Raw genomic sequence first — 121,232 nt, 5'->3', positions numbered from 1 at the left:
GGGAGAGGAGAAGGGAGAGAAGAGAGAGAGCTGAGACAGAGAGAGAGAGGAGAGAGAGGAGAGAAGGGAGAGAGAGAGGGGGGGGAGCTGAGACGGAGAGAGAGAGGAGAGAGAGAGAGAGAGAGAGAGAGGGAGAGAGAGAGGAGAGAGAGAGAGAGAGAGAGAGAGAGAGAGAGAGAGAGAGAGAGAGAGAGAGAGAGAGAGAGAGAGAGAGAGAGAGAGAGAAAGAGAGATGTATGGGGTACTGGAGATGTGTGTAGTGGGTTGTACTGTAACACAACTGGTGATTTGGTTTTATGACATTAAAAACTCATGTATACTGATTTCAAGCTCCCAACAATCAGATGTTGTTTTCTTTATATATCTATAGATCTATAAATATACCATATATACAGTATTCTATTATATAAGTCAGTCATTGTTGGTCATTTTAAATCTGTGTAGAGAACCAAAAGAGCAGAGATGTACAACTACAATACCAGGGGTGTATTCACTACAAACTAAAGAAACCAAAAAACTGTGAAGGACCTACCTGAATCTGTCCAATAGAGACTCTCGTTTTCGTTGCAAAACGTTTTTTTCATTTGCTAACGACTGATTGAGATCGCTGGCTTGTCGTCCTAACAACGGAAATGAGTCATCTCTGGTTCGTTCGGGAAAATTAACGAGGGAAAGAATATGTCGTAAAACTGCAAAAATAATGTTTCAAAAAATAATGTCTGAGGTTTAACACAGGCTTAGGAGATCTTATACATTTTGTTCTGTAATATAATATCAGTCAGTTAGCATGACCTTTATGAATTATCAGGCTTCTATGTGCATTCTGTAATTGCTTCAAAATTCACACAAAGTGACATTAGCTGATAAAGATTATCAAAACATATCAGGTCTTCTATAAGCGGTGTTTACCACAGACCTTATTTTTATGCGCTTGTTCTAAAATCCCATTCATTAGCCCCAATAGGCTTTGGCCAACAAGCCATGGAGGAGTTGGTGGCTCTCTATGAATACACCCCAGTAACACGATGAGGTCATCAGAGGGCGACCAGGAAGTTGCAGTGATACTCTGGTACCACCAGGTGGTGCCAGAGTATTAATCTCAATTGGCAATCTCAACCTCCAGTCCCTGTGATGTGGTTGTCTCTTGGACTGATCTGGTCTTGTCTGGTTTGGTCTGCTCTGGTTAGGTCTGGTTTGAACTGCTCTGGTTTGGTCTGGTCTGGTTTAGACTGCTCTGGTTTGGTCTGGTTTGGTCTGGTTTGGATGGCTCCGGTTTGGTCAAGTTTGTTTTGCTCTGGTTTTGTCTGGTTTGGACTGCTCTGGTCTGGTTTGGACTTCTCTGGTTTGGTCTGGTCTGGTCTGTACTTGTCTGGTTTGGTCTGGTTTGGTTTGGTCTGCTTTGGTCTGGTCTGGTTTGGTCTGGTTTGTACTGCTCTGGTCTGGTCTGGTCTGCTCTGGTCTGGTTTGGACTGCTCTGGTTTGGTCTGTTCTGGTTTGGACTGGTCTGGTTTGCTGTGGTCTGGTTTGGTCTGCTTTGGTCTGATGTGGTTTGTTCTGGTTTGATCTGGTCTTGTCTGGTTTGGTTTGGTCAGGGATGGTCTGGTTTGGTTTGGTTTGGTCAGGTTTGGTCTGGTCTGGTTTGGTTTGGTCAGGTTTTGTCTGGTCTTTTGGTTTGGTCAGGTTTGGTCTGGTCTGGTTTGGTTTGTTCTGGTTTGGTCTGGTCTGGTTTGGTTTGTTTGGTCAGGTTTGGTCTGGTCTGGTTTGGTTTGTTCTGGTTTGATCTGGATTGGTTTGGTCTGGTTTGGTCTGGTCTGGTTTGGTCTGGTTTGGTCAGGTTTGGTCTGGTCTGGTTTGGTCTGGTCTGGTTTGGTTTGTTCTGGTTTGGTCTGGTTTGGTTTGGTCAGATTTGGTCTGTTCTGGTCCACTCTTCATAAACCCTCCATTTATATGTATGAGACATCAGGCCAGTGCCTTTACTACAGACATACTGTATGCACATCACGTTGGGCTCCTGAGTGAGTACTGCATCTCAGTGCTAGAAGCGTCACTGCAGACCCTGGTTCAATTCCAGGCTTTAGCACAACCGGCCCTGATTGGGAGTCCCATAGGGTGGCGCACAATTGTCCCAGTGTCGTCCGGGTTAGGGTTTAGGGGTAGGCCGTCATTGTAAATGAGAAGTTGTTCTTAACTGGCTTGCCTAGTTACATAACATAAATAAATTAATGACAAACAAACACAGTAACGTGTGTGTGGCTACAGGCATGTCAATGTAGGTGTGTGTGGCTCCAGGCATGTCAACGTAGGTGTGTGTGGCTACAGGCATGTCAACGTAGGTGTGTGTGGCTACAGGCATGTCAACGTAGGTGTGTGTGGCTACAGGCATGTCAACGTAGGTGTATGTGGCTACAGGCATGTCAACATAGGTGTGTGTGGCTCCAGGCATGTCAACGTAGGTGTGTGTGGCTACAGGCATGTCAACGTAGGTGTGTGTGGCTACAGGCATGTCAACGTAGGTGTGTGTGGCTACAGGCATGTCAACGTAGGTGTGTGTGGCTACAGGCATGTCAACGTAGGTGTGTGTGGCTACAGGCATGTCAACGTAGGTGTGTGTGGCAACAGGCATGTCAACATAGGTGTGTGTTTCATTATCATGTCCATTCTTCCCCTCCTGAGAGTCTTATAGAAAACAAGAAGAGTTGTGTTATCAAGTGACCACAAATAGAATGATACTACACCCGTTTTTTTCTAAAGAACTAACCCCAAGGTTAGGCTCAATTCCATTTCTACCAGGGTTAGGCTCAATTCCATTTCAGTCAGGGTTAGGCTCAATTCCATTTCTACCAGGGTTAGGCTCAATTCCATTTCGACCAGGGTTAGGCTCAATTCCATTTCTACCAGGGTTAGGCTCAATTCCATTTCTACTAGGGTTAGGCTCAATTCCATTTCGACCAGGGTTAGGCTCAATTCCATTTCGACCAGGGTTAGGCTCAATTCCATTTCAATCAGGGTTGGGGTCAATTCCATTTCTACCAGGGTTAGGCTCAATTCCATTTCTACCAGGGTTAGGCTCAATTCCATTTCTACCAGGGTTAGGCTCAATTCCATTTCTACCAGGGTTAGGCTCAATTCCATTTCTACCAGGGTTAGGCTCAATTCCATTTCTATCCAGGTTAGGCTCAATTCCATTTCAATCAGGGTTGGGGTCAATTCCATTTCAATCAGGGTTGGGTCAATTCCATTTCAATCAGGGTTGGGGTCAATTCCATTTCAATCAGGGTTGGGGTCAATTCCATTTCAATCAGGGTTGGGGTCAATTCCATTTCAATCAGGGTTGGGGTCAATTCCATTTCAATCAGGGTTGGGGTCAATTCCATTTCAATCAGGGTTAGGGTCAATTCCAATTCCATTCCAGTCAATTCAGAAAGTAAACCAGATTCCTCATTGAAAAGCATTGAAGATAATTGGAATTTGAATTTCAGTGTACCTGAATTGACTGGAATTGAAATGGAATTGAGCCCTACCTTGGTCAAAATACATTCAAACAATATATTTATCATGATGCCTGTCTTGTTTCTTTGATGGTGGATAATTTTGTTAGTTTGGTTGTAATTATTATTTTGTCACGTGAAAAGAGTTGATGTGTGGTCTGTGTGGCTCAGTGGGTAGAGAATGGTGCTTGCAACAGCAGGGTCTGTGGGTTCAATTTCCAAAAGTATAAATATGTGTGCACTCTACTGTAAGTCTCTGTGGATAAGAGTGTCTGCTAAATTACTTCCGTGTACATACATACCCCTGTATCTCTTTCACTCATCGTGCTGTTCTGTAGAGCTTACTTTGTCTTCAAACTACAAATCTAAAAAAAAAAAAAAACGACAATTACCAGATACTGTACAGGTGCAGGAAGTGAAACATTGTCATTTTAAAAGTCAGATCACTAAGGGGTGGGTTTTAGACGTAGTTGGGCCACACAGTTTGTTGTTTTACACCACAATGCTGTCATTATCACTAATGCAAAAGGCGATAAGAACGCGTTTTAATGCATCGTCTTTATATAAAAAATAATTGTAATGGGTTAAATATTCACGTCTAAAGTGCAAGGTGCAGGATGGGTTTTCTGAGACCGTGTCACCTATTGGTTATTTGCAGGACAACAGACAGGCCTCCACAATACACAACTATTGCATAACTATCTAAGGGATTTTGCCTGTGCTTAACTCTATTCTGTTTGTTTTTTTTATCCTAAAAAACTCCCTTGTCCTTTCCGATGACAAGCATACCCATAACATGCAGCCAACACCATGGTTGAAATATGAAGAGGGGTGTGTTGTCGTATTTGCCCCAAACATAACACTTTGTATTTAGGCCTGTGTTGTAATCACCAGACTGGATTTTGCTTAGGAAAAAGGAACAGTATTTCAAAAAATAAAAATGAACATATTAGACATTCAAGATCATATTTCTCAAAAGTGTATGTTTTTTTTTGTTGTGTGTGTGTAATCGCATCGTAAAGGTCAGAGGAGGGGGATTTGTTTTGTTTGAATATTTATTATAAATCACTATATTTATTAAAAATCACCATATTTATTAAAAATCACCATATTTATTATAAATCACCATATTTGTAACAAAATCTTAAGTTGTTTCTCATTTGAATCAGCATTGATGTAACGGTATGTATGGCAACTTTGAAATAAACTTTTATTTCACATTGTGATATGATTTTACAAATATTTTTTAAAAGACAGGTGTGAATGATCTCTACTGATGTCCAAGGATATCAAATAGACATTAATAATATATTTAACAAAAACTTTAATATAGATTAAATATAGACGTTATTCATTCATTGTGCTACTGATAAAAATTAAATTGAATTGACATTTTCCTACCATGTCCATCTCGCTGTAGCAGGGCCCGTAGCTCTCTGGTCAACAGTAGGGCACTATACTGTAGAGGACTTTGGTCAACAGTAGGGCACTATACTGTAGAGGACTTTGGTCAACAGTAGGGCACTATACTGTAGAGGACTCTGGTCAACAGTAGGGCACTATACTGTAAAGGACTCTGGTCAACAGTAGGGCACTATACTGTAGAGGACTCTGGTCAACAGTAGGGCACTATACTGTAGAGGACTCTGGTCAACAGTGGGGCACTATACTGTAGAGTACTCTGGTCAACAGTAGGGCACTATACTGTAGAGGACTCTGGTCAACAGTAGGGCACTATACTGTAGAGGACTCTGGTCAACAGTAGGGCACTATACTGTATAGGACTCTGGTCAACAGTAGGGCACTATACTGTAGAGGACTCTGGTCAACAGTAGGGCACTATACTGTAGAGGACTCTGGTCAACAGTAGGGCACTATACTGTAAAGGACTCTGGTCAACAGTAGGGCACTATACTGTAGAGGACTCTGGTCAACAGTAGGGCACTATACTGTAAAGGACTCTGGTCAACAGTAGGGCACTATACTGTAGAGGACTCTGGTCAACAGTAGGGCACTATACTGTAAAGGACTCTGGTCAACAGTAGGGCACTATACTGTAAAGGACTCTGGTCAACAGTAGGGCACTATACTGTAGAGGACTCTGGTCAACAGTGGGGCACTATACTGTATAGGACTCTGGTCAACAGTAGGGCACTATACTGTAGAGGACTCTGGTCAACAGTAGGGCACTATACTGTAGAGGACTCTGGTCAACAGTAGGGCACTATACTGTAGAGGACTCTGGTCAACAGTAGGGCACTATACTGTAGAGGACTCTGGTCAACAGTAGGGCACTATACTGTAGAGTACTCTGGTCAACAGTAGGGCACTATACTGTAGAGGACTCTGGTCAACAGTGGGGCACTATACTGTAGAGTACTCTGGTCAACAGTAGGGCACTATACTGTAGAGGACTCTGGTCAACAGTAGGGTACTATACTGTAGAGGACTCTGGTCAACAGTAGGGCACTATACTGTAGAGGACTCTGGTCAACAGTAGGGCACTATACTGTAGAGGACTCTGGTCAACAGTAGGGCACTATACTGTAGAGGACTCTGGTCAACAGTAGGGCACTATACTGTAGAGGACTCTGGTCAACAGTAGGGCACTATACTGTAGAGGACTCTGGTCAACAGTAGGGCACTATACTGTATAGGACTCTGGTCAACAGTAGGGCACTATACTGTAGAGGACTCTGGTCAACAGTGGGGCACTATACTGTAGAGTACTCTGGTCAACAGTAGGGCACTATACTGTAGAGGACTCTGGTCAACAGTAGGGCACTATACTGTAGAGGACTCTGGTCAACAGTAGGGCACTATACTGTAAAGGACTCTGGTCAACAGTAGGGCACTATACTGTATAGGACTCTGGTCAACAGTAGGGCACTATACTGTAAAGGACTCTGGTCAACAGTAGGGCACTATACTGTAAAGGACTCTGGTCAACAGTAGGGCACTATACTGTAGAGGACTCTGGTCAACAGTAGGGCACTATACTGTATAGGACTCTGGTCAACAGTAGGGCACTATACTGTAGAGGACTCTGGTCAACAGTAGGGCACTATACTGTAGAGGACTCTGGTCAACAGTAGGGCACTATACTGTAAAGGACTCTGGTCAACAGTAGGGCACTATACTGTAGAGGACTCTGGTCAACAGTAGGGCACTATACTGTAGAGGACTCTGGTCAACAGTAGGGCACTATACTGTAAAGGACTCTGGTCAACAGTAGGGCACTATACTGTAGAGGACTCTGGTCAACAGTAGGGCACTATACTGTAAAGGACTCTGGTCAACAGTAGGGCACTATACTGTAAAGGACTCTGGTCAACAGTAGGGCACTATACTGTAAAGGACTCTGGTCAACAGTAGGGCACTATACTGTATAGGACTCTGGTCAACAGTAGGGCACTATACTGTAAAGGACTCTGGTCAACAGTAGGGCACTATACTGTATAGGACTCTGGTCAACAGTAGGGCACTCTACTGTAAAAGACTCTGGTCAACAGTAGGGCACTATACTGTAAAGGACTCTGGTCAACAGTAGGGCACTATACTGTAAAGGACTCTGGTCAACAGTAGGGCACTATACTGTAGAGGACTCTGGTCAACAGTAGGGCACTATACTGTAAAGGACTGGTCAACAGTAGGGCACTATACTGTAAAGGACTCTGGTCAACAGTAGGGCACTATACTGTAAAGGACTGGTCAACAGTAGGGCACTATACTGTAAAGGACTCTGGTCAACAGTAGGGCACTATACTGTAGAGGACTGGTCAACAGTAGGGCACTATACTGTAGAGGACTCTGGTCAACAGTAGGGCACTATACTAAGGAGGACTCTGGTCAACAGTAGGGCACTATACTGTAGAGGACTCTGGTCAACAGTAGGGCACTATACTGTATAGGACTCTGGTCAACAGTAGGGCACTATACTGTAGAGGACTCTGGTCAACAGTAGGGCACTATACTGTAGAGGACTCTGGTCAACAGTAGGGCACTATACTGTAAAGGACTCTGGTCAACAGTAGGGCACTATACTGTAGAGGACTCTGGTCAACAGTAGGGCACTATACTGTAAAGGACTCTGGTCAACAGTAGGGCACTATACTGTAGAGGACTCTGGTCAACAGTAGGGCACTATACTGTAGAGGACTCTGGTCAACAGTAGGGCACTATACTGTATAGGGCTCTGGTCAACAGTAGGGCACTATACTGTAAAGGACTCTGGTCAACAGTAGGGCACTATACTGTAAAGGACTCTGGTCAACAGTAGGGCACTATACTGTAGAGGACTCTGGTCAACAGTAGGGCACTATACTGTAGAGGACTCTGGTCAACAGTAGGGCACTATACTGTAGAGGACTCTGGTCAACAGTGGGGCACTATACTGTAGAGGACTCTGGTCAACAGTAGGGCACTATACTGTAGAGTACTCTGGTCAACAGTAGGGCACTATACTGTAAAGGACTCTGGTCAACAGTAGGGCACTATACTGTAAAGGACTCTGGTCAACAGTAGAGCACTATACTATAGAGGACTCTGGTCAACAGTAGGGCACTATACTGTAGAGGACTCTGGTCAACAGTAGGGCACTATACTGTAAAGGACTCTGGTCAACAGTAGGGCACTATACTGTAAAGGACTCTGGTCAACAGTAGGGCACTATACTGTAGAGGACTCTGGTCAACAGTAGGGCACTATACTGTAAAGGACTCTGGTCAACAGTAGGGCACTATACTGTAGAGGACTCTGGTCAACAGTAGGGCACTATACTGTAAAGGACTCTGGTCAACAGTAGGGCACTATACTGTAAAGGACTCTGGTCAACAGTAGGGCACTATACTGTAAAGGACTCTGGTCAACAGTAGGGCACTATACTGTAGAGGACTCTGGTCAACAGTAGGGCACTATACTGTAAAGGACTCTGGTCAACAGTAGGGCACTATACTGTAGAGGACTCTGGTCAACAGTAGGGCACTATACTGTAAAGGACTCTGGTCAACAGTAGGGCACTATACTGTAAAGGACTCTGGTCAACAGTAGGGTACTATACTGTAGAGGACTCTGGTCAACAGTAGGGCACTATACTGTAGAGGACTCTGGTCAACAGTAGGGCACTATACTGTATAGGACTCTGGTCAACAGTAGGGCACTATACTGTAGAGGACTCTGGTCAACAGTAGGGCACTATACTGTAGAGGACTCTGGTCAACAGTAGGGCACTATACTGTAAAGGACTCTGGTCAACAGTAGGGCACTCTACTGTAGAGGACTCTGGTCAACAGTAGGGCACTATACTGTAGAGGACTCTGGTCAACAGTAGGGCACTATACTGTAAAGGACTCTGGTCAACAGTAGGGCACTATACTGTAGAGGACTCTGGTCAACAGTAGGGCACTATACTGTAGAGGACTGGTCAACAGTAGGGCACTATACTGTAGAGTACTCTGGTCAACAGTAGGGCACTATACTGTAGAGGACTCTGGTCAACAGTAGGGCACTATACTGTAAAGGACTGGTCAACAGTAGGGCACTATACTGTAGAGGACTCTGGTCAACAGTAGGGCACTATACTGTAGAGGACTGGTCAACAGTAGGGCACTATACTGTATAGGACTCTGGTCAACAGTAGGGCACTATACTGTAGAGGACTCTGGTCAACAGTAGGGCACTATACTGTAGAGGACTGGTCAACAGTAGGGCACTATACTGTAGAGGACTCTGGTCAACAGTAGGGCACTATACTGTAGAGGACTGGTCAACAGTAGGGCACTATACTGTATAGGACTCTGGTCAACAGTAGGGCACTATACTGTAAAGGACTCTGGTCAACAGTAGGGCACTATACTGTAAAGGACTCTGGTCAACAGTGGGGCACTATACTGTAAAGGACTCTGGTCAACAGTAGGGCACTATACTGTAGAGGACTCTGGTCAACAGTAGGGCACTATACTCTGTAGTAGGGCACTATACTGTAAAGGACTGGTCAACAGTAGGGCACTATACTGTAAAGGACTCTGGTCAACAGTAGGGCACTATACTGTAGAGGACTCTGGTCAACAGTAGGGCACTATACTGTAGAGGACTGGTCAACAGTAGGGCACTATACTGTAAAGGACTCTGGTCAACAGTAGGGCACTATACTGTAGAGGACTGGTCAACAGTAGGGCACTATACTGTAGAGGACTCTGGTCAACAGTAGGGCACTATACTAAGGAGGACTCTGGTCAACAGTAGGGCACTATACTGTAGAGGACTCTGGTCAACAGTAGGGCACTATACTGTATAGGACTCTGGTCAACAGTAGGGCACTATACTGTAGAGGACTCTGGTCAACAGTAGGGCACTATACTGTAGAGGACTCTGGTCAACAGTAGGGCACTATACTGTAAAGGACTCTGGTCAACAGTAGGGCACTATACTGTAGAGGACTCTGGTCAACAGTAGGGCACTATACTGTAAAGGACTCTGGTCAACAGTAGGGCACTATACTGTAGAGGACTCTGGTCAACAGTAGGGCACTATACTGTAGAGGACTCTGGTCAACAGTAGGGCACTATACTGTATAGGGCTCTGGTCAACAGTAGGGCACTATACTGTAAAGGACTCTGGTCAACAGTAGGGCACTATACTGTAAAGGACTCTGGTCAACAGTAGGGCACTATACTGTAGAGGACTCTGGTCAACAGTAGGGCACTATACTGTAGAGGACTCTGGTCAACAGTAGGGCACTATACTGTAGAGGACTCTGGTCAACAGTGGGGCACTATACTGTATAGGACTCTGGTCAACAGTAGGGCACTATACTGTAAAGGACTCTGGTCAACAGTAGGGCACTATACTGTAGAGGACTCTGGTCAACAGTAGGGCACTATACTGTAGAGGACTCTGGTCAACAGTAGGGCACTATACTGTAGAGGACTCTGGTCAACAGTAGGGCACTATACTGTAGAGTACTCTGGTCAACAGTAGGGCACTATACTGTAAAGGACTCTGGTCAACAGTAGGGCACTATACTGTAAAGGACTCTGGTCAACAGTAGGGCACTATACTATAGAGGACTCTGGTCAACAGTAGGGCACTATACTGTAGAGGACTCTGGTCAACAGTAGGGCACTATACTGTAGAGGACTCTGGTCAACAGTAGGGCACTATACTGTAGAGGACTCTGGTCAACAGTAGGGCACTATACTGTAGAGGACTCTGGTCAACAGTAGGGCACTATACTGTAGAGGACTCTGGTCAACAGTAGGGCACTATACTGTAGAGGACTCTGGTCAACAGTAGGGCACTATACTGTAAAGGACTCATAATGTCACAACAACATTACTGTAAAGTTAACCTGACTGGTGAGAGAGGCTTGGTTAATGCCTGTAAAGTTAACCTGACTGGTGAGATAGAGACTTGGTTAATGACTGTAAAGTTAACCTGACTGGTGAGATAGAGACTTGGTTAATGACTGTAAAGTTAACCTGACTGGTGAGATAGAGGCTTGGTTAATGCCTGTAAAGTTAACCTGACTGGTTAGATAGAGACTTGGTTATTGACTGTAAAGTTAACCTGACTGGTTAGATAGAGACTTGGTTAATGACTGTAAAGTTAACCTGACTGGTTAGATAGAGACTTGGTTAATGACTGTAAAGTTAACCTGACTGGTGAGATGTCAATGTGTTTGTCCACGGTTATCGTGTGCCTACCAATCAACCCATGGTACCGGAACATCTTTCAGGATTTGATTGAATTACAGTTAAGATGACCACAACAACACACACATTACTATCCCTCGTAATGTCACAAAAACACCCACATTACTATCCCTCGTAATGTCACAACAACACACACATTACTATCCCTCGTAATGTCACAACAACACACACATTACTATCCCTCGTAATGTCACAAAAACACCCACATTACTATCCCTCGTAATGTCACAACAACACACACATTACTATCCCTCGTAATGTCACAACAACAGAACAAACACATTGCTATCCCTCGTAATGTCACAACACACACACACACATTGCTATCCCTCGTAATGTCACAACACAACACCTTGCTATCTCCTCATAATGTCACAACAACACAACACCTTGCTATCCATGGTAATGTCACAACAACACAACACAACACATTGCTATCCCTCATAATGTCACAACAACACAACACCTTGCTATCCCTCATAATGTCACAACACAATACCTTGCTATCCCTCATAATGTCACAACAACACAACACACACATTGCTATCCCTCATAATGTCACAACAACACAACACACACATTGCTATCCCTTGTAATGTCACAACAACACAACACACACATTGCTATCCCTCGTAATGTCACAACAACACAACACAACACATTGCTATCCCTCATAATGTCACGACAACACAACACCTTGCTATCCCTGGTAATGTCACAACAACACAACACATTGCTATCCCTCATAATGTCACAACAACACAACACCTTGCTATCCCTCATAATGTCACAACAACACAACACCTTGCTATCCCTCATAATGTCACAACAACACAACACACACATTGCTATCCCTTGTAATGTCACAACAACACAACACACACACATTGCTATCCCTCGTAATGTCACAACAACACAACACACACATTGCTATCCCTCGTAATGTCACAACAACACAACACCTTGCTATCCCTCATAATGTCACAACACAATACCTTGCTATCCCTCATAATGTCACAACAACACAACACACACATTGCTATCCCTTGTAATGTCACAACAACACAACACACACATTGCTATCCCTTGTAATGTCACAACAACACAACACATTGCTATCCCTCATAATGTCACAACAACACAACACCTTGCTATCCCTCATAATGTCACAACACAATACCTTGCTATCCCTCATAATGTCACAACAACACAACACACACATTGCTATCCCTCATAATGTCACAACAACACAACACACACATTGCTATCCCTTGTAATGTCACAACAACACAACACACACATTGCTATCCCTCGTAATGTCACAACAACACAACACACACATTGCTATCCCTCGTAATGTCACAACAACACAACACACACATTGCTATCCCTCGTAATGTCACAACAACACAACACAACACATTGCTATCCCTCATAATGTCACGACAACACAACACCTTCCTATCCCTCATAATGTCACTGTTACTATTTCAAATAGTTGGATTGTTCATTTATTGATCATTGGTTGTTGTTGTATTGGTTAATTCCTCACTATGAAATGTCTATTTTTATTTTTTCAGGTAATTATGCATGAAATGAACCTTAACAGATTTTTATTATTTTCATGCCACGTTTTATTTTATTTTACATTGTTTTGATTTCGGTCAACAACATAATAAAGGAGACAGTTAGAAACATCCTTGTTTGGATCTATGGTGCAAATATTTGTATACTAAGTAGATTTATTGTAAATGATGTTAGCCTACACTGCAGCACCATACCAACGAGTTAGACGGCAGTATTTAAAATAAATAATCTACAAATGATTTGTATGCATTTGAAAATGGTCCGTTAAGGCGGGAGGGGGGGGGCAATAAGCATGCATGGCAGAGAGGGTCATCGATCTACATATTGCATTCTTAATAACTAGCCTACTCATTATGACGCGTAGATCAGCGACCGAGCAGAGTTGATGCTCCCCCCGGTCCCCGTCCCCGTCCCCGTCCCGGTCCCTACAGCATGGCACACCAGCACAACATAAGTGCTGCCTGGTGTCTTCTCTCATTGAGCCGCAGCCAGCAGGCTGGGTGGGTGCAGAGCTGGCCACTGCTGTGTGGCTGAAACCGCGACCCCCATCGTTCTGTTGAAGACGTTGCTGTCCATGGTGCTGAATGTTTTAAAGTTGCTGTTTATATTGTAGCGGGTTTGCTTGTTTGCCTTGTTGTAAACACCCTGTTAATATTGCCCACTGTCCGGTAAGGCGTTTTAACAACATACTTCTATTACGGTTGTCACACACATCCTCAGTCCAACACACAACCTGAGGCTATAGGATCAAGGTAAACACGTGATTGATGCAGACGTGCGCCAATCATATCGTAGGAGACAGGAGGCATGATTCGTCTGTTGGCACGTTTGGCTGGCTGGGAATAAAGAAGAGAGAGAGGGTGGTTGACAGCGCATGCACTCAGCAAGGGGAATTATTAACGACGGAAAGTGGAAGTGGGAAAGGAGGAACAGAATTGGTCATTTCCTAAATGGGAATTGTGATTCTTGATTTAGTCCTGCAGGTAGCCAGGTACCACTACAGAGATTAACGAATGATGCAAAAAAACAAAGTGAGGCTGTTTTCAGCAGCAGCGACGCTTCGCCGGGATTAGCCCACTAGGCTGCTTAGTTCTCACGGTGGCCGGGGTGGCTTTGTACCCAAGGTGCTGCGACCATCCTCGTGTCCCGGTGCGTGCAGGTGTTGGCTACAAGCTCCGGAGACTGCACCCTGTAATCCAGGACCAGGTTGCCCCTATGGATCGCTTCAATGGATGACTCCAAACCCGATTTTGACAACAACCTGAGTCCCAGCAGCAGGTACGCGTCTTCTCCTCCAGATGGGTTGGAAACTGAAGCGTTTTGCTGGCCGGAGAATGACACTGTCGCCGGGACTGTCGGCGTTGATGCTCCGGCTAGCGGCCCAGGAGGACCGGACCTCTCAGGCTACTGGACCGCTGTATTCGACTATGATGCTGGGGCGGAAGACGAGCTCAGCCTGCGAAAGGGTGACCTGGTGGAGGTGCTGTCGAAGGACTCGTTAGTGTCCGGGGACGAGGGCTGGTGGACGGGGCTGATCGAGGATCGGGTTGGCATTTTCCCCAGTAATTATGTCAGTATTGGGAATGGAATCTCTGAGAAAATACGGGACAGAGACACGTCAGTGAAGGAGTACTCTGATTACGCCGTGCCTTCACTACACCGTGAGTATCATAGCCCCACCGTCTGCATACCAGAGGTTGTCGTTTATTACTCATGTTCAATGTTACAATGTTTCATTGTCCTGCACATTTATCCCGGTTATCGGGCCACTCCGATAAAAAAATAGCCCCCACTCTGGTTTACTGCTATGTCATCTCGGTGCAATAGGCTACCACTGATAGCAATAGAGGTTACAATCTATCTACCGGGCAGTCTAGAATCTGTAGCTGGGAGACCGTGATAATGACTGGCATATTATACTCTCTCTGTCAACCAAGGCCTTGGGCCTGCACCAGAGGCTGTAGGTAACTATCAGTACAACACACCCCGCCGAGCACATCATATCAGGGCCGCTCGGCTCTTCCCTCGCTGTACGTACAGCTTTGAAGCATCCCTGGTACGTACCGCTATGCTGAGCTAGCCTAATATTTGGTCTAGAGGAGTCTTAACGTTACTCCTTAGTCCAAGGACCTTAAAACATGTTCTTTTTCAAAAGCAAATTGGCTCTGGAGGCCAAAAACAGTCAAAATACTTCATCTAAACGTGAATCGATTCTCAACTGCGGTACGGTTCGAGAAACATAAATCACTCTACTTTTATATCACATCATCAAAAAAACAAAAAAAAACGCAGATGCAAAATATACACTTACTGTACAGGGTTGTAACTGGTCTTAACCGTGTACTGCAGCAGACAGTATCTTTCAGACAGTATCTTTCAGTGACCACATGTTTGTAGTGTGTCTTCCGTTTACAACACAGGTGTTCAGAGATGTGTTACAACTCCGTAAAAAAGAGTTGAAACATGGAGAAATGGCCTTTGGGAACCTTTAACCCTATTAAGCAGTGTGTCAAAATGTAACCGGTAGGGCAGCCTAGTGGTTAGAGGGGGCGGCCGAGTGGTTAGAGGGGGCGGCCGAGTGGTTAGAGGGGGCGGCCGAGTGGTTAGAGGGGGCGGCCGAGTGGTTAGAGGGGGGCGGCCGAGTGGTTAGAGGGGGCGGCCGAGTGGTTAGAGGGGGCGGCCGAGTGGTTAGAGGGGGCGGCCGAGTGGTTAGAGGGGGCAGCCGAGTGGTTAGAGGGGGCGGCCGAGTGGTTAGAGGGGGCGGCCGAGTGGTTAGAGGGGGCGGCCGAGTGGTTAGAGGGGGCGGCCGAGTGGTTAGAGGGGGCAGCCGAGTGGTTAGAGTAGAGGGGGCAGCCGAGTGGTTAGAGTAGAGGGGGCGGCCGAGTGGTTAGAGTAGAGGGGGCGGCCGAGTGGTTAGAGGGGAGGGGGCAGCGGGTTAGAGTGGTTAGAGGGGGGCCGAGTGGTTAGAGTAGAGGGGGCAGCCGAGTGGTTAGAGTAGAGGGGGCAGCCGAGTGGTTAGAGGGGGCGGCCGAGTGGTTAGAGTAGAGGGGGCAGCCGAGTGGTTAGAGTAGAGGGGGCAGCCGAGTGGTTAGAGTAGAGGGGGCAGCCGAGTGGTTAGAGTAGAGGGGGCAGCCGAGTGGTTAGAGTAGAGGGGGCAGCCGAGTGGTTAGAGTAGAGGGGGCAGCCCTAGAGTGGTTAGAGTAGAGGGGGCAGCCGAGTGGTTAGAGGGGGGAGGCAGGCAGCCTAGTGGTTAGAGTAGAGGGGGCAGCCTCGTGGTTAGAGGGGGCAGCCTCGTGGTTAGAGGGGGCAGCCTCGTGGTTAGAGGGGGGAGGCAGGCGGCCTCGTGGTTAGAGGGGGGAGGCAGGCGGCCGAGTGGTTAGAGGGGGAGGCAGGCGGCCGAGTGGTTAGAGGGGGAGGCAGGCGGCCGAGTGGTTAGAGGGGGGAGGCAGGCGGCCGAGTGGTTAGAGGGGGGAGGCAGGCGGCCTAGTGGTTAGAGGCGGAGGCAGGCGGCCTAGTGGTTAGAGGGGGAGGCAGGCGGCCTAGTGGTTAGAGGGGGAGGCAGGCGGCCGAGTGGTTAGAGGGGGAGGCAGGCGGCCGAGTGGTTAGAGGGGGAGGCAGGCAGCCTAGTGGTTAGAGTAGAGGGGGCAGCCTCGTGGTTAGAGGGGGCAGCCTCGTGGTTAGAGGGGGCAGCCTCGTGGTTAGAGGGGGGAGGCAGGCGGCCTAGTGGTTAGAGGGGGAGGCAGGCGGCCCGAGTGGTTAGAGGGGGAGGCAGGCGGCCGAGTGGTTAGAGGGGGAGGCAGGCGGCCGAGTGGTTAGAGGGGGAGGCAGGCGGCCGAGTGGTTAGAGGGGGGAGGCAGGCGGCCTAGTGGTTAGAGGCGGAGGCAGGCGGCCTAGTGGTTAGAGGGGGGAGGCAGGCGGCCTAGTGGTTAGAGGGGGGAGGCAGGCGGCCGAGTGGTTAGAGGGGGGAGGCAGGCAGCCTAGTGGTTAGAGGGGGGTGGCAGGTAGCCTAGTGTTTAGAGGGGGAGGCAGGTAGCCTAGTGATTAGAGGTGGGAGGCAGGCAGCCGAGTGGTTAGAGGGGGTGGCAGGCAGTCTAGTGGTTAGAGGGGGAGGCAGGCAGCCTAGTGGTTAGAGGGGAGGCAGGCAGCCTAGTGGTTAGAGGGGGAGGCAGGTAGCCTAGTGGTTAGAGGGGGAGGCAGGTAGCCTAGTGGTTAGAGGGGGAGGCATGCAGCCTAGTGGTTAGAGGGGGAGGCAGGCAGCCTAGTGGTTAGAGGGGGGAGGCAGGCAGCCCTAGTGGTTAGAGGGGGAGGCAGGCAGCCTAGTGGTTAGAGGGGGAGGCAGGCAGCCTAGTGGTTAGAGGGGGAGGCAGGCAGCCTAGTGGTTAGAGGGGGAGGGAGGTAGCCTAGTGGTTAGAGGGGGAGGCAGGTAGCCTAGTGGTTAGAGGGGGAGGCAGGTAGCCTAGTGGTTAGAGGGGAGAGGCAGGTAGCCTAGTGGTTAGAGGGGAGGCAGGCAGCCTAGTGGTTAGAGGGGGGCAGCAGGCAGCCTAGTGGTTAGAGGGGGAGGCAGGCAGCCTAGTGGTTAGAGGGGGAGGCAGGCAGCCTAGTGGTTAGAGGGGGAGGCAGGCAGCCTAGTGGTTAGAGGGGGAGGCAGGTTAGAGGGGGAGGCAGGCAGCCTAGTGGTTAGAGGGGGAGGCAGGTAGCCTGGTTAGTGGTTAGAGGGGGAGGCGGGCAGCCTAGTGGTTAGAGGGGGAGGCAGGCAGCCTAGTGGTTAGAGTAGAGGGGGCAACCTAGTGGTTAGAGGGGGAGGCAGGCAGCCGAGTGGTTAGAGTAGAGGGGGCAGCCGAGTGGTTAGAGTAGAGGGGGCAGCCTAGTGGTTAGAGGGGGGAGGCAGGCAGCCTAGTGGTTAGAGTAGAGGGGGCAGCCTAGTGGTTAGAGGGGGGAGGCAGGCAGCCTAGTGGTTAGAGGGGGGAGGCAGGCAGCCTAGTGGTTAGAGTAGAGGGGGCAGCCGAGTGGTTAGAGTAGAGGGGGCAGCCGAGTGGTTAGAGGGGGCAGCCGAGTGGTTAGAGGGGGCAGCCTAGTGGTTAGAGGGGGGAGGCAGGCAGCCTAGTGGTTAGAGTAGAGGGGGCAGCCTAGTGGTTAGAGGGGGAGGCAGGCAGCCTAGTGGTTAGAGAATAGGGGGCAGACGAGTGGTTAGAGGGGGCAGCCGAGTGGTTAGAGGGGGCAGCCGAGTGGTTAGAGGGGGCAGCCGAGTGGTTAGAGGGGGCATCCGAGTGGTTAGAGGGGGGAGGCAGGCAGCCTAGTGGTTAGAGTAGAGGGGGCAGCCGAGTGGTTAGAGGGGGAGGCAGCCTAGTGGTTAGAGGGGGAGGCAGGCAGCCTAGTGGTTAGAGTAGAGGGGGCAGCCGAGTGGTTAGAGGGGGCAGCCGAGTGGTTAGAGGGGGCAGCCTAGTGTTTAGAGGGGGGCAGCCTAGTGTTTAGAGGGGGCAGCCGAGTGGTTAGAGGGGGAGGCAGGCAGCCTAGTGCTTAGAGGGGGGTGGCAGGTAGCCTAGTGGTTAGAGGCGGGAGGCAGGCAGCCTAGTGGTTAGAGGCGGGAGGCAGGCAGCCTAGTGGTTAGAGGGGGAGGCAGGTAGCCTAGTGGTTAGAGGGGGAGGCAGGTAGCCTAGTGGTTAGAGGGGGAGGCAGGTAGCCTGTGGTTAGAGGGGGAGGCAGGTAGCCTAGTGGTTAGAGGGGGAGGCAGGCAGCCTCGTGGTTAGAGGGGGAGGCAGGCAGCCTCGTGGTTAGAGGGGGAGGCAGGCAGCCTCGTGGTTAGAGGGGGAGGCAGGCAGCCTCGTGGTTAGAGGGGGAGGCAGGCTGCCTAGTGGTTAGAGGGGGAGGCAGGTAGCCTAGTGGTTAGAGGGGGAGGCAGGCAGCCTCGTGGTTAGAGGGGGGAGGCAGGTAGCCTAGTGGTTAGAGGGGGGAGGCAGGCAGCCTCGTGGTTAGAGGGGGGAGGCAGGCAGCCTCGTGGTTAGAGGGGGAGGCAGGCAGCCTCGTGGTTAGAGGGGGAGGCAGGTAGCCTAGTGGTTAGAGGGGAGGCAGGTAGCCTAGTGGTTAGAGGGGGCAGCCTAGTGGTTACAGGGGGAGGCAGGTAGCCTAGTGGTTAGAGGGGGAGGCAGGTAGCCTAGTGGTTAGAGGGGGGAGGCAGGTAGCCTAGTGGTTAGAGGGGGGTGGCAGGTAGCCTAGTGGTTAGAGGCGGGAGGCAGGCAGCCTAGTGGTTAGAGGCGGGAGGCAGGCAGCCTAGTGGTTAGAGGGGGGAGGCAGGTAGCCTAGTGGTTAGAGGGGGGAGGCAGGTAGCCTAGTGGTTAGAGGGGGGAGGCAGGCAGCCTCGTGGTTAGAGGGGGGAGGCAGGCAGCCTCGTGGTTAGAGGGGGGAGGCAGGCAGCCTCGTGGTTAGAGGGGGGAGGCAGGCAGCCTCGTGGTTAGAGGGGGAGGCAGGCAGCCTCGTGGTTAGAGGGGGAGGCAGGCAGCCTCGTGGTTAGAGGGGGAGGCAGGCAGCCTCGTGGTTAGAGGGGGAGGCAGGTAGCCTAGTGGTTAGAGGGGGCAGCCTAGTGGTTACAGGGGGAGGCAGGTAGCCTAGTGGTTAGAGGGGGAGGCAGGTAGCCTAGTGGTTAGAGGGGGTGGCAGGTAGCCTAGTGGTTAGAGGGGGAGGCAGGCTGCCTAGTGGTTAGAGGGGGTGGCAGGTAGCCTAGTGGTTAGAGGGGGAGGCAGGCGCCCTAGTGGTTAGAGGGGGAGGCAGGCTGCCTAGTGGTTAGAGGGGGAGGCAGGTAGCCTAGTGGTTAGAGGGGGAGGCAGGTAGCCTAGTGGTTAGAGGGGGAGGCAGGCTGCCTAGTGGTTAGAGGGGAGGCAGGTAGCCTAGTGGTTAGAGGGGGAGGCAGGCTGCCTAGTGGTTAGAGGGGGAGGCAGGTAGCCTAGTGGTTAGAGGGGGAGGCAGGTAGCCTAGTGGTTAGAGGGGGAGGCAGGCGCCCTAGTGGTTAGAGGGGGAGGCAGGCTGCCTAGTGGTTAGAGGGGGAGGCAGGCGCCCTAGTGGTTAGAGGGGGAGGCAGGCGCCCTAGTGGTTAGAGGGGAGTGGTTAGAGGCAGGCGCCCTAGTGGTTAGAGGGGGAGGCAGGCGCCCTAGTGGTTAGAGGGGAGAGGCAGGCGCCCTAGTGGTTAGAGGGGGGAGGCAGGCGCCTAGTGGTTAGAGGGGAGAGGCAGGCTGCCTAGTGGTTAGAGGGGAGAGGCAGGCTGCCTAGTGGTTAGAGGGGAGAGGCAGGCTGCCTAGTGGTTAGAGGGGGGAGGCAGGCTGCCTAGTGGTTAGAGGGGGGAGGCAGGTAGCCTATTGGTTAGAGGGGGAGGCAGGTAGCCTATTGGTTAGAGGGGGGAGGCAGGTAGCCTAGTGGTTAGAGGGGGGAGGCAGGTAGCCTAGTGGTTAGAGGAGGAGGCAGGTGGCCTAGTGGTTAGAGGGGGAGGCAGGTAGCCTAGTGGTTAGAGGGGGGAGACAGGAAGCCTAGTGGTTAGAGGAGGAGGCAGGAAGCCTAGTGGTTAGAGGGGGGAGGCAGGTAGCCTAGTGGTTAGAGGGTGAGGCAGGTAGCCTAGTGGTTAGAGGGGGAGGCAGGTAGCCTAGTGGTTAGAGGGGGAGGCAGGTAGCCTAGTGGTTAGAGGGGGAGGCAGGTAGCCTAATGGTGAGAGGGGAGGCAGGTAGCCTAGTGGTTAGAGGGGGGAGGCAGGTAGCCTAGTGGTGAGGGGGAGGCAGGTAGCCTAGTGGTTAGAGGGGGGAGGCAGGTAGCCTAGTGGTTAGAGGGGGGAGGCAGGTAGCCTAGTGGTTAGAGGGGGGAGGCAGTAACTGAAAGGTTGCTAGTTTGAATCCCTGAGCTGACAAGTTAAAAATCTGTCGTTCTGCCCCTGAACAAGGCAGTTAACCCACTGTTCCCCGGTAGGCTGTCATTATAAATAAGAATTTGTTCTTAACTGACCTGCCTCGTTAAATAAATAAATAAAAAACATTTGTTTTTAGAAAATTATTTAGAGGGGAGGCTCGACAATATAAAACGATAAGGTCCTTATGCTTCCAAAACCGTACCTAGTGGTTAGAGCGGAAGTGTGTTAATGTTCAAGACCAGGTAGCGTTACTGCTCTTAACAACCCCCCTACAGAGGACATCTTCATCCAATGATTAATGTGTCATGTAATGGAACTGAGAGTTATGATCAAGGACTAATGCTGAGCATGTACCAACAATGGAAGGCCCACTGTGTATGTTACACATTGTATATTTCAAACAGCCTCACAGGCAAAATAAAACAGCTGTATCTATCTATTGTTACTCTGGTCTGTATCTATTGTTACTCTGTGGTCTGTATCTATCTATTGTTACTCTGATCTGTATCTATTGTTACTCTGTGTCTGTATCTATTGTTACTCTGTGGTCTGTATCTATTGTTACTCTGTGGTGTGTATCTATCTAATGTTACTCTGTGGTCTGTATCTATTGTTACTCTGTGATCTGTGTCTATTCTTACTCTGTGGTCTGTATCTATCTATTGTTACTCTGTGATCTGTGTCTATTCTTACTCTGTGGTCTGTATCTATCTATTGTTACTCTGTGGTCTGTATCTATTGTTACTCTGTGGTCTGTATCTATTGTTACTCTGTGGTCTGTATCTATCTAATGTTACTCTGTGGTCTGTATCTATTGTTACTCTGTGGTCTGTATCTAATGTTACTCTGTGGTCTGTATCTATTGTTACTCTGTGATCTGTATCTATTGTTACTCTGTGGTCTGTATCTATTGTTACTCTGTGGTCTGTATCTATTGTTACTCTGTGATCTGTATCTATTGTTACTCTGTGGTCTGTATGGTGTATCTATCTATTGTTACTCTGTGGTCTGTATCTATTGTTACTCTGTGGTCTGTATCTATTGTTACTCTGTGGTCTGTATCTAATGTTACTCTGTGGTCTGTATCTATCTATTGTTACTCTGTAGTCTGTATCTATTGTTACTCTGTAGTCTGTATCTAATGTTACTCTGTGGTCTGTATCTATCTAATGTTACTCTGTGGTCTGTATCTATTGTTACTCTGTGGTCTGTATCTATCTATTGTTACTCTGTGGTCTGTATCTAATGTTACTCTGTGGTCTGTATCTATCTAATGTTGTACTCTATTGTTACTCTGGTCTGTATCTATTGTTACTCTGTGGTCTGTATCTATCTATTGTTACTCTGTGGTCTGTATCTATCTATTGTTACTCTGGTCTGTATCTAATGTTACTCTGTGGTCTGTATCTATCTATTGTTACTCTGGTCTGTATCTAATGTTACTCTGTGGTCTGTATCTATCTATTGTTACTCTGTGGTCTGTATCTGTCTATTGTTACTCTGTGGTCTGTATCTATCTAATGTTACTCTGTGGTCTGTATCTATTGTTATTCTGTGGTCTGTATCTAATGTTACTCTGTGGTCTGTATCTAATGTTACTCTGTGGTCTGTATCTATTGTTACTCTGTGGTCTGTATCTATTGTTACTCTGTGGTCTGTATCTATCTAATGTTACTCTGTGGTCTGTATCTATCTAATGTTACTCTGTGGTCTGTATCTATTGTTACTCTGTGGTCTGTATCTAATGTTATTCTGTGGTCTGTATCTATCTAATGTTACTCTGTGGTCTGTATCTAATGTTACTCTGTGGTCTGTATCTATTGTTACTCTGTGGTCTGTATCTATCTATTGTTACTCTGTGGTCTGTATCTATCTATTGTTACTCTGTGGTCTGTATCTATTGTTACTCTGTGGTCTGTATCTATCTATTGTTACTCTGTGGTCTGTATCTATTGTTACTCTGTGGTCTGTATCTAATGTTACTCTGTGGTCTGTATCTATCTATTGTTACTCTGTGGTCTGTATCTATCTATTGTTACTCTGTGGTCTGTATCTAATGTTACTCTGTGGTCTGTATCTATTGTTACTCTGTGGTCTGTATCTATTGTTACTCTGTGGTCTGTATCTATTGTTACTCTGTGGTCTGTATCTAATGTTACTCTGTGGTCTGTATCTATCTAATGTTACTCTGTGGTCTGTATCTATTGTTACTCTGGTCTGTATCTAATGTTACTCTGTGGTCTGTATCTATCTATTGTTACTCTGTGGTCTGTATCTATCTAATGTTACTCTGTGGTCTGTATCTAATGTTACTCTGTGGTCTGTATCTATCTATTGTTACTCTGTGGTCTGTATCTATCTATTGTTACTCTGTGGTCTGTATCTGTCTATTGTTACTCTGTGGTCTGTATCTATTGTTACTATGTGGTCTGTATCTATCTATTCTTACTCTGTGGTCTGTATCTATCTAATGTTACTCTGTGGTCTGTATCTAATGTTACTCTGTGGTCTGTATCTATTGTTACTCTGTGGTCTGTATCTATTGTTACTCTGTGGTCTGTATCTATCTAATGTTACTCTGTGGTCTGTATCTAATGTTACTCTGTGGTCTGTATCTATTGTTACTCTGTGGTCTGTATCTATTGTTACTATGTGGTCTGTATCTATCTATTCTTACTCTGTGGTCTGTATCTATCTAATGTTACTCTGGTCTGTATTTATCTAATGTTACTCTGTGGTCTGTATCTATTGTTACTCTGTGGTCTGTATCTATTGTTACTCTGTGGTCTGTATCTATCTATTGTTACTCTGTGGTCTGTATCTATCTAATGTTACTCTGTGGTCTGTATCTATCTATTGTTACTCTGTGGTCTGTATCTATCCAATGTTACTCTGTGGTCTGTATCTATCTAATGTTACTCTGTGGTCTGTATCTATCTATTGTTACTCTGTGGTCTGTATCTATCTAATGTTACTCTGTGGTCTGTATCTATTGTTACTCTGTGGTCTGTATCTATCTATTGTTACTCTGTGGTCTGTATCTATCTATTGTTACTCTGTGGTCTGTATCTAATGTTATTCTGTGGTCTGTATCTATCTATTGTTACTCTGTGGTCTGTATCTATCTAATGTTACTCTGTGGTCTGTATCTAATGTTACTCTGTGGTCTGTATCTATTGTTACTCTGTGGTCTGTATCTATCTATTGTTACTCTGGTCTGTATCTATCTAATGTTACTCTGTGGTCTGTATCTAATGTTACTCTGTGGTCTGTATCTATTGTTACTCTGTGGTCTGTATCTATCTATTGTTACTCTGTGGTCTGTATCTATCTAATGTTACTCTGTGGTCTGTATCTATTGTTATTCTGTGGTCTGTATCTAATGTTACTCTGTGGTCTGTATCTAATGTTACTCTGTGGTCTGTATCTATTGTTACTCTGTGGTCTGTATCTATTGTTACTCTGTGGTCTGTATCTATCTAATGTTACTCTGTGGTCTGTATCTATCTAATGTTACTCTGTGGTCTGTATCTATTGTTACTCTGTGGTCTGTATCTAATGTTATTCTGTGGTCTGTATCTATCTAATGTTACTCTGTGGTCTGTATCTATCTAATGTTACTCTGTGGTCTATCTATTGTTATTCTGTGGTCTGTATCTATCTATTGTTACTCTGTGGTCTGTATCTATTGTTACTCTGTGGTCTGTATCTATCTAATGTTACTCTGTGGTCTGTATCTATCTATTGTTACTCTGTGGTCTGTATCTATCTATTGTTACTCTGTGGTCTGTATCTATCTATTGTTACTCTGTGGTCTGTATCTATCTATTGTTACTCTGTGGTCTGTATCTATCTAATGTTACTCTGTGGTCTGTATCTATTGTTACTCTGTGGTCTGTATCTATCTAATGTTACTCTGCTGTCTGTATCTATTGTTACTCTGTGGTCTGTATCTATCTATTGTTACTCTGTGGTCTGTATCTATCTAATGTTACTCTGTGGTCTGTATCTATTGTTACTCTGTGGTCTGTATCTATTGTTACTCTGTGGTCTGTATCTATCTATTGTTACTCCGTGGTCTGTATCTGTCTACTGTTACTCTGTGGTCTATCTATTGTTACTCTGTGGTCTGTATCTATCTATTGTTACTCTGTGGTCTGTATCTGTCTATTGTTACTCTGTGGTCTGTATCTATTGTTACTCTGTGGTCTGTATCTATTGTTACTCTGTGGTCTGTATCTATCTATTGTTACTCTGTGGTCTGTATCTATTGTTACTCTGTGGTCTGTATCTATTGTTACTCTGTGGTCTGTATCTAATGTTACTCTGTGGTCTGTATCTATTGTTACTCTGTGGTCTGTATCTATTGTTACTCTGTGGTCTGTATCTATTGTTACTCTGTGGTCTGTATCTATCTATTGTTACTCTGTGGTCTGTATCTATTGTTACTCTGTGGTCTGTATCTATCTATTGTTACTCTGTGGTCTGTATCTATTGTTACTCTGTATCTGTATCTATTGTTACTCTGTGGTCTGTATCTATTGTTACTCTGTGGTCTGTATCTATCTATTGTTACTCTGTGGTCTGTATCTAATGTTACTCTGTGGTCTGTATCTATCTATTGTTACTCTGTGGTCTGTATCTACTGTTACTCTGTGGTCTGTATCTATCTATTGTTACTCTGTGGTCTGTATCTATCTATTGTTACTATGTGGTCTGTATCTATCTGTTACTCTGTGGTCTGTATCTATTGTTACTCTGTTGTCTGTATCTATTGTTACTCTCTGTGGTCTGTATCTATTGTTACTCTGTGGTCTGTATCTATCTATTGTTACTCTGTGGTCTGTATCTATTGTTACTCTGTGGTCTGTATCTATTGTTACTCTGTGGTCTGTATCTATTGTTACTCTGTGGTCTGTATCTATTATTGTTACTCTGTGGTCTGTATCTAATGTTACTCTGTGGTCTGTATCTATTGTTACTCTGTGGTCTGTATCTATTGTTCTATCTATTGTTACTGTTACTCTGTGGTCTGTATCTATTGTTACTCTGTGGTCTGTATCTATCTATTGTTACTATGTGGTCTGTATCTATTGTTACTCTGTGGTCTGTATCTATCTATTGTTACTCTGTGGTCTGTATCTATTGTTACTCTGTGGTCTGTATCTATTGTTACTCTGTGGTCTGTATCTATTGTTACTCTGTGGTCTGTATCTATCTATTGTTACTCTGTGGTCTGTATCTATCTATTGTTACTCTGTGGTCTGTATCTATCTATTGTTACTCTGTGGTCTGTATCTATTGTTACTCTGTGGTCTGTATCTATCTATTGTTACTCTGTGGTCTGTATCTATCTATTGTTACTCTGTGGTCTGTATCTATTGTTACTCTGTGGTCTGTATCTATCTATTTACTCTGTTCTGTACTCTATTGTTACTCTGTCTGTATCTATTGTTACTCTGTGGTCTGTATCTATTGTTACTCTGTGGTCTGTATCTATCTATTGTTACTCTGTGGTCTGTATCTATTGTTACTCTGTGGTCTGTATCTATTGTTACTCTGTGGTCTGTATCTATTGTTACTCTGTGGTCTGTATCTATTGTTACTCTGTGGTCTGTATCTATCTATTGTTACTCTGTGGTCTGTATCTATCTATTGTTACTCTGTTGTCTGTATCTATTGTTACTCTGTGGTCTGTATCTATTGTTATTCTGTGGTCTGTATCTATCTATTGTTACTCTGTGGTCTGTATCTATCTATTGTTACTCTGTTGTCTGTATCTATTGTTACTCTGTGGTCTGTATCTATCTATTGTTACTCTGTTGTCTGTATCTATTGTTACTCTGTGGTCTGTATCTGTCTACTGTTACTCTGTGGTCTGTATCTATTGTTACTCTGTGGTCTGTATCTATCTATTGTTACTCTGTGGTCTGTATCTATTGTTTCTCTGGTCTGTATCTATTGTTACTCTGGTCTGTATCTGTCTATTGTTATTCTGTGGTCTGTATCTATTATTACTATATGGTCTGTATCTATTGTTACTCTGTGGTCTGTATCTATTGTTACTCTGTGGTCTGTATCTAATGTTACTCTGTGGTCTGTATCTATCTATTGTTACTCTGTGGTCTGTATCTAATGTTACTCTGTGGTCTGTACCTATCTAATGTTACTCTGTGATCTGTATCTATTGTTACTCTGTGGTCTGTATCTATCTATTGTTACTCTGTGGTCTGTATCTAATGTTACTCTGTGGTCTGTATCTAATGTTACTCTGTGGTCTGTATCTATCTATTGTTACTCTGTGGTCTGTATCTAATGTTACTCTGTGGTCTGTACCTATCTAATGTTACTCTGTGATCTGTATCTATTGTTACTCTGTGGTCTGTATCTAATGTTACTCTGTGGTCTGTATCTATCTATTGTTACTCTGTGGTCTGTATCTAATGTTACTCTGTGGTCTGTATCTATCTATTGTTACTCTGTGGTCTGTATCTATTGTTACTCTGTGGTCTGTATCTAATGTTACTCTGTGGTCTGTATCTATCTATTGTTACTCTGTGGTCTGTATCGTATCTAATTGTTACTCTGTGGTCTGTATCTGTCTATCTAATGTTACTCTGTGATCTGTATCTATTGTTACTCTGTGGTCTGTATCTAATTGTTACTCTGTGGTCTGTATCTATCTATTGTTACTCTGTGGTCTGTATCTAATTGTTACTCTGTGGTCTGTATCTATCTATTGTTACTCTGTGATCTGTATCTATTGTTACTCTGTGGTCTGTATCTATTGTTACTCTGTGGTCTGTATCTATCTATTGTTACTCTGTGGTCTGTATCTATCTATTGTTACTCTGTGGTCTGTATCTAATCTATTGTTACTCTGTGGTCAGTATCTAATGTTACTCTGTGGTCTGTATCTATCTATTGTTACTCTGTGGTCTGTATCTATCTATTGTCACTCTGTGGTCTGTATCTATCTATTGTTACTCTGTAGTCTCTGTCTTTGATCTGAAGCTGGATAATTCCCAGATGTTGGGGAATGTTCTGAGATGGTTGATAGATGATGGGGAATGTTCTGAGATGGTTGACATAGATGTTGGGGAATGTTCTGAGATGGTTGACATAGATGTTGGGGAATGTTCTGAGATGGTTGACACAGATGTTGGGGAATGTTCTGAGATGGTTGACATAGATGTTGGGGAATGTTCTGAGATGGTTGATACAGATGTTGTGGAATGTTCTGAGATGTTGACACAGATGTTGGGGAATGTTCTGAGATGGTTGACACAGATGTTGGGGAATGTTCTGAGACGGTTGACATAGATGTTGGGGAATGTTCTGAGATGGTTGACACAGATGTTGGGGAATGTTCTGAGATGGTTGACACAGATGTTGGGGAATGTTCTGAGATGGTTGACACAGATGTTGGGGAATGTTCTGAGATGGTTGACACAGATGTTGGGGAATGTTCTGAGATGGTTGACACAGACGTTGGGGAATGTTCTGAGATGGTTGACACAGACGTTGGGGAATGTTCTGAGATGGTTGACACAGATGTTGGGGAATGTTCTGAGATGGTTGATACATGTTGTGCACAATATTTTAGTAAATGTTAAGAGAACATTCCAAGGATATTTCATTATTTTTTAAATTAAAAAATAAAACATTTTGTTTTCAAAAACGTTAATTTGATTTTTTTGGGGACGTTATCATCCTAATGTTAAATAAAACCCTAACTAGAACTTAATGGGAATCTAATGTTCTGGGAATGTTTCCTGTTTGCTGGGTAGTCCATATAGTGCACTACTTTTAACTAGAGCCCTATGGGACCTGGTCAAAAGTAATGCACTACATAGGTGATAGGGTACGGTTTGGGACACATCCTCCATGTTTCAGAGGCAGCATGGCTCCTGGCCTACTTTCACATCACGTACTGTACAACATCTCGAGTGAAATATTTATCAAGGTCAGTAAGGCTGCTTAGCAGACTGTTAGTGATTCACAATGGCAACGTTTTCCACCAACATACAGTACCTACATCACCCATAGACACTGTTGTATATGGAGAAGTAAGCGTCAACTAACGAAAACAGTTTAAAGGCTCTATTCAATCCACATCGCAGGAAGTTCAGCTTTTTGATTTTGTTTTATTTTACCTTTTATTTAACCAGGCAAGTCAGTTAATAACAAATTCTTATTTTCAATGGCGGCCTAGGAACAGTAGTGGGTTAACTGCCTTGTACAGGGGCAGAACAACAGATTTGTACCTTGTCAGCTCGGGGATTCGAACTTGCAACTTTCGGTTACTAGTCCAACGCTCTAAACACTAGGCTACGATTTAAATTTAAATGCAGTTTTTCCCTCTTTAGCGGAGGCCCTAAGTCTTCAGAGTCCCAAGTCTTCAGCTTTACAGACTCAATAGAGCCCCAAGTCTTCAGCTTTACAGACTCAATAGAGCCCTAAGTCTTCAGATTTGACTGAATAGAGCCCCAAGTCTTCAGCTTTACCGACTGAATAGAGCCCTAAGGCTTCAGCTTTACAGACTAAATAGAGCCCTAAGGCTTCAGCTTTACAGACTGAATAGAGCCCCAAGTCTTCAGCTTTACAGACTAAATAGAGCCCCAAGTCTTCAGCTTTACAGACTAAATAGAGCCCCAAGTCTTCAGCTTTACAGACTAAATAGAGCCCCAAGTCTTCAGCTTTACAGACTGAATAGAGCCCCAAGTCTTCAGCTTTACAGACTAAATAGAGCCCCAAGTCTTCAGCTTTACAGACTAAATAGAGCCCCAAGTCTTCAGCTTTACAGACTCAATAGAGCCCCAAGTCTTCAGCTTTACAGACTAAATAGAGCCCCAAGTCTTCAGCTTTACAGACTAAATAGAGCCCCAAGTCTTCAGCTTTACAGACTGAATAGAGCCCCAAGTCTTCAGCTTTACAGACTCAATAGAGCCCTAACCCGGGTACCAGTCTGTTTGGGCCATCATGCCACTTGCCACTCCTCGTCTTGCCGGAAAGGGGTTGATATGAACAGACCTGGAACCAGGCTAGGTGCATTGGTGAGAAAGGTAGATAAATATAAGAGTTTGATTGAAGCTAAATTATGGTTATGAATCATTGAATTATGTTTTTGTATAGAGGACGTCTATTCAAGCCAGTCTGTATAGCCCTTTACATTGCCTTTAGTCTCTCATTGCTCTCTCTCTGTCCAATATCGTCTCTTGGTATCCCTGTTTCTCTCTCTGTCCAATATCGTCTCTTGGTATCCCTGTTTCTCTCTCTCTGTCCAATATCGTCTCTTGGTATCCCTGTTTCTCTCTCTCTGTCCAATATTGTCTCTTGGTATCCCTGTTTCTCTCTCTCTGTCCAATATCGTCTCTTGGTTCCCTGTTTCTCTCTCTCTGTCTAATATCGTCTCTTGGTATCCCTGTTTCTCACTCTGTCCAATATTGTCTCTTGGTATCCCTGTTTCTCTCTCTCTCTGTCCAATATCGTCTCTTGGTATCCCTGTTTCTCTCTCTCTGTCCAATATCGTCTCTTGGTATCCCTGTTTCTCTCTCTCTCTCTGTCCAATATCGTCTCTTGGTATCCCTGTTTCTCTCTCTCTCTCTGTCCAATATTGTCTCTTGGTATCCCTGTTTCTCTCTCTGTCTAATATCGTCTCTTGGTATCCCTGTTTCTCACTCTGTCCAATATCGTATCTTGGTATCCCTGTTTCTCTCTCTCTGTCCAATATTGTCTCTTGGTATCCCTGTTTCTCTCTCTCTGTCCAATATTGTCTCTTGGTATCCCTGTTTCTCTCTCTCTCTGTCCAATATTGTCTCTTGGTATCCCTGTTTCTCTCTCTCTCTCTGTGTCCAATATCGTCTCTTGGTATCCCTGTTTCTCTCTCTGTCCAATATCGTCTCTTGGTATCCCTGTTTCTCTCTCTCTGTCCAATATTGTCTCTTGGTATCCCTGTTTCTCTCTCTCTGTCCAATATCGTCTCTTGGTATCCCTGTTTCTCTCTCTCTCTCTGTCCAATATTGTCTCTTGGTATCCCTGTTTCTCTCTCTCTCTCTGTCCAATATTGTCTCTTGGTATCCCTGTTTCTCTCTCTCTCTCTGTCCAATATTGTCTCTTGGTATCCCTGTTTCTCTCTCTCTGTCCAATATCGTCTCTTGGTATCCCTGTTTCTCTCTCTCTCTCTGTCCAATATTGTCTCTTGGTATCCCTGTTTCTCTCTCTCTCTCTGTCCAATATCGTCTCTTGGTATCCCTGTTTCTCTCTCTCTGTCCAATATCGTCTCTTGGTATCCCTGTTTCTCTCTCTCTCTCTGTCCAATATTGTCTCTTGGTATCCCTGTTTCTCTCTCTCTGTCCAATATCGTCTCTTGGTATCCCTGTTTCTCTCTCTGTCCAATATTGTCTCTTGGTATCCCTGTTTCTCTCTCTCTGTCCAATATCGTCTCTTGGTGTCCCTGTTTCTCTCTCTCTCTGTCCAATATTGTCTCTTGGTATCCCTGTTTCTCTCTCTGTCCAATATCGTCTCTTGGTTCCCTGTTTCTCTCTCTCTCTCTGTCCAATATTGTCTCTTGGTATCCCTGTTTCTCTCTCTCTGTCCAATATCGTCTCTTGGTTCCCTGTTTCTGTCTCTCTGTCCAATATCGTCTCTTGGTTCCCTGTTTCTGTCTCTCTGTCCAATATCGTCTCTTGGTTCCCTGTTTCTGTCTCTCTGTCCAATATTGTCTCTTGGTTCCCTGTTTCTGTCTCTCTGTCCAATATCGTCTCTTGGTTCCCTGTTTCTGTCTCTCTGTCCAATATCGTCTCTTGGTTCCCTGTTTCTGTCTCTCTGTCCAATATCGTCTCTTGGTTCCCTGTTTCTGTCTCTCTGTCCAATATCGTCTCTTGGTTCCCTGTTTCTGTCTCTCTGTCCTACTGTATACTGTACAGCATTGGTATCTGTTCCTCCTTCTCTCCTTTCAGTTCTAAAGGTCTACACTCTCTGTCCTATCTATGTTGTATGTAAGTTCTCTGTCCCACCCTGTTCCTGTCATCTTTATATCCTTTACCCCTCTTCGTCCTCATGACCTCCTCTCATTGGTGGACAGGAGTGTCTGTTCCATGGAATTAGTAGTTTGAATTCTAGAATGGACATGAACCTTCTTCCGATGGGATAAAGGTCAGCCATTTTGGTCAGGGAGGTGGTGAACCATGGTCAGCCAGTGCTGTGATGAGATATTGTGTAAAGATAATGAGTCTGAAGACTTTATCTGCACCGTGTGTGTTAGCGAGCCTGCCGGTTACACAGGAATGATTCTATACATGTTTAACTGACAATATGCCAACATTCCATTGAAACAATGCAGTCCATCCACATCAATACACTGGTTGACATCAGTTGATGACAGGACAGACCCAGCTGTAAATACAACCTGTACTGATCATGTATTCTATAATTAGGACTCTCAAGCTTTCCAAGACAACAAAAACAAGTCTGTTTACATATATTTTAGAGGCTATTATGGTATAACTGGTATAAAAACCTGTTTAAACTGTATTCATAATGTATGATAATATTGTAGGTTGACAATAGGTTTTATGACACGATATTTGATGTATCCTTACTTCTGTTCTCCTGCTTAGGTAAAATCAGGTTTCTGATTCATTAACTCCAATTAGGCTGCTTTGGATTTCTCCCTGACCAATATGGCAGCCATTACTTTTTTTAATTTAATAGGGTCTCTGTGGCAAGGTTAATATCACTATACAGTGCCTTGTGAAAGTATTCGGCCCCCTTGAACTTTGCGACCTTTTGCCACATTTCAGGCTTCAAACATAAAGATATAAAACTGTATTTTTTGTGAAGAATCAACAACAAGTGGGACACAATCATGAAGTGGAACGACATTTATTGGATATTTCAAACTTTTTTAACAAATCAAAAACTGAAAAATTGGGCATGCAAAATTATTCAGCCCCTTTACTTTCAGTGCAGCAAACTCTCTCCAGAAGTCCAGTGAGGATCTCTGAATGATCCAAAGTTGACCTAAATGACTAATGATGATAAATACAATCCACCTGTGTGTAATCAAGTCTCTGTATAAATGCACCTGCACTGTGATAGTCTCAGAGGTCCGTTAAAAGCGCAGAGAGCATCATGAAGAACAAGGAACACACCAGGCAGGTCCGAGATACTGTTGGATACAAAAATATTTCCCAAGCTTTAAACATCCCAAGGAGCACTGTGCAAGTGATAATATTGAAATTGAAGGAGTATCAGACCACTGCAAATCTACCAAGACCTGGCCGTCCCTCTAAACTTTCAGCTCATACAAGGAGAAGACTGATCAGAGATGCAGCCAAGAGGCCCATGATCACTCTGGATGAACTGCAGAGATCTACAGCTGAGGTGGGAGACTCTGTCCATAGGACAACAATCAGTCGTATATTGCACAAATCTGGCCTTTATGGAAGAGTGGCAAGAAGAAAGCCATTTCTTAAAGATATCCATAAAAAGTGTTGTTTAAAGTTTGCCACAAGCCACCTGGGAGACACACCAAACATGTGGAAGAAGGTGCTCTGGTCAGATGAAACCAAAATTGAACTTTTTGGCAACAATGTAAAACGTTATGTTTGGCGTAAAAGCAACACAGCTCATCACTCTGAACACACCATCCCCACTGTCAAACATGGTGGTGGCAGCATCATGGTTTGGGCCTGCTTTTCTTCAGCAGGGACAGGGAAGATGGTTAAAATTGATGGGAAGTTGGATGGAGCCAAATACAGGACCATTCTGGAAGAAAACCTGATGGAGTCTGCAATAGACCTGAGACTGGGATGGAGATTTGTCTTCCAACAAGACAATGATCCAAAACATAAAGCAAAATCTACAATGGAATGGTTCAAAAATAAACATATCCAGGTGTTAGAATGGCCAAGTCAAAGTCCAGACCTGAATCCAATTGAGAATCTGTGGATAGAACTGAAAACTGCTGTTCACAAATGCTCTCCATCCAACCTCACTGAGCTCGAGCTGTTTTGCAAGGAGGAATGGGAAAAAATGTCAGTCTCTCGATGTGCAAAACTGATAGAGACATACCCCAAGCGACTTACAGCTGTAATCGCAGCAAAAGGTGGCGCTACAATGTATTAACTTAAGGGGGCTGAATAATTTTGCACGCCCAATTTTTCAGTTTTTGATTTGTTAAAAAAGTTTGAAATATCCAATAAATGTCGTTCCACTTCATGATTGTGTCCCACTTGTTGTTGATTCTTCACAAAAAAATACAGTTTTATATCTTTATGTTTGAAGCCTGAAATGTGGCAAAAGGTCGCAAAGTTCAAGGGGGGCGAATACTTTCGCAAGGCACTGTATATTCCAAAATCACTTTTAGCCTGTTATATCTACATTATATTTTGTCGGTCATTGCTCACTCTCTGTCCTCTTTCTCTGTAACCCTGTTCCCTCTCATACCCTGTTCCCTCTCATACCCTGTTCCCTCTCATACCCTGTTCCCTCTCATACCCTGTTCCCTCTCATACCCTGTTCCCTCTCATACCCTGTTCCCTCTCTCCCTCAGTTCTGGAGGTTGACTTCTCGGAGCTGACCCTGGAGGAGATCATCGGTGTGGGTGGTTTTGGGAAGGTGTACCGTGCCATGTGGCGAGGGGCGGAGGTGGCAGTGAAGGCTGCGAGGCGGGACCCCGATGAGGAGGAGGGACAGATCCTAGAGAGCGTTCGTCAGGAGGCCAAGCTGTTTGCAATGCTGCACCACCCCAATATCATGGCCCTACTGGGGGTAAGAATCCTGCTGCACCACCCCAACATCATGGCCCTACTGGGGGTAAGAATCCTGCTATATCACCCCAACATCATGGCCCTACTGGGGGTAAGAATCCTGCTCCACCACCCCGATATCATGGCCCTACTGGGGGTAAGAATCCTGCTATATCACCCCAACATCATGGCCCTACTGGGGGTAAGAATCCTGCTATATCTCCCCAACATCATGGCCCTACTGAGGGTAAGAATCCTGCTATATCACCCCAATATCATGGCCCTACTGGGGCCAGAATCCTGCTATATCACCCCAACATCATGGCCCTACTGGGGGTAAGAGTCCTGCTATATCACCCCAATATCATGGCCCTACTGGGGGTAAGAATCCTGCTATATCACCCCAATATCATGGCCCTACTGGGGGTAAGAATCCTGCTATATCACCCCAATATCATGGCCCTACTGGGGGTAAGAATCCTGCAGCACCACCCTGATATCATGGCCCTACTGGGGCCAGAATCCTGCAGCACCACCCTGATATCATGGCCCTACTGGGGCCAGAATCCTGCAGCACCACCCTGATATCATGGCCCTACTGGGGCCAGAATCCTGCAGCACCACCCTGATATCATGGCCCTACTGGGGCCAGTATCCTGCAGCACCACCCTGATATCATGGCCCTACTGGGGCCAGAATCCTGCAGCACCACCCTGATATCATGGCCCTACTGGGGCCAAAATCCTGCAGCACCACCCTGATATCATGGCCCTACTGGGGCCAGTATCCTGCAGCACCACCCTGATATCATGGCCCTACTGGGGGTAAGAATCCTGCTATATCACCCCAACATCATGGCCCTACTGGGGGTAAGAATCCTGCTATATCTCCCCAATATCATGGCCCTACTGGGGGTAAGAATCCTACTATATCACCCCAACATCATGGCCCTACTGGGGTAAGAATCCTGCTATATCACCCCAACATCATGGCCCTACTGAGGGTAAGAATCCTGCTATATCACCCCAACATCATGGCCCTACTGGGGCCAGAATCCTGCTATATCACCCCAATATCATGGCCCTACTGGGGCCAGAATCCTGCTATATCACCCCAATATCATGGCCCTACTGGGGGTAAGAATCCTGCTATATCACCCCAACATCATGGCCCTACTGGGGCCAGAATCCTGCTATATCACCCCAACATCATGGCCCTACTGGGGGTAAGAATCCTGCTATATCACCCCAATATCATGGCCCTACTGAGGGTAAGAATCTTGCTATATCAACCCCAACATCATAGCCCTACTGGGGCCAGAATCCTGCAGCACCACCCTGATATCATGGCCCTACTGGGGCCAGAATCCTGCAGCACCACCCTGATATCATGGCCCTACTGGGGCCAGAATCCTGCAGCACCACCCTGATATCATGGCCCTACTGGGGCCAGTATCCTGCAGCACCACCCTGATATCATGGCCCTACTGGGGCCAGAATCCTGCAGCACCACCCTGATATCATGGCCCTACTGGGGCCAAAATCCTGCAGCACCACCCTGATATCATGGCCCTACTGGGGCCAGTATCCTGCAGCACCACCCTGATATCATGGCCCTACTGAGGCCAGAATCCTGCAGCACCACCCTGATATCATGGCCCTACTGGGGCCAGAATCCTGCAGCACCACCCTGATATCATGGCCCTACTGGGGCCAGAATCCTGCAGCACCACCCTGATATCATGGCCCTACTGGGGCCAGAATCCTGCAGCACCACCCTGATATCATGGCCCTACTGGGGCCAAAATCCTGCAGCACCACCCTGATATCATGGCCCTACTGGGGCCAGTATCCTGCAGCACCACCCTGATATCATGGCCCTACTGAGGCCAGAATCCTGCAGCACCACCCTGATATCATGGCCCTACTGGGGCCAGAATCCTGCAGCACCACCCTGATATCATGGCCCTACTGGGGCCAGAATCCTGCAGCACCACCCTGATATCATGGCCCTACTGGGGCCAGAATCCTGCAGCACCACCCTGATATCATGGCCCTACTGGGGCCAGAATCCTGCAGCACCACCCTGATATCATGGCCCTACTGGGGCCAGAATCCTGCAGCACCACCCTGATATCATGGCCCTACTGGGGCCAGAATCCTGCAGCACCACCCTGATATCATGGCCCTACTGGGGCCAGTATCCTGCAGCACCACCCTGATATCATGGCCCTACTGGGGCCAGAATCCTGCAGCACCACCCTGATATCATGGCCCTACTGGGGCCAGAATCCTGCAGTACCACCCTGATATCATGGCCCTACTGGGGCCAGAATCCTGCAGTACCACCCTGATATCATGGCCCTACTGGGGCCAGAATCCTGCAGCACCACCCTGATATCATGGCCCTACTGGGGCCAGAATCCTGCAGCACCACCCTGATATCATGGCCCTACTGGGGGACGGAGGACTGAGATATGAGATCCCAGCTGATAAGAATCCTGGCCATGGGACAGGGGATGAATGAGTCTCCCTATGGGCCCTGGTCAAAAGTAGTCCAATATATAGGGAATAGGGCCCTGGTCAAAAGTAGTCCAATATATAGTGAATAGGACTCTGGTCAAAGGTAGTGCTCTATGAAGGGATGCAAACCTATGTCTTCTAACCCAGCTGTAATCCAGGTAAATGTATTCTAATCCAGGTGTAATCCAGGTGAATGTCTTCTAATCCAGGTGTAATCCAGGTAAATGTCTTCTAATCTAGGTGTAATCCAGGTAAATGTCTTCTAATCCAGGTGTAATCCAAGTAAATGTCTTCTCACCCAGGTGTAATCCAAGTAAATGTCTTCTCACCCAGGTGTAATCCAGGTGAATGTCTTCTCACCCAGGTGTAATCCAGGTGAATGTCTTCTAACCCAGGTGTAATCCAGGTGAATGTCTTCTAATCCAGGTGAATGTCTTCTCACCCAGGTGTATGTCTTCTAATCCAGGAGTACGTCTTTTAATCCAGGTGAATGTCTTCTCACCCAGGTGTAATCCAGGTGAATGTCTTCTAACTCAGGTGTAATCCAGGTGAATGTCTTCTAATCCAGGTGTAATCCAGGTGAATGTCTTCTAATCCAGGTGTAATCCAGGTGAATGTCTTCTAATCCAGGTGTAATCCAGGTGAATGTCTTCTAACTCAGGTGTAATCCAGGTGAATGTCTTCTAATCCAGGTGTAATCCAGGTGAATGTCTTCTAATCCAGGTGTAATCCAGGTGAATGTCTTCTAATCCAGGTGAATGTCTTCTAATCGAGGTGAATGTCTTCTCACCCAGGTGTAATCCAGGTGAATGTCTTCTCACCCAGGTGTAATCCAGGTGAATGTCTTCTAATCCAGGTGTAATCCAGGTGAATGTCTTCTAATCCAGGTGTAATCCAGGTGAATGTCTTCTAATCCAGGTGAATGTCTTCTAATCCAGGTGTAATCCAGGTGTATGTCTTCTAATCCAGGAGTACGTCTTCTAATCCAGGTGAATGTCTTTTAACCCAGGTGTATGTTTAGGTGCACCTGGAGATGCATATATCTGTGTTGGTGAAGATATACAGTGGCTTGTGAAAATATTCCCCCCCTTAGCATTTTTCCTATTTTGTTGCCTTACAACCTGGAATTAAAATAGATTTTTGGGGGGGTTTGTATCATTTGATTTACACAACATGCCTACCACTTTGAAGATGCAAAATATTTTTTATTGTGAAACAAGCAAGAAATATAACCAAAAAAATAAAACTTGAGAGTGAATAATTATTCCCTCCCCCCCCAAAGTCAATACTTTGTAGAGCCACCTTGAAGAGCAATTACAGCTTCAAGTCTCTTGGGATATGTCTTGGCACATCTGGCCCATTCTTCAAGGCAAAACTGCTTCAGCTCCTTCAAGTTGGATGGGTTCCGCTGGTGTACAGCCATCTTTAAGTCATACCACAGATTCTCAATTGGATTGAGGTCTGGGCTTTCAAATCAAATCAAATGTATTTATATAGCCCTTCGTACATCAGCTGATATCTCAAAGTGCTGTGGAGATTATAACAGAACATGGCCAAGATGTTCAAATGTTCATAAATGACCAGCATGGTCGAATAATAATAAGGCAGAACAGTTGAAACTGGAGCAGCAGCACGGTCAGGTGGACTGGGGACAGCAAGGAGTTTTGACTAGGCCATTCCAAGACATTTAAATGTTTCCCCTTAAACCACTCGAGTGTTGCTTTAGCAGTATGCTTAGGGTCATTGTCCTGCTGGAAGGTGAACCTCCGTCCCAGTCTCAAATTTCTGGAAGACTGAAACAGGTTTCCCTCAAGAATGTCCATTTATTTAACGCCATCAATCATTCCTCCAGTTCTGACCAGTTTCCCTGCCGATGAAAAACATCCCCACAGCATGATGCTGCCACCACCATGGGGATGGTTTTCTCAGAGTGATGAGAGGTGTTGGGTTTGTGCCAAATATAGTGTTTCCCTTGATGGCCAAAAAGCTACATTTCTGTCTCATCTGACCAGAGTACCTTCTTCCATATGTTTGGGAGTCTCCCACATCCTTTTTGGACACCAAATGTTTTTGCTTATTGTTTTATTTAAGCAATGGCTTTTTTTTCTGGCCGCTCTTCCATAAAGCCAAGTTCTGTGGAGTGTACGACTTAAAGTGGTCCTATGTACAGATACTCCAATCTCCGCTGTGGAGCTTTGCAGCTCCTTCAGGGTTATCTTTGGTCTCTTTGTTGCCTCTCTGATTAATGCCCTCCTTGCCTGGTCCATGAGTTTTGGTGGGTGGCCCTCTCTTGGCAGGTTTGTTGTGGTGCCATATTCTTTCACTTTTGAAATAATGTTTTTAATGGTGCTCCGTGGGATGTTCAAAGTCTCTGATATTTTTTTATAACCCAACCCTGATCTGTACTTCTCCACAACTTTGTCCCTGACCTGTTTGGAGAGCTCCTTGGTCTTCATGGTGCTGCTTGCTTGGTGGTGTTGCAGACTCTGGGGCCTTTCAGAACAGGTGTATATATACTGAGGTCATGTGGCACTTAGATTGCACACAGGTGGACTTTATTTTACTAATTCTGTGACTTCTGAAGGTAATTGGTTGCACCAGATCTTATTTAGGGGCTTCATAGCACAGGGGGTGAATACATACGCACACACCACTTTTCACTTTGTTTTTCATTTCACTTCACCAATTTGGACAATTTTGTGTATGTCCATTACATGAAATCCAAATAAAAAATCAATTTAAATTACTGGTTCTAACGCAACAAAATAGGAAAAACACCAAGGGGGTGAATACTTTTGCAAGGCACTGTACACCTGGGAAGACACACCTGGGTTGATGAAGACACACACCTGGGTTGATGAAGACACACACCTGGGTTGATAAAGACACACACCTGGGAAGACACACCTGGGTTGATGAAGACACATCTGGGTTGATAAAGACACACACCTGGGTTGATAAAGACACACACCTGGGTTGATAAAGACACACACCTGGGTTGATAAAGACACACACCTGGGTTGATAAAGACACACACCTGGGTTGATAAAGACACACACCTGGGTTGATGAAGACACACACCTGGGTTGATGAAGACACACACCTGGGTTGATGAAGACACACACCTGGGTTGATGAAGACACACACCTGGGTTGATGAAGACACACACCTGGGTTGATGAAGACACACACCTGGGTTGACGAAGACACACACCTGGGTTGACGAAGACACACACCTGGGTTGATGAAGACCTATACCTGAGTTGATGAAGACCTATCCCTGGGTTGATGAAGACCTATCCCTGGGTTGATGAAGACCTATCCCTGGGTTGATGAAGACCTATCCCTGGGTTGATGAAGATCTATCCCTGGGTTGATGAAGACCTATCCCTGGGTTGATGAAGACCTATCCCTGGGTTGATGAAGACCTATCCCTGGGTTGATGAAGACCTATACCTGAGTTGATGAAGACCTATCCCTGGGTTGATGAAGACCTATCCCTGGGTTGATGAAGACCTACACCTGGGTTGATGAAGACCTATCCCTGGGTTGATGAAGACCTATCCCTGGGTTGATGAAGACCTGTCTCTGTGTTGATGAAGACATACACATATCACAATCATCTGAATAATAAACATGTATTGCATTTTTCTGAACCCAAATAATCAGCTAATCAATAATCGGTATGTTTTCGATGTGTAAAATCGATCATTTCAGCTTCTAATGATACAATGTCCTGTACTGATTTCTGACTTGGTTCATTTCCATTCTTTTTGTTTAACAGGTGTGTCTCCAGGAGCCGACACTGTGCCTGGTGATGGAGTTTGCCCGGGGAGGACCGTTGAACCGAGCCCTGTCAGGGAAACGTATCCCACCATGCACCCTGGTAGACTGGGCCGTGCAGATCGCCCGTGCCATGCACTACCTCCACTGTGAGGCCATCGTCCCCGTCATACACAGAGACCTCAAGTCTAGCAACAGTAAGAGAACATTTATATACGTGATATTGTAGTAACAGGGTGGTAACGTAGTAGTAACATGGTAATAACATGGTAGTAACAGGGTGGTAATGTAGTAGTAACGTAGTAATAATGTAGTAGTAACATGGTAATAACATGTAGTAATAATGTAGTAGTAACATTACATTTTACATTTACATTTAAGTCATTTAGCAGACGCTCTTATCCAGAGCGACTTAATGGTAGTAACAGGGGGTAATGTAGTAGTAATGTAGTTGTAACATGGTAATAACATGGTAGTAACAGGGTGGTAACGTAGTAATAATGTAGTTGTAACATGGTAATAACATGGTAGTAACAGGGTGGTAATGTAGTAATAATGTAGTAGTAACATGGTAATAACATGGTAGTAATATAGTAGTGACATGGTAATAACATTTAGTAATATAGTAGTGACATGGTAATAACATGTAGTAATATAGTAGTAACATGGTAGTAACAGGGTGGTAATGTAGTAATAATGTAGTAGTAACATGGTAATAACATGTAGTAACAAGGTGGTAATGTAGTAGTAATGTAGTAGTAACATGGTAGTAACAGGGTGGTAACGTAGTAGTAATAATGTAGTAGTAACATGGTAGTAACATGTAGTGACATGGTAATAACATGGTAGTAACAGGGTGGTAATGTAGTAGTAATGTAGTAGTAACATGGTAATAACATGTAGTAATATAGTAGTGACATGGTAATAACATGTAGTAATATAGTAATACTGTAGTAATAACACAGTAGTAACATGGTAATAGCATGTAGTAACAGGGTGGTAATGTAGTAGTAACATGGTGGTAATGTAGTAGGAACGTAGTAATAATGTAGTAGTAACATGGTAATAACATGTAGTAATATAGTAGTGACATGGTAATAACATGTAGTAATATAGTAGTAACATGGTAGTAACAGGGTGGTAATGTAGTAGTAACATGGTAATAACATGGTAGTAACAGGGTGGTAATGTAGTAATAATGTAGTAGTAACATGGTAATAACATGGTAGTAACAGGGTGGTAATGTAGTAATAATGTAGTAGTAACATGGTAATAACATGGTAGTAACATGGTGGTAACGTAGTAATAATGTAGTAGTAACATGGTAGTAACATGGTAGTAACATGGTGGTAACGTAGTAATAATGTAGTAGTAACATGGTAGTAACATGGTAATAACATGGTAGTAACATGGTGGTAACGTAGTAATAATGTAGTAGTAACATGGTAGTAACATGGTAGTAACATGGTAGTAACATGGTGGTAACGTAGTAATAATGTAGTAGTACCATGGTAGTAACAGGGTGGTAACGTAGTAATAATGTAGTAGTAACATGGTAGTAACATGGTGGTAATGTAGTAGTAATGTAGTAGTAACATGGTAGTAACATGGTAGTAACATGGTGGTAACGTAGTAATAATGTAGTAGTAACATGGTAGTAACATGGTGGTAACGTAGTAATAATGTAGTAGTAACATGGTAGTAACATGGTGGTAACGTAGTAATAATGTAGTAGTAACACAGTAGTAACATGCGCATAACATTCAATGAATCACTTGTGTTGCACATAGCCATGGGAAGATGTTTTGAGTTGGGGGTTCTGACTACGGGGGGAGTAGCCTGAGTATAGGTTAAGATTGGATAACAGTAGTCACTGCCTCCTAAGTTAATTTAACTCATGTTTTCAAAACAGCGCACATTTGTGCCGCATAATTACAACGTGTGTGTGTGTGTGTGTGTGTGTGTGTGTGTGTGTGTGTGTGTGTGTGTGTGTGTGTGTGTGTGTGTGTGTGTGTGAGGGAGAGGACAAGAGGAGTGGTGTAACTAAATTAGGAAACACAAGGTTGTGCCTATTAAAACTGAGCACAAATGGACAGCTATGTGATCCATCGCAAGAGAAAAGCGCTCCCTTCGATCCAGCACCATCAGGTGGAAAGCGCCACTCACTCGGGCCGCGCCCCAACACTGTGTTCGACTACTGGGCTGGTACTCTACCTCTTTGACATGGGCAGGAGTAGGCCTTCGAGGCCAGGCAGAGAGAATGCCATGTTCCATTCCCTTTTCTCCGAAGTTTTAGAATTATAAACTAATAGAAAATAGAATCAGTCAATCAAATGTGTTTATAAAGCCCATTATACATCAGCTGATCTCGCAAAGTGCTGTACAGAAACCCAGACTAAAACCCCAAACAGCAAGCAATGCAGATGTAGAAGCACGTTGGCTAGGAACAACTCCCTAGAAAGGCAGGAACCTAGGAAGAAACCTAGAGAGGAACCAGGCTATGAGGGGTGGCCAGTACTCTTCTGGCTGTGCCGGGTGGAGAGGAACCAGGCTCTGAGGGGTGGCCAGTACTCTTCTGGCTGTGCCGGGTGGAGATTATAACAGAACATGGCCAAGATGTTCAAACGTTCATAAATGACCAGCAGGGTCAAATAATAATAATCACAGTGGTTGTCGAGGGTGCAACAGGTCATCACCTCAAGAGTAAATGTCAGTTGGCTTTTCATAGCCGATCATTCAGAGTTAGAGACAGCAGGTGCGGTAGAGAGAGAGAGGGTCGAAAACAGCAGGTCCGGGACAAGGTAGTACATCCGGTGAATAGGTCAGGGTTCCATATCTGCAGTCAGAACAGTTGAAACTGGAGCAGCAGCACAACCAGGGTGGACTCAGGCCAGGTAGTTCTGAGGCATGGTCCAAGGGCTCAGGTCCTCAGAGAGAAGAGAAAGAGAGAGAGAGAGAATTAGAGGGCACTACTTAATTTTTAGGGATAGGCGTTCCGCTAGCGACCCACCTCGACAACATCCGGTGAAATTGCAGAGCACCAAATTCATGTATCTGACTCCAAACTCCCACAACTGAATAGATGAGAGCATATCATGAGCGCACCGCTTACAGACCAGAGCAGAGATCTCTCCATACAGAATGGGGCCCAACACAGAGCTGAGATCGCTTTCTGCAGTTTTACCATCTCACAACCAGGGGGGCTTCAGCACCTCCAGCACCCCTTCTTCCCACTGCTATGAGGTTGCACATGACACCTCACACTCGTCAGCCAAGTATTTTCTAAGTGGTAGGAAAAACGTTAGGAGATCCCCAATAATACCCAGTTAGATGAGCATTGATATCAATACAACAATGAGAGTTGTAGAAAGTGTGTGTGTGTGTGTGTGTGTGTGTGTGTGTGTGTGTGTGTGTGTGTGTGTGTGTGTGTGTGTGTGTGTGTGTGTTAGCCCTGCAGGACCCCTTAACGCCAAGCCTATTAGACAGGATTTATCCCATGCTCAGTCCATGCCTTCCAATTGGCTACTTCCAGTCAACACAGGCAGTTTCTCCTCTCCCGTTGGCCTGTGGTTAGCCCCGTTCCCTTGGCTGTGATTGACTGTTTTGAGGTGACAAGGCCAATAGCATCATCGTATCAGTAAAGTGACAGGTCCATCCCAGATACACCTTGTTAATGTAAACCCAGGTCCAGGGGCATCCCCACACTATTAGGTTAGGTTGTTGTTTACCTGGTGAGCACTGGCAGAGCCCCCCCCCCCCGCATGGCGAATGTGCCCATGAGCTTTTGGGGGCCTCAACCCCTGGAGGTCGGGCCCCCTAAATAGCATATGAACACGTCATAAGCCATTCATTATTTTGTAGGAATTACAGGAAATTCACTTTAAAACCGCAATATTTTCTCTCAGCCTCATGACAAAATGTGTATAATAGCAGGAACATTGTTTTTATCAAGGATTCTTCAAAGTCGGGACAATCCTAGTCGGGCAAGGAAACAAAGATTTTTTTTTTCATGTAATAAAAAAAAATGTTGCATTATTTGAGCTTAAAATGTGCATTTAGTGGAATTTTACAAGGAAAATACACTGCTCAAAAAAATAAAGGGAACACTTAAACAACACAATGTAACTCCAAGTCAACCACACTTCTGTGAAATCAAACTGTTCACTTAGGAAGCAACACTGATTGACAATAAATTTCACATGCTGTTGTGCAAATGGAATAGACAACAGGTGGAAATTATAGGCAATTAGCAAGACACCCCCAATAAAGGAGTGGAACTGCAGGTGGTGACCACAGACCACTTCTCAGTTCCTATGCTTCCTGGCTGATGTTTTGGTCACTTTTGAATGCTGGTGGTGCTTTCACTCTAGTGGTAGCATGAGACGGAGTCTACAACACACACAAGTGGCTCAGGTAGTGCAGCTCATCCAGGATGGCACATCAATGCGAGCTGTGGCAAGAAGGTTTGCTGTGTCTATCAGCGTAATGTCCAGAGCATGGAGGCGCTACCAGGAGACAGGCCAGTACATCAGGAGACGTGGAGGAGGCCGTAGAAGGGCAACAACCCAGCAGCAGGACCGCTACCTCTGCAAAATGACCTCCAGCAAGCCACAAATGTGCATGTGTCTGCTCAAACGGTCAGAAACAGACTCCCTGAGGGTGGTATGAGGGCCCGACGTCCACAGGTGGGGGTTGTGCTTACAGCCCAACACCGTGCAGGACGTTTGGCATTTGCCAGAGAACACCAAGATTGGCAAATTCGCCACTGGCGCCCTGTGCTCTTCTCAGATGAAAGCAGGTTCACACTGAGCACATGTGACAGAGTCTGGAGACGCCGTGGAGAACGTTCTGCTGCTTGCAATATCCTCCAGCATGACCGGTTTGGCTGTGGGTCAGTCATGGTGTGGGGAGGCATTTCTTTGGGGGCCGCACAGCCCTCCATGTGCTCGCCAGAGGAAGCCTGACTGCCATTAGGTACCGAGATGAGATCCTCAGACCCCTTGTGAGACCATATGCTGGTGCGGTTGGCCCTGGGTTCCTCCTAATGCAAGACAATGCTAGACCTCATGTGGCTGGAGTGTGTCAGCAGTTCCTGCAAGAGGAAGGCATTGATGCTATGGACTGGCCCGCCCGTTCCCCAGACCTGAATCCAATTGTGCACATCTGGGACATCATGTCTCGCTCCATCCACCAATGCCACATTGCACCACAGACTGTCCAGGAGTTGGCGGATGCTTTAGTCCAGGTCTGGGAGGAGATCCCTCAGGAGACCATCCGCCACCTCATCAGGAGCATGCCCAGGCGTTGTAGGGAGGTCATACAGGCACTTGGAGGCCACACACACTACTGAGCCTCATTTTGACTTGTTTTAAGGACATTACATCAAAGTTGGATCAGCCTGTAGTGTGGTTTTCCATTTTAATTTTGAGTGTGACTCCAAATCCAGACCTCCATGGGGTTGATAAATTTGATTTCCATTGATAATTTTTGTGTGATTTTGTTGTCAACACATTCAACTATGTAAAGAAAAAAGTATTTAATAAGAATATTTCCTTCATTCAGATCTAGGATGTGTTATTTTAGTGTTCCCTTTATATTTTTGAGCAGTGTAGATATAATAAACACTGAACAAAAATATAAACGCAACATGCAACATTTTCATAGATTTTACTGAGTTACACTTCATAGGAAATCAGTCAATTGAAATAAATAAATAAATTAGGCCCTAATGGATTGTATTTTTTTTTGTATTTTATTTTGGGGATTTTCTAAATACGTTCAGTATTTCTTTATTATTATTTCTTTATTTATTATTTTTTATATTTTATATTTTTCGACTCTATGCCCTGGTCTGGAGCAAAGGATCCCCATTTCAAACTCTCCCAAAAAGTTTTTAAAATTATTATTTTTTGCATTAATGGACATTAACTGAAAGAAATGTATGTGCAGTTTCTTGTGGGACTTTAAATTATATTTCTCTCAAAAAACTGTGACTCCTAAAATATATTTCTGGACATTTGGTGAACAGTCAGATTGGTCTAAAATCCTAAATGAATCAGGAATGTGCAGGGTCACCTATACCATAAGGACCCCTTATTCATGTCCTCATTACATCTAGAGCAATAAGACCCCTCATGGTCCGGAATGTTCTCTATTGTTGATAGATTTAAACAAACAATATTGGAATTGGAAAGTCCGTCAGGGAAACTTTTGTTTGTTGTTGTTGCGTTATTTGAGCTTTAAAAATGTATTTGTGGGAATTTTATAAAGGGAAAAAATGTTGGGCTCTTTGCCCAGAAATGCCCTTGTTCGGAAACAAACTCCAAACAAAAAAAGTGTATAAAATGAAAGGTACTGACAATAATGGATATTAACTGGAAAATAATTTTATGTAAAAGGATCTTCTAAAAGCCCTTTAAAGAATATGTCTCTCAAAACTTTGATTCCTAAAAGATATTTCTGGACATTTTGGTGAACTGTCAGATTGGTTTAAAGTCTACAGTAGCAAGGCTATATACAGTAGCGAGGCTACATACAGTAGAGAGGCTATATACAGTAGCGAGGCTACATACAGTAGAGAGGCTACATACAGGAGAGAGGCTATATACAGTAGCGAGGCTACATACAGTAGAGAGGCTACATTCAGTAGAGGCTACATACAGTAGAGAGGCTACATACAGTAGTGAGGCTATATACAGTAGTGAGGCTATATACAGTATTGAGGCTACATACAGTAGTGAGGCTATATACAGTAGAGGCTATATACAGTAGCGAGGCTACATACAGTAGAGGCTATATACAGTAGAGAGGCTACATACAGTAGAGAGGCTACATACAGTAGAGAGGCTACATTCAGTAGAGGCTACATTCAGTAGAGGCTACATACAGTAGAGAGGCTATATACAGTAGCAAGGCTACATACAGTGGAGGATATATACAGTAGTGAGGCTACATACAGTAGTGAGGCTACATACAGTAGTGAGGCTACATACAGTAGCGAGGCTATATACAGTAGCGAGTCTATATACAGTACTGAGGCTACATAGAGTAGTGAGGCTATATACAGTAGAGAGGCTATATACAGTAGCGAGGCTACATACAGTAGAGGCTATATACAGTAGCGAGGCTATATACAGTAGAGAGGCTAAATACAGTAGAGAGGCTATATACAGTAGCGAGGCTACATACAGTAGAGAGGCTACATTCAGTAGAGGCTACATACAGTCAAGAGGCTATATACAGTAGCGAGGCTACATACAGTAGAGGCTACATACAGTAGAGGCTATATACAGTAGAGAGGCTACATACAGTAGTGAGGCTACATACAGTAGCGAGGCTATATACAGTAGCGAGGCTATATACAGTAGTGAGGCTACATACAGTAGTGAGGCTATATACAGTAGAGAGGCTATATACAGTAGCGAGGCTATATACAGTAGAGAGGCTATATACAGTAGAGGCTATATACAGTAGAGAGGCTATATACAGTAGAGAGGCTATATACAGTAGAGAGGCTACATACAGTAGAGAGGCTACATACAGTAGAGAGGCTACATTCAGTAGAGGCTACATTCAGTAGAGGCTACATACAGTAGAGAGGCTATATACAGTAGCGAGGCTACATACAGTAGAGGATATATACAGTAGTGAGGCTACATACAGTAGTGAGGCTACATACAGTAGTGAGGCTACATACAGTAGTGAGGCTATATACAGTAGTGAGGCTACATAGAGTAGTGAGGCTATATACAGTAGAGAGGCTATATACAGTAGCGAGGCTACATACAGTAGAGGCTATATACAGTAGCGAGGCTATATACAGTAGAGAGGCTACATACAGTAGAGAGGCTACATTCAGTAGAGAGGCTATATACAGTAGCGAGGCTACATACAGTAGAGGCTACATTCAGTAGAGAGCTATATACAGTAGCGAGGCTATATACAGTAGCGAGGCTACATACAGTAGAGAGGCTCATTCAGTAGAGAGGCTATATAAAGTAGCGAGGCTACATACAGTAGAGGATATATACAGTAGTGAGGCTACATACAGTAGTGAGGCTACATACAGTAGAGAGGCTACATACAGTAGAGAGGCTATATACAGTAGCGAGGCTATATACAGTAGAGAGGCTACATACAGTAGAGAGGCTATATACAGTAGCGAGGCTACATACAGTAGAGAGGCTACATTCAGTAGAGGCTACATACAGTAGAGAGGCTATATACAGTAGCGAGGCTACATACAGTAGAGACTATATACAGTAGAGAGGCTATATACAGTAGTGAGGCTACATACAGTAGCGAGGCTACATACAGTAGCGAGGCTATATACAGTAGCGAGGCTATATACAGTAGTGAGGCTACATACAGTAGTGAGGCTATATACAGTAGAGGCTATATACAGTAGCGAGGCTATATACAGTAGAGAGGCTATATACAGTAGAGAGGCTATATACAGTAGTGAGGCTACATACAGTAGCGAGGCTATATACAGTAGAGAGGCTATATACAGTAGCGAGGCTACATACAGTAGAGGCTATATACAGTAGCGAGGCTACATACAGTAGAGAGGCTACATACAGTAGAGAGGCTATATACAGTAGAGAGACTACATACAGTAGAGAGGCTACATTCAGTAGAGGCTACATTCAGTAGAGGCTACATACAGTAGAGAGGCTATATACAGTAGCGAGGCTACATACAGTAGAGAGGCTACATTCAGTAGAGGCTACATTCAGTAGAGGCTACATACAGTAGAGAGGCTACATACAGTAGCGAGGCTATATACAGTAGCGAGGCTATATACAGTAGTGAGGCTACATACAGTAGTGAGGCTATATACAGTAGAGGCTATATACAGTAGCGAGGCTATATACAGTAGAGAGGCTATATACAGTAGAGAGGCTATATACAGTAGTGAGGCTACATACAGTAGCGAGGCTATATACAGTAGAGAGGCTACATACAGTAGAGGCTATATACAGTAGCGAGGCTACATACAGTAGCGAGGCTACATACAGTAGAGGCTACATACAGTAGCGAGGCTACATACAGTAGAGAGGCTATATACAGTAGAGAGGCTATATACAGTAGAGAGGCTACATACAGTAGAGAGGCTATATACAGACACTGGTTAGTCAGGCTGATTGAGGTAGTATGTACTCATAGATATGGTTAAAGAGACTATGCATACAGTGGGGCAAAAACGTATTTAGTCAGCCACCAATTGTGCAAGTTCTCCCACTGTTCATGAAGACTGTGTGGTGTATGTGGATACTGGGTGGTGAATATGGGGACTGGGTGGTGTAAATGGAGACTGGTGGTGTAAATGGAGACTGGAGGCGCGTATGGAGAATGGGTGGCATTTTGGGGGACTGGGTGGTGTATATGAGGACTGGGTGGTGTATATGAGGACTGGGTGGTGTATATGGGGACTGGGTGGTGTATATGAAGACTGGGTGGTGTATATGAGGACTGGGTGGTGTATATGAGGACTGGGTGGTTGTATATGAGGACTGGGTGGTTGTATATGAGGACTGGATGGTGTACATGAGGACTGGATGGTGTATATGAGGACTGGGTGGTGTACATGAGGACTGGGTGGTGTACATGAGAACTGGGTGGTATATATGAGAACTGGGTGGTATATATGAGGACTGGGTGGTTGTATATGAGGACTGGGCGGTGTACATGAGGACTGGGTGGTGTACATGAGGACTTGGTGGTGTATATGAGGACTGGGTGGTGTATATGAGGACTGGGTGGTGTACATGAGGACTGGGGGGTGTACATGAGGACTGGGTGGTGTACATGAGGACTGGGGGGTGTACATGAGGACTGGGTGGTGTATATGAGGACTGGGGGGTGTACATGAGGACTGGGTGGTGTACATGAGGACTGGGGGGTGTACATGAGGACTGGGTGGTGTATATGAGGACTGGGTGGTGTACATGAGAACTGGGTGGTACATATGAGGACTGGGTGGTTGTATATGAGGACTGGGTGGTGTATATCAGGACTGGGTGGTGTATATGAGGACTTGGTGGTGTATATGAGGACTGGGTGGTGTACATGAGGACTGGGGGGTGTACATGAGGACTGGGGGGTGTACATGAGGACTGGGTGGTGTACATGAGGACTGGGTGGTGTACATGAGGACTGGGGGGTGTACATGAGGACTGGGTGGTGTACATGAGAACTGGGTGGTACATATGAGGACTGGGTGGTTGTATATGAGGACTGGGTGGTGTATATCAGGACTGGGTGGTGTATATGAGGACTTGGTGGTGTATATGAGGACTGGGTGGTGTACATGAGGACTGGGGGGTGTACATGAGGACTGGGTGGTGTACATGAGGACTGGGGGGTGTACATGAGGACTGGGTGGTGTATATGAGGACTGGGTGGTGTACATGAGGACTGGGTGGTGTACATGAGGACTGGGTGGTGTACATGAGGACTGGGTGGTGTACATGAGGACTGGGTGGTGTACATGAGGACTGGGTGGTGTACATGAGGACTGGGTGGTGTACATGAGGACTGGGGGTGTACATGAGGACTGGGTGGTGTACATGAGGACTGGGGGGTGTACATGAGGACTGGGTGGTGTACATGAGGACTGGGTGGTGTACATGAGGACTGGGTGGTGTACATGAGGACTGGGTGGTGTACATGAGGACTTGTGGGAACTTTCTGACTCCATTCCAAAATATCCATTCCAGTCCTTACAATTATCCCTCCTATTGCTCCTCCCACCAGTCTCCTCTTTTGTTTGTGTATGTTCATGTGTATGTTCATTTGTGTTTGTGTGTGTATATATATATGCTTGTGTGTATGTATTGTGTGTGTTTTGTGTGTGTATATATATGTGTGTGAGTGTGAGTGTGAGTGTGAGTGTGTGTGTGTGTGTGTGTGTGTGTGTGTGTGTGTGTGTGTGTGTGTGTGTGTGTGTGAGGCACAGACTCACAAGGACCAAGTGAAATCGTAACATTAATCCAGGCCTGTGCTTTTTCCCTGCTTTCTTTCATTTTATACTTTAACCATCTCATTCACTTTTCTCTTTTGTTCTTTCTCTTCCTGCTTGCTTCTCTCTCTCCTTTCATCGTGGCCTCTCCTTGTTTTCTCTTTTGTTCTCATCTTTATTTTGGAAAACAACTTTTAATAATTTATATTTGAATGACTACCTGCCATCCCGCCACCAAAACCCCAAAATGGCCTGTATCCCTTTACATTCAAACCCCTCCTACCTTCCAACACACCCCTGTTACCGTTATCCCCCCACCCGCTCCAACCAAAACCCTCCTCGTCACTCCCTCCCTCACCAACACCCGCCCTCTCCTGGATCTCACATGCGACCTTTGGACCAGTCCTGATCCTGGAGAAGGTCGAGATGGAGGATCTGACCAACAAGACCCTGAAGATCACCGACTTCGGCCTGGCGAGGGAGTGGCACCGTACCACCAAGATGTCAGCCGCTGGCACCTACGCCTGGATGGCGCCCGAGGTCATCCGCTCCTCCACCTTCTCTAAAGGCAGCGATGTCTGGAGGTGGGCGGGGCGGGGTGGGGGGGGGGGGTTGATGAGGCAGGAAACTGTCTGTTCTATCTCACTTAGATCTAGAGTGCTGGGGGAGTCATTTATTCAGTTCTGGATCTAGTAAAGCATTGAGTCATTTATTCAGTTCTGGATCTAGTAAAGTATTGATTAATTTATTCAGTTCTGGATCTAGTAAAGCATTGGTTCATTTATTCAGTTCTGGATCTAGTAAAGCATTGATTCATTTATTCAGTTCTGGATCTAGTAAAGCATTGATTCATTTATTCAGTTCTGGATCTAGTAAAGCATTGATTCATTTATTCAGTTCTGGATCTGGTAAAGTATTGAGTCATTTATTCAGTTCTGGATCTAGTAAAGCATTGATTCATTTATTCAGTTCTGGATCTGGTAAAGCATTGCAGTAGTAGTATGATGACTACACCCAAATAAGGAACCAACACTGTAATTGTTTTCAACGAGAGATGATCTCGTCTTACCCTCGTCTGAAACCATAGAAACCATAGAATAACCTAATAGAATAAATAGAATAACATCAGCTCATAGAATAATAGAATCATAGAATCGTAGAATCATAGAATAACATCAGCTCATAGAATCATAGAATCATAGAATAACATCAGCTCTGATAAGGACAGGATTTAATTCCATTGAGCTTCGTCAGCTATGCGGCATTGGAAAGGTAATTTCCGATATGCAGCAGAAGCAGGGCTTTCTATGTTGCAGCAGACTCTCATGACTTATCATTGACCATGCCAGGTGGCTTGAGTCCAGCCCTTGTTTTAGTATGAAATACCTGCCTGGCTGGAGGTGTGGAGGTAGTTGGAGGCTGTGGACAGGGAGGGCCCTGTCCCTGTCTCTCTGTGGTGCCATAATGCCCCCGCCTCCCACCCCCAATATTGTTAATATTTACAATATTAACTAAATTATAATAAGAATAGTAAAGATTGTCAACAGGGTAATCAGTAACAATAATAATGAATAGTAAATGTGCACGTTAGTTGGTCTGTCAGACACTGTCTGTCATCCTATGGCAGGCAGCAATGTAGTGCGCTGCCAACCCACAGCTCTCTGCGTCCTCCCCCAACCGGACCAGTAGCCTATCCTCATCAGAGAGGTCTTTGAAACCTCAAATTTTGGGAAATGATACTAATTGTTTGATACTTGTTAATAATGCAGCTCTGTCTCAGTGGTTGCACAGCCTTTCCTCTACAGGAAGTCATGTTTTCATGTGTCTACCCTTCTCAATGGCAAGGCTGTGCTCGCTGAGTTTGTACTTTTGATCAGTAACCATGGTCAAATAGTTTAGCCACGGTGTACTTTCGATTTAGGGCCATATAGCATTGCATTTGGCTTTGTACTTGTGTTTCCCAATAAGTTATGTCGTTTTGTTTTTGACTGTGTTGTAATTTAGTGTATTCTGATTGATTGGATGTTCTGGTTCTGAGGCTTCAGTGTGTTAGTAGAACAGGTTAGTGAACTCAGGACCAGCTGGATGAGGGGACTGAGGCTTCAGTGTGTTAGTAGAACAGGTTAGTGAACTCAGCCCCAGGACCAGCTGGATGAGGGGACTCTTTTCTTTGCTCAGCTCTTGGCATTGCAGGGCTTGGTAATGATATGAGAGGGGGTCACTGTATTTTAGATGTTTCTAAAACTTACGTTTGTATTATTAGTGGATATTGGCCTAATTCTGCTCTGCGTGCATTGTTTGTGGTTTCCTCTGGACATGTAGGAGAATCTTGTGGAGTAACTACAATGTTGTTGATCCATCCTCAGTTGTCTCCTATCACAGCCATTAAACTCTGTAACTGTTTTAAAGTCACCCTTGTCCTCATGTTGAAATCCCTGAGCGGTTTCTTTCCTCTCCGGCAACTGAGTTAGGAAGGACGCCTGTATCCTTGTAGTGACTGGGTGTATTGATACACCATCCAAAGTGTAATTAATAACTTCACCATGCTCAAAGGGATATTCTGCTTTTATTTTTTTATTACCCATCTACCAACAGGTGCCCTTCTTTACGAGACATTGGAAAACCTCCCTGGTCTTTGGTTGAATCTCTGTTTGAAATTCACTGCTCGACTGAGGGACCTTACAGATAATTGTATGTGTGGATACAAGAGATGAGGTAGTCACTCAGAAATCATGTTGAACACTATTATTGCACACAGAGTGAATCTATGCAACTTGTGACAAGTTAAGCAGATGTTCCTGAACTTATTTAGGCTTGTCATAACAAAGGGGTTGAATACTTATTCACATTTCAGCTTTTCATTTGTAATTCATTTGTAAAAAAAAAAATAGAAATAATGATAATAATAATTGTGTGCAGTGACAACAACCAAAAATCTAAATTTAATCAATTTGAGAACTTTGGTCTACTTCCCTGAAATCTGGATAATTTAATTAAGCTCTGAATTGTGGACACTAACACTTCGGGCTGAGGATTGTTCTAGAATTGTGGCCAATTCATTGATGTAAATATTGAAGAGTGCAGGGCTCAGATTGCAACCCTGGCGAAGGCCCCGCCCCTGGTTAAAGAATTCTGTTATTTATGTGCCAATTTTAATGCTGCACGTATTGCCAGTAGACATTGATTTAATTATGTGTTTTACCCCCTGCACCACTTTCAATAACTTTGTAGAACAGTCCATTTTGGTATTATTTTGGTGGACAGGTTTATCTATCAGGGTCTCTAGGGTGTAAATATGATCGGTTGTACAATGTTTTGGTATAAATCCAATCAGGCTTTTGCTCAAGATATTGTGATTATTAAGGAATTTGTGAATTCTCTCTCTCTGTCCATCAGCTTTCTGCTCTCTGCTGTCTATTATCTCTGCTGTCTATTCTCTCTGCTGTCTATTGTCTCTGCTGTCTATTGTCTCTGCTGTCTATTGTCTCTGCTGTCTATTATCTCTATCTATTCTCTCTGCTGTCTATTCTCTCTGCTGTCTATTATCTCTGCTGTCTATTCTCTCTGCTGTCTATTCTCTCTGCTGTCTATTATCTCTGCTGTCTATTCTCTCTGCTGTCTATTATCTCTGTCTATTATCTCTGCTGTCTATTCTCTCTGCTGTCTATTATCTCTGCTGTCTATTCTCTCTGCTGTCTATTCTCTCTGCTGTCTATTATCTCTATCTATTCTCTCTGCTGTCTATTATCTCTGCTGTCTATTATCTCTGTCTATTATCTCTGCTGTCTATTATCTCTGTCTATTATCTCTGCTGTCTATTCTCTCTGCTGTCTATTATCTCTGTCTATTATCTCTGCTGTCTATTATCTCTGCTGTCTATTATCTCTGTCTATTATCTCTGCTGTCTATTATCTCTGCTGTCTATTATCTCTGTCTATTGTCTCTGCTGTCTATTCTCTCTGCTGTCTATTATCTCTATCTATTCTCTCTGCTGTCTATTATCTCTGCTGTCTATTATCTCTGCTGTCTATTATCTCTGCTGTCTATTATCTCTGCTGTCTATTATCTCTGTCTATTATCTCTGCTGTCTATTATCTCTATCTATTCTCTCTGCTGTCTATTATCTCTATCTATTCTCTCTGCTGTCTATTCTCTCTGCTGTCTATTATCTCTATCTATTCTCTCTGCTGTCTATTATCTCTGCTGTCTATTATCTCTGCTGTCTATTATCTCTGCTGTCTATTATCTCTGTCTATTATCTCTGCTGTCTATTATCTCTGCTGTCTATTATCTCTGTCTATTATCTCTGCTGTCTATTGTCTCTGCTGTCTATTCTCTCTGCTGTCTATTATCTCTATCTATTATCTCTGCTGTCTATTATCTCTGCTGTCTATTATCTCTGTCTATTATCTCTGCTGTCTATTGTCTCTGCTGTCTATTCTCTCTGCTGTCTATTCTCTCTGCTGTCTATTATCTATATCTATTCTCTCTGCTGTCTATTGTCTCTGCTGTCTATTATCTCTATCTATTATCTCTGCTGTCTATTATCTCTATCTATTCTCTCTGCTGTCTATTATCTCTGCTGTCTATTATCTCTGCTGTCTATTGTCTCTGCTGTCTATTGTCTCTGCTGTCTATTCTCTCTGCTGTCTATTCTCTCTGCTGTCTATTCTCTCTGCTGTCTATTATCTCTATCTATTCTCTCTGCTGTCTATTGTCTCTGCTGTCTATTATCTCTATCTATTCTCTCTGCTGTCTATTATCTCTATCTATTGTCTCTGCTGTCTATTATCTCTGCTGTCTATTATCTCTGCTGTCTATTGTCTCTGCTGTCTATTCTCTCTGCTGTCTATTGTCTCTGCTGTCTATTGTCTCTGCTGTCTATTATCTCTATCTATTCTCTCTGCTGTCTATTATCTCTGCTGTCTATTATCTCTGTCTATTCTCTCTGCTGTCTATTATCTCTATCTATTCTCTCTGCTGTCTATTGTCTCTGCTGTCTATTGTCTCTGCTGTCTATTCTCTCTGCTGTCTATTGTCTCTGCTGTCTATTGTCTCTGCTGTCTATTGTCTCTGCTGTCTATTCTCTCTGCTGTCTATTGTCTCTGCTGTCTATTGTCTCTGCTGTCTATTATCTCTATCTATTCTCTCTGCTGTCTATTATCTCTGCTGTCTATTATCTCTGTCTATTCTCTCTGCTGTCTATTATCTCTATCTATTCTCTCTGCTGTCTATTGTCTCTGCTGTCTATTCTCTCTGCTGTCTATTGTCTCTGCTGTCTATTGTCTCTGCTGTCTATTGTCTCTGCTGTCTATTGTCTCTGCTGTCTATTGTCTCTGCTGTCTATTGTCTCCGCTGTCTATTGTCTCTGCTGTCTATTCTCTCTGCTGTCTATTGTCTCTGCTGTCTATTGTCTCCGCTGTCTATTGTCTCTGCTGTCTATTCTCTCTGCTGTCTATTGTCTCTGCTGTCTATTATCTCTATCTATTCTCTCTGCTGTCTATTATCTCTATCTATTATCTCTGCTGTCTATTATCTCTGCTGTCTATTATCTCTGTCTATTATCTCTGCTGTCTATTGTCTCTGCTGTCTATTCTCTCTGCTGTCTATTCTCTCTGCTGTCTATTATCTCTATCTATTCTCTCTGCTGTCTATTGTCTCTGCTGTCTATTATCTCTATCTATTATCTCTGCTGTCTATTATCTCTATCTATTCTCTCTGCTGTCTATTATCTCTGCTGTCTATTATCTCTGTCTATTATCTCTGCTGTCTATTGTCTCTGCTGTCTATTCTCTCTGCTGTCTATTCTCTCTGCTGTCTATTCTCTCTGCTGTCTATTATCTCTATCTATTCTCTCTGCTGTCTATTGTCTCTGCTGTCTATTATCTCTATCTATTCTCTCTGCTGTCTATTATCTCTATCTATTGTCTCTGCTGTCTATTATCTCTGCTGTCTATTATCTCTGCTGTCTATTGTCTCTGCTGTCTATTCTCTCTGCTGTCTATTGTCTCTGCTGTCTATTGTCTCTGCTGTCTATTATCTCTATCTATTCTCTCTGCTGTCTATTATCTCTGCTGTCTATTATCTCTGTCTATTCTCTCTGCTGTCTATTATCTCTATCTATTCTCTCTGCTGTCTATTGTCTCTGCTGTCTATTCTCTCTGCTGTCTATTGTCTCTGCTGTCTATTGTCTCTGCTGTCTATTGTCTCTGCTGTCTATTCTCTCTGCTGTCTATTGTCTCTGCTGTCTATTGTCTCTGCTGTCTATTATCTCTATCTATTCTCTCTGCTGTCTATTATCTCTGCTGTCTATTATCTCTGTCTATTCTCTCTGCTGTCTATTATCTCTATCTATTCTCTCTGCTGTCTATTGTCTCTGCTGTCTATTCTCTCTGCTGTCTATTGTCTCTGCTGTCTATTGTCTCTGCTGTCTATTGTCTCTGCTGTCTATTGTCTCTGCTGTCTATTGTCTCTGCTGTCTATTGTCTCCGCTGTCTATTGTCTCTGCTGTCTATTCTCTCTGCTGTCTATTGTCTCTGCTGTCTATTGTCTCCGCTGTCTATTGTCTCTGCTGTCTATTCTCTCTGCTGTCTATTGTCTCTGCTGTCTATTATCTCTATCTATTCTCTCTGCTGTCTATTATCTCTATCTATTATCTCTGCTGTCTATTATCTCTGCTGTCTATTATCTCTGTCTATTATCTCTGCTGTCTATTGTCTCTGCTGTCTATTCTCTCTGCTGTCTATTCTCTCTGCTGTCTATTATCTCTATCTATTCTCTCTGCTGTCTATTGTCTCTGCTGTCTATTATCTCTATCTATTATCTCTGCTGTCTATTATCTCTATCTATTCTCTCTGCTGTCTATTATCTCTGCTGTCTATTATCTCTGTCTATTATCTCTGCTGTCTATTGTCTCTGCTGTCTATTCTCTCTGCTGTCTATTCTCTCTGCTGTCTATTCTCTCTGCTGTCTATTATCTCTATCTATTCTCTCTGCTGTCTATTGTCTCTGCTGTCTATTATCTCTATCTATTCTCTCTGCTGTCTATTATCTCTGCTGTCTATTGTCTCTGCTGTCTATTCTCTCTGCTGTCTATTGTCTCTGCTGTCTATTGTCTCTGCTGTCTATTATCTCTATCTATTCTCTCTGCTGTCTATTATCTCTGCTGTCTATTATCTCTATCTATTCTCTCTGCTGTCTATTATCTCTATCTATTCTCTCTGCTGTCTATTGTCTCTGCTGTCTATTCTCTCTGCTGTCTATTGTCTCTGCTGTCTATTGTCTCTGCTGTCTATTGTCTCTGCTGTCTATTCTCTCTGCTGTCTATTGTCTCTGCTGTCTATTGTCTCTGCTGTCTATTATCTCTATCTATTCTCTCTGCTGTCTATTATCTCTGCTGTCTATTATCTCTGTCTATTCTCTCTGCTGTCTATATTATCTCTATCTATTCTCTCTGCTGTCTATTGTCTCTGCTGTCTATTCTCTCTGCTGTCTATTGTCTCTGCTGTCTATTGTCTCTGCTGTCTATTGTCTCTGCTGTCTATTGTCTCTGCTGTCTATTGTCTCTGCTGTCTATTGTCTCCGCTGTCTATTGTCTCTGCTGTCTATTCTCTCTGCTGTCTATTGTCTCTGCTGTCTATTGTCTCTGCTGTCTATTATCTCTATCTATTCTCTCTGCTGTCTATTATCTCTGCTGTCTATTATCTCTGTCTATTCTCTCTGCTGTCTATTATCTCTATCTATTCTCTCTGCTGTCTATTGTCTCTGCTGTCTATTCTCTCTGCTGTCTATTGTCTCTGCTGTCTATTGTCTCTGCTGTCTATTGTCTCTGCTGTCTATTGTCTCTGCTGTCTATTGTCTCTGCTGTCTATTGTCTCCGCTGTCTATTGTCTCTGCTGTCTATTCTCTCTGCTGTCTATTGTCTCTGCTGTCTATTGTCTCCGCTGTCTATTGTCTCTGCTGTCTATTCTCTCTGCTGTCTATTGTCTCTGCTGTCTATTATCTCTATCTATTCTCTCTGCTGTCTATTATCTCTATCTATTATCTCTGCTGTCTATTATCTCTGCTGTCTATTATCTCTGTCTATTATCTCTGCTGTCTATTGTCTCTGCTGTCTATTCTCTCTGCTGTCTATTCTCTCTGCTGTCTATTATCTCTATCTATTCTCTCTGCTGTCTATTGTCTCTGCTGTCTATTATCTCTATCTATTATCTCTGCTGTCTATTATCTCTATCTATTCTCTCTGCTGTCTATTATCTCTGCTGTCTATTATCTCTGTCTATTATCTCTGCTGTCTATTGTCTCTGCTGTCTATTCTCTCTGCTGTCTATTCTCTCTGCTGTCTATTCTCTCTGCTGTCTATTATCTCTATCTATTCTCTCTGCTGTCTATTGTCTCTGCTGTCTATTATCTCTATCTATTCTCTCTGCTGTCTATTATCTCTATCTATTGTCTCTGCTGTCTATTATCTCTGCTGTCTATTATCTCTGCTGTCTATTGTCTCTGCTGTCTATTGTCTCTGCTGTCTATTATCTCTATCTATTCTCTCTGCTGTCTATTATCTCTGCTGTCTATTATCTCTGTCTATTCTCTCTGCTGTCTATTATCTCTATCTATTCTCTCTGCTGTCTATTGTCTCTGCTGTCTATTCTCTCTGCTGTCTATTGTCTCTGCTGTCTATTGTCTCTGCTGTCTATTGTCTCTGCTGTCTATTCTCTCTGCTGTCTATTGTCTCTGCTGTCTATTGTCTCTGCTGTCTATTATCTCTATCTATTCTCTCTGCTGTCTATTATCTCTGCTGTCTATTATCTCTGTCTATTCTCTCTGCTGTCTATTATCTCTATCTATTCTCTCTGCTGTCTATTGTCTCTGCTGTCTATTCTCTCTGCTGTCTATTGTCTCTGCTGTCTATTGTCTCTGCTGTCTATTGTCTCTGCTGTCTATTGTCTCTGCTGTCTATTGTCTCTGCTGTCTATTGTCTCCGCTGTCTATTGTCTCTGCTGTCTATTCTCTCTGCTGTCTATTGTCTCTGCTGTCTATTGTCTCCGCTGTCTATTGTCTCTGCTGTCTATTCTCTCTGCTGTCTATTGTCTCTGCTGTCTATTATCTCTATCTATTCTCTCTGCTGTCTATTATCTCTATCTATTATCTCTGCTGTCTATTATCTCTGCTGTCTATTATCTCTGTCTATTATCTCTGCTGTCTATTGTCTCTGCTGTCTATTCTCTCTGCTGTCTATTCTCTCTGCTGTCTATTATCTCTATCTATTCTCTCTGCTGTCTATTGTCTCTGCTGTCTATTATCTCTATCTATTATCTCTGCTGTCTATTATCTCTATCTATTCTCTCTGCTGTCTATTATCTCTGCTGTCTATTATCTCTGTCTATTATCTCTGCTGTCTATTGTCTCTGCTGTCTATTCTCTCTGCTGTCTATTCTCTCTGCTGTCTATTCTCTCTGCTGTCTATTATCTCTATCTATTCTCTCTGCTGTCTATTGTCTCTGCTGTCTATTATCTCTATCTATTCTCTCTGCTGTCTATTATCTCTGCTGTCTATTGTCTCTGCTGTCTATTCTCTCTGCTGTCTATTGTCTCTGCTGTCTATTGTCTCTGCTGTCTATTATCTCTATCTATTCTCTCTGCTGTCTATTATCTCTGCTGTCTATTATCTCTATCTATTCTCTCTGCTGTCTATTATCTCTATCTATTCTCTCTGCTGTCTATTGTCTCTGCTGTCTATTCTCTCTGCTGTCTATTGTCTCTGCTGTCTATTGTCTCTGCTGTCTATTGTCTCTGCTGTCTATTCTCTCTGCTGTCTATTGTCTCTGCTGTCTATTGTCTCTGCTGTCTATTATCTCTATCTATTCTCTCTGCTGTCTATTATCTCTGCTGTCTATTATCTCTGTCTATTCTCTCTGCTGTCTATATTATCTCTATCTATTCTCTCTGCTGTCTATTGTCTCTGCTGTCTATTCTCTCTGCTGTCTATTGTCTCTGCTGTCTATTGTCTCTGCTGTCTATTGTCTCTGCTGTCTATTGTCTCTGCTGTCTATTGTCTCTGCTGTCTATTGTCTCCGCTGTCTATTGTCTCTGCTGTCTATTCTCTCTGCTGTCTATTGTCTCTGCTGTCTATTGTCTCCGCTGTCTATTGTCTCTGCTGTCTATTCTCTCTGCTGTCTATTGTCTCTGCTGTCTATTATCTCTATCTATTCTCTCTGCTGTCTATTGTCTCTGCTGTCTATTCTCTCTGCTGTCTATTCTCTCTGCTGTCTATTATCTCTGCTGTCTATTATCTCTGCTGTCTATTATCTCTGCTGTCTATTGTCTCTGCTGTCTATTGTCTCTGCTGTCTATTCTCTCTGCTGTCTATTCTCTCTGCTGTCTATTATCTCTATCTATTCTCTCTGCTGTCTATTCTCTCTGCTGTCTATTCTCTCTGCTGTCTATTATCTCTGCTGTCTATTATCTCTGCTGTCTATTATCTCTGCTGTCTATTGTCTCTGCTGTCTATTCTCTCTGCTGTCTATTCTCTCTGCTGTCTATTGTCTCTGCTGTCTATTGTCTCTGCTGTCTATTCTCTCTGCTGTCTATTCTCTCTGCTGTCTATTATCTCTATCTATTCTCTCTGCTGTCTATTATCTCTGCTGTCTATTATCTCTGCTGTCTATTATCTCTGCTGTCTATTGTCTCTGCTGTCTATTCTCTCTGCTGTCTATTCTCTCTGCTGTCTATTGTCTCCGCTGTCTATTTTCTCCGCTGTCTATTGTCTCTGCTGTCTATTGTCTCTGTTGTCTATTCTGAATTCTGCCATTCTGTTTCCTGCTGATACTGACAAAAGAAAGACAGAAAGAGAAATATAAGCCTAATGAAGCAAAAGATTTCAAAATTCCGGTACCTTTCCCAAAATTCACAAGATTTCCCGAAATCCCATTTTTCTGTTTCCATAACATTCTTCCATCTCTTTCCTGATCTCTTCCTCCCGACCCTGTAGCTACGGGGTTCTTCTGTGGGAGCTGCTGACGGGAGAAGTCCCATTCAGGGGCATTGATTGTCTCGCGGTGGCATATGGAGTAGCCATGAATAAGCTGGCGTTGCCCATCCCTTCCACCTGCCCAGAGCCCTTCGCCCGTCTTATGGAAGGTGAGCTGATTTCTGTTAGGTATTCTTCAATGAGGCCAACAGTCACCTGCCCAGAGCCCTTCACCCTTCTTATGGAAGGTGAGCTGATTTCTGTTAGGTATTCTTCAATGAGGCCAACAGCCACCTGCCCAGAGCCCTTCGCCCGTCTTATGGAAGGTGAGCTGATTTCTGTTAGGTATTCTTCAAAGAGGCCAACAGCCACCTGTTTGTTGACAGAATGTACACATCGTTACCTTAATAATACAGATTATTCGATTATAAGAATATGTATATAAATAGATATATCCGTCTCCATCCTGATCCATAATAGATAGATTGATATTTGTGCAAAAATAAATGATAACTTATTTTCATTGAGGTCCTCTGTAGATCCATGGAGTGCTGTCATATATAAGCATTAAATAACTTGTATTATATCACTTTTGACCGGTAGTGATTTGATTTAGTGTATATATTTATTATATATATATAGAGAGAGAGAGATACTAACAAAACATTACATCAAAGATTTTTTATAACTAACCCAAGATAGATCACAGCATGTCGTTTCCAATGGAAACAAATTAATCATAGTGGGGCAGAACAAGCAAGAAGGTGAGCAGAGCCTAGCAGGAGCCTATTGGCGCGTTCTAGCATCTATTTGCATATTTCCGTTAAGGAACGCCTACTCTTTGAAATGCGCTTGTGCAGTAATTTAATTCGCCCTTCCATTCCATCTGAACAACGGAACTTTGGCAAAGGGTAAAATCTATAGAACTTAGTCCACTCTGTTTGTAAAATATTGTAGTTTTGGAAACCGAAAACTGTATTGAGATCAAATGTTTCATCAATGAGAACAGTACCAGAATGTCGGCCAAAATCCATCTCCTTCTCCCACTGTCGGGCCACTGGGCTTCCTCTCACCACCATATTTGGTAGTGAGTGGAAACGGCCAACAGGAAGCTTCACATTTATCACATCCAGTGAAATATCTGTCTCATTGTTCTATCTCATCCCGTCAGTAGAGGATGCCTGGTTATTATTTGTAAATGCCTTCCTCACCATCTTAAATAAGCATGCCCCATTCAAGAAATGTAGAACCAGGAACAGATATCGCCCTTGGTTCTCTCCAGACCGGACTGCCCTTAACCAACACAAAAACATCCTGTGGCGTTCTGCATTAGCATCGAACAGCCCCTGTGATATGCAACTTTTCAGGGAAGTTAGAAACCAATATACACAGGCAGTTAGAAAAGCCAAGGCTAGCTTTTTCAAGCAGAAATGTGCTTCCTGCAACACAAACTCAAAAAAGTTCTGGGACACTGTAAAGTCCATGGAGAATAAGAGCACCTCCTCCCAGCTGCCCAGTGCACTGAGGATAGGAAACACTGTCACCACCGATAAATCCACTATAATTGAGAATTTCAATAAGCATTGTTCTACGGCTGGCATTGCTTTCCACCTGGCTACCCCTACCCCGGTCACCAGCACTGCACCCCCCACAGCAACTCACCCAAGCCTCTCCCATTTCTCCTTCTCCCAAATCCAGTCAGCTGATGTTCTGAAAGAGCTGCAAAATTTGGACCCCTACAAATCAGCCTGGTTAGACAATCTGGACCTTTTCTTTCTAAAATTATCTGCCGAAATTGTTGCAACCCCTATTACTAGCCTGTTCAGCCTCTCTTTGGTGTCGTCTGAGATTCCCAAAGATTGGAAAGCAGCTGCGGTCATCCCCCTCTTCAAAGGGGGGACACTCTTGACCCAAACTGCTACAGACCTATATCTATCCTACCATGCCTTTCTAAGGTCTTTGAAAGCCAAGTCAACAAATAGATTACCGACCATTTCGAATCCCACCATACCTTCTCCGCTATGCAATCTGGTTTCAGAGCTGGTCATGGGTGCACCTCAGCCACGCTCAAGGTCCTAAACGATATCTTAACCGCCATCGGTAAGAAACAATACTGTGCAGCCGTATTTATTGACCTGGCCAAGGCTTTCGACTCTGTCAATCACCACATCCTCATCGGCAGACTCAACAGCCTTGGTTTCTCAAATGATTGCCTCGGCTGGTTCACCAACTACTTCTCTGATAGAGTTCAATGTGTCAAATCGGAGGGCCTGTTGTCCGGGCCTCTGGCAGTCTCTATGGGGGTGCCACAGGGTTAAATTCTTGGACCGACTCTCTTGTCTGTATATATCAATGATGTCGCTCTTGCTGCTGGTGAGTCTCTGATCCACCTCCTACGTAGATGACACCATTCTGTATACTTCTGGGCCTTCTTTGGACACTGTGTTAACAACCCTCCAGGCGAGCTTCAAGCCATACAACTCTCCTTCCGTGGCCTCCAACTGCTCTTAAATACAAGTAAAACTAAATGCATGCTCTTCAACCGATTGCTGCCTGCACCTGCCCGCCTGTCCAACATCACTACTCTGGACGGCTCTGACTTAGAATATGTGGACAACTACAAACACCTAGGTGTCTGGTTAGACTGTAAACTCTCCTTCCAGACTCACATTAAACATCTCCAATCCAAAATTAAATCTAGAATCGGCTTCCTATTTCGCAACAAAGCATCCTTCACTCATGCTGCCAAACATACCCTTGTAAAACTGACCATCCTACCGATCCTCGACTTCGGCGATGTCATTTACAAAATAGTCTCCAATACCCTACTCAACAAATTGGATGCAGTCTATCACAGTGCAATCCGTTTTGTCACCAAAGCCCCATATACTACCCACCATTGCGACCTGTACGCTCTCGTTGGCTGGCCCTCGCTTCATACTGCCGCCAAACCTACTGGCTCCATGTCATATTCAAGACCCTGCTAGGTAAAGTCCCCCTTATCTCAGCTCGCTGGTCATCATAGCAGCACCCACCTGTAGCACGCGCTCCAGCAGGTATATCTCTCTGTTCACCCCCAAAACCAATTCTTCCTTTGGCCACCTCTCCTTCCAGTTCTCTGCTGCCAATGACTGGAACGAACTACAAAAATCTCTGAAACTGGAAACACTTATCTCCCTCACTAGCTTTAAGAACCAGCTGTCAGAGCAGCTCACAGATTACTGCACCTGTACATAGCCCATCTATAATTTAGCCCAAACATCTACCTCTTTCCCTACTGTATTTAATTTTATTTATTTATTTTGCTCCTTTGCACCCCATTATTTTTATTTCTAATTTGCACATTTCTTCCACTGCAAATCTACCATTCCAGTGTTTTACTTGCTATATTGTATTTACTTTGCCACCATGGCCTTTTTTTTGCCTTTACCTCCCTTATCTCACCTCATTTGCTCACATCGTATATATAGACTTGTTTCTACTGTATTATTGACTGTATGTTTGTTTTGCTCCATGTGTAACTCTGTGTTGTTGTATGTGTCGAACTGCTTTGCTTTATCTTGGCCAGGTCGCAATTGTATTTTATTTATTTTTTTTATTTCACCTTTATTTAACCAGGTAGGCTAGTTGAGAACAAGTTCTCATTTGCAACTGCGACCTGACCAAGATAAAGCATAGCAGTGTGAACAGACAACACAGAGTTACACATGGAGTAAACAATTAACAAGTCAATAACACAGTAGAAAAAAGGGGAGTCTATATACAATGTGTGCAAAAGGCATGAGGAGGTAGGCGAATAATTACAATATTGCAGATTAACACTGGAGTGATAAATGATCAGATGATCATGTACAGGTAGAGATATTGGTGTGCAAAAGAGCAGAAAAGTAAATAAATAAAAACTGTGGGGATGAGGTAGGTGAAAATGGGTGGGCTATTTACCAATAGATTATGTACAGCTGCAGCGATCGGTTAGCTGCTCAGATAGCTGATGTTTGAAGTTGGTGAGGGAGATAAAAGTCTCCAACTTCAGCAATTTTTGCAATTTGTTCCAGTCACAGGCAGCAGAGTACTGGAACGAAAGGCGGCCGAATGAGGTGTTGGCTTTAGGGATGATCAGTGAGATACACCTGCTGGAGCGCGTGCTACGGATGGGTGTTGCCATCGTGACCAGTGAACTGAGATAAGGCGGAGCTTTACCTAGCATGGCCTTGTAGATGACCTGGAGCCAGTGGGTCTTGCGACGAATATGTAGCGAGGGCCAGCCGACTAGAGCATACAAGTCGCAGTGGTGGGTAGTATAAGGTGCTTTAGTGACAAAACGGATGGCACTGTGATAAACTGCATCTAGTTTGCTGAGAAGAGTGTTGGAAGCAATTTTGTAGATGACATCGCCGAAGTCAAGGATCGGTAGGATAGTCAGTTTTACTAGGGTAAGCTTGGCAGCGTGAGTGAAAGAGGCTTTGTTACGGAATAGAAAGCCGACTCTTGATTTGATTTTCGATTGGAGATGTTTGATATGGGTCTGGAAGGAGAGTTTGCAGTCTAGCCAGACACCTAGGTACTTATAAGTGTCCACATATTCAAGGTCGGAACCATCCAGTGTGGTGATGCTAGACGGGCATGCGGGTGCAGGCAGCGATCGGTTGAAAAGCATGCATTTGGTTTTACTAGCGTTTAAGAGCAGTTGGAGGCCACGGAAGGAGTGTTGTATGGCATTGAAGCTCGTTTGGAGGTTAGATAGCACAGTGTCCAATGACGGCCGAAAGTATATAGAATGGTGTCGCTGCGTAGGGGTGGATCAGGGAATCGCCCGCAGCAAGAGCAACATCATTGATATATACAGAGAAAAGAGTCGGCCCGAGAATTGAACCCTGTGGCACCCCCATAGAGACTGCCAGAGGACCAGACAGCATGCCCTCCGATTTGACACACTGAACTCTGTCTGCAAAGTAATTGGTGAACCAGGCAAGGCAGTCATCCGAAAACCGAGGCTACTGAGTCTGCCGATAAGAATATGGTGATTGACAGAGTCGAAAGCAAGGCAAGGTCGATGAAGACGGCTGCACAGTACTGTCTTTTATCGATGGCGGTTATGATGTCGTTTAGTACCTTGAGTGTGGCTGAGGTGCACCCCGTGACCGGCTCGAAACCAGATTGCATAGCGGAGAAGGTACGGTGGGATTCGAGATGGTCAGTGACCTGTTTGTTGACTTGGCTTTCAAGACCTTAGATAGGCAAGGCAGAATGGATATAGGTCTGTAACAGTTTGGGTCCAGGGGTGTCTCCCCTTTGAAGAGGGGGATGACTGCGGCAGCTTTCAATCCTTGGGGATCTCAGACAATATGAAAGAGAGGGTTGAACAGGCTGGTAATAGGGGTTGCGACAATGGCGGCGGATAGTTTCAGAAATAGAGGGTCCAGATTTTCAATCCCAGCTGATTTATACGGGTCCAGGTTTTGCAGCTCTTTCAGAACATCTGCTATCTGGATTTGGGTAAAGGAGAACCTGGAGAGTCTTGGGCGAGGAGCTGCGGGGGGGGCCGGAGTTGAGAACTTGTTCTCAAATTGCCTACCTGGTTAAATAAATGTGAATTTTTTACAAAAAAAATCTGAATGTCAGTTTACTTTCTCCCACTGTCGGGCCACTGGGCTTCCTCTCACCACCATATTTGGTAGTGAGTGGAAACGGCCAACAGAAAGCTTCACATCCAGTTCACATTTTATCACATCCAGTGAAATATCTGTCTCATTGTTCTATCTGTGGTACATCTAAACACACCACCTTTATTAACTTCTTCTTCTTCTTCTTCTCCAGACTGCTGGAGTCCAGACCCCCACCTACGACCTCTCTTCACCAGTATCCTGGACCAGCTGACATCTATAGAGGAATCGGGCTTCTTCGAGATGCCAGTCGAGTCCTTCCACTCCCTGCAGGACGACTGGAAGATGGAGATTCAGGAGATGTTCGACCAGCTCAGGGTCAAGGAGAAGGTAGCGGGATTCTCAGTCAGCTTTCACAAGATCAGAGGCCTCTGTCGTGGCTGTTTCCACATTATACAATATGGGGCCCACGAGATTTTTTTGTTCTGTCTTGCCAACTTTAATGGTTGTTGAACCAGGCTATGGAGAGTGATATGCTGTAGTGTAATCTATAATCTCCCCCGAAAAACAAAAAAATCTGACCGCAAGTGTTAAATCTCCCCTGACCTCTAACCTCGTCTCCAGGAGCTGAGGTCGTGGGAGGAGGAGCTGAGTCGTGCTGCGCTGCAGCAGAAGAGCCAAGAGGAGGAGCTTAGGAGGAGGGAGCAGGAGCTGGCGGAGAGGGAGATCCACATCCTGGAGAGAGAGCTGAACGTTATCATCCACCAGCTGTATCAGGAGAAACCCCGTGTGGAGAGCAGGCAGGGCAAGTTCAGACGCTCACGGCTCAAACTGAAGGACGGGAACAGGATCAGTCTGCCTTCAGGTACGTATTTTCATCAGTAGGACCGGGCCAGCAATCTGATGTCTGTGGGTCTCACATGCAGGGAGAGGATCCACAATGGCTCTGGGCTACTACCCATTGAAGAGTTGACTGTTTGTGTGCGTTTGAGTGCATCTGTGTCTGAATGTTTGTTTCTGTTTCTATGTGTGAATGCATATTGCCATGGCAAAGAGTGGCTTAACTCCTACAGTTTTAGTGACATATTTATTTAGTTATATATTTATTTAGTTTAGTTATATATTTATATTTATTTAGTTATATATTTATATTTATTTAGTGATATAATTATATTTATTTAGTTATATATTTATTTAGTTTAGTTATATATTTATATTTATTTAGTTATATATTTATATTTATTTAGTTATATATTTATTTAGTTATATATTTATTTAGTTATATATTTATTTAGTTTAGTTATATATTTATATTTATTTAGTTATATATTTATATTTATTTAGTTATATATTTATTTAGTTATATATTTATTTAGTTATATATTTATTTTTATTTTGTTATATATTTGTATTTATTTTGTTATATATTTATATTTATTTAGTTATATATTTATTTAGTTATATATTTATTTAGTTATATATTTATATTTATTTTGTTCTATATTTATATTTATTTAGTTATATATTTATTTAGTTATATATTTATTTAGTTATGTATTTATATTTATTTAGTTATGTATTTATATTTATTTAGTGATATATTTATTTAGTTATATATTTATATTTATTTTGTTATATATTTATATTTATATTTATTTTGTTATATATTTATATTTACATTTACATTTACATTTAAGTCATTTGGCAGACGCTCTTATCCAGAGCGACTTACAAATTGGTGAATTCACCTTATGACATCCAGTGGAACAGCCACTTTACAATAGTGCATCTAAATCATTTAAGGGGGGTGAGAAGGATTACTTTATCCTATCCTAGGTATTCCTTAAAGAGGTGGGGTTTCAGGTGTCTCCGGAAGGTGGTGATTGACTCCGCTGTCCTGGCGTCGTGAGGGAGTTTGTTCCACCATTGGGGGCCAGAGCAGCGAACAGTTTTGACTGGGCTGAGCGGGAACTGTACTTCCTCAGTGGTAGGAGGCGAGCAGGCCAGAGGTGGATGAACGCAGTGCCCTTGTTTGGGTGTAGGGCCTGATCAGAGCCTGGAGGTACTGCGGTGCCGTTCCCCTCACAGCTCCGTAGGCAAGCACCATGGTCTTGTAGCGGATGCGAGCTTCAACTGGAAGCCAGTGGAGAGAGCGGAGGAGCGGGGTGACGGAGAGAACTTGGGAAGGTTGAACACCAGACGGGCTGCGGCGTTCTGGATGAGTTGTAGGGGTTTAATGGCACAGGCAGGGAGCCCAGCCAACAGCGAGTTGCAGTAATCCAGACGGGGAGATGACAAGTGCCTGGATTAGGACCTGCGCCGCTTCCTGTGTGAGGCAGGGTCGTACTCTGCGGATGTTGTAGAGCATGAACCTACAGGAACGGGCCACCGCCTTGATGTTAGTTGAGAACGACAGGGTGTTGTCCAGGATCACGCCAAGGTTCTTAGCGCTCTGGGAGGAGGACACAATGGAGTTGTCAACCGTGATGGCGAGATCATGGAACGGGCAGTCCTTCCCCGGGAGGAAGAGCAGCTCCGTCTTGCCGAGGTTCAGCTTGAGGTGGTGATCCGTCATCCACACTGATATGTCTGCCAGACATGCAGAGATGCGATTTGCCACCTGGTCATCAGAAGGGGGAAAGGAGAAGATTAATTGTGTGTCGTCTGCATAGCAATGATAGGAGAGACCATGTGAGGTTATGACAGAGCCAAGTGACTTGGTGTATAGCGAGAATAGGAGAGGGCCTAGAACAGAGCCCTGGGGGACACCAGTGGTGAGAGAGCGTGGCGAGGAGACAGATTCTCGCCACGCCACCTGGTAGAAGCGACCTGTCAGGTAGGACGCAATCCAAGCGTGGCCGCCGGAGATGCCCAACTCGGAGAGGGTGGAGAGGAGGATTTGATGGTTCACAGTATCGAAGGCAGCCGATAGGTCTAGAAGGATGAGAGCAGAGGAGAGAGTTAGCTTTAGCAGTGCGGAGCGCCTCCGTGATACAGAGAAGAGCAGTCTCCAGTTGAATGACTAGTCTTGAAACCTGACTGATTTGGATCAAGAAGGTCATTCTGAGAGAGATAAGCGGGAGAGCTGGCCAAGGACGGCATGTTCAAGAGTTTTGAGAGAAAAGAAAGAAGGGATACTGGTCTGTAGTTGTTGACATCGGAGGGATCGAGTGTAGGTTTTTTCAGAAGGGGGTGCAACTCTCGCTCTCTTGAAGACAGAAGGGACGTAGCCAGCGGTCAGGGATGAGTTGATGAGCGAGGTGAGGTAAGGGAGAAGGTCTCCGGAAATGGTCTGGAGAAGAGAGGAGGGGATAGGGTCAAGCGGGCAGGTTGTTGGGCGGCCGGCCGTCACAAGAAGCGAGATTTCATCTGGAGAGAGAGGGGAGAAATAGGTCAGAGCACAGGGTAGGGCAGTGTGAGCAGAACCAGCGGTGTCGTTTGACTTAGCAAACGAGGATCGGATGTCGTCGACCTTCTTTTCAAAATGGTTGACAAAGTCATCTGCAGAGAGGGAGGAGGGGGGAGGAGGATTCAGGAGGGAGGAGAAGGTGGCAAAGAGCTTCCTAGGGTTAGAGGCAGATGCTTGGAATTTAGAGTGGTAGAAAGTGGCTTTAGCAGCAGAGACAGCGGAGGAAAATGTAGAGAGGAGGGAGTGAAAGGATGCCAGGTCCGCAGGGAGGCGAGTTTTCCTCCATTTCCGCTCGGCTGCCCGGAGCCCTGTTCTGTGAGCTCGCAATGAGTCGTCGAGCCACGGAGCGGGAGGGGAGGACCGAGCCGGCCTGGAGGATAGGGGACATAGAGAGTCAAAGGATGCAGAAAGGGAAGAGAGGAGGGTTGAGGAGGCAGAATATTTAGTTATATATTTATATTTATTTTGTTATATATTTATTTAGTTATATATTTATATTTATTTTGTTATATATTTATATTTATTTAGTTATATATTTATATTTATTTAGTTATATATTTATATTTATTTAGTTATATATTTATTTAGTTATATATTTATATTTATTTAGTGATATATTTATATTTATTTAGTTATATATTTATTTTGTTATATATTTATTTTGTTATATATTTATATTTATTTTGTTATATATTTATGTTTATTTAGTTATATATTTATATTTATTTAGTTATATGTCCCTATATAAAAATAGCAAAAAAGTTCAAATGCAGGATCAGAGAGAGAGAGAGAGAGGCTTAAACCCCTTCAGTTTTAGTTTCATGTCCCAATATAAAACCAGCAACAAAGTTCAAATGATTGAGTGACAGGTTGGTGCAAAATATGTACCTGTGCTGCGCTGTGTCAGCACCATGGACAGAGTGCACTGGGGGGCTATGGAAAGCCCCTGGGCGGTTAGGTATGACTCCTCTGGGTTTCCATAACAAAATAAATTGAAAGACCTCCGCTTGTAATATTTAGATTTATAAAGGACGGGGTCAAGTTTACAGTTGAACCTGCTTCACTGAACTGTGCCTCACGCCCCACCACTACAGAGTTGAGTTAGCCTCTTAGCTGTAACAGTCGTTAGTGTTATTCGCCATTTTCGCTTGAACCAGCTAATCTGCCACTGCCGCGATGAATATCAGAAAAGAAAACCACGAGGCCGCCATCAAGCCCGGTAGCGAGGACGCTGCCGACCTCCAGCTACGAGGCTTCAACAAGTGTCGCCAGGATAATGGCTCCACAGTCCCTGCTCCAACTGTTCCTGACGATCTTGGAACAGAGGAGCGGGGCCAGGTTAGCCTATAGAATCCTATTACCCAAGATGCATGGTTTTCTGCCCCCCACCCCCCCACCCCCCAAAAAAACATTTCGGTTCCTGAAGATGTGGCACCTCTTGGTCAAAAGCACTCAATGGTCTCCGCATTTGAACTTTATTGTGATACTTATTGTGGTACAGCGTGATATAAACATAATTCAATATAATTCCAATGCTAGAACCCACCCCCCAATTTTTCTTTTTTAAATAAATACAAAAAACAAGTTTATCCTGGGTCTGCTCAAATTGTTCTATTCCCCATATAGTGCACTACTATAGACCAGAGCCCTATTCCCTATATAGTGGTACTAGTATAGACCAGGGCCCTATTCCCTATATAGTGGTACTACTATAGACCAGAGCCCTATTCCCTATATAGTGGTACTAGTATAGACCAGAGCCCTATTCCCTATTTAGTGCACTACTTTAGACCAGAGCCCTATTCCCTATTTAGTGCACTACTTTAGACCAGAGCCCTATTCCCTATTTAGTGCACTACTTTAGACCAGAGCCCTATTCCCTATATAGTGCACTACTATAGACCAGAGCCCTATTCCCTATATAGTGCACTACTTTAGACCAGAGCCCTATTCCCTATTTAGTGCACTACTTTAGACCAGAGCCCTATTCCCTATTTAGTGCACTACTTTAGACCAGAGCCCTATTCCCTATATAGTGCACTACAATAGACCAGAGCCCTATTCCCTATAAAGTGCACTACTTTAGACCAGAGCCCTATTCCCTATATAGTACTTTAGACCAGAGCCCTATTCCCTATATAGTACTGAAGTATCGGCTTTCGGGCCAACAGGCTCAGAGACCCTCAACACTTTAGACTGTTAAATAGCCTTAAGACTGTTAAATAGCTATTAGACTGTTAAATAGCCTTAAGACTGTTAAATAGCTATTAGACTGTTAAATAGCTATTAGACTGTTAAATAGCTATTAGACTGTTAAATAGCTATTAGACTGTTAAATAGCTATTAGACTGTTAAATAGCTATTAGACTGTTAAATAGCTATTAGACTGTTAAATAGCTATTAGACTGTTAAATAGCCTTAAGACTGTTAAATAGCTATTAGACTGTTAAATAGTTATTAGACTGTTAAATAGCCTTAAGACTGTTAAATAGCTATTAGACTGTTAAATAGCTATTAGACTGTTAAATAGCCTTAAGACTGTTAAATAGCTATTAGACTGTTAAATAGCTATTAGACTGTTAAATAGCTATTAGACTGTTATATAGCTAGACTGTTAAATAGCTATTAGACTGTTAAATAGCTATTAGACTGTTAAATAGCTATTAGACTGTTAAATAGCTATCAGACTGTTAAATAGCTATTAGACTGTTAAATAGCTATTAGACTGTTAAATAGCCTTAAGACTGTTAAATAGCTATTAGACTGTTAAATAGCTATTAGACTGTTAAATAGCTATTAGACTGTTAAATAGCCTTAAGACTGTTAAATAGCTATCAGACTGTTAAATAGCTATTAGAATGTTAAATAGCTATTAGACTGTTAAATAGCTATTAGAATGTTAAATAGCTATTAGACTGTTAAATAGCTATTAGACTGTTAAATAGCTATTAGACTGTTAAATAGCTATTATACTTAAATAGCTATTAGACTGTTAAATAGCTATTAGACTGTTAAATAGCTATTAGACTGTTAAATAGTTATTAGACTGTTAAATAGCCTTAAGACTGTTAAATAGCTATTAGACTGTTAAATAGCTATTAGACTGTTAAATAGCCTTAAGACTGTTAAATAGCTATTAGACTGTTAAATAGCTATTAGACTGTTAAATAGCTATTAGACTGTTAAATAGCTATTAGAATGTTAAATAGCTATTAGACTGTTAAATAGCTATTAGACTGTTAAATAGCTATTAGAATGTTAAATAGCTATTAGACTGTTAAACAGCCTTAAGACTGTTAAATAGCTATTAGACTGTTAAATAGTTATTAGACTGTTAAATAGCCTTAAGACTGTTAAATAGCTATTAGACTGTTAAATAGCTATTAGACTGTTAAATAGCCTTAAGACTGTTAAATAGCTATTAGACTGTTAAATAGCTATTAGACTGTTAAATAGCTATTAGACTGTTAAATAGCTATTAGACTGTTAAATAGCTATTAGACTGTTAAATAGCTATTAGACTGTTAAATAGCTATTATACTTAAATAGCTATTAGACTGTTAAATAGCTATTAGACTGTTAAATAGCTATTAGACTGTTAAATAGCTATTAGACTGTTAAATAGCTATTAGACTGTTAAATAGCCTTAAGACTGTTAAATAGCTATTATGTTAAATAGCCTGTTAAATAGTTATTAGACTGTTAAATAGCCTTAAGACTGTTAAATAGCTATTAGACTGTTAAATAGCTATTAGACTGTTAAATAGCCTTAAGACTGTTAAATAGCTATCAGACTGTTAAATAGCTATTAGACTGTTAAATAGCTATTAGACTGTTAAATAGCCATTAGACTGTTAAATAGCTATTAGACTGTTAAATAGCCTGTAGATAGGCTGTATGTAGCCTGTATGTAGCCTGTATGTAGCCTGTAGGTAGCCTGTATGTAGCCTGTAGATAGGCTGTATGTAGCCTGTATGTAGCCTGTATGTAGCCTGTAGGTAGCCTGTATGTAGCCTGTATGTAGCCTGTAGGTAGGCTGTATGTAGCCTGTATGTAGCCTGTATGTAGCCTGTATGTAGCCTGTAGGTAGGCTGTATGTAGCCTGTATGTAGCCTGTATGTAGCCTGTATGAAGGCTGTATGTAGCCTGTATGTAGCCTGTATGAAGCCAGCGATTTACATGACTTGTTTTATTTATATGGACATTGTTGGATTTGTTTGTGCTCTTCTGTCACCCAGATTTTCAACACAAGATCACCGTGCAGGCCTCTCCCTCTCACGATCGATGCAGGAGTTTACTGGGAAGTCTCTCCAGCCCTCCCACCAGTCCCCAGGCCCCGTTACTACCACGCCTCAGAGCCATACAACGTAAACACTATATACCATTTACATTACCTTTGACCTGTAAATTATATATTTTTTTTTAGCAGAAGGTCATATCCTGAGTGACTTACAATCAGCTGAAACTGTATATCCTCCTAGGTGTTGAACATATTTACAGTTCAGCGCATGTTCTGTATTTTTATTTAAACCTTTATTTAACCAGGAAGGTCTCGTTGAGGTTTAAAATCTCTTTTTCAAGAGCGTCCTGGCCAGGATAGGCAGCACCAAGTCATTACAAAAATTACAGACAAAACTACAAAAGTAATCTAGTAAAAAACCATAGAATTCACAAGAGTATACAACGGCAAATTAAAAACATTGACAGGTCAGGGAATCAGTCTCAAGAGCGTCATCAGAGATGGGTATCATTTGGAACCATTATGTATTGTTATTTAATGTTTATTTACCATGTGTAACGAAAACATCTTACTAACCTCAGCCCTCATGACAAAAAAACTAATTCCAAGTTTTTGAGTTTTTTTGGTAAATGTGAACTTCTAAAATGGAGTCTTGTTGCGTGTTTTTTGGTAAATGTAAACTTCTAAAATGGAGTCTTGTTGCGTGTTTTTTGTAAATGTGAACTTCTAAAATGGAGTCTTGTTGCGTGTTTTTTGTAAATGTGAACTTCTAAAATGGAGTCTTGTTTTCCAGTGACTCCTGGAGGTGAGGGGTGTAAAGGTTGGGGCCGATTGGATGAGGAGGAAGAGAAGAGAGGCTCCAGGAAGAAAGGCCGTATCAGGGGCTCACACAGAGAACACAGTGATGATGAGAGGTGAGAGGAGGGGCGAGGCAGGGTGAGGGAGGAAGGGTCGGGTATTGAGCAAGGTGAGGGAGGGTGGGGCAGGGTGAGGGAGGGCGGGGCAGGACCAGGGCAGGGCAGGGTGAGGGAGGACCAGGGCGGGGCAGGGTGAGCGAAGACCAGGGCGTGGCAGGGTGAGGGAGGACCAGGGAGTGGCAGGGTGAGGGAGGACCAGGGTGTGACAGGGTGAGGGAGGACCAGGGCGGGGCAGGGTGACGGAGGGCGGGGCAGGACCAGGGCGGGGCAGGGTGAGGGAGGGCAGGACCAGGGCGGGGCAGGGTGAGGGAGGACCAGGGTGTGGCAGGGTGAGGGAGGACCAGGGTGTGGGAGGACCAGGGTGTGGCAGGGTGAGGGAGGACCAGGGCGGGGCAGGGTGAGGGAGGGCGGGGCAGGACCAGGGCAGGGCAGGGTGAGGGAGGACCAGGGCGGGGCAGGGTGAGCGAAGACCAGGGCGTGGCAGGGTGAGGGAGGACCAGGGCAGGGCAGGGTGAGGGAGGACCAGGGCGGGGCAGGGTGAGGGAGGACCAGGGCGGGCCAGGGTGAGGGAGGGTGGGGCAGGGTGAGGGAGGGCGGGGCAGGACCAGGGCGGGGCAGGGTGAGGGAGGGTGAGGGAGGACCAGGGCGGGGCAGGGCAGGGTAGGGTGAGGTAGGGCAGGACCAGGGCGGGGCAGAGTGAGGGAGGGCGGGGCAGGACCAGGGCGTCTAACCTGATCGCATACATGTTTGTGCTGTCTTGCATGCAACGACCAGTCTACAACAGACCTTAACATGCCACTATTTAGTGGTTCTCTATAGCTCTTTATCTCCTGCCCCGACCAGCAGCAAGGTCCCTCAGGAGGGAAACAGACAGAGGTCCTGCAGCGCCCCAAATCTCCGCAGGTCACCGAGACACAGCCCTGCCATACCAGGGGTACCCAGCCTCACTGAGATGGGTAAGGACTGAAATAGGATTGATACTGATAGCCTACATGCTGACCAGACTGCACGCATGTTGTTTTTTGTCTACCCACACCAGACGCGATATGGACACGGAGATTGAAATATCAAAACAAACTCTGAACCAACTATATTAATTTGGGCACAGGTCGAAAAGCATTAAACATTTATGGCAATTTAGCTAGCTAGCTTGTTGTTGCTAGCTAATTTGTCCTGGGATAAACATTGGGTTGTTATTTTACCTGAAAGGCACCTCTACACTACAATTAATCCACAGATAAAAGGGTAAACTGAGTTAGTTTCTAGTAATCTCTCCTCCTTCAGGCTTCTACTTCTTCGTTGGTCTTTATATGGCGGTTGGCAACCAACTTTAAGGTGCTTTACCACCACCAACTGGACTGGAGTGTGGACCTCAGTTCATCTTTCAATCACCCACGTTGGGTATATGCTCCTAAAAACCAATGAGGAGATGGGAGAGGCGGGACTTGCAGGGCATCAAGCGTCACAAATTGAACCAAGTTCCATATTAGCGCCTGGCTACGCAGACGCTCGTTGACGCTCTCGCGAGCAGTGTGGGTGCAATGATTGAATAACATGTATATGTACATATATTTTTTTGCAACGCTCGAACACGCGACGCAAGCAGTGTGGTCAGCATGTAACAGAGCAAGGTAAGGATATGTACCTTAGCAACTATAATGTAATGTGGTGAAACCCTCTCCTCCCTGTAGAGAATGAAGACTGCTGTTACACCACTGACCCAGGGGCCAACGCATCCCCCAGCCAATCCTACCTCTGCATCCCCTTCCACAAGGAGGGGCCTGTTGCCGATGGTAACGCAGGTGGAGGCGGGGAGTACTACCCTAGTTACCGTAGCACCCAGGCCCCGGACACGCCCCCCAGTAGGAAGAGTCCTGCCGGGCGGGGGAGGTCAGAGCTGGTGCTACTGGGGTGTGGGGCCTTGCTGGCTGCAGTAGGACTGGGCTTCAATATGATGACTCTGGCCCAGCCTGGGACTGGTTCTGGGTCTGGGACTGAGGGGGCTGGGGAAAGCAGCAAGCCACCTCGCTGGGAGGGCTTCTTCCACCGTACAGGGACAGGGGGCCAGAGACGGAGCACCAGTCCCCCCACACGCAAGCTCTTCAGGCGGGGAGGGGACAAGGAGAGCCCCCTGAAGCACTCGGTTGCCACGGTGACGGAGCGGGTCGGAGGCGGACTGTTTCCGTCCTCTCTCACACTGCTGTCACTGTCGTCTGTGTCGGACTGTAATTCTACGCGGTCTCTGTTACGATCTGATAGTGAGGAACTGTTGGTCTACCGCACTGCCTCTCCCCAGGCCCCTGTTCAACCTTCTGTCCAGCCCCACACCTCTGTTCACCCCCAGCCCCAGCATGCCTCACTCAACCCCTTGGTCAACACACACCTGGAGAGCTTCAAGCGTCACCCTCGGCAGTCCCTGACCCCGACCCATCTTCCCTCCGCTCCATCCTCCTCACGCTGCCTTCACCGTACCCCCTCCGACGGAGCCATCGAGACACGCTGCCCTCCAAACTATATCCACCCTTTTCCTTTACACGTCAGAGCAGCTCTGGAGCCTTCAGGTATCTTCACTGTTCTCCTACAGACGGTTTGTTGTTGATCTGCTCCAGCTATATGGCCTGATTCATCCTGTCTTAATATCCCGAGGTGTTCTACAACCGTTTTTCTTTTTCTCTATTCTCAAACAGATGGAGGTCTCAGGGGTCTAAGTGACAACGTAGCCCAGGTTCCCCGGTTGCCAGATCCAAATCTGGTGTTTCCCCCTACACCGCGCCGCCGCTGCCCTCCTGAACGACCCAAAACCCTGGACTTCCTGGTTAGACCACGTCCCTCGCCACGGGTACGCTGCGACGTCTTCCTGGGCCAGTCACCTGGGCGGGGCAGAGGAGGGGGGCAGGGGAATGGAGAGTCCCCAGCCCACACCACCAGCACAGACACCCCTCCCACGGTGGAGTTTGGCAGGGACATGACCGTCCTTCCTACACCCTTGGAGCCCCCAACACCATCCCCAAGGAGGGGACACAGTCTGGAGGCCCCGACACCCTCACCAAGGAGGGGACACCCACTGCTAACCCATCACATGGAGCCCAGAGACATGGAGGTACTAGCCACCCCCATGGAGCCCCCTTACGCCTGCTCAACCTCCCCGCGGCGGAGGGGGGACAGTCTGCTGGACCAACAGGACGAGGAACAATGTCTGGACCCAACCCTCCCACTCTGCAAACCCGAGTCCCAGTTTCCCAAATGTTCCCCGTACCGCTACCGGCCTGGGTTCTTTTCCTAACCTGGTCCAGTCTGGGTTCTGGTCCTCCTCTGGTCCAACCTGGGTTCTGATCCTAACTCGGTCCATCTAGCGCTACCAGCTTGGGTTTTGGTCCTAACCTGGTCCCTCTCGCGCTATTGGCCTGGGTTCTGGTCCTAACCTGGTCCAGTCTGTGTTCTGGCCCTAACCTGGTCCAGCCTGGGTTCTGGTCCTAACCCAGTCTCCGTACTGCTACCAGCCTAACTTTGGATCCTCTCTTAAAAACACCAACAGAATCCTTTCCGAGTCCTAGAAATACACCCAGCCCACACTGTTGCAGAGGAGGAGGTGGGGGGGGACTGGGCCAGCCAGCCCACACTGTTGTAGAGGACGGGGGAGGACTGGGTCAGACCACACTGTTGCAGAGGAGGAGAGGAGGACTGGGCCAGACCACACTGTTGCAGAGGAGGGGGGGAGGACTGGGTCAGACCACACTGTTGCAGAGGTGGGGAGGAGGACTGGGTCAGACCACACTGTTGCAGAGGAGGGGGGGAGGACTGGGTCAGACCACACTGTTGCAGAGGAGGAGAGGAGGACTGGGCCAGACCACACTGTTGCAGAGGAGGGGGGGAGGACTGGGTCAGACCACACTGTTGCAGAGGAGGGGGGGAGGACTGGGTCAGACCACACTGTTGCAGAGGAGGAGAGGAGGACTGGGTCAGACCACACTGTTGCAGAGGACGGGGGAGGACTGGGTCAGACCACACTGTTGCAGAGGACGGGGGAGGACTGGGTCAGACCACACTGTTGCAGAGGAGGGGGGGAGGACTGGGTCAGACCACACTGTTGCAGAGGAGGGGGGGAGGACTGGGTCAGACCACACTGTTGCAGAGGAGGAGAGGAGGACTGGGCCAGACCACACTGTTGCAGAGGAGGGGGAGGACTGGGTCAGACCACACTGTTGCAGAGGAGGGGGAGGACTGGGTCAGACCACACTGTTGCAGAGGAGGAGAGGAGGACTGGGTCAGACCACACTGTTGCAGAGGACGGGGGAGGACTGGGTCAGACCACACTGTTGCAGAGGACGGGGGAGGACTGGGTCAGACCACACTGTTGTAGAGGACGGGGGAGGACTGGGTCAGACCACACTGTTGCAGAGGACGGTGGAGGACTGGGTCAGACCACACTGTTGTAGAGGACGGGGGAGGACTGGGTCAGACCACACTGTTGTAGAGGATCGGGGAGGACTGGGTCAGACCACACTGTTGTAGAGGACGGGGGAGGACTGGGTCAGACCATACTGTTGCAGAGGAAGGGAGGAGGACTGGGTCAGACCACACTGTTGCAGAGGAGGGGGGAGGACTGGGTCAGACCACACTGTTGCAGAGGACAGGGGAGGAATGGGTCAGACCACACTGTTGCAGAGGACAGGGGAGGACTGGGTCAGACCACACTGTTGTAGAGGAGGGGGGGAGGACTGGGTCAGACCACACTGTTGCAGAGGAGGGGTGAGGACTGGGTCAGACCACACTGTTGCAGAGGACAGGGGAGGACTGGGTCAGACCACACTGTTGTAGAGGACGGGGGAGGACTGGGTCAGACCACACTCTTGTAGAGGAGAGGGAGGGGGGCTGGGTCAGACCACACTGTTGTAGAGGAGGGGGGAGGACTGGGTCAGACCGCACTGTTGCAGAGGAGGAGAGGAGGATTGGGCCAGACCACACTGTTGTAGAGGACGGGGGAGGACTGGGTCAGCCCACACTGTTGCAGAGTAGGAGAGGAGGACTGGGTCAGACCACACTGTTGTAGAGGACAGGGGAGGACTGGGTCAGACCACACTGTTGTAGAGGACGGGGGAGGACTGGGTCAGACCACACTCTTGTAGAGGAGAGGGAGGGGGCTGGGTCAGACCACACTGTTGTAGAGGAGGGGGGAGGACTGGGTCAGACCGCACTGTTGCAGAGGAGGAGAGGAGGACTGGGCCTGACCACACTGTTGTAGAGGACGGGGGAGGACTGGGTCAGCCCACACTGTTGCAGAGTAGGAGAGGAGGACTGGGTCAGACTACACTGTTGTAGAGGACGGGGGAGGATTGGGTCAGACCGCACTGTTGCAGAGGACGGGGGAGGACTGGGTCAGACCACACTGTTGTAGAGGACGGGGGAGGATTGGGTCCACTATTAGGCTCTTAGGCTATGGATTGCTCATGTGACAGAATTATATTTTTGTCTGGTCTGAGGAGTTCTTCTCTCACTGCAGACAGGAACCCGGAGCAATATATTTAGGAAGCTGGGACATTGAGGTTTCTGCATCATGATGCATTTTAACATGACACTGCAACATTCTATAGCAGCCATGTTATCTCCCCCATTAACATGACACTACAACATTCTATAACTGCCATGTTATCTCTCCATGAACATGACACTACAACATTCTATAACAGCCATGTTATCTCCCCCATTAACATGACACTACAACATTCTATAACAGCCATGTTAGAACCCCATTAACATGACACTACATCATTCTATAACAGCCATGTTAGAACACATTAACATGACACTACAACATTCTATAACAGCCATGTTATCTCCCCATTAACATGACACTACAACATTCTATAACAGCCATGTTATCTCTCCATTAACATGACACTACAACATTCTATAACAGCCATGTTATCTCCCCCATTAACATGACACTGCAACATTCTATAGCAGCCATGTTATATCTCCATTAACATGACACTACAACATTCTATAACAGACATTATCTCCCCCATTAACATGACACTACAACATTCTATAACAGACATTATCTCCCCCATTAACATGACACAACAACATTCTATAACAGCCATGTTAGAACACATTAACATGACACTACAACATTCTATAACAGCCATGTTATCTCTCCGTTAATATGACACTACAACATTCTATAACAGCCATGTTATCTCCCCTGTTAACATGACACAACAACATTCTATAACAGCCATGTTAGAACACATTAACATGACACTACAACATTCTATAACAGACATGTTAGAATACATTAACATGACACTACAACATTCTATAACAGACATTATCTCCCCCATTAACATGACACTACAACATTCTATAACAGACATTATCTCCCCCATTAACATGACACTACAACATTCTATAACAGACATATTATCTCTCCATGAACATGACACTACAACATTCTATAACAGACATTATCTCCCCCATTAACATGACACTACAACATTCTATAACAGACATTATCTCCCCCATTAACATGACACTACAACATTCTATAACAGACATATTATCTCTCCATGAACATGACACTACAACATTCTATAACAGACATATTATCTCCCCCATTAACATGACACTACAACATTATATAACAGCCATGTTAGAACACATTAACATGACACTACAACATTCTATAACAGACATTATCTCCCCCATTAACATGACACTACAACATTCTATAACAACCATGTTATCTCCCCCATTAACATGACAATACAACATTCTATAACAGACATATTATCTCCCCGTTAACATGACACTACAACATTATATAACAGCCATGTTAGAACACATTAACATGACACTACAACATTCTATAACAGCCATGTTAGAACCCCATTAACATGACACTACAACATTCTATAACAGCCATGTTAGAACCCCATTAACATGACACTACAACATTCTATAACAGACATTATCTCCCCCATTAACATGACACTACAACATTCTATAACAGACATTATCTCCCCCATTAACATGACACTACAACATTCTATAACAGACATATTATCTCCCCCATTAACATGACACGACAACATTCTATAACAGACATATTTTCTCCCCCATTAACATGACACTACAACATTCTATAACAGCCATGTTAGAACCCCATTAACATGACACTACAACATTCTATAACAGCCATGTTAGAACCCCATTAACATGACACTACAACATTCTATAACAGCCATGTTAGAACCCCATTAACATGACACTACAACATTCTATAACAGACATATTATCTCCCCCATTAACATGACACTACAACATTCTATAACAGCCATGTTAGAACACATTAACATGACACTACAACATTCTATAACAGACATTATCTCCCCCATTAAAATGACACTACAACATTCTATAACAGACATTATCTCCCCCATTAACATGACACTACAACATTCTATAACAGACATATTATCTCCCCCATTAACATGACACTACAACATTCTATAACAGACATTATCTCCCCCATTAACATGACACTACAACATTCTATAACAGACATATTATCTCCCCCATTAACATGACACTACAACATTCTATAACAGACATTATCTCCCCGTTAACATGACACTACAACATTCTATAACAGACATTATCTCCCCCATTAACATGACACTACAACATTCTATAACAGACATATTTTCTCCCCCATTAACATTACATGGAGAATATTTAACCCATGCTATGTCACTGAACGTCTAGAATTTAAAACAATATTCAACCTTCTAAAAGTTGGACCTACTCTTTAAATATATGGCTCTGGTCCTGTTTGTCCATTATTAAAGTGGAACTGGCAGCTAATTTTAGTTACTTTGCAGATATGAAACAAACAGACAATCATAATATCAGTCAAAAAATATCAACTTCCCAGTTCATGCTACAAAACCAACATTATAAAAAATAGGTACTATATTTGACTCAATTTTCCATGACGTACACTAAGGCATTGTTGTCAGAATAGAGGGATGCAGTTCAATACATGATTAATATAATTCACCAATACATTTCTTGGTGGTCAAAAAAAAAATAGCTATCAGGTTGTAAATCACAGCTTGTACATTGTTGTCAGAATAGATGGATGTCTGCCACCACCCATTCATCTGCCCCCACCCATTCATCTGCCTCCACCCATTCATCTGCCCCCACCCATTCATCTGCCTCCACCCATTCGTGATGCACTGTTTCAGTTTCAATTACTCAATATTTGACAAAAATAGACTAATGTAACTAAGGCTAATGACAATGCAATCAAACTAGCAAGGGCAACGGTCACAAGTCAGTCATAACATGGCTAATAGGTTAGCGTATCTATTGGTAGGGCAACGATCACAAGTCAGTCATAACATGGCTAATAGGTTAGTCTATTGGTAGGGCAACGATCACAAGTCAGTCATAACATGGCTAATAGGTTAGCGTATCTATTGATAGGGCAACGATCACAAGTCAGTCATAACATGGCTAATAGATTAGCGTATCTATTGGTAGAGCAACGATCACAAGTCAGTCATAACATGGCTAATAGGTTAGCGTATCTATTGGTAGGGCAACGATCACAAGTCAGTCATAACATGGCTAATAGGTTAGCGTATCTATTGATAGGGCAACGATCACAAGTCAGTCATAACATGGCTAATAGGTTAGCGTATCTATTGGTAGGGCAACGATCACAAGTCAGTCATAACATGGCTAATAGGTTAGCGTATCTATTGATAGGGCAACGATCACAAGTCAGTCATAACATGGCTAATAGATTAGCGTATCTATTGATATGCAAGTGAAAAACACAGGGCCTGACATTAGCTAGCTATCTGCTGGGAGGATATCATGTCATTGGAGGAGTGAGTAACCTCTTTACCCCCCCCCCCATCCTCATTTTTTGGTGGCCACAGCTTGAGAGACACAGGTGTCATTTTGTTAGCTAGCAAGAAATTAAAAAAATTGCTTCGCTAGCTAGCTATGCTGAACTTGAATGACTGGTATCCAGTTAGCATATCTCTTGCGTTTTGTAAATTCACTCTGGCTATCTACTCCGATTTTTAGAGCACTCTCGTCTGAGTGAATTGTCTGAGAGCGCAGAATAACTGATGAATGTACGAATGCGCAACACCCGCTGAATATGACCGGTGTCTGTAAACCTTTGCAAAAAAAAGCATAAATAAATTGTTGCCAGCAGCAGAGTTACAGTCACGAACCCAGAGCGCACGCTAACACACTGGGGGCAGTTTACGAAGCCAGAGCGCACGCTAACACACTAGAGGCAGTTTACGAACCCAGAGCGCACGCTAACACACTGGAGGCAGTTTACGAACCCAGAGCGCACGCTAACACACTAGAGGCAGTTTACGAACCAGAGCGCACGCTAACACACTAGGAGGCAGTTTACAAAGCCAGAGCGCACGCTAACACACTAGAGGCAGTTTACGAACCCAGAGCGCACGCTAACACACTGGAGGCAGTTTACGAAGCCAGAGCGCACGCAAACACACTAGAGGCAGTTTACGAACCCAGAGCGCACGCTAACACACTGGGGGCAGTTTACGAAGCCAGAGCGCACGCTAACACACTGGAGGCAGTTTACGAACCCAGAGCGCACGCTAACACACTAGAGGCAGTTTACGAACCCAGAGAGCACGCTAACACACTGGAGACAGTTTACGAACCCAGAGCGCACGCTAACACACTAGAGGCAGTTTACAAAGCCAGAGCGCACGCTAACACACTAGAGGCAGTTTACGAAGCCAGAGCGCACGCTAACACACTAGAGGCAGTTTACGAAGCCAGAGCGCACGCTAACACACTGGGGGCAGTTTACGAAGCCAGAGCGCACGCTAACACACTAGAGGCAGTTTACAAAGCCAGAGCGCACGCTAACACACTGGAGGCAGTTTACGAACCCAGAGCGCACGCTAACACACTAGAGGCAGTTTACGAATCCAGAGCGCACGCTAACACACTGGAGGCAGTTTACGAACCCAGAGCGCACGCTAACACACTAGAGGCAGTTTACGAAGCCAGAGAGCACGCTAACACACTGGAGGCAGTTTACGAACCCAGAGCGCACGCTAACACACTAGAGGCAGTTTACGAACCCAGAGCGCACGCTAACACACTGGAGGCAGTTTACAAAGCCAGAGCGCACGCTAACACACTAGAGGCAGTTTACAAAGCCAGAGCGCACGCTAACACACTAGAGGCAGTTTACGAAGCCAGAGCGCACACTAACACACTAGAGGCAGTTTACGAAGCCAGAGCGCACGCTAACACACTGGGGGCAGTTTACGAAGCCAGAGCGCACGCTAACACACTGGAGGCAGTTTACGAAGCCAGAGCGCACGCTAACACACTGGAGGCAGTTTACAAAGCCAGAGCGCACGCTAACACACTGGAGGCAGTTTACGAACGCATCCTTAGTTGTCAATCAAATGCATTTGTCATAGATCAAATGGGTGGGAAGGCAAGTTCCCATTCAGTTCTCAAAGCGTGCGTCAATCGGCAGGCATCCTGCAGAAGTACGAGCAGGCTACTATTCCCCATCGTTTATAGGTGCAATTCTGACAACCAACGAGCTGAACAATGTTATCCAATGTTCCCTCTTTAGACTTGAGCTCATCTCGCTCTGGCGAGCATTAGTTGTTGATCTTGTTGTTGATGATGTGTATAACTGAGGGAGAGAGAGCCTACCTGTTCATGGTTGTTGATGTGTATAACTGAGGGAGAGAGAGCCTACCTGTTCATGGTTGTTGATGTGTATAACTGAGGGAGAGAGAGGCTATCTGTTCATGGTTGTTGATGTGTATAACTGAGGGAGAGAGAGAGCCTATCTGTTCATGGTTGTTGATGTGTATAACTGAGGGAGAGAGAGCCTACCTGTTCATGGTTGTTGATGTGTATAACTGAGGGAGAGAGAGCCTACCTGTTCATGGTTGTTGATGTGTATAACTGAGGGAGAGAGAGCCTACCTGTTCATGGTTGTTGATGTGTATAACTGAGGGAGAGAGAGCCTACCTGTTCATGGTTGTTGATATGTATAACTGAGGGAGAGAGAGCCTACCTGTTCATGGTTGTTGATGTGTATAACTGAGGGAGAGAGAGGCTACCTGTTCATGGTTGTTGATGTGTATAACTGAGGGAGAGAGTTACCTGTTCATGGTTGTTGATGTGTATAACTGAGGGAGAGAGAGCCTACCTGTTCATGGTTGTTGATATGTATAACTGAGGGAGAGAGAGCCTATCTGTTCATGTGTATAACTGAGGGAGAGAGAGCCTATCTGTTCATGTGTATAACTGAGGGAGACGTAGCCTATCTGTTCATGGTTGTTGATGTGTATAACTGAGGGAGAGAGAGGCTACCTGTTCATGGTTGTTGATGTGTATAACTGAGGGAGAGAGAGCCTACCTGTTCATGGTTGTTGATGTGTATAACTGAGGGAGAGAGAGCCTATCTGTTCATGGTTGTTGATGTGTATAACTGAGGGAGAGAGAGGCTATCTGTTCATGGTTGTTGATGTGTATAACTGAGGGAGAGAGAGGCTATCTGTTCATGGTTGTCTGATCAATAGGACTGTAAAGTTCCCAAATGTAGGAGGACTCCCGTGGTATTTTACATATTTACAGAAATCCATTCAGGTATATATATATATTTTTTAACCTTTTTTTAACCAGGCAAGTCAGTTAAGAACAAATTCTTATTTTCAATGACGGCCTGGGAACAGTGGGTTAACTGCCTGTTCAGGGGCAGAACGACAGATGTACCTTGTCAGCTCGGGGGTTTGAACTTGCAACCTTCAGGTTACTAGTCCAACGCTCTAACCACTAGGCTACCCTGTAATGATCTCAAGTCACACTGTTGCTACTGCCTGTAAACACTCAGTCCAGTTCATAGTGAATGGTGGCAGGACCTACTGCCTGTAAATACACAGTCCAGTTCATAGTGAATGGTGGCAGGACCTACTGCCTGTAAACACACAGTCCAGTTCAGAGTGAATGGTGGCAGGACCTACTGCCTGTAAACACACAGTCCAGTTCAGAGTGAATGGTGGCAGGACCTACTGCCTGTAAACACACAGTCCAGTTCAGAGTGAATGATGGCAGGACCTACTGCCTGTAAACACACAGTCCAGTTCATAGTGAATGGTGGCAGGACCTACTGCCTGTAAACACACAGTCCAGTTCAGAGTGAATGATGGCAGGACCTACTGCCTGTAAACACACTGTCCAGTTCAGAGTGAATGGTGGCAGGACCTACTGCCTGTAAACACACAGTCCAGTTCAGAGTGAATGGTGGCAGGACCTACTGCCTGTAAACACACTGTCCAGTTCAGAGTGAATGGTGGCAGGACCTACTGCCTGTAAACACACAGTCCAGTTCATAGTGAATGATGACAGGCCCATAAGGCAAATGGCTTATTTGCATAAAGGCCTACTGTAGCTCTGATTGGCTATGGCACACCGGTCTGTATTGACTCCTGGATGAGACAGGTGTTTTTAATGAGGGTTTTATTTCCTGCAGTGTCTACTAATTGTCCAAAACGCATGGCTGCTTTCCCACTCTATATTGATATAGAATTTTCACAAATGCCTTACTCTACGTCATTCCTAAACATTCTATGATTTTATGAAAACGTGAAAATGACCATATCTAAGTGCTTGTTTGTCAGAAAATGTTAAAAAAAAATAATAATAATAATAATAATAAAATATATATTCTTCCTGGGGGTGTATATGAACGGATTGTAATAAGATTTCATGTTGTTAAAAACGCTGTCTGTTCCACTTTAGGCTTACTGTAAATCCCTATGACAAGCTGATGCTATGGCAGGAGTTTCTCTTGGCTGGGATAATGGCTTGGATCCAGCAAAAGGCCTAGGGCGCTGATAACTTCACAAAGCTTTACAAATTTTTATTTTGTATTCAAGAGTTCAAGATTGTGCATTTTATTAATAAACAAAGTGCACTTTTTTGGGGGGGGGGGGGTGCAGCATCATGAATGTAAAGCTTGGTTTTGTTTGATTCATTTCTTCATTTATTCAGTGATATGTTATTTTTTTTCTGCAAGCAAAACAACCTCAACTTTCTCCCGTGTCACTTGATTGATTTGTATCTCGGCACTCTTGAATGTTTTCTGGGCTGCTGCTTGTGTTGCAGTGACACTTTCTTCTGTTAGATCTCTGTAAGTATCAGGCACTCTATATATGCATCCCAAATGGCACCCTATTCCCTATATAGTGCACTACTTTAGACCAGAGCCCTATTCCCTATATGGTGCACTACTTTAGACCAGAGCCCTATTCCCTATATAGTGAACTACTTTAGACCAAAGCCCAATTCCCTATATAGTGCACTACTTTAGACCAGAGCCCTATTCCCTATATGGTGCACTACTTTAGACCAGAGCCCTATTCCCTATATGGTGCACTACTTTAGACTAGAGCCTATTCCCTATATAGTGCACTACTTTAGACCAGACCAATAAAATACACCACCAACACCGCCCATCACCACAGGGCTTAGTAAAATACACCGTCCATCACCACAGGGCTTAGTAAAATACACCACCAACACCGCCCAACACCACAGGGCTTCAATAAAATACACCACCAACACCACAGGGCTTAGTAAAATACACCACCAACACCGCCCATCACCACAGGGCTTAGTAAAATACACCGCCAATACCACAGGGCTTAGTAAAATACACCACCAACACCGCCCATCACCACAGGGCTTAGTAAAATACACCACCATCACCACAGGGCTTAGTAAAATACACCACCAACACCGCCCATCACCACAGGGCTTAGTAAAATACACCACCAACACCCCCCATCACCACAGGGCTTAGTAAAATACACCACCAACACCACAGGGCTTAGTAAAATACACCACCAACACCGCCCATCACCACAGGGCTTAGTAAAATACACCGCCAACACCACAGGGCTTAGTAAAATACACCACCAACACCGCCCATCACCACAGGGCTTAGTAAAATACACCGCCAACACCACAGGGCTTAGTAAAATACACCACCAACACCGCCCATCACCACAGGGCTTAGTAAAATACACCACCAACACCGCCCATCACCACAGGGCTTAGTAAAATACACCGCCATCACCACAGGGTTTAGTAAAATACACCGCCATCACCACAGGGCTTAGTAAAATACACCACTAACACCGCCCATCACCACAGGGCTTAGTAAAATACACCGCCATCACCACAGGGCTTAGTAAAATACACCACCAACACCGCCCATCACCACAGGGCTTAGTAAAATACACCGCCATCACCACAGGGCTTAGTAAAATACACCACCAACACCGCCCATCACCACAGGGCTTAGTAAAATACACCGCCATGACCACAGGGCTTAGTAAAATACACCACCAACACCGCCCATCACCACAGGGCTTAGTAAAATACACCGCCATCACCACAGGGCTTAGTAAAATACACCACCAACACCGCCCATCACCACAGGGCTTAGTAAAATACACCACCAACACCGCCCATCACCACAGGGCTTAGTAAAATACACCACCATCACCACAGGGCTTAGTAAAATACACCACCAACACCGCCCATCACCACAGGGCTTAGTAAAATACACCACCAACACCCCCCATCACCACAGGGCTTAGTAAAATACACCGCCAACACCACAGGGCTTAGTAAAATACACCACCAACACCGCCCATCACCACAGGGCTTAGTAAAATACACCACCAACACCGCCCATCACCACAGGGCTTAGTAAAATACACCGCCAACACCACAGGGCTTAGTAAAATACACCACCAATACCGCCCATCACCACAGGGCTTCAATAAAATACACCACCAACACCGCAGGGCTTAGTAAAATACACCACCAACACCACCCATCACCACAGGGCTTCAATAAAATACACCACCAACACCACAGGGCTTAGTAAAATACACCACCAACACCGCCCATCACCACAGGGCTTAGTAAAATACACCGCCAACACCACAGGGCTTAGTAAAATACACCACCAACACCGCCCATCACCACAGGGCTTAGTAAAATACACCACCAACACCCCCCATCACCACAGGGCTTAGTTAAATACACCGCCATCACCACAGGGCTTAGTAAAATACACCACTAACACCGCCCATCACCACAGGGCTTAGTAAAATACACCGCCATCACCACAGGGCTTAGTAAAATACACCACTAACACCGCCCATCACCACAGGGCTTAGTAAAATACACCGCCATCACCACAGGGCTTAGTAAAATACACCACCAACACCGCCCATCACCACAGGGCTTCAGTAAAATACACCACCAACACCGCCCATCACCACAGGGCTTCAGTAAAATACACCGCCATCACCACAGGGCTTCAGTAAAATACACCACCAACACCGCCCATCACCACAGGGCTTAGTAAAATACACCGCCATCACCACAGGGCTTAGTAAAATACACCACCAACACCGCCCATCACCACAGGGCTTAGTAAAATACACCGCCATCACCACAGGGCTTAGTAAAATACACCACCAACACCGCCCATCACCACAGGGCTTAGTAAAATACACCGCCATGACCACAGGGCTTAGTAAAATACACCACCAACACCGCCCATCACCACAGGGCTTAGTAAAATACACCGCCATCACCACAGGGCTTAGTAAAATACACCACCAACACCGCCCATCACCACAGGGCTTAGTAAAATACACCACCAACACCGCCCATCACCACAGGGCTTAGTAAAATACACCACCATCACCACAGGGCTTAGTAAAATACACCACCAACACCGCCCATCACCACAGGGCTTAGTAAAATACACCACCAACACCCCCCATCACCACAGGGCTTAGTAAAATACACCGCCAACACCACAGGGCTTAGTAAAATACACCACCAACACCGCCCATCACCACAGGGCTTAGTAAAATACACCACCAACACCGCCCATCACCACAGGGCTTAGTAAAATACACCGCCAACACCACAGGGCTTAGTAAAATACACCACCAATACCGCCCATCACCACAGGGCTTCAATAAAATACACCACCAACACCGCAGGGCTTAGTAAAATACACCACCAACACCACCCATCACCACAGGGCTTCAATAAAATACACCACCAACACCACAGGGCTTAGTAAAATACACCACCAACACCGCCCATCACCACAGGGCTTAGTAAAATACACCGCCAACACCACAGGGCTTAGTAAAATACACCACCAACACCGCCCATCACCACAGGGCTTAGTAAAATACACCACCAACACCCCCCATCACCACAGGGCTTAGTTAAATACACCGCCATCACCACAGGGCTTAGTAAAATACACCACTAACACCGCCCATCACCACAGGGCTTAGTAAAATACACCGCCATCACCACAGGGCTTAGTAAAATACACCACTAACACCGCCCATCACCACAGGGCTTAGTAAAATACCCGCCATCACCACAGGGCTTAGTAAAATACACCACCAACACCGCCCATCACCACAGGGCTTCAGTAAAATACACCACCAACACCGCCCATCACCACAGGGCTTCAGTAAAATACACCACCAACACCGCCCATCACCACAGGGCTTCAGTAAAATACACCGCCATCACCACAGGGCTTCAGTAAAATACACCACCAACACCGCCCATCACCACAGGGCTTAGTAAAATACACCGCCAACACCACAGGGCTTAGTAAAATACACCGCCATCACCACAGGGCTTAGTAAAATACACCACCAACACCGCCCATCACCACAGGGCTTAGTAAAATACACCACCATCACCACAGGGCTTAGTAAAATACACCACCAACACCGCCCATCACCACAGGGCTTAGTAAAATACACCACCAACACCGCCCATCACCACAGGGCTTAGTAAAATACACCACCAACACCGCCCATCACCACAGGGCTTAGTAAAATACACCACCATCACCACAGGGCTTAGTAAAATACACCACCAACACCGCCCATCACCACAGGGCTTAGTAAAATACACCGCCAACACCACAGGGCTTAGTAAAATACACCACCAACACCGCCCATCACCACAGGGCTTAGTAAAATACACCGCCAACACCACAGGGCTTAGTAAAATACACCACCAACACCACAGGGCTTAGTAAAATACACCGCCAACACCACAGGGCTTAGTAAAATACACCACCAACACCACAGGGCTTAGTAAAATACACCGCCAACACCACAGGGCTTAGTAAAATACACCACCAACACCGCCCATCACCAAAGGGCTTAGTAAAATACACCGCCAACACCACAGGGCTTAGTAAAATACACCACCAACACCACAGGGCTTAGTAAAATACACCACCAACACCCCCCATCACCACAGGGCTTAGTAAAATACACCGCCATCACCACAGGGCTTAGTAAAATACACCACCAACACCCCCCATCACCACAGGGCTTAGTAAAATACACCACCAACACCACAGGGCTTAGTAAAATACACCACCAACACCCCCCATCACCACAGGGCTTAGTAAAATACACCACCAACACCACAGGGCTTAGTAAAATACACCACCAACACCACCATCACCACAGGGCTTCAGTAAAATACACCGCCCATTAGTGACATGTATAGCTATAACCATGTAGATATAAATATATCTCTATCAGGATTTGGGTCAATTCCATTTCAATTCCAGTCAATTCAGGAAATACATTGAAATTCCAATTCCAATTCTCTTCAAGGCTTTTTTCAACAAGGATTTGGAATTTGGGAACTTGATTTTTACTTTAATGAATTGACTGGAATTTAAATGGGATTGACACCAGCCCTGATCTCTGCATATATAATGCTCTGATTATGCTTATTAAAAAAAACAAAAAACGTTGTATGTACTTTGTCAGAGGCCCGGGTATGTCTGAACCATGAGAATTATCACCAGAATATGTGCTGCAGTTGTTCAAGGTGAAACCTGTCTATTTGCATAGCCTGTTTGTGCTATCATACCAACTCCTTGGCATTCATTGTCAATGCCGAGAGGACAACGGGGGTACAAAGCAGGATCCTTCAGATCAAACCTAAATATTCAGATGATTTACTTTCTGTTTATTTCTTTTTTCTCCCCTTGTGTTTTATATATATATATATTTACTATGAGGTTGGAATAATACTGTGAAAATCGTGAACATGATGATAATGCATTAGTGTGAGAGCTGTTTGAAAAGACTGAAATTGTCAGCCTGTTTCGTTCCCATGGTGACGTCACCAGGCGGTTAAAAAAAAAAGAAGCCCCATTTAGGCACTCAGACCACTCTCAGACAGTCCTAGCAAAACTCTTTGCTTAAGAAATTGCTCTTTGACCAGTTTTCATTGAAAACAATCCCAGTAAGGTACTTCATTGTTACCTAGAAATTATTTGATTTTGAGATAAAAAAAAAATTGGCTGCATTGAACCTTTAAATGATCTTGAAAATCAATAGTTTTTTTTAATGGTTGTTTAGCAACATTAGGGGCAGCAGGGAGCCGAGCGGTTAAGAGCATTGGGTCAGTAACCGAAAGATTGCCGGTTCGAATCCCTGAGCCGACTAGGTAAAAAAAAAATGTGTCAATGTGCCCTTGAGCAAAGCACTTACCCATAATTGCTTCGGGAAGTTGCTCTCGATAACAGTGTCTGCTAAATTATGTAAATGTTAGCTGGCTAACTCATATGGCCTGCTAGGTATTATGCCCTCTTATCTGGGACCACAAGGATCTATTGTCCATAGAGAAACATCTGTATTGTACATTACTAATGTGTCTATTGTTGAAATAATTTGGAGATTTGATTCAATGTGTCTGTTGTGTTTTCGAGACGAACTTCACTGCATTTTGTCTTGACTGACCAAACCAACCGAAAACAGGCCCTGGTGGCATGTCATAGTTATTTTTTTTTTAATTAATTAATTCATATTTTTTATTTTATTTACAATGGATTTATTTTTTATTATTTTATTTATTTTTTGTATTTATTTTGTTTTCGCTTGCTTTTGAAAATGTCTCTCGAGTATTAGTTTTAAAATGTTCGCAAAGTTTTTTTTATTGTGTCTTGTGTGTTTTTTTAAAAGGGGCTCTATCATTAAGCTACATAGCAGGTTACATAGCAGGTTTGACAGGTCCACGCGGGTTATAAGTGAAAAGGATGGAGTAAACATTAATGACACTGTTCCCAGAGTTGACCTGAGGCTGACTGTGAAAATTTCCTGTCAAGCGTTGCTTTCTATGGACACAGCATATATTGTGGTCTCCTTTAAAAGATGATCGATTGACAAACATGACTCTTCTCAGTATTATATCTGTAAGTTCTCGAAAAAAAAACCTTGCGACCAGTCTCTAGACCAGGCGTCCAACTCATTCCACGGAGAGCTGAGTGTCTGCAGGTTTTCTCTCCTCCGCTGTACTGAATTGACGAATTAAAGTCACTGTTTAGTAAGGAACTCTCCTCATCTGGTTGTCTAGGTATTCATTGAAAGGTAAAACCCCTAAAACCAGCAGACACTTCCATGGAATGAGCTTGACATCACTGGTCTCGACCCTGAAGTGTCCTATCGACCTGAGTTCCATGCATCCTATCGACCTGAGTTCCATGCATCCAATCGACCTGAGTTCCATGCATCCTATCGACCTGAGTTCCATGCATCCTATCGACCTGAGTTCCATGCATCCTATCGACCTGAGTTCCATGCATCCTATCGCCCTGAGTTCCATGCATCCTATCGACCTGAGTTCCATGCATCCTATCGACCTGAGTTCCATGCATCCTATCGACCTGAGTTCCATGCATCCTATCGCCCTGAGTTCCATGCATCCTATCGACCTGAGTTCCATGCATCCTATCGACCTGAGTTCCATGCATCCTATCGCCCTGAGTTCCATGCATCCTATCGACCTGAGTTCCATGCATCCTATCGACCTGAGTTCCATGCATCCTATCGACCTGAGTTCCATGCATCCTATCGACCTGAGTTCCATGCATCCAATCGACCTGAGTTCCATGCATCCTATCGACCTGAGTTCCATGCATCCTATCGCCCTGAGTTCCATGCATCCTATCGACCTGAGTTCCATGCATCCTATCGACCTGAGTTCCATGCATCCTATCGACCTGAGTTCCATGCATCCTATCGACCTGAGTTCCATGCATCCTATCGCCCTGAGTTCCATGCATCCTATCGACCTGAGTTCCATGCATCCTATCGACCTGAGTTCCATGCATCCTATCGACCTGAGTTCCATGCATCCTATCGACCTGAGTTCCATGCATCCTATCGACCTGAGTTCCATGCATCCTATCGACCTGAGTTCCATGCATCCTATCGCCCTGAGTTCCATGCATCCTATCGACCTGAGTTCCATGCATCCTATCGACCTGAGTTCCATGCATCCTATCGACCTGAGTTCCATGCATCCAATCGACCTGAGTTCCATGCATCCTATCGACCTGAGTTCCATGCATCCTATCGACCTGAGTTCCATGCATCCTATCGACCTGAGTTCCATGCATCCTATCGACCTGAGTTCCATACATCCTATCGACCCGAGTTCCATGCATCCTATCGACCCGAGTTCCATGCATCCTATCGACCCGAGTTCCATGCATCCTATCGACCCGAGTTCCATGCATCCTATCGACCTGAGTTCCATGCATCCTATCCACCCGAGTTCCATGCATCCTATCGACCCGAGTTCCATGCATCCTATCGACCTGAGTTCCATGCATCCTATCCACCTGAGTTCCATGCATCCTATCGACCTGAGTTCCATGCATCCTATCGACCTGAGTTCCATGCATCCTATCGACCTGAGTTCCATGCATCCTATCGACCTGAGTTCCATGCATCCTATCGACCTGAGTTCCATGCATCCTATCGCCCTGAGTTCCATGCATCCTATCGACCTGAGTTCCATGCATCCTATCGCCCTGAGTTCCATGCATCCTATCCACCTGAGTTCCATGCATCCTATCGACCTGAGTTCCATGCATCCTATCGACCTGAGTTTCATGCGTTGTTAGAATGAACCCAATGGGAATGCAGTGTGGAGAATGTACATAACAACTGACTGTTCTGTTCTATTTAATAATTAAACCAACCTGGGTGCTTTACTCCAAAGATGTATTGTCCCTGGATTAATGAAAATATTAATATATATTTAATTAATTAATAATTAACCATATGAACATGGTTGGAGAGCCCTGGACTAGATACAGTTGAAGTTGGAAGTTTACATCCACTTAGGTTGGAGTCATAAAACTCATTTTTCAACCACTCCACAAATTTCTTGTTAACAAACTATAGTTTGGGCAAGTCGGTTAGGACATCTACTTTGTGACACAAGTCATTTTCCCAACAATTGTTTACAGACAGATTATTTCGCTTATAATTCACTGTATCACAATTCCAGTGGGTCAGAAGTTTACATACACTAAGTTGACTGTGCCTTTAAACAGCTTGGAAAATTCCAGAAAATTATGTTATGGATTTAGAAGCTTCTGATAGGCTAATTGACAACATTTGAGTCAATTGGAGGTGTACCTGTGGATGTATTTCAAGGCCTACCTTCAAACTCAGTGCCTATTTGCTTGACATCATAGGAAAATCGAAAGAAATCAGCCAAGACGTCCGAAAATAATTGTAGACCTCCACACGTCTGGTTCATCCTTGGAAGCAATTTCCAAATGCCTGAAGGTACCATGTTCATCTGTACAAACAATAGTAGTCAAGTATAAACACCATGGGACCATGCAGCCGTCATACCGCTCAGGAAGAGACGCATTCTGTCTCCTAGAGATAAACATACTTTGGTGCGAAAAGTGCAAATCAATCCCAGAACAACAGAAAAGGACCTTGTGAAGATGCTGGAGGAAACTGATACAAAAGTATCTGTATCCACAGTAAAACGAGTCCTATATCGACATAACCTGAAAGGCCGCTCAGCAAGGAAGAAGCCACTGCTCCAAAACTGCCATAAAAAAGCCAGACTACGGTTTGCAACTACACATGGGGACAAATGTCCTCTGTTCTGATGAAACAAACATAGAACTGTTTGGCTATAATGACCATCGTTATGTTAGGAGTAAAAAGGGGGATGTCACGCCCTGGCCAAAGAGAGGCTTTTATTCTCTATTTTGGTTAGGCCAGGGTGTGACTGGGGTGAGCATTCTAGTTTCTTTATTTCTATGTTTTCTCTGTCTTTGGCCGAGTGTGGTTCCCAATTAGATGCAGCTGTCTATTGTTGTCTCTGATTGGGAATCATACTTAGGCAGCCTTTTTCCAACCTGGTTTTTGTGGGTAGTTGTTATCTGTTTAGTGTTCTGCACACAGAACTGTTTCTTTTGGTTCAACTTTGTTATTTTGTTGCATTGTTCAGTTTCATTAACCATCATGAACGCTGTACCTTGGTCTCCTTCTTCATCCGATGACAACCGTTACAGGGGACGCTGTGAAGCATGGGGGTGGCAACATCATGTTGTGGGGGTGGCAACATCATGTTGTGGGGGTGCTTTGCTGCAGGAGGGCCTGGTGCACTTCACAAAATACATGGCTTCATGAGGAGGAAAATAATTTGTATATATTGAAAAAACATCTCAAGACATCAGTCAGGAAGTTAAAGCTTGGTCGCAAATGGGTCTTCCAAATGGACAATGATCTCAAGCATACTTTCAAAGTTGTGGCAAAATGGCTTCAGGACAACAGCAACAAAGCCAAGGTATTGGAGTGGCCATCACAAAGCCCTGACCTCAATCCCATAGAAAATGTGTGGACATAACTGAAAAAAGCGTGTGCGAGCAAGGAGGCCAACAAACCTGACTCAGTTACACCAGCTCTGTCAGGAGGAATGGGACAAAATTCACCCAACATATTGTGGGAAGCTTGTGGAAGGCTACCTGAAACATTTGAACCAAGTTAAACCATTTAAAGGCAATGCTACCAAATACCAATTGAGTGTATGTACAATACTGACCCACTGGGAATTTGATGAAAGAAATAAAATCTGAAATAAATAATTCTCTCTACTGTTATTCTGACATTTCACATCCTTAAAATAAAGTGGTGGTCCTAACTGACCTAAGACAGGGAATTTTTACTAGGATTAAAAGTCAGGAATTGTGAAAAACTGAGTTTAAATGTATTTGGCTAAGGTGTATGTAAACTTCCGACTTCTACTGTAGATGTACAGTAGGTATCTCTCCAGGAACAGGGTTGGAGAACCCTGGACTAGATAGATGTAAACCTACAGTAGCGTCTCTCTCCAGGAACAGGGTTGGAGAGCCCTGGACTAGATAGATGTCAACCTACAGTAGGTATCTCTCCAGGAACAGGGTTGGAGAGCCCTGGACTAGATAGATGTAAACCTACAGTAGGTATCTCTCCAGGAACAGGGTTGGAGAGCCCTGGACTAGATAGATGTAAACCTACAGTAGGTATCTCTCCAGGAACAGGGTTGGAGAGCCCTGGACTAGATAGATGTAAACCTACAGTAGGTATCTCTCCAGGAACAGGGTTGGAGAGCCCTGGACTAGATAGATGTAAACCTACAGTAGGTATCTCTCCAGGAACAGGGTTGGAGAGCCCTGGACTAGATAGATGTAAACCTACAGTAGGTATCTCTCCAGGAACAGGGTTGGAGAGCCCTGGACTAGATAGATGTCAACCTACAGTAGTTATCTCTCCAGGAACAGGGTTGGAGAGCCCTGGACTAGATTGATGTCAACCTACAGTAGGTATTGTTATGAACTTGAGTGAAGACCCAAAAGCGGTTTTAACAGAAAACAGAGTTCTTTAATGAAAAAACAGGAATGGCATAAATCCTCTTCCAACGTTGTCAGCGGAACAAAAGAACGTTAGTATAGTGCAGGTGGCACCTGCCAGGCAGACTCCGACAGGACAGGACAAGGTGGAAGCAAACGAGACGACAGCTTGCTTCTGGCATCAAAAAACACAAACAAGAATCAGACACTGAAAGTAGCAGGAACAGAGAAAGAAATAGAGACCTAATCAGAGGGGGAAGAGAGAACAGGTGTGAAAGAGTGAATGAGCTAGTTAGAGGAGATGTAGAACAGCTGAAGAATGAGAGACAGAGAAGGTAACCTAAAAAGACCAGCAGAGAGAGAGAGTGAAGAGAAAGGACAGGAACAGACATAACAAGACATGACAGGTATCTCTCCAGGAACAGGGTTGGAGAGCCCTGGACTAGATAGCTGTCAACCTACAGTAGGTATCTCTCCAGGAACAGGGTTGGAGAGCCCTGGACTAGATAGCTGTCAACCTACAGTAGGTATCTCTCCAGGAACAGGGTTGGAGAGCCCTGGACTAGATAGCTGTCAACCTACAGTAGGTATCTCTCCAGGAACAGGGTTGGAGAGCCCTGGACTAGATAGCTGTCAACCTACAGTAGGTATCTCTCCAGGAACAGGGTTGGAGAGCCCTGGACTAGATAGCTGTCAACCTACAGTAGGTATCTCTCCAGGAACAGGGTTGGAGAGCCCTGGACTAGATAGCTGTCAACCTACAGTAGGTATCTCTCCAGGAACAGGGTTGGAGAGCCCTGGACTAGATAGCTGTCAACCTACAGTAGGTATCTCTCCAGGAACAGGGTTGGAGAGCCCTGGACTAGATAGCTGTCAACCTACAGTAGGTATCTCTCCAGGAACAGGGTTGGAGAGCCCTGGACTAGATAGCTGTCAACCTACAGTAGGTATCTCTCCAGGAACAGGGTTGGAGAGCCCTGGACTAGATAGATGTCAACCTACAGTAGGTATTTCTCTAGGAACATTGTTGGAGAGCCCTGGACTAGATAGCTGTCAACCTACAGTAGGTATCTCTCAAGGAACAGGGTTGGAGAGCCCTGGACTAGATAGATGTCAACCTACAGTAGGTATCTCTCCAGGAACAGGGTTGGAGAGCCCTGGACAAGATAGATGTAAACCTACAGTAGGTATCTCTCCAGGAACAGGGTTGGAGAGCCCTGGACTAGATAGATGTAAACCTACAGTAGGTATCTCTCCAGGAACAGGGTTGGAGAGCTCTGATCTATGAGGTGTATTATATCCTTTACACATCTACAAGGTGTAGGCTGTATTTACAGAGCATTATGGGTACTGTAGTATATCATGCTAATGTACTGTATCCTGAAACTAATACCATACATAGTCCATAATGACATGGGAAATCTGTTTTTGAAATGGGAATATTATGCTATTGAATTGAGACTGACTATTCACTGCAGAACCCTAGACTGACTATCCACTGGAGAACCCTAGACTGACTATCTACTGGAGAACCCTAGACTGACTATCTACTGGAGAACCCTAGACTGACAACCCACTGGAGAACCCTAGACTGACTATCCACGGGAGAACCCTAGGCTGACTATCCACTGGAGAACCCTAGACTGACTTTCCACTGGAGAACCATAGACTGACTACCCACTGGAGAACCCTAGACTGACTATCCACTGGAGAACCCTAGACTGACTATCCACTGGAGAACCCTAGACTGACTATATACTGGAGAACCCTAGACTGACTATCCACTGGAGAACCCTAGACTGACTATCCACTGGAGAACCCTAGGCTGACTATCCACTGGAGAACCCTAGACTGACTATCCACTGGAGAACCCTAGACTGACTATATACTGGAGAACCCTAGACTGACTATCCACTGGAGAACCCTAGACTGACTATCCACTGGAGAACCCTAGGCTGACTATCCACTGGAGAACCCTAGACTGACTATCCACAGGAGAACCCTAGACTGACTATCCACTGGAGAACCCTAGACTGACTATCCACTGGAGAACCCTAGACTGACTATATACTGGAGAACCCTAGACTGACTATCCACTGGAGAACCCTAGACTGACTATCCACTGGAGAACCCTAGGCTGACTATCCACTGGAGAACCCTAGACTGACTATCCACGGGAGAACCCTAGGCTGACTATCCACTGGAGAACCATAGACTGACTATCCACTGGAGAACCCTAGACTGACTATCCACAGGAGAACCCTGGGCTGACTATCCACTGGAGAACCCTAGACTGACTATCCACTGGAGAACCCTAGACTGACTATCCACTGGAGAACCCTAGACTGACTATCCACTGGAGAACCATAGACTGACTACCCACTGGAGAACCCTAGACTGACTATCCACTGGAGAACCCTAGACTGACTATCCACTGGAGAACCCTAGACTGACTATCTACTGGAGAACCCTAGGCTGACTATCCACTGGAGAACCCTAGACTGACTATCCACTGGAGAACCCTAGACTGACTATTCACTGGAGAACCCTAGACTGACTATCCACTGGAGAACCCTAGGCTGACTATCCACTGGAGAACCCTAGACTGACTATCCACTGGAGAACCCTAGACTGACTATCCACTGGAGAACCATAGACTGACTATCCACTGGAGAACCCTAGGCTGACTATCCACTGGAGAACCATAGACTGACTATCCACTGGAGAACCCTAGACTGACTATCCACAGGAGAACCCTAGGCTGACTATCCACTGGAGAACCCTAGACTGACTATCCACTGCCTGGAGAACCCTAGACTGACTATTCACGGGAGAACCCTAGACTGACTATCTACTGGAGAACCCTAGACTGACTATCTACTGGACAACCCTAGACTGACTATCCACGGGAGAACCCTAGACTGACTATCTACTGGAGAACCCTCAACTGACTATCCACTGGAGAACCCTAGACTGACTATCCACTGGATAACCCTAGGCTGACTATCCACTGGAGAACCCTAGACTGACTATCTACTGGAGAACCCTAGGCTGACTATCCACTGGAGAACCCTAGACTGACTATCCACTGGAGAACCCTAGACTGACTATCTACTGGAGAACCCTAGACTGACTATCTACTGGAGAACCCTAGACTGACTATCTACTGGAGAACCCTAGACTGACTATCCACTGGAGAACCCTAGACTGACTATCCACTGCCTGGAGAACCCTAGACTGACTATCCACGGGAGAACCCTAGACTGACTACCCACAGGATAACCCTAGACGGACTATCTACTGGAGAACCCTAGACTGACTATCCACTGGAGAACCCTAGACTGACTATCCACGGGAGAACCCTAGACTGACTATCCACTGGATAACCCTAGACTGACTACCCACTGGAGAACCCTAGACTGACTATCCACTGCCTGGAGAACCCTAGACTGACTATCCACTGCCTGGAGAACCCTAGACTGACTATCTACTGGAGAACCCTAGACTGACTATCTACTGCCTGGAGAACCCTAGACTGACTATCCACTGGAGAACCCTAGACTGACTATCCACTGGAGAACCCTAGACTGACTATCTACTGGAGAACCCTAGACTGACTATCCACCGGAGAACCATAGACTAGTTCTAGTGACCTCAGATAGACTGGTTCTAGTGACTTCAGATATACTGGTTCTGGTGACTTCAGATAGACTGGTTCTAGTGACCTCAGACTGGTTCTTGTGACTTCAGATAGACTGGTTCTGTTCTATCTGTTCTATCTAGTGCCTTCAGAAAGACTGGTTCTAGTGACTTCAGACAGACCGCTTCTAGTGACTTCAGACAGACTGGTTCAAGTGACTTCAGATAGACTGGTTCTGTTCCATCTCGTGACTTCAGATAGACTGGTTCTAGTGACTTCAGATAGACTGGTTCTAGTGACTTCAGACAGACTGGTTCAAGTGACTTCAGATAGACTGGTTCTAGTGACCTCAGATAGACTGGTTCTAGTGACCTCAGATAGACTGGTTCTGTTCCATCTCGTGACTTCAGATAGACTGGTTCTAGTGACTTCAGACAGACTGGTTCAAGTGACTTCAGACAGACTGGTTCTGTTCCATCTAGTGACCTCAGATAGACTGGTTCTAGTGACTTCAGATAGACCGGTTCTAGTGACTTCAGACAGACTGGTTCAAGTGACCTCAGATAGACTGGTTCTGTTCCGTCTAGTGACCTCAGATAGACTGGTTCTAGTGACTTCAGATAGACCGGTTCTAGTGACTTCAGACAGACTGGTTCAAGTGACTTCAGACAGACTGGTTCTAGTGACCTCAGATAGACTGGTTCTGTTCCATCTAGTGACCTCAGATAGACTGGTTCTAGTGACTTCAGATAGACTGGTTCTAGTGACCTCAGATAGACTGGTTCTGTTCCGTCTAGTGACCTCAGATAGACTGGTTCTAGTGACTTCAGATAGACTGGTTCTGATCCATTTGGTGACATCCTACCTAGCCCTGTTGCAGTGTGCCACCGTGTGCATCCCAAATGGCACCCTATTGCCTATCTAGTGCACTACTTAGCACCCTATTGCCTATCTAGTGCACTACTTAGCACCCTATTCCTTATGGGTCCTGGTCAAAAGTAGTGCACTTTTGGCATATGGCACCATTTCAGACACTGCTAAAACAGGCAGTTCAATAACCAGGCAGTTCAATAACCATGCAGTTCAATGACCAGGCAGTTCAATAACCAGGCAGTTCAATAACCATGCAGTTCAATGACCAGGCAGTTCATTGACCAGGCAGTTCAATAACCATGCAGTTCAATGACCAGGCAGTTCAATGACCAGGCAGTTCAATAACCAGGCAGTTCAATGACCAGGCAGTTAAATAACCAGGCAGTTCAATAACCAGGCATTTCAATGACCAGGCAGTTCAATAACCAGGCAGTTCAATAACCATGCAGTTCAATGACCTGGCAGTTCAATAACCATGCAGTTCAATGACCAGGCAGTTCAATGACAAGGCAGTTCAATAACCAGGCAGTTCAATAACCAGGCAGTTCAATGACCAGGCAGTTCAATAACCATGCAGTTCAATGACCAGGCAGTTCAATGACCAGGCAGTTCAATGACCAGGCAGTTCAATAACCATGCAGTTCAATGACCAGGCAGTTCAATGACCAGGCAGTTCAATAACCAGGCAGTTCAATAACCAGGCAGTTCAATGACCAGGCAGTTCAATAACCATGCAGTTCAATGACCAGGCAGTTCAATGACCAGGCAGGCTCATTATAATCTGTCTCACCATGCCAACTACCAAGAGGACAAGGTATGTGTGGAGTCATCCTCTCCCTCAGCTATGCTCTTCTCTTCTCCTCTCGTTCAGTTAATAGACTCAGTAAGAGATATTACCATAACAGACCATGTTTCTATTTGAATGTGTTCTGTTGAACGATTGAAGTCATTTGAGAATTCTATGTTTTTTAAATGTATTTATTTAAAATGTATTTTTGCAACCTCTCTTTAGAGAGAGCCATGGTATTAATTGAGTTATTCCGAAATGTGATTGGCTGGCATGTGCTTTTAATAGTTTTAGAGCCTAATTGGTGGTACTAAAGCATGTGAAATACAAAAACAATGACTGTAATCGAGAATATAAGTCCTTCATAAAGTAACAGTTGGTGTTTTCTTAAAGATACTCTTGTAGAATGAATTTCCCTGCTTGCATTTACAACAACAACAAAACACAATTAGCTTTGCTATTATTCAATAAAACAAATACAGAAAGCATTGTCTTTTATAAAGTAAGCCTTTTTTCATATTTTGTGACATGCTTTTTTTTAGTGTCATGACAATGAGCAAATATGTGCCCTTACAACGTAAAGACTGTTCAATCTATAAATATAGTCTTTATATATCTATTATAGGTAACGGTAATACCCATCTATTAACGTGACTTGCCAAAGATTTTAAAATCTAAATAATCTAGAAATATAAAAACTAAAACAAGTGTTAGCTCGGTTTCTAACAGTGGGAGGTTGGGAAAAAGTGATTCCTCGTTTATACCTCAGGGTTCCCGAGTGGCACAGTGGTCTAAGGTGTCACTACAGACCCGGGTTGGTGCACAATTGGCCCAGCGTCAACCGGGATGTCCTTGTCCCATCGCACACTAGCGAGTCCTGTGGCAGGCCGGGCGCAGTGCACACTGACATGGTCACCAGGTGTACGGTGTTTCCTCTGACACATTGGTGCGGCTGGCTTCCGGGTTAAGTGGGCAGTGTGTCAAGAAACAGTGTGGCTTGGCAGGGTTGTGTTTCGGAGGACGCACTGCTCTCGACCTTCGCCTCTCCGACCTTCGCCTCTCCCGAGTCCGTACAGGAGTAACAGCGATGGGAAAAGACTGTAACTACCAATTGTCGGAGAAAAAGAGGTCAAAATTAAAAAACAAACTTAATTTTTTTTTTTTCATCCAGGTCCGTCAACATTTGTAAGATATCCGGACACAATGCCAGTCTGAGGCCACGTCTAGACTTGACAGTTCATGCAGCTTTATTATTCTGATCACTGAGTTCTGATCACTGAGTTCTGATCACAGAGTTCTGATCACGGAGTTCTGATCACGGAGTTCTGATCACAGAGTTCTGATCACAGAGTTCTGATCACGGAATTCCGAAAGCGTAATGCGTCTACACCTCTACATTTAAATGTGTCTACCGTGTACATAGTATGTCCAGATTCTCTTTTCCTGCACCATATTCACATTCTCCAAACGGTGGAATAGGCAAAATATGATAACAACACACCAACTGATGTCAGTAGCTAACTGGTTAGAGCGTTGGACGAGTAACCGGAAGGTTGCAAGTTCAAACCCCCGAGCTGACAAGGTACAAATCTGTCGTTCTGCCCCTGAACAGGCAGTTAACCCACTGTTCCTAGGCCGTCATTGAAAATAAGAATTTGTTCTTAACTGACTTGCCTAGTTAAATAAAGGTCAAATAAAAAAATTAAAACTACTGTAGCTAACTAGCCCGCTAACCTCTGTAGCTCGCCAGGAATCTCACAAGCAACGCTAAAAGGGATTGCAAAAGGGTTCGTATGACTCTAGCCCCCCCCCAAAAAAAAAAATCGACAAATATTAGCTAGCTGGCATTTATGAAGACAGCAAACATGTTCCTCACACGCTAAAAACTAATTTCCTCTGAAGTTATAATGACAAGGAAAACCTCTCGGTCCCAAAACACATGTTTTCTGGAGACTTGTGGGAGGACTGCTGATGACGTATCCCACTGCAGCCTGATTACGTCTGAGGAGAAATCCCCTGAAGTGGGCAGTCTGATCGGAACACAATCAGACCACAAAGCCACTTTTGTGCGTCCAGACCCGTCTTTTTAAATCCGAGCTTCGTATTCTGATCGCAGAAGTCGCATGTAAGTGTCAAGTGTAGACACGACTACCTCCGGAGAAGATCTAATCACAATAACAATGGTATTTTAATTGTCTACACTTGCCTAAAAATGTGGGCAGCATCGGAATGTGGACAAGATCTGGACACATGGTAGAACCGGGTATAAACGGGGTAGAACACATGGTAGAACCAGGTATAAACGGGGCCCTAGGTGTTAGAAACACATATTGTGTGCAGGAGGGAGGGCAGGTGCTAGCCTAACTTATCCAGTCACAGTACAGTCACTTACAGCCAAATGCTTCATTCACAGTGTTTTCTGTTACTCTGTCACCATCAGAAGTGTTGTTGGCCTTATTTACACTTTGTGCAATGTTTTGGACTGGCAGTGGTGCGCATTATCCATCTGACTCCGTGTTGACCAACTTAGTCATAGAGATGTTGACCATCACCGAACGGCAGCTGCACCATTTCAGTTGTATGAACTGTATCTCTATACGACATACAGTCGTTCTGTGTGTAGTAGTAAAATAGGCCCATTGGTATGAATCACATAATTGTCAGGAAGAATAAGAAGATGGATAAAAGTGGCTGTGCAAGGCTAAAGCATATCTGTAAATATCCTTTAAAACACCAAGGTCGGGATTCAATCCAAGCACGCTTGTACAAATGCAGCTTTTAAAAGGTAATGTTACCACATTTACAAATATTGCATTCAAGGTGAGCACTGCAGATGTCGGCTCAATTGGAAATTACCCCAAAATGTCAAGCGCGGTTTCGGATTGAATCCCGGCCCAAGACTCGTGGTGTACTAGATCTGGGTGGCACATGAAGAAAGCACACATTTTACGTGAAGTGAGAAGTGAGTTAGTTATTAAAACAGAAAGTGATTTAGTTGGTTGTTTATGTGGTCTCTTTCTTCTCCCTCTGGGCAGAACGACGGATCTTCATCTCAGTCAGCTGGATGTAACGGAGAACATTGGTGTCTGGAAAGACAAAGACAAAGACAGAAAAAGCTTTATCAAAATCCGTTCTTTATTATTTTCTGTTGAACTGGGAAACGTGTGATTTCGATCAAAATTGGAATTGCTGACAACCAGGTAAACTTGGAGTCATAACTTTACCTTAATTAATCTGATGACTGTTATTTATCTAATCAACTAATTACTAACTAATCATGTAACAAATGAACTCATTAGGAATTTGGGGCACCACGGAAGAAGTGGTTTAACGAGTTACCATCTTCCGAATTAAACTCTACAGATAATATTAGTTATATATTGATAAGTCATTTATTAATCATTACCTCATATCAGTCTCATTCTGAACGTCACAGACGCCGCAAGACCCCAGCCTTTTCTTATTATTCAGTTCTACACAAAATATACTTAATTATTTATTTACTAACTAATAACACAGAATAACACAGACAAAAGTCCCGGGTGGACTGACAAGATATGATGGCTTGTTACACAATGGAGAAGGGGTGGGGAAAGAGAACGATAGAGAAAGGGACTATTCTCACTCTGTTGAGAGTTAGAGTTTTCAACCATTTCCACGTGTAGCCACAGCTGCACGCTTTCTTGTCTTAGAGTTTCAACCATTTGTCACGTTTAGCTTACGCTTCAATGTCTGCATGTTAATTCTTAGCGAGTCCTCTGGTCGAAAAAGGTGGTTCCATCACACTGACACGCTCTTATGACCTCATTCGGGGGAGTGGCTTAGTTAATGTGCAACGGACATGAAAACTATGATCTCATTAGAAAACTCAAATCACATTCATGTCTTAACAAAAACAGTTTAATCGTTCTTCATATTTCCTACACAACGTAAAGCATATAAACCTGACACACACAGTGTGAAAGCTCTTCAAGTTACCGTATTTTTCATTATACAGTTTTTAATAACATCACAAAATGAAGAAGAAATATGACATGATTATTCTTTAGATCCCCACAGACCACTCTTAACATTCTTATCGTAGAAATATTGTTCCAAAGTTCACTCTTTGGATGTTAGATTTTTTGGGCGGCAAAATGTCTCTGTAACAAAGACATTCCAATCTTGATACTAGAGACCAAAAAGAGTACAATTTACGATTGGCGTGAGGTGTCATAAAACCATCCCAGCCCATAGGAGAGGAGAGGAGAGAGGGGGGTCTGGCTATCTGTAAGCCATTTGCCAAGCTGATCTGAGGCCTTGGATCCTCAACCAGGAGAGTCATGACACCATGCACAAATGCAAACGCAACATGTAAAGTATTGGTCCCATGTTTCATGAGCTGAAATAAAAGATCCCAGAAATGTTCCATACCCACAAAAAACTTATTTCTCTCACATTTTGTGCACACATTTGTTTACATCCCTGTTAGTGAGCATTTCTCCTTTGCCAAGATAATTAATCCACCTGACAGGTGTGGCAAATCAAGAAGCTGATTAAACAACATGATCATTACACAGTTTTATTCAGTTTTGTCACACAACACAATGCCAGAGATGTCTCAAGTTTTGCGGGAGCGTGCAATTGGCATGATGACCTCAGGAATGGCCCCAGAATTGTTACCAGAGAAATTAATGGTAATTTCTCTACCATAAGCCGCCTTCAATGTAATTTTTAGAGAATTTGACAGTACGTCCAACCGGCCTCACAACCCGCAGACCACGTGTAACCACGCCAGCCCAGGACCTCCACATTCGGCTTCTTCATCTGCGGGATCGTCTGACACCAGCCACCCGGACAGCTGATGAAAACTGTGGGTTTGCACAACCAAATAAAATCCGAAGAAATTTTGCACAAACTGTCAGAAACCGTCACAGGGAAGCTCATCTGTGAGAGAGTTTGCTGCACTGAAAGTAAAGGGGCTGAATAATTTTGATTTGTTAAAAAAGTTTGAAATATCCAATAAATGTCGTTCCACTTCATGATTGTGTCCCACTTGTTGTTGATTCTTCACAAAAAAAATACAGTTTTATATCTTTATGTTTGAAGCCTGAAATGTGGCAAAAGGTCGCAAAGTTCAAGGGGGCCGAATACTTTCGCAAGGCACTGTATATGACATTATAATTCCATTATAATCCTTGATCACCTCTAAAGAATGTCTCAAATATACCTCTGTAAAGAAAGAAGCTTTTTAAAATCCCGACACGGGGCTTGCTTCAGAATCGAGTGAGATTGATCAAATTGAATGATATATGAAATGTGCACTGGTAGAATCTCAATTGGAGTTGTTTTAATTCCTCAAAAATCCTCTCCTCGCCTCGTCAACTGTAATGGAAAAGGCCTCATCCTCACCTGCTGGCTGCTGTTTGTGGGACTCCTTGAGGTAGTGAAGGGTCTTGTGGAAGTCTACTAGGTGATAGTAGGCCACTCCAGAGCGGTACAAAGCCTTGAAGTGGTCCCCTTCCTTTACGCAACACACCTTCAGACAATACTCCTTCACACGCTCATAGTTGACCAGCTCCATCTGCAACAGGCACGCTGGGAGGTGAGAAACACGGGAATTATCAAAACAAGAATTTTGAGACAGTTCATTTGAATTCTGTCAAACAGGAATTCAGTCTAAATGGCTACAGACAGTATGAATGTAAATGTCAATCTCATGCCTAAACTTGACAGCAGGCTTAATACAATTCTAAGCAGGTGGTGGTGATGGTGGTGGTGATGATGATGGTGGTAGTGGTGATGATGATGGTGGTGGTGATGATGATGGTGGTGGTGGTGGTGGTGGTGGTGATGATGGTGGTGATGATGATGATGGTGGTGGTGGTGGTGGTGGTGATGATGATGATGATGATGATGGTGGTGGTGATGATGGTGGTGGTGGTGATGATGGTGGTGATGATGATGGTGGTGATGATGATGATGATGATGGTGGTGGTGATGATGGTGGTGGTGATGATGATGGTGATGATGATGGTGGTGGTGGTGATGATGATGATGGTGGTGATGGTGGTGGTGGTGATGATGGTGGTGGTGGTGATGATGGTGGTGGTGGTGATGATGGTGGTGATGGTGATGATGATGGTGATGATGATGGTGGTGATGATGATGGTGGTGATGATGATGATGATGGTGGTGGTGATGTAATGATGATGATGATGGTGGTGATGGTAATGATGATGGTGGTGGTAATGATGATGATGATAGTGATGGTAGTGATGGTGGTGGTAATGATGATGATGGTGGTGGTGATGGTAATGATGAAGATGGTGGTGGTGATGATGATGATGATGATTGTGGTGGTGGTGAGGATGATGATGATGTAAAGCATTAATAAACCATCAAGTCTGCAGCTGATAATAAGTGCCCTGTTTCTTTTCATAAAATAATGTAATGATAATCATGTACCTGCCAGACTGTTGTAACACTCCAGCTCAGCGATCTCCATGGCACCTTTCTGCTCGTCTGTCAGGCTGTCTGGCCTGGTCATGGTAGGCAGCACCGAGGAAGGGGACTTAGAGCTGGCATCAGGGTCTCCCAGCACCCGGCACAACCCATTCATCTCTAATAAAGCACGGTGGTACTGGCCAATCGCCTCCCGGTACTTCTTATCCTTGTAACACTGTGTGCCTTGTGTCTTGAAGTCGATGGTGCGCTTCACAATGTCCGCGGGTTCGGACTGCCCGGAATAAGGCGGTTTGACAGGTACACCGCCGTGCTGGTGCTGCCGGCTGCTATGTTGCTGGTGCCGGGCATCCCTGGGTCGATTAGCGGGAGGCTGAGCACACTGTTGCAGCTTCAGGGCACCACTGACGTTGAGGCCGCCCGTCACAGTTCCACCATCCACTCTAGAAATATCATCATACCCAGTCTGGTTTACACTCATCTTCTCGATAATAAATTACCTAGGCTATTCGACGACCTTTACACTCAAATGATAGCCGACCCAATGTCATGACTGGTTTTTCTAGGGGAAACATATCGATTCAGTCCCGCGTCATGCTACCGCTGTATTCGTGCTGTCTCCGTGCATCCCCCAGCTATTTTATTGTGTCGCAACGTAGCCTTGCGTTAGGCAAGACCGGTGCACGCACGCCTGGACCCTCGCTCGCTCGCCCGCTATATATTTTATATTCCAGTCTTCCGTGACATTGCGTGCATCAGACCCTCTCTCTTCATATCATCAGAATTCTAGAATCTCTGCATGAGTTTTTTCGACAGCCTAATGCCTGAATAGAGCATGGTTCCCCAGCAGGCGGCCCGAGGGTTTTATTTTCTGAGCAAAAATCAATACATAGATCTATACATTTCGTTGTTGGACATAAAATACTGTAAAATCACCAGGAAATCGAGGTGATTTTATTTGAGGAAATCTGTTCCCAAGTAGACCTATTCCCATGAATAAATAGATAAATAGATAAATAGATAAATAGATAGGCATATGTGATCGTATCTCACTGTAAGAAAGGTTTGAAATTATTCTGTTTTTTGTCAAATACTTTATCTGTTTGGGATTATTGCAGTCAATTTGCAATGTACACATTATTTATAACTCTGTACCGGTCCCCCTGATACCATCTGCCCAAGGAAAAATCGTCCCAGGGTTGAATGTAATTGGTAACCTCTGCAACAGACATTATCTCTCAGGCCCATATCTATACTGCTAGAGGGGGGCCTGAGCGATAAAGGGCCTGAGAGATGGTCTGAACTCTTCCCGCCTGTAGGTTACAGCCTGAGAGACTATGTCTGCATACCCCTCTCTGTAGCCTACCTCATTTTACATTGACGATGTACACATTTATCAGACAATATTAACCAGAGGGATTTACAGTTAGTGCATTCATTTTAAAATAGCTAGGTGGGACAACCACATATCAAAGACATAACAAGTACACTTTTACTCAATGAAGTAGTTATCGACAAAGTCAGAGCTAGAAGGGGGGAGGGTATTTAAGTGCAAGTGTTTTTTTGTGTGGGGGGGGTGAGGAGGTGGATTATTTAAGATGCTCTTTGAAGAGGTAGGGTTTCAGGTGCTTTCGGTGAGGAGGGGCAGTTCCTCTTGCTGTTCATTAGGTAAAAGCACCATGGTCTTGTAGTGGATGTGAGATTCGACAGAACGCCGGTGGAGTGTGTAGAGGAGCGGGGGTGACATGAGGACTTTGAGCAGGCAGGCCTTCCCCGGGAGGGAGAGCAGCTCTGTCTTGTCGAGGTTGAGCTTGCGGTGGTGGTTCGACATCCAAGCTGGGATATCTGCCAGGCAAGCAGAGATGGGTGTCACCCACCTGGTTGTCAGAAGGGGGGAAGGAGAAAAGTAGTTGAGTGTCAACCTCATAGCAAAGACAGGAGAGACCATGTGAGGATATGACGGAGCTGAGTGGCTTAGTGTATAGAGAGAAGAGAAGAGGGCCTGGAACCAAGCACCACATCCAGACAGTTATTAAGTCTACAGGCCTACTATTCAACGTCAGCACACAGACAGTTATTTAGTCTACAGGCCTACTATTCAACATCAGCACCACACCCAGACTGCAAATAACTATCCCAAATACACACTGACCACTGAAGTGCAGTTGTTTGGGTGTGTCTAGACGTTCCAACCGAGGTAAAGTTGAAGCAAGTGTCACTCAGACACTGACCCCTACTGTCTGTCTTGCACCCCACTGAGGTACATACAACCAGCCCAGGGTATCCCAGCTCTGACACTGACGCAGCCCATTTGTGCTTCCCCAATGGCACCCTATTCCCTATTTAGTGCACTACTTTTGACCAGGGCCCTATAGGCTCTGGTCAAATGCAGTGCACTATGTAAGGAATAAGGTGCCATTTGGGACAACATCTTCATTATAGGCTAGGCCTGTTACACTCTACCATCCCAGGGCTTTCCCAATATCCCATAATCTTACTCAGATAGCAGCATATCAATCAAGTTAATAACAAGGACATTATCGTGGGTTGTTGGCCTGGTAATTAATCCCCAATCCCTGTCATTAAGTTCTATCTTGCTCGTTTAATTATATTATTCCAATAAATCCTTCATCACAAGTCTATTTGATCTTTTTTTCCCAGTGGCCTAACTAATTGAGCATGTTGCTTCTGTCTATGTCAGCTATCAGCTCACCATCTGGTTGGGGGGCATGTTGGCTTTGGCTGGTGAGTTTCCCCACAAACTGGTAGTAAAAAGAAGGCTAGTGGTTAATCTTTGATAAAAAATAGACTGACTGCTGAGATCATTAACTCTCTGTGTGTCTGTCTGTCTCTCACGTGGCTAATATATCTTGAAAACATTTAGACTACTGAATTGTAAATAATTGCAAAGAAGTGTAAAGATAACTTTGCATTGACCTATCCAACCATACATACAATCTTAGTTAACACTCCCTACGTCCTCGCATATTCTGACGGGGCCTCATGGTTTTGTCTAGAAACTGTATTTTTCTTAGCAGGTTTAGGAGAATTTACGCTGCAGGTTAGGATAATTAACATAGCAGATTGGGAGAATTAGGTTAAGGTTAGGGAAAGCGTTACGGTTAGATAAAATTAAAGCAACTTTTGATGTCAATTCGACAAAAAGCTGTATTTATGCCACGTTAAAAACAACTGGGAACTCGGAAGAATACGAGGTCACATCATGACATCAGAGATCTTCAGGTCGGAGTTCAAGAGGCCCGAGTTCCCGAGTTGGGATTTCAGTTCAAAAACATTTTCCCCCTGTCGGAGCTCGTTTTTTTCCCGAGTTCCCAGTTCTTTTGAATGCGGCATTAGACGTGACCTGGCGTCACGCTGCTGATTACGTCATCTACCAGCGACAGACGCTTTCTGTGCGACATTTGTTTACAGCACAAGATGGCGTCGGTGGATTTGAGAGGTAGCGAAGTGTTTCTTTCATTAATTGAAAAGTAATGTATTGTGTGTCCGATTGAAAATCGAAAAATAGTCATGTACGCTAATGTATCCCTCTTACGATTTCTGAGAATTATAATGAATAGCTTTCAGGAAAATCATTTGCTTGACGGCACAAAGCTAGCTAGTTTCGCTGGCGCGTTAGCTTAGCAAGACAGTTTACGATCTGTTTACCAAACTAATCAGCCTGTTTTCATCAAAACAAATGTGCACGTTATACCAACACGTTTACCCTTATTCTTGTAATAAAACGTGTAACTTCATTCGTTACCTGCTGCTCCTTCTAGACAACAACCTCCTGGGGATATCGTGGGTTGATAGTGGCTGGGTGCCCATCCTCAACCCTGGCAATGTGCTGGACTATTTCTCCGAGAGGAGTAATCCGTTCTACGACCGCACCTGTAACAACGAGGTGGTGAAGATGCAGCGGCTCACTCTGGAACATCTCAAGTAAGGGTTTATTTTGATGCTGGCTTTGAATATGGCTGACACACTGGCTATTAGCCAGTTTCCAGTGTAAAAGGGAAGGGGGGTACCTAGTCAGTTGTCCAACTGAATGTATTCAACTGGAATGTGTCTTAAACATTTAACCCAACCCCTCTGAATCAGAGTGGTGGGGGGGGCTGGTTTAATCAACCTCCACGTCTTCTGCGCCATTGGGAACAGTGGGGTTAACTGCCTTGTTCAGGGGAACAGTGGGTTAACTGCCTTGTTCGGGGGAACAGTGGGTTAACTGCCTTGTTCGGGGAACAGTGGGTTAACTGCCTTGTTCGGGGAACAGTGGGTTAACTGCCTTGTTCGGGGAACAGTGGGTTAACTGCCTTGTTCGGGGAACAGTGGGTTAACTGCCTTGTTCGGGGAACAGTGGGTTAACTGCCTTGTTCAGGGGAACAGTGGGTTAACTGCCTTGTTCGGGGAACAGTGGGTTAACTGCCTTGTTCGGGGGAACAGTGGGTTAACTGCCTTGTTCGTGGGAACAGTGGGGTTAACTGCCTTGTTCAGGGGAACAGTGGGGTTAACTGCCTTGTTCAGGGGAACAGTGGGGTTAACTGCCTTGTTCAGGGGAACAGTGGGGTTAACTGCCTTGTTCAGGGGAACAGTGGGGTTAACTGCCTTGTTCAGGGGAACAGTGGGGTTAACTGCCTTGTTCAGGGGAACAGTGGGGTTAACTGCCTTGTTCAGGGGAACAGTGGGTTAACTGCCCTGCTCATGGGCAGAACAACAGATTTTTACCATGTCAGCTCGGGGTGTTGATCCAGCAACTTTCCGGTTACTGGCCCAGCGCTCTAATCAGTAGGCTACCAGGGATTGTTACTTTCAAATAGTGATTTATTAGGCCAACATATTACTCGTTACATTTATTACACTAACACTGCCCCTGACACAGATTAAGCCGACTAGTCCCATTGACAGTGTCCATTGACAATGCTTTTTTGGTCCAGGACTAGGTGTTATCTGTGTCAGCAAAACTGTCCGTCCATCCCATGGATCATTTTCTGTGAGTGTAATAATATAGTTACTAGCCTAACTGACTTACATTTATGTGTCTATTTCAGTCAGATGGTTGGAGTGGAGTACATTCTCCTTCATGCCCAGGAGCCCATCCTCTACATCATCAGGAAACAGCAGAGACAGTCTCCTACTCAGGGTGATCCACAGAGAACACCACAGACTTCTGACACACACACACCACAGACTTCTGACACACACACACACAGACTTCTGACACACACACACACAGACTTCTGACACACACACACCACAGACTTCTGACACACACACACAGACTTCTGACACACACACACACCACAGACTTCTGACACACACACACACCACAGACTTCTGACACACACACCACAGACTTCTGACACACACACACACCACAGATTTTCGACACCACAGACTTCCGACACACACACACCACAGACTTCTGACACACACACACACACACACCACAGACTTCTGACACACACACACCAGACCTCCGACACACACAGACCACAGACTTCCGACACACACACACACCAGACTTCCGACACACACAGACTTCCGACACACACACACCACAGAAAACATCTTTATCAATACCTCTTGGAAAGTTTATGTCATGTTCCCACGTCCTTTATTCCAGGCTATAATTCTACATCCTGTACTCTACAGTTGAAGTAAGAAGTTTACATACACTTAGGTTGGAGTCATTTAAAACTCGTTTTTCAACCACTCCACAAATGTCTTGTTAGTTTTGGCAAGTCGGTTAGGACATCTACTTTGTGCTTGACACAAGTAATTTTTCCAACAATTGTTTACAGACAGATTATTTAACTTATAATTCACTGTATCACAATTCCAGTGGGTCAGCATTTTACATACACTAAGTTGACTGTGCCTTTAAACCGCTTGGAAAATTCCAGAAAATGATGTCATGGCTTTAGAAGCTTCTGATAGGCTAATTGACATCATTTGAGTCGATTGGAGGTGTACCTGTGGATGTATTTCAAGGCCTACCTTCAAACTCAGTGCCTCTTTGCTTGGCATCATGGGAAAATCAAAAGAAATCAACCAAGACCTCAGAAAAAAAATTGTAGACCTCCACAAGTCTGGTTCATCCTTGGGAGCAATTTCTAAACGCCTGAAGGTACCACTTTCATCTGTACAAACAATAGTATGCAAGTATAAACACCATGGGACCACGCAGCCGTCATACCGCTCAGGAAGGAGACGCATTCTGTCTCCTGGAGATAAACATACTTTGGTGCGAAAAGTGAAAATCAATCCCAGAACAACAGAAAATGACTTTTTTCTTCTTCTTTTTTTTAAACCTTTATTTATCTAGTCAGGTCAGTTAAGAATAAATTCTTATTTTCAACGACGTCCTAGGAACGGTGGGTTAACTGGTCTAGGAACAGTGGGTTAACTGGTCTAGGAACAGTGGGTTAACTGGTCTAGGAACAGTGGGTTAACTGGTCTAGGAACAATGGGTTAACTGGTCTAGGAACAGTGGGTTAACTGGTCTAGGCGCAGTGGGTTAACTGGTCTAGGCGCAGTGGGTTAACTGGTCTAGGAACAGTGGGTTAACTGGTCTAGGAACAGTGGTTTAGCTGGTCTAGGAACAGTGGTTTAGCTGGTCTAGGAACAGTGGTTTAGCTGGTCTAGGAACAGTGGTTTAGCTGGTCTAGGAACAGTGGGTTAACTGCCTTGTTCAGGGGCAGAACGACAGATTTTTACATTGTCAACTCGGGGATTGGATCTTGCAACCTTTCGGTTACTAGTCCAACGCTCTAAACACTAGGCTACATGCCGCCCCTTGTGAAGAAACTGGAGGAAACGGGTACAAAAGTATCTATATCCACAGTAAAATAAGTCCTATATCAACATAACCTGAAAGGCCGCTCAGCAAGGAAGAAGTCTGCTCCAAAACCCCAATAAAAAAGCCAGACTATTCTTTGCAACTGCACATGGGGACAAAGATCGTACTTTTTGGAGAAATTTTCTCTGGTCTGAAAAAAAAAAATAGAACTGTTTGGCCATAATGACCATCGTTATGTTTGGAGGAAAAAAGGGGAGGCTTGCAAGCCGAAGAACACCATCCCAACCGTGAAGCACGGGGGTGGCAGCATCATGTTGTGGGGGTGCTTTGCTGCAGGAGGGATTGGTGTACTTCACAAAATATATGGCTCCATGAGGAGGGAAAATTATGTGGATATATTGAAGCAACATCTCAAGACATCACTCAGGAAGTTAAAGCTTGGTTGAAAATGCGTCTTCCAAATGGACAATGACCCCAAGCATATTTCCAAAGTTGTGGCAAAATGGCTTAAGGACAACAAAGTCAAGGTATTGGAGTGGCCATCACAAAATTTACCCAACCTATTGTGGGAAGCTTGTGGAAGGCTACCTGAAACATTTGACACAAGTTAAGCAATTTAAAGGCAATGCTACAAATACTAATTGAGTGTATGTAAACTTCTGACCCACTGGGAATGTGATGAAAGAAAGAAATTCTGAAATAAATCATTCTCTCTACTATTATTCTGACATTTCACATTCTTAAAATAAAGTGGTTATCCTAACTGACCTAAGACAGGGAATCTTTACTAGGATTAAATGTCAGGAATTGTGAAAAACTGAGTTTAAGTGTATTTGGCTAAGGTGTATGTAAACTTCCGACTTCAACTGTATATTGTGAGCTCATCTTCCCATGTCCTTTAATTCCAGTGTCTAATTCTATATCCTGTACTCTATATTGTGTGTTTATTTCCCCAGTCGTCCCTTTGTCTGACTACTACATTATAGCTGGTGTGGTGTACCAGGCTCCTGATCTAGGAACAGTTATTGGATCGAGAGTGGTAAGAGAGAGATAACCCCCGGCATTGTCATTACTATGCGTTAGTGTTATGACTATGTTGTTAGTATCTTCCCATGTTATTACTTTGGGTTTTTAGAAAAGAGCGGAATTATCTTGGTTTATGTCGTGGTCAATTCCATTTAAATTCCAGTCAATTCAGAAAGTAAATCAAATTTAAAAAGCATTCGGAAGAAATTTTGAATTGCAGTATTTTTCCTGCATTGACCTGAATTGGAATTGATCTCAACCCTGGTTGACATATGAGTTGCTGGAGTTCTGTCGTCCTGTGTATTGACTGCTGTTATTCTCCCCACAGCTGTCTGCTGTCCACGGTGTCCAGTCTGCCTTGATGAGGCCATGTCGTACTGTCGCTATCACCCATCTAAAGGATACTGGTGGCACTTCAAAGACCAGGAGGAGAGAGGTATGTTAGCCAGTGTTGGTGTCAATTCTAGTCTATTCAGAGAGTACACTGAAGAGAGGTATGTTAGCCAGTGTTGGTGTCAATTCTAGTCTATTCAGAGAGTACACTGAAGAGAGGTATGTTAGCCAGTGTTGGTGTCAATTCAAGTCTATTCAGAGAGTACATTGAAGAGAGGTATGTTAGCCAGTGTTGGTGTCAATTCAAGTCTATTCAGAGAGTACACTGAAGAGAGGTATGTTAGCCAGTGTTGGTGTCAATTCAAGTCTATTCAGAGAGTACACTGAAGAGAGGTATGTTAGCCAGTGTTGGTGTCAATTCTAGTCTATTCAGAGAGTACACTGAAGAGAGGTATGTTAGCCAGTGTTGGTGTCAATTCTAGTCTATTCAGAGAGTACACTGAAGAGAGGTATGTTAGCCAGTGTTGGTGTCAATTCTAGTCTATTCAGAGAGTACACTGAAGAGAGGTATGTTAGCCAGTGTTGGTGTCAATTCTAGTCTATTTAGAGAGTACACTGAAGAGAGTATGTTAGCCAGTGTTGGTGTCAATTCTA

The 121,232-nt window shown here is 44.8% G+C and overlaps 2 protein-coding genes and 1 pseudogene across 2 annotated transcripts; 2 read left to right on the top strand and 1 right to left on the bottom strand.

Moving 5' to 3' along the window:
- The first annotated feature begins 13,655 nt into the window (after positions 1 to 13,655).
- On the top strand, positions 13,656 to 80,260 carry LOC135536304 (mitogen-activated protein kinase kinase kinase 9-like). The gene is made up of 12 exons (XM_064962661.1): positions 13,656 to 14,448; positions 34,231 to 34,448; positions 40,732 to 40,927; positions 52,097 to 52,277; positions 62,684 to 62,832; positions 68,480 to 68,655; positions 68,890 to 69,130; positions 75,913 to 76,041; positions 76,708 to 76,828; positions 77,675 to 77,787; positions 78,523 to 79,392; positions 79,519 to 80,260. The coding sequence occupies exons 1-12, from the start codon at positions 14,016 to 14,018 to the stop codon at positions 80,112 to 80,114; spliced, it is 3,423 nt and encodes a 1,140-aa protein (XP_064818733.1). The 5' UTR covers positions 13,656 to 14,015; the 3' UTR covers positions 80,115 to 80,260.
- A 28,716-nt stretch (positions 80,261 to 108,976) lies between these two features.
- Positions 108,977 to 112,898, bottom strand: LOC135536303 (tetratricopeptide repeat protein 9A-like). Its single transcript, XM_064962659.1, has 3 exons — positions 112,421 to 112,898; positions 111,365 to 111,550; positions 108,977 to 109,059 (listed from the first exon to the last, which is right to left on the bottom strand). The coding sequence occupies exons 1-3, from the start codon at positions 112,896 to 112,898 to the stop codon at positions 108,977 to 108,979; spliced, it is 747 nt and encodes a 248-aa protein (XP_064818731.1).
- A 2,911-nt stretch (positions 112,899 to 115,809) lies between these two features.
- Positions 115,810 to 121,232, top strand: part of LOC135536301 (mediator of RNA polymerase II transcription subunit 6-like) — an 8,539-nt pseudogene continuing 3,116 nt past the window's right edge.

This window comes from Oncorhynchus masou, unplaced genomic scaffold (genome assembly GCF_036934945.1).
Source record: "Oncorhynchus masou masou isolate Uvic2021 unplaced genomic scaffold, UVic_Omas_1.1 unplaced_scaffold_593, whole genome shotgun sequence".
Lineage (NCBI taxonomy): Eukaryota > Metazoa > Chordata > Actinopteri > Salmoniformes > Salmonidae > Oncorhynchus > Oncorhynchus masou.
This window is presented reverse-complemented; position numbering and strand designations above follow the sequence as displayed.

What these genes read in the sequence shown, in the direction of transcription:
- LOC135536304 (XM_064962661.1), top strand. Translation starts at nt 14,016, where the DNA reads ATGGATGACTCCAAACCCGATTTTGACAACAACCTGAGTCCCAGCAGC. An exon ending in AGCTCAGGGTCAAGGAGAAG is followed by an intron (nt 68,656 to 68,889) that starts GTAGCGGGATTC and finishes CCTCGTCTCCAG; the next exon opens with GAGCTGAGGTCGTGGGAGGA. An exon ending in CAGGATCAGTCTGCCTTCAG is followed by an intron (nt 69,131 to 75,912) that starts GTACGTATTTTC and finishes TCTGTCACCCAG; the next exon opens with ATTTTCAACACAAGATCACC.
- LOC135536303 (XM_064962659.1), bottom strand. Translation starts at nt 112,898, where the DNA reads ATGAGTGTAAACCAGACTGGGTATGATGATATTTCTAGAGTGGATGGT. An exon ending in GTGTTACAACAGTCTGGCAG is followed by an intron (nt 111,551 to 112,420) that starts GTACATGATTAT and finishes CTCACCTCCCAG; the next exon opens with CGTGCCTGTTGCAGATGGAG. An exon ending in CCACAAACAGCAGCCAGCAG is followed by an intron (nt 109,060 to 111,364) that starts GTGAGGATGAGG and finishes TTGTCTTTCCAG; the next exon opens with ACACCAATGTTCTCCGTTAC.